Source organism: Larus michahellis, chromosome 2 (genome assembly GCF_964199755.1).
Source record: "Larus michahellis chromosome 2, bLarMic1.1, whole genome shotgun sequence".
Classification (NCBI taxonomy): Eukaryota; Metazoa; Chordata; class Aves; order Charadriiformes; family Laridae; genus Larus; species Larus michahellis.
In genome coordinates, this window is record NC_133897.1 from 94,008,519 (window position 1) to 94,136,307 (window position 127,789).

The window sequence follows — 127,789 nt, forward strand, 5'->3', positions numbered from 1 at the left end:
GTTCCAGTGCTTCCCAACTCTCCCTGTGAGCATCTTTTCCTTGTCTTTGCTACAGTTTGGGACCATTGCCTCACGTCACTTGGCTTTGCACCTCACAGAAACTCTGTCTCTTTTGTAACCTTTATTTGGTTAGTTGAAGACCGCAATTACACCCTCCCATCTGACTCCTTTTCTTCAGGCTAAAGTAACCCAGTTCTCTAGTCCTTAGGTGATGTGCTGCAGCCCCATAGCCATCTCTGTGGCCCTACTCTGGAGACACTCTACAATTTCTCACTATTTATCTCTCCTGTCTCCAGGCAGCTTATGGTTTGTCCAGCCCTGTTGAATCCTTTGAGCCAGGAGACTAACAAACTTCCGTACCACGTAAAGGAGATGTGGGAAAGAGGGAGGAAAGAAGGGAAAGTAGCTTCACCAGGTTGTTTTTGATTAGGAAGTCTCTTGTAGGCTTTGTTGTTGTTGCTGTTGTAAATGCTATACTCCTCAGTAAGCAATAGGGTTTTACACAGGCACAGTAAATATGCTAGAATGTGTGTACATGTGTGTGTATATGTGTGTGTGTTTATATATCTGGATACATATGTGTGTATCTCCCACTGGCTGGCTTTAAGTGACTACACACCAAGCGTTTCAGACAGCCCAGCTGCAGGTTTCCACCTGCTCCTGCAGCTCCTGCCTCTCCTTAGGCACTCTTTCCCACATTCTCTTTGTCTAAATTAGGGATATGGTTTCCCCTAGGAGATGGGGATACCTCAAAATTTGACCCTGCACTACCTATAAGGCACTTGCGCTGTTATTCTGCTTTGGCCCTGAGTGACTGCTCATTATGAGAGAATTTAATTACATATTCATTTTTGCACTGCCCTGGAAGCAATATGTTGCCTTGCAACCCTAAACCCTCTTCCCAAGCGGTAGTTCTGTAGCATGGATGCTATTTTTCAGCCCAGGACAGGGTATCAATTGACTTGCAACAACTAACCTGCTCCTATACACTGCTCACTGGCAGCGTGCTATGAATTTCCTTTATATCAGCTTCGCCTCACTCTAATTTACCTTTCAAGTGGGCTAATGAAATGCAGTGCTACAGTCTAGATGTATTTAAAAAAAAAAACACACCCCAATTCTGGAGTAGAGAATAGCAGCAAAAAAGAATCTAATATGACGGAGACAGGCTCCCATCGTATTTGTAAAACTTTCCCAGGAAGGAAATCCTGTCAACTTTCTAAAGTTCCTCATCTATCCAGACATTTCAGTTAGAGCTGTGTTTTTGTGTATAATAAATTGCTTCTAGTTGGCTGAAAATCATTTTTTAGCTCTTATCTCTGTGATCAGTTACCTCTGCTGTTCTTTAATGGCCTTCACCTCATTATGCAACTAGTCATTAAAAGCTTAGTATCCAGTACAATGGTAGCTTATGTAAAGTGATCTATGAGAGCTTTATATAGGCTTACCAGCCGCAGCCTTAATTTTACTCATTCGTCTTAATTTTTTGTAATCATTTTTTGTAAAGAGGGTATAATGTCAGGCATGCTTCCCTGCTACTGACAGATCCAATCTAGCAGATAATTACCATAAGGAAATTGATGCTTTAGTGTGCAGGGGAGAATTTAATTTACTCAGACATCCTACAGTACAATGCATTCCAAAAGATATGAGGATTTAAGTTTTTAAGAAATTAAATTTCACTATTTAACATGATTACTTATGTTGAACATCATTAACTAGCTTTTTTTTTTAACTGTTTGATATAATTACAAGAACAGTTATTTGGTCTAAAATGCAAAGTCGTCTTTAAATAAGGGTTAAGGATCCATGAAGTACAAAAAAGAAGGTTGCATTCTTTCTCTCCCCCTCTCCAACACCAGCCTTCCAGCAACAGCATTAAAAAATCTATAGAGATTAACTGAGCCAATGCATGAACTATAGAGCTTTTTCCAATGATGTTTTAATAGATCCTTTGTTATCAGCCCATTCCACCTCAACTCCATCGGTCAGGAAAGCCTCTTTAGTCCTATTCACAAATATAAATTGCTTATAATGTTTCAAAAATGATAGAATCATGAAGGAGTTGCTGAGATCCCAATTAAGCAAGATGATTAACTTATGTTTAATTTTGGGCTTTTGATTACTTCAAGAGAAATCCATGGGATTTAGAATTAGATTAATTTAATTAATCTCTATAAAACTGGTTACTCTCCATGAGAAAGCATTCTTTCTAACCTACAGCATATACACTTTGCAAGCAGAACACACAGAGAACAACCAGGAAGGCTGAAAAGGTTGGGTCTTTCAAAGAATAAAATTCTTAAATCCTGAACAGCCTTCCTCTACGAAGTCCAGAAGCTTTGCTTAGATCGCTGAACTTGCTTATTCATAATACTTCAACCAGAGAATTAGAGCAACAGAATTTTGTAAGTCTGCTCTTTTTTCTTTGTTTGTTTGAAGTTTTGCTAAATATTTTAAGACAACTTTTCCTTCTTTCCATTTGTCATGAGGTTTTACAGTCAGAGAACAAAAAATACAAAACTGTCAAGAGCGCATGACAAGTATCTGTGAGTTGCAGGATCTATCAACACAATTTGAATAGCATCTGCAGCTACCTCATCCTCGTAACTGTTGCATAAACAGAGCTAATGCTGATTTAAAATATTCTCTTAGGAGACCTTTTTCATTCTGGATTAAAGTGCCATCTCCAAGGATAGGAAGCCCCTATCACATGACACTCTAGAAATGATGCTGGCCAGAACTTTGACTGACACCCCATTAGGAGCACTGTCAGGACAGGGGGGTCTTTGCTTTAGTCTGGGACTGGAGAAAGCCCAGGGACTCCTGACCTGCCACAGCCTGACAAGCATTTCTAGATGGTACAGAGGATTTCTGATCAGACAGTGTTTTCTCTTATTCTTTATTATTTAAATAAAATACATTAAAAATAAAGAAAGAATCATTTCAGCATGAATGAATAAGGCCAGAATGAATAAGGCCAACCATTAGCACCTCAGATAATCTACTCGAAAATAGCTTCTGTCTGTCTTTTCTTAAAACAGCTTTGTCAAAGGCACACTTTCGATATTTGCAGAAGAGAAGCTAAGAAGCTGTAAATAGGAGGAAGGAATTATATGACTCAGTATTATTTCTAAAATAAAAGGTAAAACCATGCCATTTTTAGTTACAGCCATAGATACATGATGTAAAATGGAAAGAGCATAATGTCAGCAATGACATCAGTGCTCACTTCAAAGTAGTTGTTTTTTAGAGCTACACTTGTAAGGGTACCCCAATAAGCAGAAAAGGGCCAATCGATAACAGTGGAAGCACAGAGGATATGAGAATGTGCTCTTACACAGTCTGAAGGGACTGCACGTCACTGGAATCAACATCTCTCCCAGGTCACGGCTTACCTGGGGGGACAGCTAACAAGGATGGAAGAAGCAAGAGGGAGCGTCAGTGGCTATAGCAGATATTGCCTTCTGCAGTGCTCTACTCGGGTTACTTCTCTTCCACGTCAGTAGATACATTTACTCTGAAAATGTTTTCTCAGTTTTTAATCATGATCAAGCTTCTGTTAGCAAAACTCTTCTACAGAATGTCTAAGGAAATTTAAAAAATAAAAAAATACAGGAAAGCAATAGTTTAAAAGGAACTATTTCACTTTCTGAAGCTTGCCAAAAGTTCACCAGCTTACATAAAAATCCCTTGCTCTGAGAAGAGATCCTGCCCGGTAGATATTTGCCTAAAACACTGAGTTTGGCTTGTCTGTGATTCAGAAAGGGGGGTCTTGGCAGCTGAGGAGAGGAGCAGTTGGGGGAGGTACATTTATTATCTGTGCGAACACACCAAGGCCTCTCTCCCACAGATGTCTGCAGTCTTTAAGAAATCACAGTCCTAAAACTTTCAAAATAAAGAGGAAAAACTATAAAATTCAATGGGCCCTCAATCAGTATCCCTAATTGTACTTTATGAATTATTTTCTAGCTTAGACAGTTTGGATGGGAACTTGGTTACTGCTGGGCACTGCATCGCCTGCTCTCAAACATGTGATTCTCTACAAGCCCTTTTCAAATGTACATATACAGTACCTGTATGGAGCACAGTGCACACTTATACATACTTATACACATTTTTACTATATGTATATATGTATACACATATATATAAAAGTATACATAGTGTAAAAAATATATACTTTATACACTATACATATAAAAAGGTATATAAACACACACTTCAGCTGTTTACTAAGGCATGCACAGATGCATGTTGCTGTCAAGTCCAACCCAGCAACAGTCAAGCCTAGGAAATATTCTGCTCTTTTACAAGACTCGTCTTACAATGATTTTTTTTTTTTTTCATCTTACACCATACACAGAGCTGCGAAAAAGCAGTGAGATTTTTTTAATTCAGTTTTTGGGTTTTTTTGACACAGAGAAGTGTGCTTTCCTTTCCCCTCATACTCAGAAGAGTTTTGTCTCACATTTCCAAAAAGCTGTAGCTTCACACAGAGGCCAGACACGGAAATTTTTAACCTGAAGGGTGAAAGTTTGAGCAAGCGGTTTAGGTGGGTGACTGAGAAGAGTGGGTTACGATGGAAATTATTGCACAACATTAACAGAGACACGTAGGGGGATACCACTCCCTGGACTGGTTTATTAATGAAAATACGTAAAGGGGTATACTGTACCCTTTCAGCATCTAACAAAGCCCCTAACTTCCACCAAAAGATAATCAGAGACCATATTTTAACTTGGTGGGTGCCCTTCTCTTCTTTCTTACTTTTTTTTTTTTTGGCTAAAAGAGCAAGCAGTTCAATGTCACTTTTTTTAGTCAGAGAAGGAAAGATGACATCTCACCTGAGCAGAGCCAGGACTGGACTCCAAGGCATTTCCCTGGGAGAGCCAAGTCCCACCTCCCTGCCTTTGGGCTTCTGGTGTTCAGAAGACATCAGGTATCATTCATGAAAAAATCCAACAAAGTAAAAACCTGTGGTCCAGGATACTTTTTGGCTAGACCCACATGAGGCAGAGCCTCTTGCTGCACACTGTGGGCAGCCAGGGCATGTCTGGAGGGAGCATTATTTTGGGTGGAATATGGATTTGAAAGGCACATTTAGAAACTATGAGAAAGAGAGCCGCCTCTTGCTGAGGGGAGAAGGGCAGACAGCTTCTCGTCTTGGAGAAGGAGACAGCAAATATGCTGGCTCTAGGATGAGCTCTCTCCCTCAGTGGAAATGGCAAACCTCTCTCCTGCCTGTTTCCTATGCTGCAGCCGTACAACTCACCCTGCAGGGCCCTTACTCCCGGGGAGGCGTTGGGACAAGCGCACAGCCACGACAGTGGCAGTTCACCGCCACTGCTTCTGGGGCAGTACACCTGTGCTCCCCCACTGCCCCAGGGAGCGGCCATTTTGCATCAGTTACAAATCCCATGCCGATATTCACCCCTTACAGGAGTCCCTGTAAAATGATGTCAGGGCCCCCCTGAGAGTACTAATCATAGAATCAGAGAATCATAGAATGTGTCGGGTTGGAAGGCACTTCTAAAGATCATCTAGTCCAACCCCCCTGCAGTAAGCAGGGACATCTTTAACTAGATCAGGTTGCTCAGAGCCTCATCAATCCTGGCCTTGAATGTCTCCAGGGATGGGGCCTCCACCACCTCTCTGGGCAACCTGTTCCAGTGCCTCACCACCCTCATTGTAAACGACTTCTTCCTAATGTCTAATCTAAACCTACCCTGCTCTAGTTTAAAACCATTGCCCCTCATCCTATCGCTACATGCCCTTGCAAACAGCCCCTCCCCAGCTTGCCTCACCTGGGGCCTTCACCCGCCCGTATGCCTACAGGCCAGGGCTCCATCGTGAGCCTGGCCCATTGCACCCAGCCTGGCCTCCCTCTCTACCAGGCCCCAGCAGGGCTGCCCCGCTGAGGTCTGTGCCCGGTGGCTGTGTCGGGCATGGCTGCCACCAGGCCCTGGGTGTCCTCATCCTCCGCAGCTGTGCAAAGCCAAGGGGGAGTTTGTGGGGGCAGCAGGTGAGTCCCTGCCCTCCCTCGCTCAGGTGTGGTGGCACTGGAAAGCAGAGGGCGGGGAGGCTTCATCCCAAGCAGCACAGATCTTCGAACTGTCCAAAGGTATGTGCTTTATATTGCGTTAGGTTTTTTTTTTTTTTAAAGCTGTGAAAAGGTTGCTTAAAAGTTAATATTAAGTTAGTCTTAAAAAAAAATAAAAATAAATTACCCTATAACAGGTTTTTCCTTAAGGCTTTCTCTGAGTTAATTCATTTCAATTCTGGTTATCTTGTCATTAAGTAAATGAGTTTGTGGCTTTTGATTTAATAATTGTGTTTGATTATAGCTCAGGCTGTCTAATATAATAGAGGATGGGTTGGGGTTTTTTCCTTCAGTTGTGAACCCTGTTTTCCCTGGAGCCTCCCTCAGCGGTTGTGCCGGGGAGGCGCAGGGCAGCCCCGCCATTTTCCAGAGAGGATTCTACAAACAATTACACGTCTGCTTACCTTCATCAGCTTAGAGGTTTCTGTTAATTGCAATAATGTTGCTCGTTCCAGTACATATGCACATAAGCAGGCCCAGCAAATCCCCTTTTCTGATATTTTGGCTTTGCTGGAGAGAAGAAGAGGTATGGGAGAGGGGTGGCCCCAGTGGGGCTGTCAGGGTTGCCTGAGGGAAGGGAGCTTTCCCAAGTGAGATTGGGACCTGTTGCTGCTTTCCTCCATGACATTATCAGCACAGACAGGCTGGCAAGTCTTCCCATGCCATATGGTTTCTCCAGGAAAAAAAATCCCAGACTGGAAAATTCAGTTGTGCCCCACATTTGACATAGGCTTCGTCCCTGAATCATAATTACTTATCTGCAAGTTCCCTACTCAAGGAAGAAGCAGTAAGGGAAGACCGAGGTTTGGGGAAGGATAGGAAATGAGCACGCTGACAGTGTGGGAAAGATTGCAACCAAAGCGGCAAATCTTCACAACTTTGAGGAGGAGGGAGACGTGGTTGGAAAAGCCAATGACTGGAGGAAGAAGTGGAGATGAGGATAAAATGGCTGGTGATGGCAGGGGAGTGGTAAAGGGAAAGGGTGTAGAGGTGCACATGAGTTAAGGGACAGAGCAGAAATAACTATTTGTCAAAGAAGAGAAGCAAGTGCCTAGCTGTGTAAACAGGTAGGAAAGCATAGCCTTTCCAAGCATAGCTTGAGGGTATTAGGTAAAAGTTTTTTTCTACTAAGGGCAAAGCCAAAATTCCTATGGCTTTATAAATAGATGGTCTTGGGGTTGCAAAAAAAATAAGAAAAGCTATGGAAAAACTTTGCTACTACTGAATTCATTGATAACCATTGAGTGTAGAGTTGGGCAAATACTAACCACCTGAAAAACCTCCACATGTTATCTAGAGACAACTCCACTGAAAAATTGAAGAGTCACTCGCCCCCACCCCCCAAACCAAATCAGAAAAAAAACCAAACCCAAACCCCACCCTCACTAAGCTGTCTGAAATGTCATGAAGCTAGACACAGGAACTGGTTTGGGGTTTTTGTTTTGTTTTCTACTTTGGACATTAGCCCCAGGAGGTGGAGAAAAAGAACACCATACATCTAGGAACTAAAACTGGAAAAGACTCTGCTTCTGTCACAGTAACCACCACACCGTTTGGTATGAACAGCTGTAGTAACTTGTATGCTTACAGTTCTGAACTCCACTTGCTGGTATGAGCAGTGGGTTGTTTGATCATCACCTTGCTATTTTTAATTATTCTTTTTCATTAATCAAAACAAAGGCTATTAAGGACTGAGTAGTCTTTTCTTCAGGCATGCACTGTAGTTAGGAGCCAGAAAAAGAATTGTTCAGATAAACTGTATGAGTAATACTTGGATGTAAGGTAGACTTACATTGTTGTGGTCTAAAGACTTATCTTCTTCCAAAGACATGACTTTAAAATGATGATAAACAGGCCTTATCAAGGGAGGTCTGTCCTTATTTAACATTCTTATGTCCAGTTAAATATTCTGTTTTATTTGCGTTCGTTAGAACTTGCTTTAATTGTGATGTGGCCAACCAGCAAAAAGGTTGTTGCTGATTTCAGTGGGCTTGGAACAGGCCCATTTGCTGGCAGGTAGATCAGATACTTGAACCGTGTCTGCATTGAAATCAGATCCCAAGGTATAATATCACACTATGATACCAATTGATAAAGAAGGCTCCCCAGCTGGTTTCTCACTAAAGTCACAGAATTCAGGCAGTGAAAGCCCTGGCGCGGTCAGTCTGCTGCAAGCTGTGTAAGTGCATGCTGTGGTTTGATATTAAGCGGGTGAAAAAGAATCTAGTGGATTGGTAGCTAGGTACTAGAGAGTAGATAGATAACTGCTTAGGATAGTTCTTCCGTGTAAAACTCAGTTATTTTTAAAGTAAGTCCATCTTTGTAGCCAAATAAAGGAAAAGATTAAAAAAAGTACCAACATTCTCCTGCTTTCTGTTTCTCCTACTACTTCCCTTTTATATGGGAATTCACTCACATTCACATTCACTTTCTTCCTCTTCTATAAGCAATTTGATATCCCAGTGATTTGTTCTTAGATGTCTTATTTTCAAAGAAATTTCCTGCAAGTGAGGAAATTAAAATGAATCATCATAGTCTTCAGTTTTCAGATACCTAAAAGCACACAGAAATGTTTCTTGTGTGAACTCAAGCCGATAGTTTAGAGCTTGATAAGAAAGGATCTAGTAAATAAATGTTTAATTATTTTATATTTAGTAGCCATTGAGATTTCTCCCCAGCTTGGAGATGGAGGCTCCAAGTTGGGGAGACATCTTTTGACCCACAAATATTTCCCTAATCCATTGAAAATGGAACATGGGATTAAGACAGTTTTAGATAAAAACTGACTTATGGTCTGATCAATAAGGGACTTTCACCAGAGAAGCAGGTTCAAGTCCTCACAGATGAAGAAAACTTCCACATTCTGAAAGAGTCCTGTAAGTGTTTAGTTACGAGCAAGGTTGCTCACCTTCTGCAGAGATGCTTGGTTTAGACCCTCAATTCACAACTAGGGAGTGTATTCTCTGGGCAGAGGGAGAGATTTCTCCTTGTAGGAAAAATGCCTCATGGTCTCCTAGCTGGGGCTGTAGCTGCACTCCCCTCCTTGGCAGTTTTTGTGTGCTCTAGACAGTTCTTGTGGCGTCCCGTGCTTGAGCACTTAACTTCTCTGCATGTATTGCGTAGGGATGTTGAGTGCCCAAATCAGAGCAATAAGCTCTGCTACATTGCAAGGTGTATGTGTCAGTGCCATTGTTCTGCAAATCTAGCCTTTTGTCTGTATGACCTAACTCTCCATCGAGGGACAGACATACTTTCTGGTATTGGGTATTTTTTGGAGGGATCCTGATTCCTTTCTGGGGGCTTTCAAATAAAAACTAGATACAGATGTGGGATGAATGTCCCAGATAGTGACTCATTCCAGTTAGGTACACAATGAGGAGCAGCATGCAGTTTTAAATATCAGTCATTTGTATCTAGTAATGAATATTTCTAGTTTCAGGATGACTAGCATAAGGGCATCTGTGTTTCATTCTAGAGCAAAGAGAATCAAAGGAATATAAAAGAACAAAGAGAAAAAAAGATGTATTTAGCAATAACTCCTTCGCGTTCATTTGACTATGAAAAAAATTATATATTTATGCAAAGCACAAATGCCCAGGGCCACCCAGCTTCACAGCTGACGTAAACTGGCAGGGCTTCCCGTGAAGCTGTTTTGATAAGCACCTTGCCTTCACGTGAGATGCAAGAAGGGATCATATGGGATCGAGCTCGTTTGCATCCCTCTGCACCAGAGTGCCAAAGAAAGCCTGCAACTCAGCAGTTCCCTTCACATCAGAGGAATCCTAGGTTGGAGTGGAGCCAGCGGAGTAGCTCTGTCGTGCTTGTTGTCCGGCAAAAGAGGGGCCATGGCCAGAGAAGTGCTGCATAAAGAAGATTTCTTCCTACTAGCAGAATCAGTCAGGCCCAGAACAAGCTGTACGGACAGCGTGCACTGCACTTGGGACATGCTGTGCGTGATCACAGCGCTAGCTCTTCCTTGAGTCAGTCGAGCTTGAGTACCCAATGCCACTGTAACCAAGTCAGCAAAACATCAATCAACGTGGGCTGTACAGATCTGCTTGGAGTCCCAGGGGCAGCCAGAGCCAGTCCCACGCTGGCGGCTGTGCTGTTGTTGCAGCACTGCTAGGCTGAAGCTCTCTTGGTCAGATCAGTCCATGCTAGAGGGCTGTATCTCCACCTGCAAATGCAAACATGCCCTGCGAGTTGTTAGACGGGCTGACGAGCTCTCTCATACCAGCAGATCTGGCTTAATGTCAGTTTTTCCTCCCAGCCATACTCTAGTATGATCTGACCAAAGGCCACAGCCTGCACTGGAAAATCTCAGGTGTGCTGGAAAAATATTGCTGTATCAGAATGAACTGTACTCTTTATGTTTTCTTTTATTACCTCAATTTCAGTGTTGAAGAAATCTAAAATGTTAGTTTTATCTTTGAGATATGCCTTTCTTCTTTGTCATTGTGTTTGTTCTTGGTAAATCATAGGCATAGAAGCTCTTGATGACGAACTTGTTCTTCCTAGCTTTTAAATACAAGTTTCCTCAAACTGACTCTGTTTTTAAGATTGACTTAACATAAGTTCAGAGCTCATAGCGAACAGTTTAGTGTTTTCTCTCTGTTTATATTGAACAGGAGAGAATTAATGAGGAAAAGCATAGCTAAAAGGCTCGCTGGGACTTTTATCGGAACCCTATCTAAATTTTAATAGTAGAAATCTTTCAAAATCCTGCAACCTACTGGGATTCTCACTGCTTCCTCTTTCAAACAGCTTGATATATTTCCAGAAAAATTTTCACCCTCTTTATTTTTTTACATACACTTCCTACTCCAAACCAAAAAGAATACGGCACAGATTTCTTCTCAATAAGCGTGTGCACAGGCCTTCCATTTCAGGGAAATCTCAACTTTTGTTTAAAAGCACATGTTCTCTGAGCAGATAGTCATTTACATTTTCAGGTTGACATCTGTGCTTTAACTTGTAATTCCAGGAAGGGATGAGGTACACTTAAACGTTTGTGTTAAACTTTCAAAACTTTAAGAGTGTCAGGCTGTTCTGTCAATGAAAATTTGAGATTTTTCCACTTACAGAAACTGATCAAACTGCATTTTATCCTAGGGGTCTGTAATCAAGTTTGATTTTTTTCATTATGTAGATAAGTATTAATGATAACCAGAAGTAGAACCGAACAAAGAAATAGATTGATATCTCGGCACTGAGAGTACTTGATCTGAATCTAGCAGATTCAAACGCTGTGGTCAAGCCTTTTCTGTGTTTAGACTTACATTTCATCCAGAGTTTCTTGGTCCTCTGTATTTATAATAGAAGGATGATAAGAACCTCTGCCTCTGATACTGACTGACCTCTGCAAAACAGCTGTTTAAAATAGTTTCTCTCACAGCACGTGATTTTGGGTGAAAAAAAAAACCACACCAAAAATGGAATCTTATCAGTTAAGATTTTGATTTCTTCTACTTAAAAAAGGCTTTGCTGTTGTTGTACCTGTATATACTTACAAAAATACAATTTCACAGCACTTCAGACAATGCATTCATTGGCTTTAATGCATTGAAAAAATGTGATTTAATTCAAAAGGTTTTTCTTCTTATGAAATGAAATCATATTTCCCTCTTCTGTGTTTTTTAGCATCCACCCTTTGCAGCACAGACACAGTTTTCAATATTATGATTTTCTTGTTGTTAGCTCTCTCACTCAATAAAACTACTGTATGTGAGAACACTTACAGTAAAATAGAGGTTACTGAGCGTCATCATATTCAAGAATTAGGCATGCCTATATAACGAATGTCTTTTAGTGATCTGATGATCATTACTGTTGCAATGGAGGAAATTACTATATTCCTTACTCAAAACATCCCTACGAAGTCAAGCATGACTATCAACCGTACATTTATTTGTGCAAAAGAAGCCTACAAAATGTAGGTGTTCCCCTTACATCAGCTTATATCCTGTTGACAACTCAAATGACACTAGGCCCATTTATTAGTTTCTAGTGGTTTAACTGACAACTTTTGGTCTCATAAAATGTACTATAAATACTATCTGTAGCACAGCTTTACTGTTCAGTGGTACACCAAGTGTTCAGATGGTTGAGAATGCTGTTTCCCAATGGGAAATGTGGCATTTGGCAATCGTTTATTCCAGTTTCCTTTGAGGATATGAAGGAAAGTTTTTAGCAAAGTAATCCCTGAGTGAAAAACAAGCAACAAAATGATTAATACAAAAGCATTGGACTATGGAATGGATGCTAAAGTGCAAACTTTATTATACCTTAAAAGTAGATAGGGTGATTGCATACTTCTACCTCTACAGGGAAATACATGTTTGTTCTTTCCACACATGAGGTTGGTGGGAAAATTGCATGGGATTGATTTCATGAGTTTGGAAATGAGCCCTGGTGGTGAGAATGACTTCACAGCCCCAACTCTGAACTTACTTGGCAGCGTGGATGTAGGAACCCCTTGCTCCCAGCGAAGTCAGTCCTGCCAATGGTTTCAACACAAAGAGGGTTTGGCTCAGAAAGGACAAGTTGTGATATAATGAAGTCCCACCATGGGGTGAAAAAACCTGGATTTGTTTTCATCTGGAACAGGACAGTTTGTAGAGAGGGAGGAAAAAACAGCCTATGCACTTATTCCTCTTGGTTCCTCTAGAGCTATACTGCTCCTATCTTGTCAGGAAAAGCAAAGAAATGAAGAAAAGACTGTAAAGTGCAGGTTTAGCCAATATAAGATTAACACATTTGCTGAACTATAATCTCAATTTTACAGTACCTAAGTTTACCATGTTCCTCATCTGCAGAGAGTTTATAGTTTATCTTTTCTTCTTCTTTGCCTCCTTCTTAAGGATTGAGGGTTATGGGGCTGTGCTCTTATACCACCTTAGGCAGCAGGCAAACTGGTTGGTGACTTTCAGCTAAATTTGACATGATGTAGGGATCACAAGCATATTAAGTTCCTACCGGCCTTTCTAGAGAATTTGTGTCTGTATGGGGAAAAGAGCCTGGACGGAGAGAAAGCAAAGACAAGTTGCCCCCTGCCCAACCTAACAGCAGAGGGCAGGTGACCAGACGCCTGGTGACCAGGCTGTCGACTCGGTGTGTCACCCGGAGGCAGCCACCGAGCACACCGCCTCCCCCTCAGTTAAGTGTGCAAGGGATGTGGGAAGAGGGCAGGGGGAGAGGAGAGTGACAGAGAAGCACGCAGGAAGGTCAAGGAGGCATGGGGAGCGGGGGAGGGGGGGGCCTGGGGTTTTTAGGAGCAGGGCATGTGAAGAATGGGGTGTTGCATTCCAGAGGAAACAATGCTTCATACTCAAAGAAGTTTTGGGTTTTTTTTTAAATCTAAACGAAATATTCTGATTCTTTTTCACAGTTTCTTTTTTACATGACTTTTCCCTGCCCACACTAACCCACATTAACAAAGCCTGTGACAACATGGAGTTAGCAGTTTGGGTGGGCTGTACGTTTTCCTCAGGAAGATTTTAACCATCACTTAGAAAAATGAATTAAAACTCTCAAGTGACGGTGTGGATGCAATGAACTGAAACAGTTAAATGCTGATATCAGAATAAGACATGAGACCACAAAACCATTTTTTTCAGCCTCAGAATAATAGCCTCCCTGCTGAAGCAAACAGAAAATGTGTTGCCTGTGCAGATAAGAGAACCTTAGAGTACCTTGAAACTGTGATTCAGCACACTGAAGTTACTACTGCGCTTTACAAGAAGGTGCTGACTCATTTACTAGCTGCATGGTGATAGCAAAACAATCAAAAAGTGTCACTCTCTTCTCCAGAAAAATTTAGACATTATTATCAATAGTGATCACGAGCAAAGAAGGGCTAGAAAAGGCTTTTCAGAAGGCGAATGATTTTGTGCTCTCCAAAGCTGACCGGCCCATGTTGGGAATTACAGACAACTTTGAGTAACAAATCTGATCACTGGTAACAAGTGAGGTGCTTGTTCTTCTCTGGTTCTAGATGCTTGGTCTCTTGTAATGTGATGAGGAAGGTCTTAATTTGAAGGGGATCGATCAAACTTTGAATATCATCCTGAGGAACCATTAGAGACACAGAGAGAAGGCAGTCAGAGACAGGTTTAACGTTATTTTTTCAGCTGTTTCATGCTTTTTAAGGCAAACTGACAGGTTAGATCAATGACTAGCTTTTTTTTTTCCTTCTTCACAGCAGTGGAGAAATAATGTCTGTCCCTGCAGAGATCTACTGAATTCTGTAAATGTCTATAACAAGGTATTTGATAAGGTTTTATATGTGAGTCTAATACTTACCCATCAAAAATAACATGCTAACTGAGAGTTAATGTTGTTCAGATTCGCTAACAGTAGATGCACTAAAATTCAAGCAAATACCAGTTAAGCAGTCATTAGTATCTGGACAGTCAGTCCCAGTTGATGTAACATACAGCATTGCACTCTGATTTTATCCAGGACAAGTGGTACTGCACTTCCAGCATATGACCACCCATACTGCAAACCTCCAGTTACTTCCACACACGCCCAAATTGACTCCAGCTTCAGTAATGTGAGATGTCATATGGAAACATGGGCTTAATGCTGCCTGAACACACAGTGTACCTGGAAGTTTTGAGCTCAGTGTTCAAATTGGAAGGCAGTGCTATGGAGTCCTCCATCACATATGCCTTGCTTCTTGATTTCATACCTCCTCACAGATTAAATACCTGTTCAGTAATTTTGGAGCCCTCCTGTGGCCTCCTTGTCTTTTACTAGAGAATTTAGTGGAATGGATGCCAGAGCAGCACTGTAGAGATATGCTGGCTATACATTTCTGGGTTTGTAGGGTTGGTAAGGGCACTTTCTCGAAACTGACATTGTGTCCATGTGAGACATCGATGATTCGGTTTGTGTACAGGGATGTGGCCCTAAATAACTCCAAAAATGCTTTGGAGAGGGATGAGATTGCTTTTATAAATAGCTTATGGGTGAACCGCTTCAGGAATCTGAAAGCAAAGACACAGGTTAAACTAGTATTGATATAACCTTCTCAAATCTCTCGAGATGGGAACAGATGGTGAAACTGCCCCATGCCCCTTCTCCAAGAGTTAAAGATTTACATCAAAACCACTTCTCTTTCTTGTAAATTAAACCAAGGCAGGGCAGGTATGGAAACCGTGAGCAATGACCAATTTGCAAACATCGCTCTCATTCTTCCTCTAGACCGATGTATGTGCCTCACACCCAGGGAAACTGTCTCCTCAGCAGACCTGGGCAGTAGATTCAAAGTGCTTGCTCTGCATCTCTCAGAGTAGGGCCCAAACTTGCATTTTCTGTATTATATCTGAGCAATTTATTTAATATGTGCAAAATGATCCTACTACTGCCATTTGTTCTTTTGTATAGGACTCACTGTACTAAGACCTGGTGACCTAGAAATAATATAAATCCCACCATGGCTTGGCAGGAAGAAAGTGCTTAGCTGCTCAGAGGAATCAGGACTTCAGCAGTTGTATGGTGTGCCTGGAGATCAGGGATTTGCCTGGAAGAAACAAAAGTACCTGTAGGGTTAGGCAGCTGTTGAGTGGAATGGATACCAGTAATGCATAACGTGCTGGATTCATGTGGCCCAGTACCTCTTATGAATCTAGCCCAAAGCTTTCCTACGTAGCACTGCCAAAGTGCCTCAAGTCTAACCAAATGAGAGATGAGAAGCTAGATCACTTTTTATGCTTTTTGCTTACTGTTCCCTGAAGGGTTAATTAGTATATAGCAATAATAGCTCCTAGGTCTATTTATAGTACTTTTCATCAATAGAGCCCAACATTGGTTTTCGGGAAACTAAGTCAAAAAGCAGATATTTGCCCAAATTCACACATCTAGTAAGGCTTAACACTAAAGACAGCTTTGCTTTGTGTATTGACTTTTCTTTCCACATGCCCCCAAAGTCTGACTTTGGAACTCAACACTTAAAATTCGCCTGTATTGCACATTCCTGAAGACTTGTACTAGCTAAAAATGAGAAATACCACAAAATATTGCAGAAAAAAATAAATCTCTCAATTGAAATTAGAAGGAACTTGGACAGCAAATTCATTGGAGCAAGATTTTAATAAAAAAAAAATAATTCATACTTTCCCATGAGTATGTATATGACACATAATTGTAGTTATATCATTGTATGGCATTACGCAGCCACATGATACAGTGTATAATCACCTAATCCACTATAGGAAACACATAAGCAGAGGACAGCCTACACTCGAAGTATTTTACACTCAGGTATTTGGTAATACAGACATAGCAGCGCGCACATTCTCCTCTGCGTTTGGTTTTCATGGGGTCTGTTAAGAGACAAGTCAATGGGTAATTGTAGCCCTCCTCCATGTGCTCAGGAGAGTCACAGAAATATGAATCTAGTATTAAATCTGTAGCACAGTGACTTAATTTTTAATTTTTTTTTTTTTGGGGGGGTGAGGTTGATTTGGGGGTGCACCAGTGTCTTCTTGCCATAATTTCTTTTGAGAAAACTTATTACGAATCTGACCTGTAGCTAATTCCTCAGGTGTATGGCTATAATGAAGCTTACTGCATCATGCCCTTGGTCATCTCATCCTATAGCAAATTTCCCTTTTTTATTTTGTTCTTTGCCCATCATGTAGCATTTCAATATTGTCTCTTTAAGTATGTGAGTCTGTTGTGGTTCTTACGATGCTTTTAATTCTGCTACTGCCAGGAACTGCTCTAAACAGCAGCTAAAGCCTTATATTTTTTTTGCCTCTGTCTTGAAAACAGTTAGTTACAGCTGTGTGGCTTCTGCACATTGTTTTTGTCATATAAAGACCTAAAGGTACAGGGTATTTTCTCCTCTAGTGATCTGCTACCTTTCCTTTTCATTCTCTCTTCCTTTGAAAAGCTTCTGCCTCTGCTTCTCCCTGAAGATGCTTCCTCCCCACATCCCTGGCACATAGTTTCCCACTATGTCTTGTAGTATTCGGTCCAGCACAGGAGCAGTAAAGCTCCTGTACAAACAGGAGAAGCTGCTGCCAGCTTCCTGGCTGTGGAGGATCCCTGCGGAGAGGAGGATTCTCTGGGGAGAAAACTCAAGCTCTCATGACTTCCTCTGTGACACACAAGCAGTAGCAAAGCATGTAACTGGATGGAGAACCAAGTTAATTTTTATCTTGTTGGAGGAATATCTGTGTGAAGAATAATGTGGTGGTAATTCAGAATGTACGTCACCCTATTGAGCTGCTTTGGCTGATGTCTTACTGTTGAGTTTTGCTTTCCCTACTGTTTCACATGGTATCTATGTGACATTTACACAGGCAAAAATGAGGTGTTGCTCACAAAGAGTTTCCAGAGCAAGAGTAATGGGGGATTTTGTTTCCTGGAGATTAGTTTATAGTTGGTGTGACTCAACCCTGATAAAATCATCTTATAAGAGGATAGCTGATCATGATTTCTAGTTGGTTTTTTAATTTATTTGTTTTTTAATAAGGTCTATTTGTGACCCAGAGTGCTATTTTATGGCTTGCATTTGTTCCTAGAGAAGCCAGAAAGCTACTGCAGTCAACAGCTGAAGGGTTAGATTTTAAAGGATGAGTCTTCGTAATCTGTGTATTGCCTTTTCTTTGTCACATGGCTCACTGAGGTGATACTGCCAATGTGCTCGTATACGTACTGTATCTGTGCTTCAGGGAAAGTTTGTGCCTGAATGTCTTTAGCCTGCAGGTCACTGGATAGGCGTTTGCTTTTTACCTCAAGTAAAAGAGTTGCATTCAGAGACAAGGGTGTAGTCTCAGGCTATGTAGGACCAATAGCCGGGTAATCTCAAAATCTAGGCTAGGGCTCCTTCTTCCTCAGTGTCACTTCACGTAAGGCTGTATGTATGAAGTAGAGGTGTTAAAGGTCCATGTGTAATGCTGAGAGGAGGACTCTCAGACTGAGAAAAGATTCAGTGAAGTTAGTGCAGAACTCTGTTTGTTTTAATGGGAGCGCTTTTGGGCCGAGAGAACCATCATTGACAAATTTTGCTGGTATTGCTGCATTAGTTAAGGGTGAGAAACTAACCACAGCACTGCCACACATATATGCCAGGGTGCTGCAAACACCTACCACAATCCTTTTTCTGGCAATGTATGTGGTGTATGAGGAAGGCAGTTTAGGAGTGCTAGCATAAGGGCTCTGTCAGCAGAGGCTGTTTCTAGTGCGGCCAGAGGATTTACAAAATGATCAAAAGACTTTTGGAGAAAGTGGTTAAAAAAAGAAAAAATGTGGAGTTCTGTTGCTAGAAGGAAATATTTATGTGCAAAATGTGTATTTCTGGTAAATATTTGGAGCATGGAGTAGGTGAGCGAGAATGGCTGAAAAATGAAAAACACGACATATGAAAATTTCCAAATTTTGAAATATGTTATTAAAAAGCTTTTGGTTTGCGGTGTGTCTTTTTTTGGTTGGTTGGTTTGGGGTTTTTTATTAGTTCCTCAGGAGGAAAATGGTTTTCCCAGCAAGGTCTGTTGTTGAGTGGTCTGTGAGAACTGGCATTAGTTATCTGATAAGTATAGTAAATGATGTTTAAGATTTGCTCTAAAAAGCAGCTTCAAATTTAGAGCAATAGGTAGTTTTTGTTATAACTACCTTTTCCCTTTGGTGATAACAAAACATTGCATTCATAATTAAAAGACCATTCAGAGATGCATAATGGTTCAAGTTTAAGAGTCGCTCAGTAGATGAGAGTATACTCCGAAGTATTTACACTAAAACTGTTGATGCTTATGAAGAGCAACTTTTTCTGAGGCAAGTCTGAGTGTGCTCCCTGCCTAGCAGGGTGCAGTGCTCAATGCTCTCTTCTCCCACCTGCTACCCACCCAGATTCTGTGAGAAATGTTTGAGCGCCTTACTATATATAGTCAAGACTTTATTCTCTCCTGCCGAGGTCAGTGGGAGGTGCTGAAACCGAGATGGGGGAGGAAATGAGCCGAGTGGGAGTGAGCTGGTGCATCCTGAATCTGGGAGGCACTGGGAAGAGATGGGTCAGCTTCGACCGTCACATGCAGCAAACCTGTCAGTGGGAGTGCAAGAGTCAGTGGTGGTGCAAAAATAAGTGTCACTAATACTTATGTGGAGGTGGAGTGAGGCGTTTTCTTTAAATGAGAAGCTTGAGCTGTATGAATGAAGCTGCAGAGGAAAGGAGGGACTGAAAGACACGGGTTAGAGGAAATTATGAATATGCTTGCAGCTCCCCTTTGTGAGCTGGCAGAGTGTGTGCTGGGACAATCTCCATATGGGTTGTGCAGGAATGATATAGAGAGTCATATATCCCAGTAGCCATATGTGATAGGAAAGTTCCCGTGTCTGAAAGCTGTGTCATGGCTGGGTTAATCTGTCACTTGTAATAGGCATTATTGTTATACTCTCTGTAGTAGACTAGACAATAATCCTCAACTCTGTGAACTGTCCTCCCCTCAAGTTGAAATTTGATAATGGAGAAAACACAAATTTCAAGTGAATTTTTTTGGGTTTTTTTTAATAGGTTTTTTGTTTGGGGTTTTGTTGAGTTTTTTTTAACAAAGTAAGTTTTTTTTTAATTGAAAGTTTCTACATGCACTAATGATTGATTCTTACATGCACTGAAATCTCTTAGCTTGAAGAGCTGAGTGCTTCACAAACAGGTGCAAAGAAGGAGTTGATGAGTCCCTGCTCAGAGCATCTCTCAGCATTGGAGTCTCAGAGACAAATGGTGCATCTGCTTTGGGAGGAAATGAGTGGTGTGTTGATATCTTTTTAAATAAGGAGTTTAAATTTAAGACATATTAAACAGTGAAATTGCAGGGGAAAGCTAACACGGCTTTGAATGGGAACAGCAATTTTTTCTCCCTGTAGATGGTAAGTTTGATGGCTAACCATTACCACCGAACAAGGATTAAAGCAACTTCTACATAACTTGGCATGTGCTTTTCAAAAATAAATTCTTTTTCTCAGGTAGATGAGATTCCATCTGTGACGATGGAATGTGCATCATCTTAATTTTACAATGAGAAAATGCTTGTGGTCACAGAAGAAAAGCTAAGTAAGGAATTGGGCACAGGTTTTCTTAGCCGAAACCTTTCTTTGCTGGTTTCTCTTAGAACTCAAGGAATATTTGTGAGTTTATATATGAACCAGGCTCCACTGATAGTACCCACTTCCAGCTCAAGGAATCTTAAGCAGCTTTAGGATGTCAAACAGGCAAAAATTACATATCATTCATATTTCAGAATACCTGTGACTAGTATATTCATTGGGTGAAATTTTTTTTCAAACCCAATGGATGAAAAAAGAGTTGATGTATTGGACAAAACACTATGTTTTGGAATTAGAAAAGAAAAAAGGAAAAGTAAAGTGGAAAAGAGGAACTATTTTATTAGGCTGCAACTTGCATTCTTTATTTGGCATCTGTTTCATTATCTCCTATTTCCTGATGATAGCGTAATGTCCTCTCTTTTCCTGTTACTCAAGCACTTTACAGAACATGTGTTGCATGTCTATTGGCAATCATGGACAATTTGACATTCTCAGCTTCTTTTTACATGACTCGACATCAGTTCTTTTTCAAAATACCCACCACCACCACCAGAAGAATGCATTTTCACCTTTTCATCGCTGCGTTACACGCTGAAGAACCGTAGATGTCGTCTGCAACAAATTTTAAGATCCATTTGTGTGCATTTGGACTGAGCTACCATCCTTGACTGTTACCCTTTTGGAAGTCAGGGAGTGCTCTTGGTGGTCCTGGGGCATGGGACAGCCTGCACCTTTCCAGGAATTACGAGGAAATGACCCTGTTCCAACCTCTTTCCAGGGTGGGTTTTAGACAGCAAGTTTAGACAAGCTGTAAGATCTTTTGAAATCGCTGTGGGTGTCTCACAGTGTTTCATGGGCAGTCTGAACAGGTTCTTTGTGTGAGACCAAGAGACATGTTCCCTAGCTCGTGCAAGGCATATTTCCATATGTAAATATAAAGCTGAGCAGACATCTACTATTAAACCTGCTGAGATGTGTTCCTCATCACCCTGGAGACCCGATTATCTCCCAAGCACAGGTCTACCCCAGCTGGGCAGCAGGCAGCTCCCTCCGTTCAGCAGACGAGGATCTTGGAAACATCACCTGCTCTGAACTGCCCTGACTCTTCTCTCCCACCTGGTCCTTGGTCACGCTGTCTATCCTGGGCCCTCAGTGAGAGACAGATATGTTGTTGCAAGGTAATATACCCATTTTCCTTTTCCACAGCCATCTGTTTCTTCACTGGCAAAGCATGGCCTGCTCAGAGCATCTGTCATCACTGCTGGCTTGACTTGTCTTGGCCTTACACCTGCATGACAGCATTTTTGTTTCAAATGTGTGAATTGTAGCTGCGTGGATTCACACCACAGGGACTTCCTTATGACACTTTCTCATAGGTAGTGACCCAACCGAATCATCACTTCTGAGGTCAAAGGCAGGAATACTGAAACTATTACCTGAATCTGTCCCTTCCCTATCTTTTTTTCGGAGTGTCATTAAGCAAATGTTTAGTATCTCATCTTCTCATCTCGTCATCTCCTTTGACGTAACAGGGAAGATACAAGTATCTTATCATCAGTGATGATCAGTGACTTATCTTTAATAATCGGTGGGTTTGGGTCAATGCAGGTCCACAGTAAATGTCATTTTTTTTCTGACTGATGCAGGTTTTCTGAGTTCAGTGGTGCATTTTCTTGTCAGGTTTGACAGTTCATTCTGTGGGGACTCCAGTACAGGCTGTGAAGTGGTTGGATTTCCTTTGTCATTTCCATTCCTGCCTTATGTCTGGGCATTTTTCTTTCAATTTTTCATTATCTGTTTCACAATGTATATACTGGATTGGGATTGTTGCACATGTGTTCTTTGCTGGTATGTGTTTGCCCTGCTACCAGGGCTTCTTTTCTGGTCTGCACTGAACTAGTAGCTATTAGGGTTTGTTTTGCAACTTCTTCCCTGGCAGAAAAGGACCTGGGGGTTCTAGCGTCTGAATATGAGCCAGCAGTGTGCCCAGGTGGACAAGAAAGCCAATGGCATCCTGGCTTGTATTAGAAATAGTGTGACCAGCAGAAGGAGGGAGGTGATTGTCCCCCTGTACTCAGCACTGGTGAGGCCACACCTTGAGAATTGTGTCCAGTTTTGGGCACCTCAATACGAGAGAGACATCAAGGTGCTGGAGCGAGTGCAGAGGAGGGCAATGAAGCTGGTGAAGGGCCTGGACAATAAATCTTATGAGGAGCGATTGAAGGAGCTGGGACTGTTTAGTTTGAGGAAGAGGAGGCTGAGGGGAGACCTCATCGCTCTCTACAACTACTTGAAAGGACATTGTAGAGAGGTTGGTGCTGGTCTCTTCTCACAGGTAATTAGCAATAGAACAAGAGGGGATGGCTTCAAGCTGCAAAAGGATAGGTTTAGGCTGCACATTAGGAAAAAATTCTTCACAGAAAGAGTGGTCAGACACTGGAATACACTGCCCAGGGAGGTGGTGGAGTCACCATCCCTGAATGTGTTTAAGAGTCGTTTAGATGTAGCGTTAGGGGACATGGCGTAGGGGAGAACTTTGTAGAGTGGGGTTGATGGTTGGACTCGATGATCCCAAGGGTCTTTTCCAACCTAAATGATTCTGATTCTTGATCAGTAAAGATGAACTTGTTACCTGGAGTTTATGCAGAGTAAAGCTTGTTTCTTGTATGACTCTTCATTTTGAGTCTTTCTGATGTCTCCAATGATGTGGAGTGGGGATCTGTGAATGCTAGTGTCTTCTGGTACCTAACGTAAGTATCTAGTCTGCTTTTTTTACTTTGGTTTTCAGGTTAAAATAACAAACCCAAAATCCTTTATTTGTCAGATGTCTAATTCTGCCAGTGGTCACTGTAGTGGTCAAAAACAGCTACCAGGATTTCCTGCTTTTCAGGCACCAGTTCACTACAAAACTGCTATGGTGGTTATTTAACTAACTGCCAGTAGGCCCTGAGCTGCTGAAGACCACACTTCCTGTAAAAATGTTTTAAAAAATTAATATATGGCTATCAGATATTGCTACATAGAGCAGGAAGCTGATGTACCCATAGCCAGAGAAAAATGATATTTTATCTGTGATGTATAGAACATCTATTAATCAGCAATGGTTCCTGAATTGCTAGTAGGCAGAATTTAAATATAATTTAACATACAGTGATCTACTAAATCCCCCATATTCTCCTTCTTTTAAGCTTCTTCTGGGAGGAGCTGTAGTATGCACTTACTTGGGTAAGTCCATACTTTTATTTCATTTATGTAGATATTAATACATACCTTCTCACTTATGTTTCTTGTTAAAGGAAGTGATTAGAAGTGAGAAACACTTGGCGTGGGAATGTGGAGAATAATTTATGATCTTGACTGTTTTCCAAGCAGAATCCTAGGGAAAAAAATTGTTATATTCCATAGATGATATCATGTTACAGTATCACATTATGTATCAGTTAGTTAAACTAGCAAACCCCTCTTTAAAGTGCCTTACATGCATATGCTTTTTTTATATTAAACACCAACTTGGATATACAAGTTGGAAAGAAATAATTTTTCTGCCTTATGATAGTACAGTTTGTAGGATTCCTCTCATAATCTTGCTACCCATGAAATCTGCAGCATTTCAAGACAGGGGCCCTAGCTGAGGGATATTAATGTCATAACAGTAAGGGTGATAGAAATAGCCCTCTAAGAGTACATCCAGCCCTTGCAGCCAAGGCAGCTTTCATGCGTGAATCCTCCGTTGGTTCCTAAAGCAGCAAGTGGGCGTGAGTTTGGACAATCTGGTCTAAGAATATAGACTGAAGAACAAGAAATTCCAGTTCATCGGAGTTTTCTGTCTCATCTGGAACATCTAGTGCTTCAGAGGGGGGGGAAATACTATGGCAATAAGGGGGTGGAGGAGGAGGGCTCTAGCTGCCTACGCTTTTCCCCGTAAAAGTACACCAGCCGAGTGCAATGATAGGAACGCAGGAGACCTGAATAAAAGAACCTCTCTTGTCCCTTTTGAACTGTGTAAGCATGGATCTTTGGCTAGAGCACCTATTGTATTGAACGGTGAGCAGCTGCTGCTGATATGCAATTGAGACCTGAAGTCTATTTAGAGAAATAATTGCTTTAGTTTCCAAGATGCTCCTGGAAATAAGATCTAAATTTCTCATTATAGTCTTACCTGGCAAAATACAGTATGTTCTGAACAATAATTAAAAATTCTGAAATTAAAAATTCTTAAAGAAGACAAGTTAGTCTTCCAGGTTTGTAAGGGAGAAAAAAGTAGGAACAAACAATCCTCTTGTAAAGGGGAGAATACTAATTGTGTCCTGTTCTCTCATCGGAGTGAGAAATGGAACACCTGCGCTCGTCCTCTCTGGAGTAGTGCTTGGGACCGCATTTTTCACCTGGAGTATTTTTCCTTCGAAAGAAAAAAGAAAAAGCTAAAAGCAAAGAGAAAGAATCTGGATATCTTCGTTTTGCCAGCCCATCCCACAGGTTATGATGTAGAGAGCTTTATTTTCTAAATTTATTCCAGACTACCTAGTGCATTTGGGTAATTCTTTTTTAATTTGTCCCTTCATAGACTGCTTTTAAAGGATAGCGCTTTTAAAATTAACCCAAAATTATGAGTAACTTTTAAAAGTGTAGGCAGCTACTGTATTTCTTGCATTTTGCTGTTAAATGCCCTTGTTCCTTTCTTATACTGATGGTCTTCATGATACTTTTTAAGAATGACAGAACTGACAGTGCATGGTGGAGGAACACAGGTAAGGCCCTAAATACACAAAAAATTGTTCATATAAACATCATTTTAGAGTCACTTCCTACATACTATCTAATACTGGGAATCAGGACATTGGTTAAGAGGTTGCTAATTCTGAGAATTCATCTCCTGCATTTTATAGTTAAGAATTTCTTCCCTTTTTTTTGTACTTCACAACAAAGATTGTAAAACTTGCAATCTACCTTCTAAGTGTGGCAGCAGGACTAATAATCTTCTCTAAAGTAGTTCAGTTGAAAAACAAACTTTCCTTGCATGGCACCCAAGTTCTGAACCAAACTTATATTTGGTATCATTTGTATATCAAATAAAAATATGTGGCTTAGCACTTTAGGGCTTCACCTCCTACCTTTTTGTTTTCTTCCCCTACCCCTGGCCCCGTTTCTACCAGCCCAGACGGGTAAGAACTGAGAACTGCAGGATTAAACCATTAACAAAAAAAGACTTGTTTCCAGAATTTTAATTTTGTTTCCACAGCTCTCCTTTAAAAGTTTTCATTTTTAAATGAAAATCCTACAGTGACTTCCTGACAATCCTATCTTACATGGAGTGTTTACCTGACTTTTTCCAGAAGTATGGATCACTCACAGGTCTTATGGTTCTCAGCTGAAATGAAGTCTTATGAATGATTTTTAAAAACTACTGGTTTTGCCGAGTGAGATAATAAATGTTCAGCCTTTATCTCTTAATCCACTGGCTGATGCCATGCAAAGATGTGAATATCGAGGGAGAGAGCCAACTGAGCTTCTGCCTCACGAAGTGCAATCGTTTCCCTTGCTGTTTATCACACAAGAGTAGCAGGAACCACTGTACCATCTTCCTCTATGTGGTGAGCCTCTTGATGTGCTACCAGCTGAACACTGGTGCTGGCAGGGGCTTTTGGGGACTCCTGTACCAAAAAGACTAACTGTGGAGAAAGCGTTAACATCTACTGTCTGAATTCAAACATTGCTCTGAGATTCCTTCAAGTGCAAGAGGACTAATCCTTCAACCTTGTTTCAAATGAACCACAACTTCTGAAGGCAAGAAAAGTGCAGATAATCTCCAAGTAGACTAGGTAAGCTAAATATATGCCCTACTGATGACACTGGAAAAATAGCCTCCCACTACAACACATCTTGTTCCTAGGACACTGTCTTGGGGAAGGACAGTGACCGTTCCTCTTTAGTAATACAGCATCAATGTTGAGTGTCAGTGGAGATGAAGAGTTGTTGCTCACCTGTGTTATATCACAAAGCATAATTAAATTATTGGAAAAATAAAGGGAAACATGGAGAATAATTGATAGCACATTGTTAGGGGCTATCTCTGTTATGAAATCGGTTTTCATGGCTTACGTGGTTTCCACCAATGTACACAGATGAGACGGATGGCTTACAGCCTGTTTTGAAAATTGCTAGGGAAGCACGTCCTTCTGTGAGTGAAATTAGTCTTCTCAATGACTGAGCAAGTCCAAGTCTAGATAGGACAAACAAGGCAGAAAACGGTTTGGAGGCCTGATCAGTTTCCCACTGTAGCAGTACCCAGGTCTCCTTTGCCTGAAAGAGCTGAAAAGGAAAAATGTGCAGACAGTTATGAGGGGCTTGTCCTGAACAGGGAAAATTGAAGGCAAACAGGGTCTTAAACTAGTGACAGGGAGGTAACCTGCCAGCCTCCTGATCTCTGGTTAGGTTGAAAATCTGTTAGTTTACCAGGTGTTAAACCTGCTATGAAATTTTTTATTATTCCCCCCCAGTTTTTCATCTCTCAAACTGTTGGAGTGTATTGCAGGGGTGCCTGCAGGGATGGTGAGTTACATCAGCTAACAGTGAGAAGGGTGGGCGATCAGCATCTTGTAAGTTTGGGCCCTTTTACCAAGACTTTAGTGACTGGAGGCAGAGAGCAGGCGGAAACAACTTTCACCACAACCTGACTCGGAGTGCTGACTGCTTTGAGTGATGCTGTTAGGGGGCAGAAGGCTATAAATCCACCCTGCACCTCACAACCCTAGTAGCAAAATTGCATCCATTCACCTGTAAGCTAAGGAAGACTCAAGAGCAGTTAATGTATAAGCAAGCCGATCTATAATTGCCCTAAGAACTAGCTTGAGTGCATTATTACTGTTACAAAATGTAATAGCAGTATTACATAAGCACAGTAACAATAGTATATCTCTAAATGGTTGCAGACTGCCTCTTTTGACAGCTGTGGTAGAAAATGGATCACTGGATGGTCATGAAATGAATATTTTCCCTAATCAGAATGGAGAGCTTTATTACCCTTATAATTACTTGTTTAGCAGTCACTTATTAATTTTTTTTTTTAGTCCATGAGTAATAAAATGGGCCTGTTTATTAAATAACATTTTAATTAGGAATCATTTTTAACACGTGCCAAGTTCTTAATGTTTTCTCCTACGCAATTACTTAGATAAATGCTTGTATTTCTGATAACTCCATTGACATCATCAGGCAAACTAAACCTTCCCTGGTGTACAGCTTAAATAAAATAACAGGCTCCAGATGCCTTAGCTTCCCCAAACAGCTAATTTTTAACATATTGCAATAGAATATTGCTTATTTTACTAAATAGCTTTTACAGACTCCTGCTAGATACTGTGTATTTACAGCTCATTTGAATTCAAATGTACTATTTTTGCTCAGCTAAATTTCTTATTGACTGCACTGGAAAGCTTGCATTTAAACATTTTTTAATGAAATTTCACATTTTCGTTAAAACACACCTCAGAAGCAATGTTGACAAATTGTTTTGCAAATGTCTACATACTATTTGGCCATGCATAAAACTTGCTTAAAACATTATGAATGTTGATGTAATGTTGAGTAAATATTTTAAGTGGTGATCTCAAAGTGAAACAGTCATGATCGTTTTGATGAAATGAAAATGTATTATTTCTTTTGTCTCTTTCACAAAAGCTGAACTTATTTTTGCTCTTTGCTTCTATTTTTTGAATGAGGATCAGCATCATCAGAGTGCCTGCTTGTTTACAGATGAGATTTTGGCACAGGTTCTTCTCTTGTCCCGAGACTGAAACTGTTGCTTAGGTCAAGAAGAAAAATGGCTGTCTTTTTGCTAACACAGAGCATAAGTAGATCAAGCACCTTTTGCCCTATTTAGTCAGGTAGTGTGCCTAATTTTGGTATAGGTATTAAGCTAATGAAGTATGCATTCTAGTAATAGCATGGGATCTGCAGATTCCTTGCACAGTGCTGACTGATTTTAGTAAGCCTTTGGTGATTTATGGTTACCAACAATTTTGCTCTCTAAATACATAGTTTCCACATGCTTATCTGTTGCTTCCCTGGCTCTTCTGTACAGGTTTAAGGCTAAAACTGGCCATCATAGATAGCAATACAGACTGTCTTATGAGACTCAATTTCAAACATGGGCTTGTATTTCAGTCCTTTGTCATTTTTAGGAGTTTCAACCTGGTGTCCCAGAGCTATCTGGAATACTAGCCTTGCAAAAGTCAGTGCAATTTCACCAGGACAATTTAGCCACTGTGAGGCATCCCTATATAAGGAATGTCATGTGTTCCCTGCTTTTCCATTAAAACCTTTTCTTTGGAGTTATTCTAGTATGCTACTTACCATTTTCAGTAAACACTGGGTGCATAAATTCTTGTTTATAAGTTTAAACCCAGTTTTGAAGGAGGATTGAAGTGGACTAATGGTTCAAGCTGACTGTAAATAAGAAGCGCATTCTGTTCTGAAATGAACATTTCTATTCATGCACAGAAACAAAGGAAAGAAAAGTAAAAATTGTCCTTTCCTTGGTAAAATTTCTACAGTATTTTTCACCATATGACATTATCAGGCATAAGAACATAAATCTATGAAAGATCTAAATTTTATTTATTTATTTATTTATGGATTTTGGAGAGAGCAGTCTTAGCTCATATGTGTACCTCAAATTCTACACGTCAGTTACTATGAGAACAGGACTTTACATTTTAAAAAAATGTTTTAAAAAAGAAAGAGTCCACGATCACTTCTCCAGGTAGCAAAGAGACTTTGGAGAATGAAGGTTCCCAAAAATGTAAGAACTAGGTGAATTTGGCTGAAAACTGGTTTGTAGACCAAACTGATGGCTTGTCTGCACATCAGATAGATGAAGCATTTTGCAAAAATGGAGTGGGTTTCCTTGACTTTGTGATGCAGATCCTTATTCCTGGCTTGTTTCTTCTCTGTTTTTGCTTGGGTTGGGTTCTAGCCAGTCTTAGGTGGTCAGTCTTACCATCCCAAATGATCTTTCTCAAGTTTTCTCTGTTTACAGTTGTACACTGTACCTGGTAATAGAAGCTCTGGATACAATAGAACTACCTTTGATTCTCACAAAAGGATAATCCTTTGACTGGCATCACTTACAAGTGAAACCTTGATTATATTGACATTTCTGTGTAGTTTCTCCTAGTTTATCTCATGCTAAAAGATGGTGGAATTGAATGCACAGTTTTCATGTAGTTAGAAATGGGATTTGAGGTCCATATCTGGATCCTGGGCCTTCTTTGGCCTCATTGGGAATTCTTTCCAACACAAAGATGTTGCAGTGTTGAATTAAAATGACAGTTCAGAAGTTCCCTAGACTGCTGTCAGGTAAGGCAAATATTCCTCTCTGCATCATGCTGCCTAATTCCCAAGAGTAAGGAAAACACCATCATGTTCTGGTCCAGGGCTCTCCGAAGGCTAAGTTGACTGAGGTTAATCAACCTTAGCTTTAGGGGAGAGCTGTGGTATCACTTCAGTGCAAAAGTCACAGACAACTTGGGCAGTGTTGCTAAACTTCTCAGAACAGGATCCACCCGGGTCAGTGCACGAGGAGGGAAGCACCTCAGCTCTGTTCGTGTTGACTAGCGTACGGTCCTTCCCTTAATTAATCAAATATATAACTGTAGCCTGCTGCGAAACACAAACTGGTACTTGATAGTCACAGCCCTGAAATTTCCTTTGATAGTTTAGTTTTACCCTACAGTGTCTGCTTTTTTTCTGACAAAACACAGAAGTTCCTCCTCTCACCCTGCTTCCTGCTCTCCCCACGCAAATTTTTATCTGATAGTCCTTGTTACAGATAAAGCAGACCTGGGTTCAAGTTCCCCATCTGCCTGTAGGAAGGAGCCTATATTTGCCATAAGAGAACATTGTCAGTTGATTGAACTGCTGAGGTATTGACCATTCGGGGTAATGCTGTCTCTGTCTTGCCTGTTAAATCCCAACAGCTTTATGCAAGTGGGGAAGAGGCTTGAAACTAGGTCCTGTAGCTGAGTACTTTTCATGACTCTACAGGAGTGACTGGGAGTTGCAGGGATTCAACCAGCAGGGTGCACAAGTAAATCTGAGTTTGCTCAGGCAGAGGAGAGGTGTCTATGTGAGTGCATAATCTGTGTGCATGGTCTAACTGCTGGCTTGTGGGGTAAAAGCAGGGTGCTGACTTCACTGGGGAAACACAAACTGAGGGGGTGCCAGATTGAGGTGACAGATGAGTCTTGGTTTGAGTCTGAATTGTTCTACCTAACATAAATGTCCGTTTAAGACCTTTTGTGCATCAGCTTCCTTGACAGTTGGATCTGAGGCTTGGACCCTGCCTGTATCTGAGCTTCTTCTTCCTCTCTGAAAAAGCCTCCTGATGTGAAGATTGCCTTATCATGACAACCTCAACTTGACTGAGTGTTTGGAAACGTTCTTTAGACAAGATAAGTTTCCTTTTTACAAGAAAAAAAAAAGAAGAAAGAAAAATGAGGAACACTGGTGCACTAAGGATTAATTCAAGCTTTTCTACTTAATCAGTTATAAAGTCTAAGAGGCTGCTACCATGTCTACCTATTCTCGTTTCAAGGAGAGAAGCAAACAATGCTTGTCAAACTTGACTCTGAAAAGACACTAGCTTTTTCTGTGGTGGTACCCCTCAGTTTCCATTGCACTGGCTTGTCCTATTTTAAATTTGTAATGAAAGAAAAAATTCTAAAGCTGGTAATCATGCGCCTTCCTTGTATAAAAACACATCTTGTTTTTATCATCAGTAACCTGTACTACACAAGAGCTCTGACACATACATTTCAGGATAGATTAGGAATTGCCTGCTGCATTTACATAACATTAAAATCACTGTCTAGATACACAAAATAAAATGAATACCTTCCTGATTCTCTAGTATGGGCTTGCATGACAACGATTTTACCTTGCTTTTTTTTTTTTTTTCATGAATTCAAGAGCCCGTCTCTTTATTTAGTAGGTTGGAAAAGAAGGATTTGATAGCTGAATGAGGGGACACCTATGTAATTCATTTTTCTGGCAGACTTGGACAGCATGCTTACTGCATTTAAAAAAACTGGGGGGGGGGGGAAAGTGTTGCAAAAAAGCATATGGAGTGTGTGACAGCCTGGCCCTATCTGACTCCCCATCATTCCTTGCAGCTGCCGGAAGCCAACCGCTCGTCTTTCCAAACCACAGGCTCATGTGGGTAATGATATGATTTCCTCTGTCTTGTGTTTTGTGTGTGTGCTTCAAGAAAAGTAACCCCCCCAAAAAAAACTCTACACACCCAGTTAATCAAGACAGTATTGGCTTCTCTCATTCTACTGAAGTGATTCTTGCAATGCTGGGACAAGCAGCTGGAGGCTTCATCTTCTGTCACAAGCAGAGTGTTCATCATCATTCACAGGTTTTTTTGATTGCTTTGGGCTTTATCCTTCATCTCACTACTAAATAATGCCCTCGCCAATTGAAAAAAAGGAAGTGGAGTTCATATAATCTGGTTTCAGACTAGTATAAAATCTCTAGTATTTCACTTTCTTGGGAAAATCATTCACATTTTGCAAGAAAAAAATGCAAAATCACAACTTTTTTCTTTGATTTATTGTCACTGTTCTCTACTGAGGACCTTTAAAATCCTGTCTGTATGTCTGTAAATGTTGGACATAATAGATGTTTTGCAAAGAGAAGTAAGGCTACCCTAAAGTTGGAAGTATCCATATAGCAATTTCTTATGATTGGAATTACCTTACAGTTTGTTCTTCAACCAACCACCTTGTAGTCCACATGAAGCCTTTCCCACTACATTATAACTATAAATTTCAGTGTTTTTATGACTATTAAAAGCAGGCTGTTGGTTTTAAGAAACAGTAATTCTTGTTTCCCACAAGGCCATAGGTGAGAACTTCAAAACAGTGAAGGAAAGCATAGAATCTGGAGCCATTCTCAGTGAGAGGCAGCATGGAAGAGGGAACAAAGGTTCTTGTTTGAAAAATAAATTGCTGGGTGGTGGAGGCAATTTTCAAAGCCCTGAATGTCAGGGCTTACATTTTGATAGGCAATGAGAGATTACAGTCTAGAAAGTACTCAAGAAAAACCCAGATTCCTTCCTTTTCTAAGTGATAGGATGAATAGCGGATGGAGGCATCTAGGAAAAGATTTAATATGGTTAAAAGGGCAGGCAAGCATAATGATCTCTGTAGCCATATTCTGAATGAACATGACTGCGGGTAGATGATTTTTGTCATGATTACAAGAAAGAATATTGCGGTAATCAAGATATAAGGGGATGAGAACTTGTAGTTAGCTGTTATAATTGTTGGATGTGTAGCGGAAATAATTTTTAGAAATGTTCTAAAATAGTTTTCAAGTATTGGCAATAGTATGAATGTGAAAAACATGAGAGAGTTCTGAGTTCAGGATGAGGTTTTTGGGTGACGGTCTGAGTAAAGAGGCAGGATGCTGATTTGGTGCACTATGATTCAGAGGAGGTCACGGTCAGAACTCAAGGGAGAGAAATGACACCTGTTTGGGCACTGTTGAACTTGGGTTTAGAGAAATATTCACAAAGACATGTTAGAGAAGGCTGAAATTTCAGTTTGGACAGAAAATAACAAAAACCAGACAGGAAAGTCGGGTTGATAAGTCTGTCAATGATCAACACGGATTGTTAGCTGAAATTGTAATTGCAAAAGCACCTTGCATCTTATTTTGGAGGGGGAGGGGAGAGAGAAGAGGTCCAGCACAGAGCCCAGAAGCCTCCAGAGAAAAAGAGATTAGAGAACAAGAGGGATTTCCAAAATGCATGATGAAGGTAGGAGGAGAACCAAAAATCAGCACTGGTTTTAAAGTCATCAAGAAAATGGAGTCCATGTAAAAACATGCAGACAGGACAAGAAGGAAAAGAGTGCATAAGTTCTGGCTCTGTAACTTGGTTGGAAAGTGATCATTAGAGATTTTGACCAGAGCAGCTGGAGGTAGTGGGGAGAATATCACTATATCTTTGCCCATACTGATAACACTTCACAGGCATCTGGTTTCAGCCACTGCGTAAGACAGAAGATTGGGTTAGGTGGTCCTCTGGTCTGACCAAGTTCAGCTGTTCTTAATTTCACTGGAGTAAAAGGTGCAGAAACTAGATTAGACACTCTAGGGTGGAAATGGGATACAGAAAATCTTATCGTTGCTTGCAGACAGTACACTCAGTGTGTTCAGATATGAAGGGGAAATGTAGGAGGTAACTGGACAGGCGAGGGAAGTCAAGGATGGGAGAGACTGCTGCAGAACTGGCATGGGAACAGGGAGATGGATTATACAAAAAAATAACGGAGGCAGTGAGAATGGGTGTGAGAGACATTGAGGGATGATAGGGTGGATAGGGTTACTGGGGAAACTGGAAGAATTAAAGGAAAATAATTGCAAAATTCCTATGCCTGTGGGAGTGGTGAAGGAAAGTTGCAGGACATGAAGTAGGCAGAGTGGCGCTATTGGGAATGTAGAGGTCATGCTGGGCCAATTTGCAATTGTTACCTTTGCAAATTGTGAACAGAAATAGCCCAGTGAAGTCATCTGTTAGGGTTCACCCTTTTTATTAATAACAATGAAATTATGCATGCAACATAAGGAATGTTACAACTTGCAGTGCTTTGGTCGAACAGCCATACATAGAGGTGACCAATTGCTGCAGTGTCCTCAAAATAGGTAAAAAAAGTGTGATTCCCTCAATGCTTTCCCACTCACCCTGGGGGCTGCCAGATGGGTTCCTCTTCCTACACCCCCGCAGCAGCAGGAGCTGCTCACCCTCCACTCAGTCTCCACCTGCCTTGCTGGGTGCGTAGATCGCTTAGTCCTGTGCACTCTCATTCAGCGCTCATAAATCCAGGGCATTAAAAAGGATTGGCAAGTGCTGGAAGGTGTGTATTATACTTAGCAATTCCAATGGAAACAATGTTTTGGAGCACTCTTTCCCCTGAAATGGCCTAAGGGATTTAGGAAGCCTGTGCCACCATACACTAGCCTTGTTTTAGGTGGTCTGAAGATTCCATCCTGGCAAAAAATGGCAGCCTAATGGCAAACTAGTCCTAACAAGAGCACCTTAATTTGCTACGTAGCAGTCAATCAAAACCATCAAATCCATTAAGATCTCAACTCACTTGGGGAATACAAATGTCAATATAGTGGCATAAACAGATGAATTCGGAGGTGGTTTCACCTGGCAGTACTAGAGATTGAAAATCAAGGTTTCCCCTCAAACACCAAACTCAGCAGACAGCTTCTGCCTTTGGTTTTGTATTATTGCAGTAGGAGAGAAATGAGAACCCTAACTGCGGTTCTTTAGAGGGTAAAAGTAGTATTTTGTTACTTTACCTGGTTATGCAGTGATAAGATACATTAAAAGGTGTGTATGTTCATGAGTCTTTTTACTTTCCCTAACTTAATGTAGTTAATAATATTAAGTTACTTTATTTTTGTAAAGCATTTCTGTTCTTAAATTTTCAAAAAGTGACAATGCTTCTGATACTTCTTTCTTTTCCAAATTCGTCATGGGGGGAAAACAAAAAAAAGGAGCTGCCAGAATAACCGTAAAGGGTTTTATTTAGTTTGTTGGTGGGGTTTTGTTGTTTGTTGTTTTTTTTTATATATATATTTGAATAGTATTCTTAACTTTATTTCCTTATGCATTTTTCCTTGAAATATTAGTTTTCAGATTGAGATCTACTAGCCCAAATTCTCACTTAGGATAGATCAGACTAGCACTTTTGCAGCTGGCTAGTTTGCCTTACTGAAGTGTGGAATTTATTTATGTGATGGAGTATGGCAGTGGTGAGTTTGGGTTTTGTTTTTGTTTTTTTTTTTTACTAATAATAACCTGTAGCAGCAACCACAAGAGCAACAAAGTGGCAGGAAAATCTTTTGTAGTAAACGATTTCTGCGTGTATTTGGAATAGAGAAGAAAAAAGGTGAACATTTGCAGTTTCTGAAAATGATGATGTTCTGAAATAATGGCCAAATTCTCATCTCCTCTCTTACGTCAAAGTCAGGCTATCATTGCAACTGAACTAGAGCTTGAAGATATATAACCACAAAACAGGTCCCAGGGTTCCCTATTGTTCATACCTGTTTAAACATATACACAAAGAAATACTCCAAGAAGTTAAAATAACAAAAAGTAGACAGAGGTATGTGGAATATTGACTGATTCAGCTGAGTTCAGCAAGAACCATTGTTTTCTGATTAGAAAACTGGGTCATATATGTGGGTGTTTATTATATTAGCTCAGCAGATGTGAGTGATAGTATTTTCTGAACCTCATATGCAGCATTCTACATGTTCGGTCTGACTGTTTTTTTTAAAACCCTGAGCCCCACAACTATTGGAGGTAAACAAGAAAAATGTTCTCATTTACTATATACCCACTTTTATCCAATTATGGGCCAAACGTTTCCTCTATGTAAGAATAAGTACTTATTGATTTAAGAAGAAACAGGCATATTGATCCAAAGAGAAAATACACTGTACATGTTGATCAATATTTACCTTGCAGGACAAAACATCCTGATATTCACTTCAAGGCATCAATATATACATATTACTGCATGTTTGTGTCATTAAGTCAGGTAACTGGGCTAGATTTCCATCTAGCAGTATAAACTTTCTTAATGATTATTTTTCTAGTCAAATATTAGTCTCTAAAGGGAAGAAGGAGTTAGAGAACCAGAAAAAGAATAATTGTTCACCTCTCTTGAGATAAATAATACTTTTCATTAAACACAGCTGATGCCTATCAAGAGCCGCTAGACTGATTATATAATATAAGCAGTGAGAAGTCCTCCAAATTCCTCCTAAAAGTATTTACCTGTAGCAAGGTAAAATTGGAAATCTAAGCATACTTGTCTGAAGATATTTAGGTGCCTAGCTTGTAATTAGTTCTATGTCAATGAACTTGTACGAGAAGGAGCTGTTTCCTTTTCATTTCCAAAGACGGAACGCATCTGAGTTCCCAGAATACCTTTAAAAATTCTGCGCAATCCAGGCATCACTGGCTCCTCTCTTTCAGCCTCGCCGCAGGCCAGGGTTTCTTCTTGCTGGAATTCATTGACATAGAGCTAACCATAAATTATAAAAAGATAAACTAATTATAGCGTAATGGGGCAGTCATGGTACACATTTTTTTTCTCTGACATTTCTTTTCTGTCCCATAATAGCTCTAACACTGGGTTAATCATTTTTATTTAAATGTTTTCTTTATGGCTAATTTCACCCTAATATCACCAGTCTCCACCTTGAGTCTCCTGAGGCACTCGCTATGAAGGACACACCCAGGGAAGGGGCAGCCATGGGACAAAGAGAAGCTGTGACAGCTACACAGTTAATATATATTCTTGACATGATCAACTCCATAATAACAATGTATAATACATGTTGCGTCAGGCCAGAATAAATAACATGGTCCTCCCTTCAAACTGCCTGTATTGTCTCTCCTCTAAAGAATATGCCTGAAAGCTGTGGATCATTTCTGCATGACTTTGCCCAGGTGGGGCCATCCGTAAGCCTGCCCGTAGCTGAAATTCATGTTTAATTTCTCATCACCTTGTGTCTCAGTTACCTCTCGCCTGGTCTCCCACCTTTGTCAGAGACAAGCTTATCCTGTCCTGTCCTGTTCATGTCCATTCAAAATGCTGGAAACATCATTGCCTTAGCACATGGTTTGGGAGCTCGTGTCTACTCCTGGCTCTCCGTCCTCACTTTAGTCTAAGATTTTCTTTCTATATTTCTGGGAAGCTCTTGTATCACTGACCACTGTCCCCAGGCTGCTCATTCTCTTTTCAAATTGACACTTTCTCTGGTTACTTGTGGGGATGGGAAGGACGTGTCTTTATGTCCCATTCTGGCTACTCCATTTTCTCCCTTGAACCAGCTTGTAGCTGTTGTTCCTACAAAACTTGATAGCAACCGCAACGATGTTGTGCTTCAAGCCCCAGCCTATTGATTTGCCTGATAATCTCTCACCGTTTCCTTGCATTCCCTGAGCTGTGTGTAGGTATTGGTTATTCGTTGTCTGATTAAATATAGGTCATGAGCTGTTTGCACACTGTCACACATGATGGAGTCCTAGTCCCTAAGTGGCATCTGCTTGTTTTCAGGTAATGCAAATAATAAAAACAATCTGAAGTATGGCCTTTTAGAAGCCTAGGTTGTAGAAGTCTGGTAACCTGACAAAGGGGCGTGCTTGCACCCGGATGAAGGGAAGGCCAGTTCCAGCCAGCTCTAAGATGGATCTGCTGCTGGCCAAAGCTGAGTCTATCAGCAATGCTGGTGGCGTCTCTGTGATAACATATTTAAGAAGGGGTAGAAATTGCTGTGCAGCAGCTGTGAGCAAACATGAGAGAAACAGCCGTGCAGACACCAAGACTAGTGAAGACAGAGGAGGAGTTGCTCCAGGCTCCAGAGCAGAGATGGCCCTGATGCCCATGAAGAAGACCATGGTGAAGCAGGTTGTCCCCTCAAGTCCATGGAGTACCTTAGTGGAGCAGATATGCATGCTGCAGACTGTGGAGGACCCTATGCCACAGCAGGTGGATGTGCCCGGAGGGAAGCTGCACTTCATGGAAAGCCCATGCTAGAGCAGGCTCCTGGCAGAAACTGCAGACCACGGAGAGAACCCCCTGAAGGAGCAGTTTTTCTGGCAGGACCTGTGTCCCTGTGAGGGACACAAGCTGGAGCAGTCTGTTCCTGAAAGACTTCAGCCCGTGGATAGGATCTGTGCTGGAGCAGTTCTTGAAGAACTGCAGTACATGGGAAGGACCCATGTTGGAGCAGTACATGAAGGACTGCCCCATGGGAGGGCCCCCTCACTGGAGCAAGAGAACACAAGAGAACAAGAGGAAGGAGCAGCAGAGATGAAGTATTAAGAACCAATGACAACCCCCATTCCCCATTATTCTGTGCCACTTAGTGAGGAGGAGGTAGAAGAGTCAGAAGTGAAGCTGAGCCTAGGAAGAAGGGAAATGTAAGGAAGCTGGTTTTAGTATTATTTTTTTATTTCTCACTATCCTATTCTGTTATTAATTGGCAATAAAGTAAATTTATTTCCCCAAGTTGAGTCTATTTTGCACATCATGGTAGCTGGTAAGTGATCTCTGTGTCCTTATCTCAACCCATGAGCTTTTTCATCATATTTTCTCCCCCTGTCCTGCTGAGGAAGGAGAGTAAGGGAGCAGCTTGGTGGGCACCTGGTAGCCAGACAAGGTTAATCCACCACAAGCTCACAGCTGGCTTGTCATCTGACCAGCTCAACGTGAAGGCAGAGAAGCTTGAGTCTGCCCTGTAGACGTGCCCTTATAATGGATTCCTTTATCACACTTCCTGAAATTTTCAAAATGTATATGGTGTCCTCTGAATACTCGTGTGAAATAAAGAAGTATTAACATTGCCATTTTCTCCAGAGAATTATGGTACAAGGACACTAAATGGGTCATCCCAAACTGCACAGTGAATACTGTCTAAGCCTCTTGCTTGTAAACTGCAGCACTAATCTCCAGAGTTGCTTTATTGCTCTGTTTTTTATAGAAGAAAGCTCCACCTTTGATTCCTTAACAGAAAGTTTTAACTGCTATTAAACACCAAAGGTTTACAAGTGATAGAGATCACAACGGCACTCTGACCACAACGGCACTCTGACCACATACCTGTCATCATTAACTATAAATAAGACAATCCAGAAAGGAGATGTACACTCTCGGCTATATTGAAATCCATTGGAATAGGAAGGCACAAAAATATGGAATTTAGTTACTTAAAATTGTTTTGTTTGTCCAAACTCAGGATATTTGGCACACGTGTGCGGCAAGTATCAGAAGTATCAGAATCACTAACTATATGCAGGGATCTTAATGGACAGTCTCCTGAGCAAGGTGAGGCCTGTAGAAGATGGTAGACCTTATAGACACCAGTGTTGTTTTCTAGGGTGAAATAAGTATACTTGTTGTAAAGCTGAATTGAATTTTATTAGTAGAAATATTCAGTGAAAGCAAATATCTCACAGAATGAATACTAGGTTCACTAGAATGTGGATATTCATGCCACTTTCTGGCAGTTCAGAAACAACATTATATGATTCACATAACTAAATAAAAGAATTTAGTGTCGAACCACGACGCAAAGCAAGTGTTCAGAGATCTTCACTGAATAACTATGAGTAATAAATTAACTGCTCATTGCAGGGGGGTTGGACTAGATGACCTTTAAATGTCCCTTCCAACCCAAACTATTCTATGATTCTATGAACTTGGAAAAATCAGGATTTGTTTTGAAGATTTCGCAAACAGGGAAGCTGGATCAATCCCTCAGGTATTAGCAGTACTATTAGTAGTTTACTCTTTCTGAAAATCAAGTGTAACACATTTCTGAATTTTTCTAATCTGACTTCATTAGGGCTTTGTGATTTAAAAAAAGACTTTAAGAGATGGATTTAAAAGAAAATGTAAAAGCAAACCTCTATGACACAACTTTCCATTGCTTTATGCTTCTTAGTAGAGAACATTGCAATGACAGCAGACGTGTTTCATTTCACCTTTGCCAGAGGAGCAGACAGATATCTACTTTCAAGTTTTTTAACCTGTCCACATGAAGTTTTAGGGAGTAATTATAACAGTATTTGAGGAAGAGGATGAACTATTCATTTGCCAGTCGAGTATCATTCTGAATTTCTAATGTCATCCTTATCTTATTAAGATTAAGGCCATACAAAAATGGACCTATGTCTTTTTCCTATTTTCAGCTACCTTCTCAGGTAGGATTAATTTTGGCTGCTCTTACACAACTCTGTTAGTGAAGAAATGCCTGATTAACAGTGTGGATCTTGGAATAGATCCAGTATCTTACTAGACTCAGGGACATCTTCGTCTCTGCCTGGGTAGATTAGGTCCTATCCACTGTGATCTTCACCCTGTAGACATAAAAACATAGCACCCCCCTGATATAACGTGTGTGCAAAAAAAACCCTCAAAATTTAAATTCTTTGAACTTCAGATGCAATAGTGTCACAAAGGAAATGTGATAATCCCTCTTAGTTCAGCCTCTTTTGTATACATAGAAAAGTTTTACCCCTCTTTTTCAAAAGGAAGATGACTTCAGAAATTTTAACTGAAGTACAGCTATAGCTATACTTTATGAATTCACAAGTTTGGAAGGGATCAGTAACAGGACTAACATGATAGGGCATTTCTCTATTTAAATTCATATATAGATTTAATGATCTCTGAAAAACAGATGATTGCCTTTTTCTAATCACAGGCTCTTGAGATCATCTTGTCCAACCTCCCCCTAGCAGGGTCAGCCAGAGCTAGTTGCCCAGGACCACGTCCAGCTGGGTTTTTAATATCTCCACAACCTCTCTGGTAAACCTGTTCCAGTGTTTGAACATCCTCTCAGTAAAAAAAAAGTATTTTCTTGTGTTCAGGTGAAGTTTCCTGTGCCTGTTGTCTCTTGCCATACTAGTGAGCACCAGTGAGGAGAGCCTGGCTCCCTCTTCTTAATTCCCTCGCTTCAAATATTTACACCCATTGATAAGATCCCCTCGAGCTTTCTCTTCTCCAGGCTGAACAGTCACAGGTCTCCCAGCCTTTCCTCATAGGAAGAATGCTCCCATCCCTTCATCGTCTTCATTGCCCTGTGCTGAACTTGGCATGTTTTCCCTCATGTCTGATCAGAGTTCTGGAAACCTTATGGATATGTATTATTACAGAAATGATTGTGGTCCTGTTCTGAGGCATTTTAAGTAAGAGAAATAACAATTAATTCTAAATTTGTAACTCTGACTAAAGCATTTCTGTTCTGACTTTTAATATTGGAAAACTAGAGTAACTATTGGACTTCAGTAGCTGTCTCTAGATGTAACTGGAGGTTGAATTTTGTGTATATTCTATGTAAAACTAGCTACAGAAAAGAAGCATAAACTAGACCAAACATTTAAAATAGCTGAAGCAGCAAAACTTTTCTTACATAGGCCATAAGGGGCATTTCAGAACAGGGAGCCAGAAGTTTAGTTTCAGTTACATTAGACTAAATCCTTCATGCCGTGGTTTTATATGCAGAGTAATTGCTGGGCGGTCTTTGAAGCAAGAAGTGTGGTTCCTGCAGCTCTTTAGTTGTATCCCAGCTGAGGCTGCTGTTGCTGACAGTAGCGCCTTAGTCTTCTGTAGTGAGAACTTTCTTATTGTAGAAGGAAATCATGTCCTTCCCTCCTCCCCTGACACACAGATATTACTGTACCAAGTCCCTGACAAGACTGATTAGCCTGTAATCAAGAATGCCCCATTCTGCTAGATAGGCTCAGCAATTCAAGGTGCCTGAGAAGTGAGAAGTTGCAAGTAAAAGCTCCTGGATTTGTCCTAGGTGTGCATTTAGCTTTGGTCCAGATGTGACTATGAGCAGCAAGTTTTAGAAGGGACGCTTTTCAGCCAGTGAAACGATACAATGTGAGGGACTGATGATGTCTTTGGTACGCCCCTTCCCAAGTGTTTTGCGCCTGTGCATGTGTGTGCGTGCATGTGTACACCCATAACCAGAGTGTTTATATCCACTAACATGGTAAATACATATAAACTTGAGATGTTCCTTGCTGAACAGCAAATGTAATTCAACTTGATGGTTCCACTCTAGTTGGTCAGTCACTGGTCGTACAATATGTACCTGTCCTTGATGCCAAAAAATATCTGCAGTCATATTCAACCTATTACATCCCCTCACTGTAAAATATTTTTCTACCTTTTTTAAAAAACAAAAACCCTCTCTTTTCATTTACTTTTCCTAAAATGGAAAGAAGTTAACAAAGACACTGATGATAAACTGTTATTTTTTTTCTCCTCTTTCACTGGCAAACAGATTAAAATCTCACATATCTGATCAGCTGTCATCCACATTTCCGTGCATTATCACAAAAATTATTTATCTTGTGTTTGTGAGTGTCCGTAAGGCCCTAAGAGTAAGGTAAGAAGCTCACAAAGAAAGAATCGAGAGGCTGAGGTACAGAAAACAACAAGGGGAGCTTTCTGACTGTACACAGGTGATTCAAAAATGGTAGCAGAGTAGAACTCAGTAGTAAATACACAGACTGGAGAGAGCAAGGGACTTGTAGTTGAGTTTAAGGAGGTCAGTAGAGAAAACTTATGTGGGGAAAAAAGACTAGAGGCAATTCCCTGAAATGCTTATATGTAAATGAGAAACAAGAATGACAGGAGAGATTGAGTAAAGGACAGCGGGAAGCCAGTGCAAGATAAGTTAGGAGAGAGGTGAGTGATAAATGTGTTGCAACAGTGGCTGAGGAGTCAGCACAGCAATGCAAAGAGCAAAATGACGTGAACATATTGATAGGAAAGAAAGATGATTTTGGTGGTGATATTTTGTATTTATATGTCAGTATTTCCCATAATGTGTAAGGAGAGGAAACCATGGACCATGGAGAGGTTTTTGAGGTAATAGCATTTGAGCTTTGCTAAAAGGTGATAGAGTTCTTTTCTGAAGTTAAAAATCTGACACTACAGTTCAATGGATCAAAACATATAAACAAAGGAAGATCTATTAAATGTTACACATGTGGAATGGGAACAGTGATCTGTGTTTCCTATGTTATATTCAAATAGCTGCCGGTCAACTGCGTAGTGTGAGGTCCATGACATTTTCTTAAGCACTTCTGGCATTGCCAAGTAGGAAGAGCCATCTGAGAGCAAAATAGCACTGTGAGGGGTTTCTCAGAGCAGAGGAACTAGGTGTGATAAGGATTTGTGAAACAAAGCTGGTCACACAGTATTATAGTAGAAATCATGGTTTGGGAGAGGTTTCTAGCTGTACAAAACAACAACTATTACTGTTTTTTACTTCTGGAAATTTACCATGCTTCAGTTGATGAATCTTCACCATCCTCATCTTAAACAGAACTTCCATTTTCCAAACTGGATGAGAATTACTCACCCAATAAATTCACAGTCCTGTAAGCAAACCTTCTGGATGCTGTGCCCTGGCCGTTCTCTGAAGAATTAGGACTACAACATAAATCTTATGGTGGAAAGGCAAGAGGAGCACCTGCCTGCTGCACTCCAGCTGTTGTGGAGAATATGCATCCTCTGCACTTAAAACTTTTTTTGTTGATTCTCTATTTGCAAAACTTTTCTGTTGTATTTTTGTATTTTAAGATCATAGAATGGTTCAAATTAGAAGGGACTTTAAAGATCATCTAGTTCCAACCCCCCTGCCATGGGCAGGGACACCTCCCACTAGACCAGGCTGCTCAAAGCCCCATCCAGCCTGGTCTTGAACACTTCCAGGGATGGGGCATCCACAGCTTCCCTGGGCAACTTGTTCCAGTGCCTCACCACCCTCACAGTAAAGAACTTCTTCCTAATATCTAATCTAAATCTACCCTCTTTCAGTCCAAAACCATTACCCCTCATCTTATTGCTCCACTCCCTGATAAGGAGTCCCTCCACATCTTTCCTGTAGGCCCCCTTTAGGTACTGGAAGGCCACTATAAGATCTCCCCAGAGCCTTCTCTTCTCCAGCCCGAACAACCTCAACTCTCTCAGCCTGTCCTCATAGCATAGGTGCTCCAGCCCCCTGATCATCTTGGTGGCCCTCCACTGGACCTGTTCCAACAGGTCCATGTCCTTCTTATGCTGAGGACTCCAGAGCTGGATGCAGCACTCCAGGTGGGGTCTCACCAGAGTGGAGTAGAGGGGGAGAATCACCTCTCTCGACCTGCTGGCCACATTCTTTTTTTTTCACCTGCCTGGTAATGGACTAAAGCAGCGTGAATGTGGCATGCTGTCCATTTTGAGGATTCAGGTTGGTAAGACTGCTGTAGAAAACAACAAATGGGAAATGGTAACACACAGCAGTAGAAACATTGTACCTCCTGCGATAACAATTACTATTTGTATTTAAGAATGAACCTGAGAGAAACCATTCATTGTGCAGCCTTGTTAGATGCTTCCCACAATAAAACTGATAGCAATGGAAAAGTTTCTTTAGTAGATTTAGTCTGAGATAAGATTTAGCTAGCAATGAATTAGACAACTGTAAGGCCACTTGGGATTTTTTGCCATACATTGCGCTACCTTATATCCTTTACAACTCACTTTGGCTCATCCAAAATTCCCGGTGATGTCAGCAGAGATACTGCAAGAAAAGGATTCTAGAATCTGGCTCCTCAGGCAAGTGCCTAAGTGTGTATCTGCAGTTATACCTTAACGGATCTGCTCGAACTAGCACTAGCCTTGGTAGGCATCACTGGGACAGTGGACCTTTCTTCAGACCGCCCACTGCTGCTGTCCTGGCAAGACACTTGCCGCACACCAGAGCAGGCTGCCAGCAGTCCAGCAGTGGGTTCAGTGCTGCTGTGACTATACTGCTAGTAATTCTCAAGGGCGTCAGCCATAAAAGGATCTTCACAACATCTTTTAAATCCTAAGAGCTCCTATGAGCTGTTAACAAACCTCAGTGCAGCGACTTGCAGAAGATGCTTAACATCTCACAAGATTTTACTTCAGTGGGCTCAGCTCACACATGTCCAGCAACTTGATTCTGACCTTAAAATTCTCATCAAATGTTTAATGAGAAATCATGGCTTGCACAGTCTGAGTCTTAAATCTGTCTTTAAAAATACGTGCCAAATAAGCTCCCCCCAGTAGGCTGGAACACGCTCAGAGGCACTGGCCTGCGGGTCGTGCAGCAGCTGCAGCACAGGAGAGCAGCAAACAGCTCCTGAAAGCACCGTTCCTCGGTGGAGTGTCGGTCCTTTCACTTCAGAATATCTGGACGCACATATCTGTGGAAGGTTGAGTTCACCAGCTTCTGCTTTTCAAGAGGGTGGTGGGTGAAGCTCTCCCTGCCTGTATTTCCCCATCTTGCTGAGGCAGAGCTCTTTGGGGTTATTTGGAAAAAGGTACTAACTGCTAAGCGTATGGTGGCACCTTTTTGTAGATTTTTTTCCCCCCTTTCTTTCTTTTTAAAGCCGGGATGTGATTCTACTGATCAAATGCTCTTGTTTCCCTGTATGCAAACCTGCTGGAAGACATGGGAGTATTCTGGAATAAATAAGAGGAATAAATAAGTCTCTGGCTTTCAACCCTATCAGATCCATAAAGTTTGCTTATAAGTTATAGTAAAAGCAGGGTTCTGCATCTCTGTCAAGATGCAGTGAGGGACATCAGAAAATTGAGAGGCACTGGGTATACGTGGTTCACCTTGAGCATACCCAGGGATTGTCCTAGCTTGTAAAGCACACAGCAATCACATCTGCAGAGCTTCTCCAAGGGAAGCAGTGCCTGAAATAAATCCCCAGGTACGGTCTTACCATTTCTGTTTTAAAAGAAGCCCAACTTAGCATTGGAGACCTCATTTTGTTGTACAGTATAAACTTATAGTAAGTAGTAGACGACTTGTGTCCCAAAGAGCTTGCATTATAAGGCCCTGACCTTTCCAATACTTACACACTTGCTTAACTTTGTGTCTCTGAATTGTCTCTTTTAAGACAATGAGATTACTCACATGCATAAAGTTATGCCTAATTTTTTTTGTAATATGAGAGCACACAGAAAGATAGGATGTGAGAAAGGAAGTATCATTGTCCTCATCTTGCAAATGAGGAACTGAAGCACAGCAAAAATAAGATCCTGATCCTCCACAGCGTGTATGTGGGCTTAATTCTTAAGCATACAACTAATTTCCATCAGGTTCACCGTGCCCTCTGGACTGAAGTGTAAGGTCTGGATTTCAGCACCTGTCTCTGCCACTGATTTTAAGTAAGTTACTTAAGTTCTGATCCTGCGGCGTTAAATTCAAGTGCTTAAAAAGCGTGGGACGCATTTTGCATGGGAGGCGAATGACCAGGTTGAGGTAAAGGGGGATGATCTGACCCCTCCAACCTCAGCTCCGAGGCGTTACAGGTGGATGTCTGCACCCGACGGCGTGTGACACCCAGCCCTACCGCCGTGTCCGGCTGCTGCCTGCCGTGCCGGGAGACCTCGGAGCCCCGCCGCCGCACCAACCCGGGCCCGGCAGCTCCCGGCGGGGCGGGGGCGGCGCCGGAGCCCGGACCCTCTCCCGCCTCCCCCGGCTCGGCGTCCCGGTAAAACACCTCGCCAGGTAAAACCCCTCCGCGGAGGTCGCCCCCCGCCCGCCGCCGTCCCGGGCGGCGGTACCTGCGGGGCGGGGGCGCCGGCGTGCGCGGGTGCGGAGGGCGGGAACGGCGGGGGAGGGACCGGGCGCGGAGCCGCCGCCCGCGGGGCAGCGCCGGCACATGGAGCGGCGCCGAGCCGCGCCGCCACAGCTGCCGCCCGCCCCGGCCCCCGCCCCGGTCCCGGTCCCGGCGTAGCAGGTACCGCGGGGCGGGGGGTTCCCGGGCGGGCACCTGCCCCAGCCCCCGGGGGCGGGCGGGGGAGGTCAGCCCTGAGCGGCTGCGGCGCGGGGGTGCGGAGGGGCTGCGCGGAGCCGGCGCTGCCGGGGAGAAGTTGCCGGGAGCTTAAAGTGGGAGACAGCGGGGCCCGTCAAGCAGGTCGTCCTGTCCCTTTCTTCCCCGTCCCACCCGCTTTTTATTTTTTTTTATTTTTTTTTTTAATTGAAAACATTGCGCCGTAGTTGAGATGTGATCCAGGCGTTTTGGAGCGCTTCCTTAGAATTTCAGGGATGAGTAGCCGTAAGGAGCTGGTCGAGAAGGGGTGTTCATTGATTCAGAGGGGAGGGAAGCGGCGGGGCGGTGGGAGCGTTGCCCCCACGCAGGAGCGGGTGCGGACCGGTCTGTTTTCGTCTCCTCGAGTGGGCTACAGCACTTGGGTTCATTCAAAGCCTGACTTCACACTGCTTGCGCCTGTAATTTGCAGAGGGGAGGCAGGTATGGGGGTTGTAGTAGCCATTAGGAACTTGTAAAATTAGCAGCCCCGGTGTGCTTGAGGGGAACGGCGTTAGAGGAAAAGTTGCTGAGTTCCCAATAGCGGTGCCACCAGAAGTTTTTTCTCCTTGCGATACAGCCTGTCACAGCTGGAGGTTTTCTTTCACCCTGCTCCGCGAAGTTACCCTCTCTGGGAAGGGACGGTTTCACCCTGTAGTCGTCATTAAAGAAGATGCATGTAGTTAGAAACTGCGTGTGTGGAGAAACGACTTCCCACTGCATTAGTCGATTCTAAGGAAACTTTTAATTTTGTGCTTCGAGAAACCTGATTGCTGCTTGGATTACTTTTCTACCTTGGTCTAGAAGGTATGGTAATGCTGCCAGATGTTGTGAAAAGCATTCCGCTTCCAAAATTGTTAAAAGTTAATAATACTGCTTCAGAAAAAAATTGTAGGTTAGGATTGCAAATTATCTCCAAAAAGTGATGTTTTATGGAATGCAAGAATTTTTAGACTGGTATGGCCACTGGCTTAAACTATGTAAATCATTGTAGAGGAGTATAATGTTGTTTCTTTTTTCTTTTTCTCTTTTTTCTTTCTTCTCTTTCTTTTTTTTTTCCCCCTTGCACTGAGTCTGCTTACGTATAAGTGCAAGTAGTGTTTTTAAGGGACTTTGTGTGATGATCAGAAGTTAGAATGAGAGCTTCCTGATGAGGTATTTTTCTTTTAAATGGCTAAATGATACCAAGGTTACATCCATATGTATTTACTGTCCGCCCTCCAAAAAAACCTCAAATGAAATAAACCAGGTGTCTAATCCAGATTATATTTCATGCATTCACCTTAACAACTCATTTGCTAGACTTTAATAGCCTAGTTTTAAAATTGGAAGCTGTAATGCATTGTAAGGGCCAAATCCTTTAAAAGATGCACTCTGTTAGCTTCAGTGGCTGCTCACATCAATTGTGACTCATACACACGCTGGAGTACCCTGTAGTATGACTCTCTATTAAACATTATAAGCGATCATTGAAATGTAAAGAAAAAGTATAGTAATATATTGCATTTAGAAAAAAGTACTAAAATTCCTTCCAAATACTTGGAAAGACTTTATCTGAATCATCTAAGCAGGAGCATGTTCTGAGCAGCTTGGAGCACTGGTCTCTCACCTTGCTAGTGAATCACATAGTTTAAGATGTTCAGAGTCTGAGAGAAATAAAAAAATTAAGGATGGGTTGGCTTTCTTATATGAAAATGTAGTTGCTTCTGAATTTTTCCAAACAAAATTTTTGCCCTTAGATAACTTTGTTCACTCTTCTTTCTCTTCTCTAATGAGGGACATTGTAAGTCAAAAAACTGCGAATGGATTTGTTCATGTTACCATGCAAATGCACAGTATTTCTCTTCATGGGTTAATATAACAGTAGCATACAGTAGTTCATACTATGTCCCTTTTCCAAAAGATATCATTGCTTGCCTGCAGAACCTTCTTTCTAATATTGAAATGCTCTGCTTTGATTTTAACTCATAAAAGTTTGTTTTAAAACAATAAAAAATACAGGATATACTCCTAAGACTGCCACATATTTCCGGCTTCGGCTCCCTCCCCAAAAAGATACCTCAATCCATAGCAAAGCTCTACCGAGTTTAGTTTGATAGCCGTATGCTTTATTGCTTTATCAAACCCTTTGAAATTGCTGTCTATGGACATGAGAAACTAAGTGTAGACCAAGTGCAAGACTAAGAACTCTTAAAATGATAGCTGTGCTTATGATAGCTGTCCTTAGCAGAACTGCGTGGGGGAAGTGTCCAAAATACTGCAGAGCCCTGCACTTTCCTTAGTTCATGTTTCTGTTATCCCAGACTCGCTTCCAACCTTAAAGATTTTCTCACAAATACTAATATTGGTGACTGTCCATGTGCTCCTTTTCTTTCTTTCTTCCTTTTTTTTTTTTTTTTTTTTTTGAGTAAAGTAGCCTAAACTCGGAACTTGATATACTGCAAGTCTAAAAAAAAAAGAAAAATCATACCCCTAACAATAAAATAAATTTAAGATAAAGAATCAAGTAGAAACCAAATTTATCCATTGAGTGAGAAGACTGACCATACTGAAGTCAATGGAAGTCCAATGCTGGACATCCTCAGGAGCCAGGATTTCATACCTAATGCACTGATACCGGCAAGAGTCTCTACCTCCTGGGTACAGCTTCCAGGGAAAGTGACAGGAAGGCAGAGGCATAATGTAGAATTGTACTGACTGTCATAATTCAGTCAGGAAGGACTGCTGGATCCCAGTAATTAAACAGAGATCACTAATCTCTCTGGCCCAATGTGATGGGCAGACAGGGCAGAGGACTCTTCTCTCTTTGCCCTTCATGCTCCCAGTAATGGGAGAAGGTTTGATGCTGACCTTGTGTGCATCATTTATCTCAGCTGAGTATTTCTCAGGGTGCTTACCTACCTCCAAGTGAGCAAAGTGAGTTGATTGTATTTTTAGTAGGTCCTATACTCAGGAGTTGCAGTAGAGAGACAAACTTGTCGTACACCTGTGCCTTTCCACCTCGGCTCCTGGCTGCCACTGCTCACTCTGACAATGGTCTGGTTGCACGTTTTGTTACATGAGCGTGAATGACACCTTTGTCATTTGTGTTACATGCAGTGTACAATAAAAAATGCAATAGTCTCCATCTCAGTGTTACTGTAGCAGTTTTCCTTTCCCTTGTGGACCTTAATACCAAAAACCTGGTTTGCTTGCCACTTCCACTGCATAGCAATGCAGAAATGTAAGCGGAGAATCAATCCACAGAGTTTTACAACAATGCAAAACTTGTTTCTCATCATTAAAATTGGATAACTCCAAAATGAAGCCAAAACCATTTCCAGACATATTTTATTTGAGCTTAGGTACTTCTTACACTAATGCCACAATCTTGCAGAAAACAAGGAAACGTGTCCAGTCTGTATTTCAGCAACAGAAAACAAGGGCATAATGAATCGTATGCTGCTCTGGCAGATCATTTTTGGCAATGTTTTCTTAAAAAGTCCAGAGGATATCAAAAGTCATGGATCACAGCCTAATTGTGTGGCTCTTTGTCAGGAAAAACTTCCACTCAAGACTTGTGGGATTTTTTTTTTTCTCCCATTTTATGTGCAAGAAGAGCTGGGTCCATAGTGAATTTTATTGTTTTTCAGTCAAGAGTCACATATGTATTTGATTACGTTTTGACCAGTCATTACTTTCTACTATTATTAAAAGTAATAGAATTAGACTAAAGAAAACACAGTAAAGTAGTAAAATGTAGTGTAGCAATAATGGGATCTTTGGAAAAAGTTGTCATCCTTATGAGTGTAGTAAGGCAGAATATGCTGCTGGCAGTCTAGTGGGCTCCCCTGGAATTCCCCTCCCAAGCGACATACCCCGCTTTTCTAGTAAGTATAAAATCACACAGAAAGAAAGGTTTGGGAACGATTTTTGCTTCTTAGAATCTTTCCCCAAAAAAAAGAAAGAGGAGGGGAGGAGGCTGTGCTGCTGGACAAGCGCCGTTGGCTTAAATACAGTTGCTAGATACCTTCAGAAGGATATCAGGAATACATTATGTCAGTTGAGGAGTGGAAGGTAAGGACTCTCGTCAGTTTTTCTGGTAGTATGATTCTTTGGGAAGTGTCTTTAAATGCTTGCAACTCAACGCAAGAGTCAAAAGAGGAAAGACCTATTCCTTACTGGTATATTTTTCTGTAATCCAAAGATTATTTTTTTTTTTTCCCCTGCTGGAGGGGAACAGCATTTGGAGATGAGTGTGAACTCCATCTGAGGCAAAATAGGCAGCCTCGGTCTTGCCAGCTTTATGGCAATTTCTAAACAGGAGGCTACTTGAAATACCTTCCACTCATCCAAAGTAGCTGCAGGAGTTTTATCTCCCTAGTGGCTATCCGGCAAAACGGACTGACTTCAGCTGGGAAACTCCCTGCTTCCAAGGTCAACTGTGGTTTATTGTCCACGCGTCTGTAATCTGTACATAAACATAACTACAACTTGGAGTCAACAAGAGTTTTGTTTGCCTCCTAAATTTAAACAGAATTATGTTAGCCCCTGAAGGGTATCTTTATTAAAAAGCCCAAGAACCTCTGTCTCACCCTTCTCCTTTAAGACGCACCTTCCTCCATGCTTTAAACAGGTGAACAAGAAGAGATTGCAGATTTTTTTTTTCACTGAGCAGGTCACTACCAACACAGCGTGGTGACTGCAAAGGTAGGTCCTAGTTCTGAAAAAGATACGTGCCTGTTCTTAGCTTTATTCGTACCATTGCAAATTCATGGCGATAGGACAGTGCAGGTTTGGGACCTGCATGGCACGCTCATGCTTCTTGTATAAATGCTTCAAAAGACCATTCAGACTGCAGTTTCTGAAGAGTAGTCACACTGAAATTGTCCTTTTTTTTAAGCAATGGGACCTGTCCACTTCTTTAGCTTATTTTGAAGCGTATTTCATGTGAAAGATGTTTCTTCTGATCCCAGTTGCTCTAGCTTTCTCAGTAAAAGAGAAACTTGCTCTGTAAGATACATCTGATTCCCCGCTGCATTGCTTCATTTTTCCGCTTGTGTCAACTCACTGAGAACAGTGGAGCAATTGCAATATAAAGCTGGAATTGTCCATAGTGGATTGGGTCCAAAATATTTGCAAAAGCAGAGTGAAACATGTAGTGTGGAGAAACTTGCTAATTCATTTCAATTATAGTAATTTTAGGAGTTATTTTTAGGTTTATTTAGGGGAAAAAAAAAATCACACAGATCTCTAATATGCTTATTCAGGCTGATAATGTCCTTTAATAATCCGTAACAGCTTGAACAGTTTGAAGGGAAATTAGGAAGCAATTCTGTGATCATGAAGCAGAGTTATTGAAACCTCCTATAATTTGGACAAATCGACTACTGATATATTGTTGGGGATACTTGGCAATAACAATTCTAGACATAAAGGGATCCTTTTGTGTTTTCTCTATTGCATATTTAAATATGCTGTACTAAGGATATCCTACGCTTTTTAAACCTTATAGATACATATGGATACAAAAAGTAGAGGTTTGTATTTGCTGCTTGCCTTCTCTTGAGTGAGAGCCCTGGAAGAATATGCAGGAGCTCAATTTGGCCACATGAGAATGTGCTATGTTCTTAGATTGAGTGCCTTAATTTACACACCTCACCTTTTTTCAGTCAGTTTATTTATATGATGGAAATGTGTGCATTTTCTTTGTCATGGCGAATTTATTCCACTTTTCTGCTTGATTTTTAGTGAATAAAGGTGACAGAGTTTAATGAGTTAATAAAATGTGGCCTTAATTAGGAAAATTACCTTCATATTTTTCTCATATTGTGGAAACAATTTATAATGACTCTGGTCGCAATTCAAAAACTTGAAGGAAGAACCGTTTTCATATTTGTAATGATATCAAGTTCAGTAATTTGCACACAAAGTCAATAAAAGAACGGATTTTTTTTATTATCTCCTTCAATGATGAATTGTTACATGAATATAGATCAAACACAGTAGAATGCTAAGAAGAGTGCTTATAGAAAACACATTTGTGCATACAAGATGCACTTTTTATCATTTGTCAGTACTTTGACAAAGAATTCCCAAAGAACTGAGAATTATGTAGGATCTTTGAGACAACTTTTTTTACACCCTCACAATTGTTCACTAACACGGAAATTAATTTTACATGTGCCAGACACATAAATGTTTCATATCTGCACTGTTAGCAGAGTTCTTTTCTTAATCTTGTGTGTTGAATTACAGTGCTTCCTTCATTTTGCAGACAGGAGCTCTCCATTGAAATTTGACTGTATGCTCATAATTGTATTGTCAATTTGTGTAGTTAACCAGAATTTACACTAGGCAGGAATAGAGAAATGACTGAATAAACTAAACATCTGCCTAGACTTTGTAGAAAACGCTGAATGTGGAATTAGTGTAGAGGGAGAGAAACTGATCTGCTTACTTTTAACCTTTTTTCTGTTTTAATGCAGTCCTTTAAAAGACCTGGAGAGTTTTTTTTAAAACATAAATGGAAGGACACTGAAGTGCTTATTATGACTCTCAGTTTTTAGTTTTCAGAAAGGACCACCTCTCATCTTTGTAGTTATTATTTACATTGAGCTGTGTGATGAGGCGGAAATTAAAAATAGAATTAAAATGGTTCTAAAGTAGAGTCATTCACAGAGATTGTGAAGTCTAGCATATTAAATTACAATAATAAAGCTAATTATCAGCTGCTTGCTGAGATATTGGATGCTTTTAATTAAAATTAGTTTGTAGGATTCTAGCAATTTTCTTCAAGTATTTCCACTGGTTGTGCAATACATGCTACCTTTTACCCACATTTAACAGCCTTCCTGTTGTGTATTCAGTCGTATGTAGCACGTTTGCATGTGAAGTTAAAAATCTATTAAAAAAAAAAAAAAGATTAGGTCTTTTGTTTTAAAGGAAACTAATGTTAAATACTTTTACAGGAGCATCTTTATTCATCTCCTCCTTCGGTTGTTGGTTCAAACTCAATAACTTCAGTGGATGCAAGAGGCTTGGTTCTGCTAGGTTGAGACCCTCTGGTGCAATTAGAAATGCAGCTGTATTATCATTCTGCAGGTAGATGCAACTCCCAACTTACTTAAAAACAAAAAGACTGAGGACACATACATGATGATACATATCACTCCTAACCTGTTGTTAGTGTGCAAATTCTCCTGTCAGGTATGGATGTTCAACAGTACTGTGTTTTTCAGGCTGCAGCCTGGTTTTACTTTATTAATTTACATATTAAGCTTCTCTTTATGTGTCGTGGGTGGTTGAATCTAGGACCCATCTTATGAGCTTTCCTTCAGTTTAGGTTGTAAAGTTGGGGTTTTATGCTCTTGGTCATTGGTTTGGATTTTTAGTTTGCTAAAGCTGCGGCCTATGTGATGAGGAGCCAATGAGACATATCAAAGACCACAAAGACGAGTGGCGCTCACACACGAGCGCTCTGTTAGGGCCAGCTGCTCCAATGACCTGTGCGAGCGGTCCCTTTTCCTGCCGTGGGGCTGCTTGCACAGGCGACGGTTGCAAAATCACCCTTTCCCCGCTGTGGCTGTGGAAGCAAGGCTGGGGTTTGCCTCTTCGCTTGTTTGTTTTATCGCAGTTAACCCAGAGCTGCCGCTGCTGAGGAATGCGTGTTCCCCTCTCTTTTCGTATTTGCAAAAGCACCTGCGGAACACCCGGTCCCTTGCAGAAGGTCTCTTCTCCCTCCAGACTTCTTGAGCCCTCATATTTTCTGCTCAGTGACTTCGTGTAAAAGTGTACCTGCCCTGGCAGGGTGCACTCAAGACAGAAGTGTTCCTTCAGGCACCCTTCTGTCTGCTTAGCAAGGCTACACCTACAAATAGTCAGGAAACGTGTCGCTGGACATGGTGTACATTTGTGGACTCCTTGCAGCACCAGAAGTCGAGCTATCTGTAGATGGAAGGCCAGCTCTGGGTTTAGGTGTGTTGGTGCAAGTCCAAAGTGGCTCCACAAATGTCAAAATTTGTGATTTCATTTCCACAGCGTAAGTGAGGTCCCACTGTGCTGAGTGTGAAGTATGTGTTGTCCCAGAGAAGTCAGTAACTGCGTAGCTAGGGAACAAAGAAGAAAACAAAGTAGCTCGTCTTCCACATTGGATTAGGTCATTCCATTGAATTATATCAATGGCCCAATCTTGCAATCTTTTAATATCCTAAGAGAGCAGGGTTTGTAGAAGGACTGACATGCTTACACCTTTGTTTGAATTGATAAAACACTGTATAAATGCTAAGCATTCATTTTCTTGACAAGGAGGTTTACTTTTGAATTTGCATTGTAAAACAGATGAAATAATAAACCAAGATTTGCAAATGATTAATTTGCTGTATTCAGAAAGATTGGAAAATCTTGACCTTGTGATGACTTCTTCCTATTTACACCCAGAATCCTAAAAGGTCCCAAATCCACTTCTGGATGTAACTGCCACCAGGTATAAACGGAGCAGAACCTCAGTGATTCATGGGGTGTATTTTGAAATATTCTTAAGATGTAGCACAAGTTGTGTTGTAGACAGCGTTGCAAGGAGGGAAATCGGTTGCATGTGAATTGTCTTTGGGCTCAGGACGGTAACCTGGACAAATGCTAACTAACTTAACTCCAAAATTGTTTTGTGACCGTGGTCAGTTAGGTGCTTTCTTATTTAAAACAAAATCAACGTAGCCTTTCAGGGGGTTTGTGTGTTGATTATTAATTAGCTTGAGACTGTGACATTTGATTCTTTTTCCAAGGCATTATGGTAGCTTCATCTGTGAATCTGGTATTTGGAGTCTGAAGAGGAAAATGTACAGGTTAGAGTTCTGCCTCTGAAAAGACTTGAAGAAACAGTTTTGTCTATTTTGAAGGGAACTTTGTAGCCCTTTCAATAAGAGGACAAAGTTTGAAGCTATTTGGATTCCTAAATAGAAGAAATAGCTATTATCCCCTAGGTGCCGATCCCTTTCCTGTTATAAATGAGGGCTACGCATGTTCAGTATTGGAGAGTAAGATTCCTTCAGTCGGCTACCCACTCAGCTTTTGATTTCTAACTTCAGGCTCCTAAAGTAGCACTTCTTATGCTGGTGATAAACTTGATTCTGTAGATAAAATTTACAATGAAAAATTCCAAAACAATTCTTTTTCTTGCCAAAACTGACAGTTATTTAGGGTTTCACGTCACAAATATTTCTAAAACAGTGTTCTTCTATCTAAATCTTTGTAAAGATCTATTAATTTACAAACTGATACCAAATAGCTACTTTGGTGCAAATCTTTATAATTGTACTTAGGGCTCTCTTGCTTTCTGGGAAGTCAGCAGCAATGTTTCTGCTGATTCTAGAGCAGAGGAGGAAAGGGAGGGGAAAAAAAGGGCATAGTTTCCTATTCATAGATTTACCATACCAAAGGAAAAGAGGTAAATTCTACTCTTAGCACTTAAAATTTAGCCAAAGACACATTATGCCCAAGTCCAGTGTGAAAAACCTTTTAACAGTCACAGAACCAAAACCGATGCACTGCTATCATTGCAGAATTGGGGTGGGTGGGGGTCCTGTCCTGTATTCTTTGCTGATAAAGAGCCTAAACTCAAGTTAGCTGGGATTTCATTAGTATTTACCAGATACCACAGGATACTATACTGTTAGAGTATAATCTAAGTATAATATGTACTGTTAGAGTATAATTTAGAGTATAATAGAGGGATTCAAAATGCCCTTTAGGATTTTTTAAAGTTGTTGGTTTGGATTTCTTTGCTTTTATCAATTTGCTTCGTGCTTGTGGATCCTGATCTGCATTTAGGAACCACGTTAATTGTTCTAAGTAATCCTTAGGGGAAAAATATCTTTCCCTCATCGCTTGTCCACCAGCTCTATTTTCTCACTGTGTTTCATCCCCAGGAAATAGATTAACTTTGCCAGATGTCCTAAAATCACCTAATTCAAGGATAAACCTTGAAGTCATCTCTTTGAGAAGTGAGGGCATCTGTTTCAGGACAGGCAGTCATCCAACCTCGCAGAAAGCAAGCCTTAGGAGTATTCTACTAAAAAAGAAATATAAAATAACTTGTACTCCAGTTTATCTCCATTAAAAAAATAATAAAACAATTTGTACTCTAGTTTACCTCTCCATTTAAGAACTGGGAAGTGTTTTCAAACTGAATTCTGCCTGATGCCAGCAAGAGGCTGGAAGGAGTACAGCTGAGAAGTGTGCTGCTTAAGTTATAGAAATGCTGATCATGAGACTTGTCATGCCAAAGGCAGGTAAATTCAGGAATACAAAAATAGAAGGAACTTTCTCCTTTGCCACCTCCTCCCCTTGTCGCTCCCAGTCCTGCTGAAGCCCTAGCAATAGGGAGAAGGTAGGTGCAGTTGGAATAAAGTGCCCTTCGTGAGAGTGGCTCCCTTCTGCTGGGTATTTTCTTGGGATGTTTTCTTCAGGTGGTTGGGGTTCACTGTGCTCTCTGGAAAAATGTATAGTAATCAACTGATTAATAGTAGCTAGGTGACCCTCAAAGGCAGTAATAGACGCACACGCATTTCTTTTTTTCTTCCTTTGTGTTCAGTCATGCTTGCAGGAGAAATAAGGGACTATACTGAGCACTTGTACCATACCACCTGCCGTAAATGCACCATGTTTCCAGTAACTGAGCAGGCTCCCGTTATAGGGCTTTCCCTCCTGTAAGAGAAGCTGCATTTCCCACTGACTACTTCATTAAAAATGGACCTATTGAAAGCTCTTCAGTCCCATAGGAACTGATGCAAATTGTTCAGTGGTAGGTGACTTTTTGCGTTTTGCATGGCTGTAGTAACTTCTGAGAATTATATATAGACCTTAAACAAATTGCTTGTCTGGAATTAAAGTTTAAGAGCAGAATAAAGCAAGACAGAGCATTATTGGATATTAAGCAGTGCTATGGTATGTGTGCAATGGGCAGAATGCTCTGCAGGAATACCAAACTGCTTTTTGCAAACTGCATAGACAAAAATCTGTTCCCCAACCTACCTGTCTGCAGTTCTGCAGTCTACACGCTCTCTTCTCACAAATCTAGCATGGACCTGGTGAGGGAAGCCAGCTTTTGCAGCGGGGAGGCAGCACTGTACTGGATCTCAGATGTACTGGTGACATTCAGAAGCAAGTGAGGCGACCGTAAAACTTATGAAATGAATAAAGATGACCACAGCTATTACGCTTTCCCACTGCAGCTTATTGATTAGCAGGTTGAAGATTTTTTGGGGAAAAAAATAATATGGAAGTTGGGCTAAAAAAGGTTAGGATAAGCTTTGAACTCTTTCTGTAGGAACTCAAGCCACATCCTCCTCCTCTTCCAACTCTCAAGAAAATGCATCTTCTGTAATTCCAGGAAACGGGGTTGATGAGGCAGGTATCTCAGTTATAAGGAACAGCAAGAAGCCCCCTCCTCTGCTTGGTAGGATGTGAAGCTAGCTACGCCAGCTAAAGACGTGACCTAGCATAACATGGCTGAACAAAGGGCTTGTAGGCTTTTTGTCCCCTCCCCACCTGAGACTACCTCAGCTGCCCATGCCATACTTCAAGGTGGGGACTGGGTTGTGCTGGGACTACCTGCTCCGGCAGCACATCTATAATCCAAGGGGCCACCAGCTGTCCGCAGCCTGTGCTCGAGCCCTGGGACCTGCAGGGTCCCCTTCTGACTGAAAACCTGAATTTTGTTTCTACCCCACTAACCCTCCACACGCTTCTCCCTGGTGCTTGTGGTCACTGGTCGCTGGCTCCTCGGAAGATGGTGTGTCGCAAGCGGAGGGCAGGAGCTTCCCGGTATCGCTCGCCACGCCGTGGAGCCAGCCATCTGTCAGCAAAACAGGAAGGCACGGGTTCCCTTTCCCTCCTGGGCTCGTTTTGCTATTTTCGGGAGCTGTACTTCTCCCCTGTGCTGGGCTGGTGCGGTCTGAAGGAAGGGCTCCCGGGCGAGCGAGGGGCCAAAGCCTGAAGCTGCTGCTCTGCCCATCTGCTGTGGCTGGAGGTGTATTCATTATTAATGGAGGTAGTGGCGGTTGCTGCTCAGATATGCAGCCCTGCCTGGGTAAATGAGACATTCTTCAGCAAATTGCTTCGTTTTTTGATTGCTGATTGTACGCGTGTCACCAAGCTGACTCAAGGTTCATCGATGCATGCTCAGTAAATTAGAAAGAACATAACTATGGATCAACCAAGAGAATGAATTCTGTGCCTACAATGACCCAGGGCCATTTAATTTTCTGCTTAATTTTGTTGCAGTCAGTTTGCATTTTGGGTTATTATGCAGTAGGAAATTAACAATAAATAACAAATTTGGTCCTCCTGTGCTTGTAATGATATTTTTATAAATCTTTGTAATGCTGTTTTTAAAAGGATCAAGGTCTGTGCCAGTCTGATACTCCAGCAAGTATGCAGGGAGGGAATAAAGAGAAAAATACATTATTCTTCCCAGATAATCTTATAGTTAAATAGCAGAGGGTTTTTTTTTTTTTTTTCTTTCCCCTTCTTTCTCCTTCTCTGTGTGTGTGGGTTTGGGGTTTTTTTTTTTTTTTCTTTTTCTGTGTGTGTATGTGTGTGTTATTTTGCATTAACAGAAGGTTCTTCCTCTCTTCTCAGATAACTTGAGGAAAATGGAAACAGATGAGGCTCAAGATATGTCCCAGGTTTCAGGTGAGGTCCTTAACGAATACTTCTACAAAGAAAATCCTAAATTCCTGCCCATCTTTCTAGCACAGTACAATGGTTTTCTTGTTGTCAATAAAATTGCTTTGGGTCTTTTTTAAAACCAGAGTGGGAATTGAGATATAATTAATGATATCACTTGATATCAAGCCCAACAGTGCATGGATTTTTTTTTTAAAAGGAACTGGGTAAATACAGAAGTCAAGGGAATATAGAAGCATAGATGTAATTTTGCATTAAACCTGTATCCCTGAAGCATGGTCAGCTGCACATTTACACTCTCTCATTTGGGAGCAAAATTCTGATTGTTACAAAATAAATATAGAACAAACAAAGTTCACCAGGTGGGAGGGGGCAAATACTAATTAAAAGCAAATAAACCGTATTTACCACATAGGGTAGACAGAGCATTCCATTTTACTTATAAACATCTAAAAAAAAGGGGGGGGGGGGGAAGTACTGCTTGACATGAGGCTTTACGCTTGTAACTGGTTTTGTCCAAAATGATAATATTTTGAAAAATTCTTAAAAGGTAGAGAAGTTAGGTTTCTAAAATTTGCCCTGTAGTGGCATGGATAGGATTTTGCAATCTTACCCCATATTGATATTCCTATGGGGGTTTTTATTCTTAAGTTCCTTGGAAATTGGTTCCATAAAAAATGGGTCTAGCAAGATAATACGTGTTCATACCACTGCACCTCTGCAGTTGAAAAAGGACAAGTTAGTCTCTTTCCTAGTTTCCCTAATACGTTGGCAGCTGTAACGGTTAATGGCTTTCAGTTTTCACTTTTAGTGTTCAGCCTGGAGCTCGACAGCCCCATCACAGAGGCGGCTCCTGGCAGACACCTGGGCGTGGGGCTCCTTCTTGAGAGGCAGCTCTCGGGCACTGCCAGCTCAGGACCTGGAGGCCAGCTATAGGACATCAGGAAGGTCTGGCTACAGTGTGGGTGGCTAGGTCACTGGGTTTTCCTGAAATATATGAACACAATTTTTTTTCTCTTTTTTTTTTCCTTCTTTTTTTTTTTTTTCTCCCTGCTTTCTAAAACTGTCAAGGAGTTTTGTCAAAAATTGGAAGCCAGAACTTTTAGTGTCATCTGAAAATGGAAAATCAAAGACATTTTCCATCTGAAAGAACAGCAATAGAATAATCCTTCACGCCAACAGAAGATTTTCAGTTATGTTTAGTGTAGGGAAGTCATATCTAGTCAGCCCTGTGGAGGCATGTTGCACTCCCCTCCTCAGGTAACAATTTTAAAATTGTAACTGGATATACTTACACATCAGTGTTTTGTTGCATGCTGAAACAATTTGTAAATGAAATAAAACCTGTCCTATACATGCTGTGCATGGAGCACGTGTGGCCCTAGCAGAAAAAGCAGCAGGGTTTTAATCCTTTAGGCAGACAAAGCACTGTGGATCTGTTCCGAGTGGTGAGAGGTGCTGTGATTCCAGCCCAGGTCCTCTGCCTGCTGCAGGAGCCCTTTCCTGCTTGCGTGAGCTCCTGGGAGCAGGGGTGCTGACCTCCTCTTCCTCTGCAGCAGTACAGGCTCCCTTGGATACCCACACCTAACCTTTGCAGTATTTTTGACAACAGCATTAATCTGAGCTCCACACCTGCCACCTCTTACCAGGGCATTGCTTTTAATTCTTTCGACATGGGGAGGAGTAGTGTGCGAGGTGCTGCCTTGAGTCAAGGAGTGGGTTAGAAAGTCACACACTTTGCCTTTCTCATGGGCTGCCTATCCCCTTCAGAGGGAAGATTTGCAAGAAACTTTGCCGTTTTGAATGTTTGTGTATATGTAAATATATGTATGTAATATATGTATATGTAGGTATATCATTCGTAGCTCTGAAAGTTTTCCAGGATTTGAACAACTGTAGTACTTTCCTTTAGCTCTTCTAGCAAATCATGTGATGAGAATAGTACTATTCTGTGATGAGAGAGGGTTCTCTTAAAAACAAATATATATATATATATATATCAGTGTAAGAAAAATTTTACCTCTGACAAGAGGCAGACCTACATAAACAGATTACAGAAAAAAATAATCTGCTTTGAACTCTTCCTGCTGTTCCTGTCACTGAGCATCTGGTACTTTTTGTGAGCAGAGCCTGTGGATTGTATTGGGTTGTTAGCTGGATTTGTGAACAACCGGCCAACGAAAGAACTTGCTAATTTACTTTCATTTATGATCTGAGTTGTGTGTGAACTCAGCCTTCTGGAAACAGGAGTTTGTCAGATTAGGTTCCACAGATAATTGGCTTTTCATAAGCTCTTGCTAGACCTGAAAAGTAGAGGATATGAAAGTACAGGGATGTTACCTACTCCTTTCTCATAGGCTGGCAAATCCAGAAAGGAGTTTTCCCCCTCTTCTCCTCCTTCTGGGGTTCTATGTGCTTCTAGGATACTTTCTTGCATTATGATGGAGCTCTACTATATACTGGGAGCCAGTTAGACAATTGCACAGTTTCAGGAGAGTGAGATTGTCTTGTCAGCTTAAAAACACTTTTATTTATTTCTCCTGCTTTGTGATTAATGCTTGTCAGGTGTAGCTTATTCTCTGAGCCTATGGAATTAGGCGAGTTGGTTCACTAGCACTTGGTTGTGTTTAAAAAAAATTAAAAAAAGAAAAAATAAAATTGGGGGTGTTGTTCCTTGGGTTTTTTTTGTTTTGTTTTTTAACCCAGAAATAAAATAGGTCTCTAGAAACAGTCTTCTCAGTTCAAAAGCAGTGTTTAGTAGCCTTGTGCTTTACACAGCTGTGGCTGACTCAGGTGTGGCAGGGCCGAGCCAGGCCAAGAGAGTGTAAAACAAGTGTGAGCGAGCCAAACCCTGCGTGCGCACAGGCATTCCCGCTTCTGGGAATCCAGGCATGGCTGGCTCCTAGAGGAACTGAAATACCGTGTGACTAGCGCAGAGTTCACACTTTTTATTTTCCTCTTGAAAGTGATATTTCATGAGGCAAGCAGTTGCAGTTCTGAAATGAGGAGAGAGCTGACATACATTTAACCAAACGGTATCCGGCACCCATACAAGAGAGTCAGAAAACACAGATAATATCTCACTTAACAAGCAGTATTTTTCCTGCCTTTTTTTTTTCTTTTTTTCTTTTTTTTTTTCTTCTTAGTTCTATGGCCTAACAGTTCAGGAAAGTGAAAAAACAATACAAATGTTTCCACATCTAACATAAAAAGATCCCCCTAGCACCAACCAGGCTGTGCCACACTCCGCAAAAGCAGGAAGAAGAGTTTTGTATTTGATGTTCTTGCTAGGTCCTGGGAAGGTGGAAATGAGTGTATCCTGGGCTGGTATCTCCTACCTGCGAACCTGGCTCTTGTCCCAGAGCAACTCTGTTCTCATCACTGGAGGTTTGAGCTTCCACTAGTGAATTGGGTTGTAACCGTCATCCAGAAAAACGTGTATGTTGCTTTTCTTGCATAGCTTCTCCACCGGTTCTAGTGTTTCCATAAAAAACAACCCTCAGGTATTAAATACACCCAATATTAGTTTGTGAAAGGGTATAGAATGAGATTTCTGAAAGAAATCCTCCCCTGGCTTTCTTTTTAGCAGTCGTAGTTCCAGCGGCACCATCCTGTCATGAACTGAGTTGTTCTCAAAACGCAATGGATATGTTAAAGAAACACCAGGCTTACCAACTTTGGTAGGAATAAAGGATGCATAAAACCTTACTGGGCTAGGCACTTTGTTCCCTTCCGCTCTTTCCTCGTGTCTTTAACTATATCGCTAGGGCAGAGATGAGGAAACTCAAGTAGAGAGAAGTTGAGGGTCCTACCAGGCACTGTTGATAGGTTAGGCATTTCTCTGACAGTTTTCATACAGAAATGGCAGTGTTTGGAAATCTGAGACCATCTTTCAGAGCTTCAGGATGAATTGGGGGAATGTATGATCCAGCCTGCCGTTAAGTTATCTCCATTTATGACGTAACCAAAGGCACCATGGATCAGCGGCAGTGCCAGAAACAGAACTTCAACGCTACAGCTCCCTTGTCTTTTTCATTTGATACATCAGACGGGTCTTTATAAAAATTTAAAAAAGACACCCCCCCACCGCAAAATTAGATTGCATTGCTTATGCTTTGCTTCTTATTTTTGAGGAAAAATATAAAATAGGAATGGAATAAATCTATGGTACTTTGCTCTGTTATGTGACATTTTAGTAATTTACCCCTGTATTTGCCACTAGATGGATTTTTCTAGCTCCATCCCTTCAACTAGTTATTGTTCTGGACATGCCTGTTAGAAATTAAATGGGAAACTGTTCCCTCCTTTCCTCCACCCGCTTTCCATTTCTAAATTCATTGGCAAAAGGATGTTAGCGAAATTGCATATCTGTAAGATTACTATGCAGTAGTGAACTTATCATGGTGTAACAATTTAGATGTAGTTAAGGCATGAAATACAAATATCATGCTTTAGAATTCAAGACACAGAGCTCAACAAATATATCTAGTTTAAATCCACTATTTTTACCCTGCCTTTTTGCATGCAGGGATTTCTCGATCATGTGTAACAGGAAGAAATCAAATGATATGAAATGAGTCATTAAAGACAAGTTTACTAAGTTTTCTTAACTGCAGTCTCCTGCAAACAGGGAAGTGTACCAGATCTTCAGCTTCTGCTCCACCAAGTCTGTGAGGCTAGTCTGATTCAGGCCACCTGGGCAAATGGCTATTAATTTAAGAAGTACAAGATTGGTATTTGTTTAGTGAACCAAACAGTTCACCATAAACTGTGAAAGTACTGGTCTGCTAGCAGGTTTCTATTCCAAAAGACTGCTTTGACTTATCTTCAGAGCCTCCTACTTAGCCTGCTTACTGCAGAATGCCTAATTACACACTAAGAAAGTTTTGATTTTGTTTGCTATCTGTTATCTCATAGCTCCGATATTATATGTTTATATTGATTTGTAGCCAAAAAAGCCTTCAGGTTTTTAGGGTGTTCTTCTGAATTTAGACTAAGTGAAAGCATCCGTTTCCATTGTTGTAATTAGGAGCACAATTTGAACCTTGGAAGATGCAGGTGGCTTTTGATTACTATTACTTTTTAACAAATTTCCTTAACCTGCATGTAGCATCAAGAGAGCTGATTCTGACAGGACTGCCTCTTACCCCCGATTAAACTTCTGGGTTTTTGCTTTTGTTTTTTTTGGGGGGGAGAAGTGTTGAAAAAGCAGAAATATTTCATCTGTGTTTCCTCACCCTTACGTCCTATCTGTTAGAGATACCTCAGCTTGGCAGGATGGGACTTGCATTGGAAAGTTGCTGGCAGTTCTTTAAGTTCCTTACATCCCATAAAAATACTGCAGAAAACTACAGGAATAACTAAATAAGGAGCTAAACAGTGAAAGGCAAAAACTGTTTTAATGAACTTCCTGCTTTTACTTTCCTCTGCTGTAAAATTCATAGTCCTTCTTTTCCATTTACGCAATCCACCTTCGCTCTTGCACTCGCATCCAGTGGGTGTGATTTTAAGAATAGCCCGCAGAAGCTGGAGACGGGAGGACCTTATGAAATCATCTAGTCGGTCCCTCTGCCACTGCAGGACTGTTGCTTCCTTACCCTTGAGTCCTCTGGCTGCAGTTTTAGACCATTCACCTAATGCCACTCCCACCACTCCTGCTCAGAGGCTACTCCACAGGCTGATAGGCGCATCATTAAGAAATGCAATCACCCACTCATTTCGTTCATTTAAACCTAGATTTGTGCAAACAACCCAAGCCAGCTATTTTAGAAGATGACTTAAACCTACCTGTCGTTTCCCCCCCTGTCATGATCAGTATAGATTGGGCAGCACAATGCTTTGCTTCATCCAGGAGGTTGGGAGGAAAACCTTTTCTTCTTTCAGGTCAAATCCATAACTGGCATTACCAGACTGTTGTCACTTAAGTAAGGTATACTTGTTTTAATTTTTCATTTTCTGTGAAGTGATTTCAGAGTTACTTAATGTTTGTTTGTTAATGAGGGAATCCTCATTAGAAAAAAAACACTAATTTGCTAGGCCTTTGTGCCATGAAATTACTGCCCCTGCTGGTGTGCTGATTACCACAGGCTGTCTAATAGATTGCATCAATGTAAATCGGTAACATCTCCATTTTGGAGACAAAGGTCTTATGTGAACATTACTGAGTTCAGATCCTGTTCTGGGCCTATTCCATTCTTTGCTATTAATGCAAAGACCAGTCTTTTAGTAATGGTCGATGAAACTAATCACTTAGATAATTCTTTTGGTAGTTGTTTCCAAGACTTGCTTTTGTCACAGATGTGTGAAGTAAACTTAAAAGAAGCCCTGCAAGACAGGGATAGTACTGTGGGCAGGACATGTATCCTGTGACTGAAAGCTAAACGAAGAAACTTCATTTCTGGAAGTGCAGTACTTAGCAAGGGAGTTATTTTCCTTATTGTATTGCGTTCAGCACTAAACCAATTCCATAATACTTAAAACACACTAAAGCACCAGAGTGTTTTCTTCTTCAAAACCTTGTGTACACAAGATACCGGGGTTTGTTTCCTCTTTACAAATAAGATGTGATAAAACCCTTGAAGTCATTTTTTGGCTGCTAATTGTCTATGTTTTAGGAAGTCCCAGGTACTTAATTACTTGTAGGCACAAGGACAAGCCAAAGCTTGATCTGTGGGTGTTAGTGAAGCTTGCTGAAGATGTAGTTGAATGTTTTGTTGGAGATAAAATTTCATTTTTTGGGTAGTTCTGTTAGAGACCCAGGATACTTGTGGGTTAGACTTCACTATGTCATTGAAGCAAATCCAGATGTGCTCTGAAGGAGCATTTGTGGAAGAAAAAAGGGTTTTTACAAAAGATGACCATTTGATAATCTTTGTAATCTGTCAGTCTACATGGACCAAACCTGATCTTCTGAGCATAGCAGCTGAAAAAATGTCCACGTGTGTTACAAATATCCAAAAGGGTAAGACTGATAACTGTGTATCCAGTAAATCTGGAAGAGACGTGGGCCATGCATTCTTTTCACAAATATAATTCCCCTGTATTCAAAAGAAGCTTTCTCTGCAGGACAGCAGGTTTTGGTCCGAAGAATGTCGTGCTTTTAGTAGTGTTTAGGTTTTTTGTTAAGTTTTATTTGGTTTGTGGTTCCTCTTATGGTATTATTTGAAAATGAGGCTACCCTGATGACTCAATGATGCTACTTTCTTCACTACTAGGCAAGGAAAGTCCTCCAATTAGTGACGTCCCAGATGATGCAGATGAACCTATGCCTGTACCAGAGGACCTTTCAACTAGTACTGGAGGACAACAGAATGCTAAGAATGAGAGAGTCTTGGGTAAGATGACAAGTCCGCTCTGATAAGAAATATTAGTATATAATATGCCAATAATGTTAAAGTACTATATAGCAAGCTGGTATACAAGCAGGTCCTGTGCCTTTTCATCTTGTTCAACACAGGATTACTCAGGTGCTTAGTGGGTTTTTTTGTACAACCTTCTCTTTTGGAAAGGCATTCTGAAGGACAGCAAGCCTTTTCATCCACAGAGAAGTTATAAAGATCCTACTATTGCTCTTATTTCTAAAGCATGACCAATTGCATGAAATTTTGCCCAAGAAAGATGGTTTTCATTCTGCATAGGAAATGGAATTAAATATGTGGTTCCAGGTCAAAATTATCTGAACTTAAATTTGATAAAGATTCAGTAAACTCTCAGGTATTTTTATTATTCTTTTTACTATTTATTTGAATGCTATCTTGAATGTTATCTGCTATTCAGATTTCTCCAGAAATGCCATATTAGAACACACATAGTATTCATATCTTTCAGATTCCAATATCTGATCTTCATTTATCCTTGATTTTTTTTTAACTGAGACAACTTTAAAAAACACTTGAATTTTATTCTTCTAGGTAAAAGTCCACAATTGATAAAGTCTGTTGGATTAAAATAAATTATTGTCCAGACATGATTTTGCAAAATGCTGGTTCTTCTTAGGGATCCCAGACTCCGCACCAAGGACCGGTAATGCTGCTGACCACTGCATGCATCAGCTCACATGTAGTCCCCTAAAAAAGACTAGGTGATATTACTTGAGCATGATGGTTGTTTGGTAGTAGGAAAAAATAAATAAGAAAAAAAATGCACAGAATGCTGTGATCAATGCCCTATATGATAAAAATATCTCAACAGAGTAGTGACTATCAAAATATGTTTGTTTATCCACAAATAAAAGTATTACTTAGCATTTTTACATTCCTGTTGTAAGAATGAGGGTCAGGGTGGAAGACTGTCACCCTGAGATTGCAAGTGCCTTTAAATGTTATTGTCTAAGGAAGTCAAATAAAGGATGGTAGCTGGACATGAAGGCACAGAAGGCAAAATAATCAAGTCAAGGTAATACAGCAAGATGGCATCAGCATTAGGAACAGAGCCTACTCCCAAACTCCAGCACTAGCTAGTAGGGAATGGAGCATCTTCTGTATCTTCACTATATTTACAACTTGATCCCCTCTTACCAAAAATGTAAGTGTAAAGTTCAGCTCCTACCTGCATATTGACCTACCTTATGAACAAATTAATTTTTAAAAATGTTTTTTAATAATCTGATCCCTTACCCTAGTGCTTTTTTTCTCAGTCCAAAGCTCTTTGGATAAAATCTTGCCTTTACTGCTTGTGTATCAACTCTGTAAAAGGAGTTAAGCCTTCTTTCTCCCGCAGTAACTAAACTCTACAAAATATTTAAACCTTGATTTAAAAAATAATAATAATTTTTAAAAATCCCCTGTTCAAACCCAAACAAACACACAGGATTTTTGATTGCATTGAATTTACTTCACCTCACAAATATCACAGAGAACCAGCAAAGATGAAATTTACATTTGCTGATGATATAACGATTCTCCCAATAGTTCAATTATTTATCAGTATAAACACATATTAAAAGTTTCTGTAATCAATGAAGGAGAAAATGTTATCTGTGGTCCCCTAAATATGATAAGTTCCATCTGTTGTTCTCATTAGTTTTACTTTGTGCACTCAGCAATAAATTAGATGTTCCATGTCCTAACTTCAACATTTTTTTCTACAGCCACTTTCTCTGCTCATAGCTCTTTGGTTTTGAAGGGTCACATCTTGTAGTGAGACATTTAACCATAGTCAACAGAAACAAAGACAATTCACAGTACTTTGTTTTATGGATGATCTTAACTGTAGATATCAACTCCAGCTCTTGCAATGTTTGTCTTTTCTGTAAAGCTGCATACACTCTTGCCTCTTCTGCTGCTCCTTTTTCTAGCCCTAAACTAACTTTTTGAAAACAGTATACTGAAAAAATCAATTCTCCTTTTTCACAAAAAGGGTCTGAACACATGCCCAAACACATCAGGAGCCGTGTGATTGCTATGCACATTCTGGATCATAATCAAAAGAAAATAAACTAGGGATAAACCGATGCCTTAGGAGTGGTGTTTGGCCTGTATGATCCCATAGATGAAGGGGACTGTCTTTCTACGTATGCAGTGGCATGGCAGTGTAGACAGGCTTGGTGTTCAGTGCAAGGCTCTCATCTCTAAGTCCTAAGATCTGTTTCTCATCTCTATTTTAATCACCAAAGTCAGGTAGAAAAGGATGATCTGAGTAGTAGCTGAAGTACTTTGAAGAATGATAGGCAGGAGAGTATTGTAGAGATTCACTGATATTATATCTATATATCTATCTCATACCTGGGAGACTGTGGCCTATGATAACTGACAGGCGATGCACATGAGCAGATACGACCAGGCAACAATTTTTCTATTTATGACTTTCCTAATGTCCCATCTGCTTCCTTTGTCAAAAGGGAATCCCCTATGCACTTTGCTACGCGTCAACATATGATTTACAGTGCATTCCACTTAATCTGTAAAACCTGAGAGATCAGCTGTCCATACGGCATGCAGTGAAGAAGGATCATTTGAGTCAGACATTTATCGAAGAGGGCCACGAGGCTCTGGAGGACTTTTTTGTACATGTAGTGTTATAGAGGTAACAACAGAAATTGCAGTTTGTTAAATGAAAAGAGTAAGTATTTACCTCATCTTACTAAAATTAGGTGAGAAATTTTAATCAGCCTGTGAGATAGAAATGTTCAAATGACCGTTTGCTTACTCAGATTTGTAGTAACACTTCATGAAACCTTTAACCCTGAAGTCAAAAGTTTAATTACCTTTTTCATCAATTTAGCATTTTGAAGGTCAAAGATTAGGGGAAATAAGCTATTTTTAGAAAAGAAAGATAGGCTGTAGCTCCTCTGCATATTTTCAAAAGAGACTTTTCAAAAAAGACTGAGACTTGAACATGGTGCTATAGACCTGATAGAGCGAACCATTTGAAACATCTCTCCCACTCTGAGAATGAAGGTGCATTAGACTTCAGAAGCTAAAGTATGCGATTCACTTGACAGATTTTATTGGGTGCCTTCAGAGTTTGAATGTCTCACTTAAAATTACTAGAGAGGGTGCAAATTTCACAAAGGTGGCATCCAGAGGTTCATGAAATGTGTGCTTTGACTTGTATCCCCGGACAAAGGCACCCAAGACATGTGCTGCTTCTGACCCATGCAAAAACCATAAGCAGGTGTGAAAAGGTCATTTGTGGGAGTAAAGTCATCAACAGTTTCTAGTAATAACTCCAAGCAGCACAGAAAAGCAGAAACATGTTAAAAGACGTGTTCTGGTCAATGCTATGTGTCTTAATTTCCTTGATAAGTTTGCTATGTTTTTAATGTTGTAACTCCCAGAATGCCACTATGTGTTGAGCAGCTTCCTCCTGCAAACTTCATTCCTGCTGCTTTGTCCACTAGGTCTTCCTTTGTTGTCCTCTTCTCCATCCTTAGTTTCCTTCTGAGGATGATCTGGCACCTATAGGTTTTTTTTTGTTTGTTTGTTTTTTTAACTCTACTCACCCACCTGCTCTACATTTCGTTTTTCTAGAAAACACAGGGGATGTTTTCAGACAACCAAAGAGCTAGTTTTTCATAGCTCCCTAAGGCACTAGAGACTCTGTTTTACCATCTCAGCTAAATATCCTTTTGAAATTTTGATCTAAGTTATTTAGAAATGCACATCCCACTGAAATTCCATTCCATTAAGAATTAGTGCTTTGCAGCCTATTTTGGACAGGCAGCCCTGTTTCCCATGCTAACCTATAACATAGGAGCGGATTTGAAATACCCTCTGCTGATTCTTGCTGTCTCCGTTCAAGTTTCAGGTTAAATGTTGCATGCACCTTTTGTGGATAATCAGTACTGAACATCCTGTATGTGGTAGACAGTTGCAATTTAGGGCTGGGACTGTATCCTAATTCAAGCCACGCGTGGGAAGCTAATGATTCAGTGGGCTGTAGGTCAGACCCTACTTCATGCAGAAAAAGCCATTTGCTGCAGTGGTAGCATTTGCCTAGAAAGGCATGCAGTACCTTCCTTTTTCCGTAACTGCCCATACCGTAGCTGGCCATCAATGGGTAAAAACCGAAAAGCCATCTAACAGTGTTATTGGCCTCAGGAAGAGGCTGTGGGCTCACCATTTCTGTGAAGGCAGCTGTATGATGCTGAAGATGAGCATTAGACTTCCAACGGAAGTCAAGGGTTTCTCACTGAAAGAAGTGATCACCACCGTAGTCACAGATTACAGTCTGGACCTGGAATATATAATGCGTACAGATACTCTTCTTTCTGAGAGAAAGAGGTGGGGAGAACTCATCTCACAAAATTGTGTTGAAACTGTTGGACAACTGACAGAAGGTGCCCAAAGTAACAAGTCAAAGTGACCCTAGACATCAATGGGAGACAGATGAGATTTATATGAAGTTATAAACTCTCTATTTGTTTGAAATAAAGGACACTGGTATGGGAAGAGACGTTAAAAGCAAAGAGCTTTTTGACATTTTTCTCCTCCAGTGGGAAATGTCAAGTGACTGTTGTTACCTCCCTCGCACAACCCAGTTACCGAAGCAGAAACCCGTGTAGCTGCAGAGCCTCGGTGCCTGGCATCACTGGGAACCTGGCAGTGCCTTCGCATCTTGGGGTCTTCCCTCCCAGCCACGGGCATTAAGAGGTGGTAACCTGCACAAGTAGCTAGTTACTGGTGCAGGCAAGTGTCCTCCTCCTGAGCTGCTTCAGCGCTTTCTTTCCTTAAAAGGAGCTCAACCATTTGAGAGCACGGACACAAGCATTGCTGAGGGGCCACCAGGCCAACCACAACAGCTTCCCATTACATCAATCTGCTGCAACTCACACATAGCTGGGTGGAGGCAAAGTGTGGAAAGGCTGCAGACGGAGGGGAGAAGGGAGTAAAGCCAAAAGGGGAAGTGCCCCACCCTAGCTTGCAAAATCAGTCCTGTTGCTCGAGACAGGTCCAGCTCGCTGCTGTCCCAGCATTTCTGTAGGGCAGGGAAAGGGATGAGGAAAAAGACTGCCAAAGCTAAACATCTTTGTGTGCTCCTCCTGTAGCAGCTCAGTGGCTATGAAGGCAGTGCATTGTGTATGAGTAATCTAATGCACGTGTGGTATGTGTGCGCATGGACACGTAATCATTCAGAGAACTAAAGTAACCTGGAGGGCTGTGTAATATGTTTTACTTGCTGGGGTTTCAGATGGACATCTCTGTTGCTCAAAGGTATGAAAGCATGCAGGAATTTTAAATAATTGCTGATGATTGCTGTCTCACCTGATGTAGCTCTACTGTCTCTCAGAGCAGAGAGAAAATTTGTTTCAAGATGGTTTGGGGGGCTTTAAGAATTGTCTTTAACCCTCCACAATGAAACAGGGCTTAAAAGTCCAACTGAGGAGGCATCTGAAGGAATTGAAAAACTTGTAACTAAAATATTTTAGGAACTTTTAAAAATAGGGAAGTTGGGAATCTCCCATCTTGTTTGGTCTGAAGCCCCTATTTCTATTCCCAAAGTACTAGTCCCCAGTATGGCCTGGCACTGCATGCTTGGAGGTCCTGCCAGTATGACTTACCTGTTTTTCCAGGGAACACAGGAGATATTTTTGACAGGATTATTTTCATTCTGTATGGAAAACCCTTCTGGGAATTTGTATAGAGAACGATGGCGGTGATTTAGTGGGAGACAGCATGTAACAAATTTCATGAATGACCTTATATATGCTGTATGGAATATACAGTATATACCAGGCTTCAAAGGTATGTTTTGCACGTGCATAGTGTGAAACAGTGTATACGGTATATACATCTAGCTATATGGGGCTGCTGGGAAGCTGAGGAATTGGCCACACTGCCAGAGGCAAGTTCTGCTCAATGTAATGACCTAGGACTTAGCAAAATATGCATGAATTTTCATAAGGCCAGTGAAAAACAGCCCTCTTACTGAAGGCAAATTCCTTTATCAAATTTAAAAATGCTTGCTGCAACTGATGGAGGTTGAACGTTTTCAAAACAAACTTGCAAGTAGTTTCTCGAAGGGAGGGCAAGCCAGTTTGGAAAGGAGAGATGGGGCAGAGACACGGGGTAAGCAGGCACATAAAAATTTGTTCTCTCATGCAGAGAGCATGATAAAATCAAATTCTTGAGAGGAGGATCCTAGTTGATCCTAGAAGTGAGCAGTGCTTTTCCAGCGATGTCTTATTCCATCTTGCAAGGAGTTTTAACTCTCCTCGCCCATTTGGTAGAAATACGGTTTCTGTTGCCACTATGTGGCAACACGACATTGCAGTGGGTGGTGAAGCTATGGGGTTTTTTTCCCTTATTTCTCCAGAGCTATGGAGCTGTGGCAAATTTCATGAGCGCCTGCTGGGTACTGTTGTGTTTTCAGAGGGGAACATCAGTGCAAAAGCCAGGGAAAGCCTGGGAGCTGTGCAAGTTTTGTTGCTTCATCTCTGAGAAAGCGGCGAGCGTTGTTTGAACTGGAGAGATGCAGTGTGTTTAGCTGTGTGGCTTTTAGGTACGGATATGGAGCCTGCTGATCTAATCTGCAGTTAAAGGAAGTTGTCTTTATCTGAGCAGAAGAGATGTGCCTCAGAGATAAGCCCCATTCTAGCTCGGGAGTTAAAATTATCTAGCAGGATCTCAGCCGTGGCTGCAGCACAACTCAGAAATACAGGGCTCTGGCTGGAAGAGGGGCATATTTTAAACTGGGGAGGACCTCTATAACTGCAGCTTGCTAAACCTCAGATTATTTTAAGGGAATGACTCTGCATCAAAAGGTTGGAAGCACCTCCCAACACCAGCCATCCCTCTATTCTGTATAATTTCTTGCTTGCTCTTTGTTGTAGGCTTGCTTTTTCCCTTCAGCACGTTCTTGTTCAATCCATGTGCTCTTCAGGAGTGCACCCTGAGTGAAAAGCTTAACCACTGGCCTGAGGCACAGCATAGGGACCACCTACCTCTACACAGGCGCCTTTTTGGAGCAAGACGCTGTTTTGATTTTGTTCAGCCTCTCCTCGCATTTCTGTAATTTCAGCTCCCGCTATGGTGCTCCTTGGGAGACCATTTCTGGTTGCAGAGGACCCGCAGTGATGATCTCCTCTCAGGTGTGAGCTCCCTAGGCTCTGTTCCACTGCAAAATGTGCAAACGCAGCGTCACTGTGGCAGCATCCCTGCATTAGAGATTTGCAGGGAAAGATTTACAGCATAGCCGTGCCACCACAGGTTTCCCCGTTGTAGAACAAGCCCTTTATGGTAAAGAGCGGGGGATGCAGGGAGCTCCTTTTTGGAGCTGTAGTCCTAAAGCCAGGACCAAACACCACTTATTGCAGCAGGACAGAGATTTGTCCCCGAACCTTTCATACTCAGCTCATTATGCGAGGTTTCTTGAAGCCTACAAAGATGGTCTCTCTGGAAAAAGCTTTGCTCCACGTGCAGGAGGTGGGTATGCCATGGCAGCCAGCACAGGCTCACCCATTTATGGTGAAGAAGGGTGACCACAACAAGCTGTTAACTTGATGGTGACGGTGGAACAGCCAGCACCCCAGGATTTTGGCCTCCAGAGAGAGATTGTTAGAAACTCTGTCCTGCCTCATCTAGCTGCCTCCCTGAAAAAGCGAGCTAGCGGAGCAGCAGCCCAAAAGCAGGTTAGACCTGCAGCCTGCAACGTGAGACACTTTCTGCTGCTCCCTCCCTCCCTCCGTCCCCAGCAAGTGAATTCTGCGTTATAGAGGTGCACGTGCAGGGAACATAATTCCTAGTAAAGTAACCCATTTGGGGTGTGCTTCTCTTTCTTTGATTTTCGCACATTTTTAAGTTCAGAATAGCGCCTAGTTCTTGTATCCATTGCAGTTTAGGGAGATGTTTCCCAGAAACATTTAGTTGTCTAAGTTATAGGCATAAGAAGAGATCGCAAGGAGGTACCTAATCTATTGTCAGCCATAGTAACGCTATAGGCACCAAATGGGATTTTTGTAAGTGGGTAACTCCTACTCCTTTGATGTAAATAAGTTTTCAACCCTAACATGCCAATATCCATACTGAAAAATGGGATTAAGAACCCCATTGAAGGTTTGTAGAGAATTAGTAAATGCAGAGCAAACACAGAATTACTCTCCATTTCCATCAAAAACAAGGCTGATCCAAAAAGAAACACTAAGGTCCATGTTTTGCTTTTTGTTTTTCACCTTCCATTTCCCCGTTTCTCCTCCTCCAAAGATAGTCTAAAATTAAGTCATTTGAGAAGTGTAATAAATGTATCAAAAGTGGAGAAATGCGACAGAATGAATTGACTTCCACTCTTCCAAGCCACATATTGGAGATTAAAGCTGGGGGGGGGGGGGAAGGGGGGGCGAAGAAAGAAAAAAAAAAAAAAAAAAAAAAAAAAAGAGAAGAGACTGAAGAGTAAGGAGAACTTTCACGTAAGCCATTTTTTTTACCCTGGAAATGTTACTTCTGAGGAAGTGGCTCTTACCAGAGTTTTCAGTAACTTCTAGATTATTTTATGGAACAATGTAAGAACTTGCCTGCTGCCTGACCCCTTTTTTAAAAAAAAATAAAAAATAAAAATTGAGAGCTTTAAAAGGAATTGCTAATTCCTTCATATAACAGAGAGTATCTGCACATGATTTTGCCCTCCCCGACGATTAAGTAATGTAACAGAAAAGTTTAATGCAATGGAAAGGTGGGTTTTAGCTAAAGTTGGTGACACTTTCAGCTTGTGTTGCAATTAATAGAAGAGGAAATATTCATTCTCCATATTTCATCATTTAAAAGCATCCTGTATTTGTAAGAAGCTGTGATCAGCCAACATCCCCACTTATGGATTTGAACTTCCCAAATCTTTGGTGGTTTTTGTCTAAGCTAAGAGCTTTGCATTCTGATTTTTAATGATGGCTTAGGGTTTTTTGGAGGGAGATCGGTCCCTTCTCATTCACAGTACTGTGCACCTCAGCATTCTATGGACTGAATTATTGAGCCTGTTTTTTCCTTCTGTGAATATGTGTTGCAATGCTCGGAAGTGGTGGCAGTGGTTGGTGTTGAAGCAGGATGGTTTCATTAGCACAGAAATGGTGACTGCCAGCTAGGGAACACTGCTGCTTCTGCACCCCTCACGCTGCATCTGGGTTTTGGAGGTATCTTTCCATATGAGAATTTATCTTCAGGGGGGAATAACACATGCACATACAGAATTTACTATGAAAAACTAGTTTGCTTTATTGTAGGGTGGGCTGAGACTGACTGCTCAGGTTTCGTGCCCAAATTTGCAAAGGGAAAGAAATACCTACGTGGAAGTGTCGAATTGTCCATGATCCATCCCTACCCTGACCCTCAGCTGCTTCTATTCACAATTCAGGCTGTGAATATTGCTGTCTGTCCTGAGCAGAGCACCCTTCCTGGTTTCCTCAGGCTGAAGCCATGAGCGAAGAGGTGAGAACATCCCTTCTGCACTGACATGCCGCCTTCCTTTCTGAGTCGGGGTTTATCCTTTTTCCTCACAGAATCCAAATGGTGTTGTACGCAGCACCTCCCGTGGCTGGACATGGGAGGGGAGGTGGGGAAGCCCTGATAGCCAGCGTGGTTGCTGGGACTTCGTCTGCTGCAGGTGTGGATCTACAACGACTTATCTAGAAGTCAAATGGGAACTATTTTTTCTTTTGGGGGGTAGGGAGGGGGAGTTGAGCTTCCTGCCCATTTGTCCACATAATGGCAAGTAGAAATAAAAACGAGAAACTATAATTGTGCTACCAAGGCTTTGGTAGATTTGAAGCCCAACACATTTAAAAAACAAGGAAGGAATAATGGTAATGAGGCATTACCTATGGTGTAGCCACATATTTGTTTAATCTTACCATCACGTTGCTAGTAGATCCTAGTAAAATTGGTATCCTATCATGGGCTTATTGCGGTGTTAAGTGGAATTTTTTTTCTTCCTTGCAAAACAGATTATTGTTTATTCTGTAATTGCACATTATTGAGTCTGTACATTCACTATGCAGTGTAACCATTGCTAATCTCTTTTGTGTGTGCCATGAAAGAGACTGATTTATAAAATAGTGTTAAGGAGACAATGCAAAAATATTTTTCATTTCTAAAACTTTTTGTAATTCACTTCTTCTCTTTAATATTCCCTTTGAAGTTTGAAATGGCCGTGTGTTTTCCGGCCAACAGGAGCCATTTATTTCATTTTCTCTCTTTTACATGTGTAAATGCATACACATATACACATCTACGTAAAAATATATCTGTCAGCACACATAAAATTATATGCCTGCAAAGTCAAATTCCTCTGTGTGTGTGTATGTCTAGAAAAACTAAAAAACGGCATACATGCAAAAGAGCATTTATCTTGAAGGCTGAGCTTTTCATTCTCTTTAAGAGGGAAATAAAAGACCTATCAAGTATATACTCTGCAAAATAAATGCATGTCATAAAAATTACTTTTTTTTCAAACCTAAAAGAGGAAAAGGTTAGTTCCTGCTAATTTGTCTGTATCCCTGTAAGAAACCTAAGTGTAAATTCCATTTGGGAAGTGGGCAGCAGCTGAGGAAGACCCACTTGTACCCGTTGTGGCTTTTACAGTCGGTGCAGAGCTGCCAGGCCGAGGCGGCTGTGAAAGCAGACGGGGTCATGGTGCTAAAAGGACCATGAGGGAGTTCATGAAGAACGAGCTGGGGAAAGGAGAGAGAGACCCTTTCAGTCCTTTCCACTGGTGTTCCTCACCCGAGGCGATGCCCTGGAGAGACTCTCCTGCCTGTCGCTGCTGGCTCAACAGTGAAGGGGTACATGGTCTCTCGGGATCTTCCCCCGCAGTTCATAAGTGCTGTTCATTCCTGCTTTCGGATGTTTTATTTGCTTAATTTCTTACAGTGTTATTCAGCTAATGTCTGTAATGGAGAGTGAGAGATACATTGATGAAATGCTTTTTACAGTCCGGTACCAAATTTAGGATTGCACTGTGAAATCTTGGAAGATGTCTGGTCCTCACAGCAGAGGGATAGATGGCTGACGTATTGAAATAATCTAATGGAAAATGCAGATACAATACCTTGCATCTCTCACTTGAGATACAGCTTTCCACTAAAAGCTAACTCGATAACTTTCTTGGAGATGTTTCAGTAGCTAACAGCTAACGAATACAAAAGCATGATTAAAGAAACCACTGTAACAGATGTAGTGATGAACCCTTCTGCTCTCCCATCCCGGAAAGCGACAGTGATATTCAAGGAACCTCCTTATGCAAGCGCCAGGGAGCTGCAGCTGGGTGCAAAATATAACCCTTCACAAAGGCCAGGCTAGTTGAGCAAAATGCAGACCCTGGCTTTCCTGTGTGAGGACTGGTGTTTGCTGTGCAATGATGGTTTTTTTAACCCCTCTTGTTTACCCTCAGTGAGAGAGAGCACAAATAGTTATATTAGTTGCATACTTCCTGAGAACACAGCGATCCACACATTCTGGGCTGTGGGTTGTGTTTTTCACATTCAGGCATAAGATGGGAGCTCATCAGATAGCAATGGGGAGCTCTAGCAAATGGCATATTTGCATCAGCAGAAAAAAATTTTACAAGACTTGCTGGGAAGGTTTGCCACAGCATGCCACGGTCCTGCACTACAAACAGCCACTGCACATTCATTCGATAAAAAAGATGACAACAGAAAATGAAACTTTTAACGTTCTCTTCTACAAACACTTGAGAAGCACGTTACCCTGAAGATGCGAGCCTGTGGCTTACATCAGCTTCACTGGGACTTCGTGGTGCCTTTGAGGTAACAGAATTTGAGGTTGTGGATGAGCCGTGCTTCATTTGCCCTGGTGGCAAGGAGAGCACTTGGCACTGCTCTGATGCAAGTGACAATCCTGAGGTCTGTTTCCAAGGGTAGAAAGGCCTACCAGTAGGATACAGGGATTTGAGTGCCTTATGTGCTCGGAAATATTCAGCCAGCATGACTTTGTCTTTTTGTGTTGGACAAGACAGAAGCAACTTTCCTTGAGATGCTGTCCTCCAAATGAACAAAGCATCATTTGTCAGTCCTATATTTTTGTGTCTGGTTGCTGACCAGTTTACCAGGTAAAGGTTGATTTTTCTGAAGACCAAATCTGCACACTTGCTGCAGCCTCTGACAAACTTGCCTGACCGTGACCTGTTTCAGCACAGATAACCCAATAGCCCAGACTGTATTTCCAGATTTATGTGTGGTGGAGTGGAGTAGCAGGATTTCTTTTGCTTTCTTGACCTCACACTATACTCCACAGCGCAGCACGGGCACGGCACAGGTATCAAAGTTTGCCTTAGCTAATAAGAAACAGCAACTTCTGTAGAGCTGCTTCGCATTATAATGGGGGAGATTTTTCACACTTTCCATTTGCTTCACTTTTAGTCCAGCCACACTGTCTGAGTGTTAGTATAAAATTTAGGTGCATTATGAACCCTGGATTGAGTAGTCCTGACACGCTCTCTCTGGCTTGGTAGCTACAAGAAGTTGCGGCTTGGTAGTTCATGGGAAAGAAGAAGGATTCCTAACGTGTAACAGCATATTAGGACACGCACTTGGGTGTTTCTATGCTTAGAGTCCTTTGGGTTTGGTAAAAATGCACACAATGTCTGTTTCTTTGCAATATTTGAAACGCACTTTAAACGTAAACGGGGCAGATGCTTTAGAATGTGACAAAAGGAATCCTCCAAGTAAAAGGCACTCACAGTGTCTAGGACACGCGACTAGAAGAGAGGAAGTTTGACAGAAACTTTGCCTGCTAGACATTTTCAAATATTCCATAAATGCTGAAAGGGCAGGAAATGCCAGGGATGATGGTCTGAACAGATCATCAACGCTTATGGGAAGCCAAGTTTTGATCACTCTCTGAATGCCTGGTGCCAGTTTTCACAGCACAGAACTTGTTCTAGTTGCGTCTAATTGCGTGTCCTTTGTCCATATTAGCTCTTACTGTTTACGTAAGACTGGGAAGGGGATTGATTTAAGCTTTGGGTGTTTCTACTGCCATTTCTCTACAATTGTTTTGTTGTTTTTATCTACAAATTTGTGTTGTGGCACAGGGTTCTTGGAAAAGGAACAGAGCTCTGTTGCTCTAGACACTGCACAAACACCAACAGCACACCCCAAAGAGCTTACAATCTAATTAAGGCTATATATACATGATTGATTAATTAAGCCTTACAATTCCTAGCTGAGGTAAGTGTGAGGTAGGGCACAATGAGATGTAATCAATTGCACTGTGGAATCTAAACCATAAATTGTATTCTGGAGACAAGAGAGCAGATTTGGTTTTCTAATAGCGGCAACAAAATCATCGTGTGTGTTCTTCCAGGGTGCGGTGGGATTGGTTTGATTCAAAGTACTCAGCTTTGTTTTAAACGATGTGTATCTTTACCTTGAAAAGTGAGCTCCAAAAATATAGAACAGGTAAACATAAACAAATGAAGGATTTGGTGATGGTACATGAGGAAATAAAATAAATATCGGTAGCAAATGATTAGATCATTTTGGGAATCAGGAAATAATGAATTTCCTGACTTACAATTAGTCTATATCTTAGTGCAGAGAGGCAATTCACTGTATTGCTTGGGCTTTTGGAAGAAGGGGAGGGCTGGTTTCCATCTACATGCTGTTTTGTACAGGCAGGAGTCCCAGATCGTGCCATTGCAATGAGTGCAATTACAGCCTGGTGCTGGTGTGACAGTGCAGTGAGTGAGGCTGGTCCCGGGAGGGTGGGCAGCTGAGGATGTAAGCCCAAATTTCAGGGGTCAAATCCATACTTCTGTCCAGGCTTTTTTTTTTATTTTGCTGAAATGTTTCTGAAGATCTTTTGCATTACAAAAAAAAAATACTCTAGCAATTTGGTTTTGGAGTGAGATTTCACACCTCATAACTGAACACGTATGAGAAGCGCTACGAGGATGAACTGGAGATGACACAGTTTTCAGTACTTAGTCATTTCCTACAAAAATGGTACAGGCTGAGCCCCTCTCTTGTTTCCTTTCTCAGGACACTGACAGCTTCTGCCATGCTGCCTGCAGTGTGGTGGGAAATTAAAAACTGGTTTGGATATTTTAAGCAGTTTATGCTTTTTTCTTTTTCTTGAGGTGTTGCCTTTGGGATTTTTACATCTCTCTTGGAACAGCATGGTAGCATGGGAAAAGGCCAGCTGAGGAAAAATGTCATTCCTTTCCTACTTCTGCATCATTAGTCTGAGGAAATAAAAGCCTACTTTTTGACCTTGAGCAATCCCAGAAAAGGGAGAGCTGGCTGAGTGGTCCAAGCACTTGATATCCAGTATTTTATGGGTGTAATCAAGTTTTATTATAATAATTTTGTTTATTATTATTTGTATAATTCTGTAGGACACATCACAGATCATGGGTAGCATTTTCACAAATACCGAAGTGGTGCAGCCTCTCGAGCTACAACTGCTGCCTGCACCATGGTCCCCAGTCACCTTCTGTGGGACACATGCCAGGAGGGTGACCATTGCATGGCCAGATTTCAGTCTCATGTGTTATGACACTTGACAGGCATGTACCCAGACGTTGGAATTGTTCTAGACAGCAACATAGCTTTTGAATTTACCCATTTTAAAAAAAAAAAAAAAAAAAAAAAGGTCTTAGCCCCATTAAAAAAGAATTGAAAAATGTGCAGATAGGGAAGTAAGGGCACATGATGGATTAAGTGCCTTTCCCATGGCCACACAGGAAGTCTGTGGCTGAGCTAGGAATTAAACCTAGATTTCCTCAGTCTGCATCCAGTGCCCTGTCCCTCTTTGAGGCCATAAAATTGTGTTAGTTATCGAATTCTGTATAGACTGAAGCAGAAGGCTACTGTTTGTGAGGAAGAGAATTATTAAAAGATAAGTACTATTTATAATTGGTGAGAAACTGAGAATCGTTCTGGACCACGTATTGCCCATTTCTATTGCTATTTAATGTTCTCTTTTTTCCAAGTTTACATCAGCATAAAAATCCCCTTGTGGTATTGCTCCTTAACCAAGCAAGCTACTCATGCCTTTCCTTATGGCTAGGATTGCAGTAGAGGCCAAGGCTTAGCTATTTCCAGCTGTCCTAGTCTAACAGTAAGTAACATTATGACTGGCTTGACAGGAAAATGGTCATACTTCTGCCCCTTTTGCTTGACATTTCTCATCCAAAATCAAGTAGGAAAATTGCATCCATTTGCTCTGGAGACGTCCATAGCTGAGTTCTCTCTTACAATACTCCTTTGAGTGGACATGGCATTGTTTCTTGAACAGCTGCATGTAAGCTAAAAGGTGTCAGGTCATGGCCTTCAAACCCAAAATATACACCAGCCCTTCTCTGTAGTAGGTAGGACATGACAAGCTAGGCAAAACCTTTACAGCGGTCATGGTCCCTCTCACGTAGGTGTACGTGGGTATTACACAGCTTGGTCACCCTGCCATCCCCAGAAAAATAATGCAGGGTATAAACTATGCCACTGTGAACTAGAGGTATTGGTGCTATATCAGTAGGGAAGTGGAAGAGCAGTGAGGGCTGCAGGACGGGACACGCAGTGCAGGTCTCCAACAGTCATAACGTCAAAGGGACTGTTTCCATTTGCAACAGAGGAAACTACTAACTCCTCCTTACACAGGTAAAGTCATCTCTCCTCTGTCCCACATGTCCCAAAATACATTAACTTTAGCCAAAAAAACTTCCCCCTGATCGAGTGGCCCAGAAGATATTTGCTAATTCACATAGACAAATGGTAGGGAAAATAACTGAGCCTGTTGATACTCTCTGTGCAAGAGCGTTTCAAAGAAAGTGAAGCCTCACTAATACCCATTTCTTATCACCTCCTGACAGCCTCCTTTTGTGGGGGAATAGCCACAAATGGTTTTGAACGAGCTCTTCCAACAGGGTAGCTTTTGTGCAGCGATGAACAAATAATTATACCGCAGTACACCTTTGTGTAACACTCCTGTCTTCATTTACATGCAGGATTTCACCACTGTCTTCCTGAGAAACTACAAAATTCAGTTAGCCACCGGATAAGATAAAGACTGGAGCTTGACTCAAAAGGGATACGTAACTATTAGTGTTGTGATATTTATAGAGGGTCATTTCTCAAGTTTTTACTTTCTGCTCAGCCCTTTATCAGACAAATTCTTGCTGAAAAGTCCCTGAGAAATGAGAGACTAAAAAAACTGGGTCCCGCTCTGTTCTTAAAGAGGTTCATGTTCTGCTTTGTATCTCTTTTGCCTGCAAATGGAGAAGAGAAAATTCTTCATGCGAATTTCAAACGCTTTCTGCTCCAGCCAAGTTTCATTCTGAACGAGCGGGACAGAACGGTACATGATCTCAGTGGAAGGACTTCCTAAGCTGTCTGTTCCATCCGCTGGCAGCCAGGCAGGATCGCCCGGTTAAGCAATCCCTACTCTGCTTTAGCCAATTTCCTTCTGTACTCTTCCATCACTCTGTCCTCCGTGGCTGCCTTCAGCAAATAAGACCATTGCCTAATCAAGCCTTCTCACCCGGCGGCTAGGCATTTTGGGGCCTTTTCTTCATGTTTGATTTCCCTCTTTTCTTTCTCAGCGTGATTTGAGGAGTCCCTCCTCTTGGTTGATGTGAAGATAAGGAGGCGGGGGTAGTTTCAGGTTCGATGCAGTCCAGCCGCACATAGAGCAGCGCAGTTTGGTAACTGTTTTAAAGTAGGTGGGAAGGGGAATACAGGTCAAGTGGGTGAAAGTCAGAGAGGAATAGTAATCTAGAAGATTGCTGCAGAGGCAGAAAAGGCTAAGCCTGTATATTTTTTGTTTGTTTTAATTTTTTTTTCTGCTAAGCCACCAAGTATAATTCCTGGTCTGTGCTTCCCTTTCTGTCACTTCTCCATAATTCTTAGCATTTCAGTTGGGCTGCTGTCTCTCGGCTGCTTCCTCTTTTCCTGCTTTCCTATATTTCATTATTTGCCCTTCTTCCTCTTCGAGCGCTTTTACAACAGAGTGAGGAGGATGTGGAAACCCTGTTACAATATGACACACAAACTGCAGTGTCACAACTGCAGCTCTTTGGTTTCACCTCCGGGAGCGTGCAGAAGCAGGTCAGGGTGGAGAGGCAGGAGTGGGGGGCTGAGGGAAAGAAGGGAGAGATTTATAAATAGGGAAATGACAGAAAGTCACAAGGTTTCCAGCTCGGGAACTTGGGATAATGGCTTTCCATATAGTTTAAGATAATCCTTGAATGCAAAGGAGAGATGGCAGTCTGTGCCAGTCTAAGGGTCTCCCACAATACTGCAACTACAGAGGAAATATCGCCCTGATGTGTTTCTGAACTTGCCTGTAGAGACATGAAAGCTGAGCAGACCTGTAGGCCTGTATTGTGCACAGCTCATAGCATTGCCCTTTCAAGAAAAACAAAAAACCAAACAAACAAACAAAAAGAAAAAAGAAAAAAAAACCACAGTAGAACCTCAAAGGAAAAAATGTTCTTACTGCCCACACCTGTGTGTGAAGTAAACTTTTGGAAGATGCTGTGGATGAAAATGAGGAGGTGCTGTAGCTTCCTTGAGATATCAGGCAGCTGGGAAAACTCACTCCCACAGACTTTGCTCCAACTACTTGGAGCAAAGAGGTGCCTCTCCTCTCCTCTCCTCTCCTCTCCTCTCCTCTCCTCTCCTCTCCTCTCCTCTCCTCTCCTCTCCTCTCCTCTCCTCTCCTCTCCTCTCCTCTCCTCTCCTCTCCTCTCCTCTCCTCTCCTCTCCTCTCCTCTCTCTCCTCTCCTCTCCTCTCCTCTCCTTTTTTGTCTGGGGTCTCTTAGAAGCCTTTCAACTCTGTTTTACATTGTAAATTTACATCATAGCAACTGGTGTAGAACTAGCTCCAAACTTCTAGGCCATGACAGATGCTAAGGAGATAAACAACTGTGGGTTGGGAGGAAATGGGTAATATGTCCAGACTGCTCTGTGTGTTTGTGGAAGGAGTTAGAGGAACAGTAGATAGAGGTTTCCTGTTAAGCCGGACAAGGGGGAAGCTGTGATGTTTCTCAGCTATGGCTGCGATTGGACTCAAGCTCAACAGCATTCTCAGTGTGGGTTTGCTGTTTCTCCATCCCCCATGAGAAGCTCAGGTTGTCTTAAAAATCTGGATATCACTAAAAGTCAGGGAGACTTAACCTCCCAAATCATTTAGATACTTCAAAATTGCTCTCCACTGGGTGCTACAGTGGAAAAAGGGTTTCATAGCCTCCCTCTGCTGCAGATTGGGAAGCAATGCCTGAACCAGCTCTGAGATTTGAAATTAGAATACGCCAATACATGTCCTTTCTGTTAAACACTTCTCCACTGATCAACTTATAGGTTATGGCAAACAGAGTTTGTGAGGAGCTAACAAATGTCTGCCTGCATGTGCATGCTAAACAGAGGGTGGTCCTGATTTTTAGAGGTGCCTGGATGCCCAGAATTCAGATACGGAGCTTGAGACAGTGGTCCGATTTCTCAGTGATCGATGTTTTCCAGGATGATCTGTTTTCTGATAATTTCGTTTCATTAGTGTCTGAAGTTGAAGAGCCCCAAAACATTAGTTGCTTTTGTAAAAAATCTTTTGTTGATGGACAAATGTTAAAATAATTGGTAGACATATTGAAATGAGTGGAAGAGTTTAGAGAAATTCTAGCAGTATTTGAATTAATTAATTAATTAATTAATTATAGCACATTCTTTTCTATACCTCAGCCAGAAATGAAGGCCTTGATGGAAGAATTGCTGTGGTCTAAGATATGTAGGTTTCTCCTGTTTATAAGTGTCAGTTTTGGGCTATTTATGAAAATTCAGTCTGAAGTGGTGCTATTGGAGACCATTTAATTCAACAACTATTATTTTGAAAGCCTTTTCTCTTGAAGCTCTGCCAGCAACGTGTTGGCTTGGATGCTTTGTTGATCTATCCATGTTAAGAAAACGGTTGCAATTTGATATAAGATAGGGATACGAAGCACAATGATTGTGACTGGCTGAAGATTGTGATCTTGACTGTGTTTCCAGCGAGTTTCAAATGTCAGATTACTTATTCAAGAGAGTGGTAAAATAATTTTAAAACACCCTTTTGCATTCAGCAGCCTTGCTGAAGATTTGTTCAGGGTTTGAGGAAGCTGCACCTGAGTGGATTGCCATATTGGCATTTCTCCTCTGGAGCCATGACGATACCTGCACCAGAAACCCAACTAAACCTCAACTTGGAGTTTCCTTCTGCAGCACAGTTCCTTTCTCATTTTGGAGATAAACTTCAGGACAGGAATAGGGACTCCTAAATTCAGTAGTTTCAAATCACAACTGTGGTGTCCTTGCAGAGCAGAGCTAGGAAGTTCTGCTAGGGTGCCATTCCTGATGTAATGTCTTTTACATATAGAAAATTCTTTAGCCTGAAAGTCTGTCATATTTTTGCCCACATCTTTCTGAGAAACTGGAATTTTTTTAAATAATTGCTCCTTCTTTTTGAGTCAGATGTTGCAGAAAGCTAGTGAAATCTAGGTTTTTCTCTTAGCATTGTGTCCAAAGACCCAAGAAAACAGTATACAACTTTGCAATTGTTGGATGCCTCACAGAAGAGGCATCCAATGTCAGGGATGGCTTGTTGTAGCACTAATATGGTTACGGTTGGACTCTGCTCAGGGAAGGGAAGGAGGGCTTGTTTTTCCTGAGGTAAAAGCAAGGAAACAGCAGGCATTAAAAATGGCCAGGGAAGTGAGGAAAGAAAAGAATTCTTTTAAAAATGTGGACTGAACTGAGTTTGCAGACTTCCAAAATGATTCAGATCTCTGAGTGTTTGAGAGTCTCCCAGCATCATTTGGGGTTTCTTGCCATTTCAGCAGAGGTCTGGTTGGCTGAGGGGGACTCCAGGTTCCTGTAGCAAAGCTTTGGCTGCAATACACGGTAGGAAAGAATTAATTTTGTCCTGATATTTTTCTCTTCAGGAGATACCTGGTATGTCCGCATTCAGAGAGTTTCTTTAGGATTTGTGTAGAACAATTTATGCCTCTTCCCCAGAAGCTGTAGATTATGATTTCCTTTCATTGGACTGTTAAGCACACTGTAATCAGGTAAACATCAGTTTACATTGCAAAACCTTCTGGCAATATTTCTACAACCCAAAAAAAAAAAACTTAATAGCCTTGGTGGATACTTCTGGAAAAATAAACGAGCACTCAGGACTAACATGATCTAAAGCAGACTACATCAGCATTACCTTCTTTGCACAGTCCCAAGAGAGATCATCTACTTTTTATCACTCATGATGCGATGACTACATTTGATCTGCTTTAGTCTAAAATAAACGTTCAGTATCCGGGGGGGGGGGGGGGGAATCCCCTGTCCAGACACAGAGGACTCTGCTCTGCAATTTGCTTTCTGAGTAGGCAAGATAATAAAATCGTCATGAAATATTCCTTCTCAAGTGCTGAAATTGGAAGGTTCCTCTCTATTTCATCCTCTGGCCTCTTCTCAGAAGAGGAGACTAACAGTGCGTAGCCTGGGCACAGCACCCATAGGCACCTCCCCAAACCTAAACACAGCTGCTTGGTCTAATTTTAGACCTACTGACCCTTTGACAGCTGGGGAACTATTGACACTTGCGTAAAATAGCACTCAAGACATCATCACGGTAGCTAAACAGTCCCTGGTAAAAGTCCCCGTGTCTGTCTTGCTGACAGCGAAGACACAGCACATTAAATGTTCATGTGGGTGGACTTACGAGGGCCTGATCCTGAGCCAGGGTAGCTCTGTGCCGCCCTAGGGACAACGTTAAAGACATGTAAGTAGCTCACTGAGCTGGAGCGTGAAAAGGGGAAGGTTTGCAAGGGGCTAACTTTGCATTCAGGGCAAGGCAAATTTAGGTGCTCTGAAGCAATATACAAAACAGTTCACCTCCTTGCCCGTTCCTGTGCCCCTCCCGCCCCCCCGCGCTGTACAGCGAGATTAGGACCTGTGTCCTCCTTTTCCTACCTCAGACCCAAGGACACTTCATTGCTCCCAAGTGGGAGCTTTCTCCAGTGGGGTAACGACTGCTGTCTTCAGCTGGTACAGGTCTGACCGATACCATCTGTATGTGTTCAGATTTCATATGGTTTTCTCTTGGTCAGTTAGGCTTAAAATTCCCCCTCTAACTGCAGTTCACATCATTTGTATGTTACTGATCACCTTAAGTGTGTATCTGTGCTTTACTCACTGCATTTCTGCATTTGCTAAGCCCTTTGCTTTGGCTAGGGATCCCCACAGTAACCCCCAGGTTTGCAGCAGGGCAAGGACGACTTCCAGCCATGACAGCATGGCTTCATGCAAGAACCTGCCTGTCACTCCCATCTGTCAGGAGCTCCTTTGGTCTCCCTGTTAATTCTCAACATAGTCCCTCCTCTTCTCCAAAACACTAATCTTTGCGGGTGCACACTCTTTTCACGTTTTCCCAGGCTATTGCCTGCCATTAGCTAGAATGTTGTTGCGTTACTCGAGGGCAGGTTAACACCCATGAATTTCACCAAAGCATGCTTTGTGGAAGGATTAGAGAAGGGGGATGCCTTATAAATGTCAGATTATCGTATGTCTGAGACTCTGCTTCTCTTGGGTAACTGTTGCTGTGTGGGAAGCGCATAGGCCACAGCTTGTCCCTATACGCATTTCTGAAGAAGGTGCGTTTCTTCACAGGTGCCAGACTCGGCACATAAACGTGTGTATCCACACAGTGGATACCCGCGTGAGCCAGGAATGTTTTCATATATGGTACTGTTTTTACCTCACTGTTGTGTATTGTTACTTGAGGTTACTTTGCTTTTTAAAACTTTCTTGCTAAATGCCCTTTTGTTACTTCCTCATTCTTTAATGCCCACATTAAAAAAAAAGTCTGATGGAAGCAGAAGAGACAAAGACATTGAGGATGAGAAGCTCTGTTCTTGCCATCATTTGTCAGCAAACCTTTCCCTCCCGTTTGAAAATCTTCCCAGCTTACTTCTCAAAACAGAAAAGTGTCAATAAAGTCTGTTACCAGCAAGCCTGCAGCAGTTCCCTTAGCTTGTCCATCATGCAGCCAGCAAAAGACGCAGAGCACTTCATATAGAGGAAGCATGGGTTACATGTACATGTGGAACTTGAGAAATAGGTTTAGCATAGCTTTTCTTGATAATGCTCTTTCTTTTGCCTTTAAAACTTAGTTTTACTGGTAATTCAGATGAAGAACGTCAAGCAGCCAAGTAGTTAACGGTCCTTTGAAAAAACAACATGAATCCAGTACAAAATGTACCAGTGAGTAGCACAACAAAGACAATAACTATGAAGTAGATCAGCCCCTTGGCTTGGTTACAGATCGTTTCCTGCTGAAGCACAAATTCAGAAAGACACATGAAAGGCACCTAGCTTCAAGTGTGTGTGGAGATTTCCAGGGCATTATTTGAATCTGTCTTTAAGCCGTCCATCTTTACTGTTGCACTAGAGGATTCCCATAGGCAACCAGCGGGAGGTTACTGTGAGTCTGCACCGTGGAGCAAGAGCCACTTTTTCTACCCAGAGAGGACATGCTTCATGGGTTGTTTTGTTCACTTGTGTGCACTCCCTACGGTTTGATCTCATTGCAGCCCCCGGAAAACCATGTTGATGTGTTTTGCAATGCATTGAGCACAGCTCCCTGCTGCTGCAGCCGAGCCGTGCATGCCGGCGGGGGCTGGCACAGGCGCTGGCACGCTGGGGACCTCCCCGTGGGCGGCAGCGGGAGGAAATGGCAGTGGCGGGCGATGACATGGGTGGAGCTCCTCACACTGGTTGTCCCGTGGGAGATAGCTTATCTGGGGACGCCTGTGTTTCTGGAATAATATTCATTTGATTGAAAGCCAAAATTAGAGTAGGGAAGAAATTGGCTGCCAAGGGCTGATTGGCACTTGGAGTCAAAGGAGGGGCCGTACGGACCCCATGGGGGGGATCTCCTTATCCGTCGGCACCAGTCTGCTCTCCCTGCAGGTGTGCCCCAGTGGTTCCTCCTACTACTCTTCTTTCTGTTATTTTTGTTTCCCTTTAAAAAGCCAGCTGAGAGCCTCTCATTAAGAAGCCTTTGTTTTTATCTGTTGCCCCCTCTTCGCCATGTTGCAGCCTGTGGTAGAGCCTTGCTCTCCTGTGGAGAGCCTTCAGCTCTCTTGAGCAAAGCAGTAAGGTGCCAGCACCGCGTCGCTGGGCTGCCTTGCTGGCTTCGGACATTTCGCCTCCCACTGTGCTAGTGATGTCTCGGTCCTGTGACACAGAGAATGCTGGGTCCTGTCTTAACAGAAGCCTGTGTAACAGCGTGTGCAACATGGGCTGCATACAGCCCCTTTTATTTATTGATGTATTTCCGTTTGTCCATAGCAATTAAGCTGCATTGTAGGCTCTAACTTTTTAGGCAATGCTGAGCTGCCTCTAACTTTCAGCATTTTAGACACGCAGACACCGCAAATGCTTGATTAACGGGGCAATGCAGTGCTATATGTAAAAAGGAAGGGGCAAAGCAGTCATTTTTAAGAGCATTTGGATGCATCTGCTTTCTCTATAGCTACATAACTAGTTAGTTTGAATCAGTCCCACCTACACTGTGTTGTGTCTTCTGAATTTTACTGAAGAAGGGCAGAGGCCATTGCATAACTAATTATGGTTGCTCTGCCCACACCTTTTGTTGGCCTTTTTTAGACCTACGTGATTCTCCATGTCACTTCAGAGGCTCATAAGGGAAAGACACTATTAATGGAAACATAATTTAAATTAAAGTATTGGTCTTTGTTCTTGTGAAGCCTAACTAGTGAATACAGACTCCTTAAACATTCTGTGGACAAAGAACTTGCTCGCGTGCCTCACATGTCTGGGAACGGCATCCTCCGCCCGCAGTGCTCTTAGGTAGTGAGAACAGAACTGATGCTACAGTAAACGACCATGATATAAAAAGGAAAGGGGGAAGGTTTGGATTTCAGCTCATAGCCAAGTGCTAGAATTTGGTGCACTGTAACAAAACAGAATAGCTGTTATGTCTTATACCAGAAATAACAGGTGGAATTGCTGGCAATATTCTTTTCTCTGTTTTTTGCACCTATAAAAACAGGAAGAGATCCTGGCTGCTTTTGTTGACACATGTTAGCATGCTGAAGTGATTTATTTTGGCCTGGTGGGCTTTTTTTCATCTTATTCAGCCTTATTAGCAACATTTACTATAACTTGTTACAAAGGATGGTGTTTAAGGTTTTCTCCTCCTCAGCATAACAGTGCTAATCCACAGTTCATATCAGCCAGGTATTATTGCAGCTTCATCTGTCCACTGCTTGAATAGTTATGGTGCCTTCATGAAAAACTCTTCTTGGGCTTTAAAACCACCATTTAAACATCAACTAACAACAACAAAGTCCTTCTGACTTGTCTTGGAATAACAAACGAGCCATTCAAACAAAAAATGACATGCACTCACATTATTTGAAGCAACTTGAAGAAAGGTCTTCTCTTTGCTGTTGGCTACATAGTACAAGCAAGACATTGCATGGACCAAAAATCTAATTGCTAATTCTTCACATGCCTTTTTTTTTCCAGCTGCTTATTTCTCTGTCCTTTAAAAGCCCCCTCCACATCCTGTTTCCCAGGAGGTCCATTTGGTTTCTGCTTTCTCCCCACTACCGACTCTTTCACTCTGCAAAACGCCTCCCTTCCCTTGCCACATTGCTCAATTCTTTCCAGGGAAGTGTGACTGTCACCTCGCCCTCCATCCTGCCTTCTCGACTGTCCCAGCCTGAGTCTTGTGCTGAGCCAGCTATGCTGCTCTTCAGTGATAAATCATATCATCACCCCTTTCCCCTTTGAATGTCACTTCTTTTTTTTTTTTCCAAAGACTTGCATAAACCACCTTTGAGCATAGAATACAGAACAGTCTTTGTAATGTAAATTTCAAATGCTTTTCAGAGAATCCTGAGTGAAGCTCCCAGTAAACATCAGAAAGCACAAGAGACCCACCCAGTGCCCTGCTTTTGAGTAACTTTTCCACACTCTGGGTAGGTGAAAAGGGAGCGGAAGAGAGCTGTCAGTTCAGCGACACTGGTGCACTCCACACTCCTTGCACACAAAAAAAAGGGTTTGGATTAAGTTCCCCTGAATTGCAATAATGTGTACAAAGAGAGTAAAATACAGAGCCTTTTAAGGTCATCTCCAACCAAACTGAAGTGAATTCATTAATGAGTAATATCTTAATGGCGTTAGAAGAGCCAATGAGAAATTCTTACCATGAACTATTGTAGAGCTAATTAATGTCTGCATGTGTGTGTACATAGACATGGATGTACACAGAAATTATTTTTACAAAGACTGTTTTGAGTAACTGGGTGAGAAACCTGTACAAATGCTGAGTGTGTTCTTGATCAGTGCATCTGAAAAGTCTGATTCCCAGGTATTTGTCACATCATCAGTGCCCCAAGAGTGATTTTCCCTTCTACAGCAAGGGAGGGACAGGTACCTCTCTCACAAAAGAAACAGAAAACACTGTTGATTTTTGTTTTCAGTCTAAGTTTCCAGAAAAAAAATAATTGTATAGCCTGCCTTCTCATTTCTCATTCAGATTTAATAAAAATCCCTAGTATTTCTACTGGAGCAATTTCTCACCCCTGTTGTGTCTCCTACATCAGCGGGTCTTTTTTTCACCAGTTTTTATTTGGAAAACAGGATTGCAAAAAGTGCTATGTTTGAACATGAAGAGATTTTGTTTGTTAATTAGACCTATAGAATCTCCGTGAGGACCCAGGGTCAGGCAGGTGGCCTCACCGTCCATCAGCCGTCACTGGCAAAGTGAGCTCCGCACCCGAACTGAGCCCCTGCCATGAGCTGCGCTGGCGAATGGATGCACTTGTAAGGGCATCCTGGATGCTCAGGCTCATCTGCCTGGGGGCATTCACGCATTCACTGAGACGCACAGCTACAGCAGTCCAGGGGCGTAGCTGTCGAGAGCTTTAGTGAAGACTGACTGGATCGATATCGCTATCATTGCTTAGGTCAAGTGATGAACTCCATCATTACCTGTATCAGTGTGCCCCATGGCATGTTAATTTGCACTTGGCTACTCATAGTATGCAGGGTATAGTGTGTTTGTGCAGCCACTTTTGTGTAGATACATTGTGAGGACAAGCCTCAGAAATACAAACAAAAAGATGCCAAAAAGTATGCACAATAATAGATATATAAAATTGAACTCCCACATCTTCCATTGTATAAGACCAGCAGGCATGAAAAGAAAAACAATGCAATTTCACTTTTTATAACTGCAGTGACTAGAAACAAGGACATATAAAGAAGAGATCTCTGGTACACAAAGAGGGCATGTTGGCAAAAAATAAATCCTGATAGGAAGCTTGCACTGTAGGGACCCGCAGTTTCCTTAGGGGCGGGAGAAAGCTGGGTTAGGTGCTCTGCTCCTGTTGACCTTTTGTATACACTTTAGCAAAAGTTCCTCTTGACTTCAGCAGGAGTTAACCTGCGAGCAAGGGGAATACCCAAGAGACATTATGCATTTAGAAGACATGTTAAAACTTTTGGGATGCTTTGGAAGAAAAGGGCATTTTTACAAATGGGAATTGTCCTGGGCAGGTCAGGATTCCCCTGCCAACTGTCCTGCTGCTGTTCCTGCTTCATCCTAAACTGCTTGTGTTGCTTCTGTGATGATAGTTCTGTCTTTCTCCTGGGTGTTTCTCTTATAGCAATAATGCCCTCTTCTTTTACATTTACTGCTAGCAGTACCACAAACCAGCATCCTGTTTGCCTTCTTTATTGCAGCTGCATACGGGGCAGAAGGCTTTAGGGACTTTCATGCAATAATTCCCAAATCTTTTTCCCGTAAGTATACTGCAAACTCACTATTTCCATCTAGTTCCTACTTTTATGATTTTTGTGTCATTTCACTTCTCAGTAATGTGCGTTTGTCTGCATACGCTACCAAAAGGCTTAAGTAGTCTGATCTTTTTGCTTTGTTCGCATGTATTTTGCCTTAACTTAACATAAAGCCTACTTCAAAAGCCACCTTCTCCAAATCCCTGGCAGGCAAGGAACCTGTAATTGTTTTGTATAAATATATTTACATTCAAATTATTATTCTTATAATTAAGAGAAAAAATTGGTGTGTGAATTCTGGAAAATCTCTCATATGCTCAAGTCAAATATTTCTACTGCTTCTGTTCACCACAGTGAAAACAGCAGTACAGGGTTGTGGTCCACTAAATTTGCAGAATAGCGTAGATCAATTCTCTTTAGCCAGTCATACCATCTTTGTAAATCACTGTTTGGCCACTGATTTTTTTTTCCATATCTCTAAATTATTCCCCTTTTTAGGGCATAGGTTTTAAAGGAAAAACTACTATTTATGATGTGCACTCATTCTGTCTTGCATATGATTTCTATTAAAAATGCAATATTTGAAAAATCATTAAAACGCCTAGATTGGTAGACTTTGTAACAGGTGCCCAGTCAAGCAGTGTTCAGAAATACAAACACCTTTCCACTCAAGGTGTTTCCCAGTAGGATTTTGAGTCAGATACTCTTGTCAGTCACATCCGTGCAATCCTCCTGGGACACCTGGGAGGTTGCAGGGTGTAGCAGACAAGAGTTTGTCAAACTTTTCAATTTCAAATGAAGGTCAAGGTCTTTCATCTCTTGAGGTAATTATTGCCCATAGCTTCATTATGTCATTGCTACATCACCACTTACAAGTAAGGCTACCGTGAAACTTCTATTCCACAAAAGAAAAAGACCTGGTCTTTATTGGGTGAAACAGACCCCTCGTGTGCTCAGCCACTAAAGCAAATGCTCTCCTTTTTGGGGTGGGGTGGGGTGAAGGAAGGGGTTTTTCACTGAAAGGAAAGTAAGACTTGGGGCAATTAAATAGTCTTTTTCAGCCTAATGAAGAACTATTTTTTCACCAAAATAATCAGATTAGAAAAGAGGGAAATAACTGTAAAGATTATTTATTCAATGGAAAATGTCATACAGTCCTGTGGAGAGAAGAGAAATGAATACTGGCATTAACTAATCTGAATCTTGGCCCTTTTCCATAACGTTTAGATTTGCTGTGTTCGTATCAGATCAAATTTACCAACCTATGTGTTATCACATGTAGCAAGGCTATGCCAAATTTATACCTGAATTATTCTTCTAGCTGCAAGCAATTGTCACCTATGGGATTATAACACAAAGGATTTATCCAGTAAACTCAAAACAATTTTTCCACCCACCTCTGTTGATTTGGCCATTTTTTAATAGTAACTCACGGCTGTAGAGATCCTGTCCTCATACTCAGTGATCCTAATCCTGTTGTCCTGAAAACACAGTTATCCTTCGTAAAGTTCCATGTAGATAGTTCTTGCTCTTAAAATCTTTCTTCCATCCTTCTCCACCCTGGTTTCTTTATCAGTGTTTGTACTCTTTGCATTTCCATTGTCCTTGCTTACCCCATAGAACTGCAAACCAAATATTTGGATTCAGTGCAACCCTCAGGAATCTTCCTGCCAAGTGGAGAATGTTGCATTTTTAATTCACTTTCATCCATTGTCTTTGATGAGTTACTTACTTTCACAATTGTTTTGGTCAAATCCACGTGCAGCGGATTCATTTTAAGTTTCATTCCTATTAGCCTGAACTGCCGAAATGAATGTTACAAATGCAAGAATCTCCAAGCGACCTAGGAACAGACTTGTAATGTTGTTTGGGTTCCCAGCTCCCTGGATGCCGTGTATTTGTCTTACTGATATTTGCTGTTCATTGCTCCATGTGTTGCAAAGTCATCTCACTGCCCATAGAAATGTAGTTGTGTTTATAGCTTTTGTTATTTAGGTATATTTTACATGCTGTTTAGAAGTTATCTCCTTTGATGTGATTGTTTCTTTGCCACCATATTTATTCTGTAACAAAACTGAGTGGCATCCTGTATTGTTTTTTTCAGCCGGTAATATTAAAATAGAGACTCAGAGTGATGAAGAGAATGGGCGTGCCTGTGAAATGAATGGGGAAGAATGTGCGGAGGATTTACGAATGCTTGATACCTCGGGAGAGAAAATGAATGGCTCACACAATGGCCCAGGCAGCAAGGCTATGTCAGGAGTTGGAGGCATTCGACTTCCTAACGGAAAGCTAAAATGTGATATCTGTGGGATAATTTGCATCGGTCCCAATGTGCTCATGGTTCACAAACGAAGCCACACTGGTAAGGCCTGACATAGTTTTTCCTTTAGTTGACAAGAATTGGCCACGTATTAGGAACTAAGACTTATTTTCTGTATCATGCACATGTTCCCTCTTGTAAGATAATGCAGCATCGGTGGGCATTTGGAACTCGGTTATTTTGTTACGACATTTCAGACAGCACAGGAACTGAGATTTCTTCTTGATGGTAGTCCATCTATTGGGCTAGAAATTGTGCAGTTTATTTCATTTGAAGCTACATGAAAAATTCAAATTGAAAAAAAAAAACCAAAGAAGCCTTGTTTAATTTCTAAGACATTTCTAAGAATTGCTGAAGAAAAACTCATTTGTGGCTAACTCTGAAATTGACCCAGTTCTAATGTTTCCAACAATGCAACAAAGCTCATTATGGATCAGTGATTATGAAAGTGATTGATTGGCAAAAGAAATTTTAAGGGAACTGTACTGGCAGTCTTAGTAAAAAAGGGGTTAATTTTATGTCAAATGTTTCATGAAGTAAAAACAAGTATTGTCACTGGTCAAATCTGGACTAACGGGTTTCTACTGGGACACTAAAAGAGACGTGTAAAGATGTTGTGCTCTATAGGGATGGCTTTTAATTATACAGTGCTGTGAATCTTCTTGCCTCGATTTTCTAATTCTAAGTAGCCTCAAAGAGTGCAAAAAAATGAAGAGGCTGAAACAAATGAAGAAGTAAAGACCGGGGTGAGTCTCATCTTACCTGATATAAGCTGTCTAAAAATTGGGCTTCCAATCTAAACTCTAAGGTCATCCATAGTCAAAGGAGAAGAACTGAGCTGTACTGTTGTGTTACACAAGTTACTTTGAAAATAAATAAAGTATTTGGCATTTTTGCATGACTATTCAAATGTGAAGGAATCTTAAAATATTTCTAAGGTAAGAATGACCTCTCCGATGGTTGGATTCCGCTGAAAGTTGTGCTGCTGAACAAAGAGATACTTTCTTCCTCCGCATCCTCCCAATCACGCTTAAATGATTTCCCCAGAATTACTAAAGAGTGCGATTAGCAAAGTGTTTTCAGAGTTTAACAGAGAGGATCCATGAAAATACCCGGAGTGTTGTCCATCTCCCCCAGTGCTAATGTCTGTCATTGTGGCTGTGGCTGTTCACGCTCTGGACGTGTGTGATCTGTTGGTGTGAGGTGGGTTAGCCACGGTCAGATGCAGCGCTGGTGGTAGTTAGCAATGCTGTTACATTGCCTACTTCAAAGTGCTCTTCAGTTCAATATGATAAATCCCTCTGTCAGGGAAGAACAGATAATTATCGTTATTGGAAAAGCCACAAGTAGTTCTCAGAAGTGAGGCTACAGCCTGCTTCCTAGATATAATAAAGTGCTTGTTGGTCGATTGTTTCCTTTTTTTTTTTTAACTAAATGTTAATGTGATCCTTTAAAAGTTGATAAAATGTACATGGAAAATAACTTAGACATGAGGCCTTTTAAACAGACCCATAGACTTGAAGTGGATGCTGTAGTAGTTGAAATAACATGTTGCAACTTAAAATGCATTTAGAGGCAGAAGTCTTTGTGCCTGTTTAAGGAGGCTGCTGTTATATCAACAGTACGCTGTTGCTGCTTCAGAGGAGCTGTTTGGGGTCCGAGGGTCAGAGGCACCAGGGACACACCTGATTTTAGGGAGGCGGTGGGCAGCGCTGCCTTTGTTTCTGGCACACCGGCTGGTACCCGGCCAGCTGAGTCTCCGGAGGATGAGCTGGGCTGCCCTTTCCCTCCGGCAGCATCCCTGGGGACCGGTTTCCCTGGCACAAACCTCCAGCTGCCCGAACTCCCTGCCTGGCAGAGGGACTCGTGTGCCTGCCAAGGGTGCTCGAGGTGCTGCCACGCAAGGGCTGGCACTCCGACACTTCTCCGCCCTTTGCAGAGCCCTCCCCTTGCCAACGGGACCCTCTTTTTAATCAGGGAACGTGGTTAAAACCTGCGGTGGAAGCATCCCATGAGCTGCACTTTGCTCAGCAGGAACCCCCTTCTGTTACACTTAATAAAACTAAAGGGTGTGAAGTTGCACCCCTGAGTCCTTCCATGGAAAGACAGCCTTTGCTTTCCCTCCCGCCTCTCTCTCGCCTCCTCTCCTGAGCAGCCACTGCAGGTGAGCTCAGGCGGGTTTTCGGGAGCTGGCAAGGGAGTGGAGGCTCAGAGCTGGGAGTTTAAATTAAAGGGACGTCATGAGGAAACAGCAGTGACTGCTTTTCCTTTCAGCTGCGCTGTGAAAATTAAAGTAGAAATGGAATATACTATTACAGACATTTAACTGACTACACCGAAGCCCATTTCAATACATGCCCGGTGAAGGAATAAGACTCGCAAATGAATTACTTTGCTGCTAATTCATGTAAAACCTGCATATGCAGTGAGGTTTCCTTAAATAAATATTTGATAAGTGAACAAAACTCTAGCACACTGAAGTGCCAAAATAAAATGACTGCCTGACCTGATAAAAGGCATAATTACTTTTAATGAATACACCTGCCAAGTGCAGATATGCAGCGCAGCACCTGATATTTCTGCCGCCTCCTGTCTGCAAGCAGCTGCACAGCACTGGCTGCTTCCTAGCACCTTACCTGTTGCTCCCGTCTGCAGAGAGAATCCCACTCAGATGCCCGACTTCTCACACTCTCCTTCCCCAAGGCTTTCAGTATGTCGGTTTTCTCCAGCTTGCTGCTCCCTTGCTTGGTGTTTAGGAAAAAGGAGATCGAGAAAGGAGAGAGAAACTCCCTCCTGCTCCCTCGTGCTGAGACCTCAGGGTATAGAGTCAGGCTTCGCTTGCTCAGTGTGCACATATGTGTGTGCATGTGTGCCTATGTATATACGTGCCAATATATGTGTGTGTGCATAAGTGTATATATTCCCTCCTTAAATGTACACTCCTTTAACGGAAGTCACCAGTTAGTTCACTTATGTCTTGTTTGTTGGGTCTGAATGTCTCAAATTTATTTAGAAAACTAATGCCCATAGAAAAATGAGCTTAAAAAAAAAAGAGAGGAGAGCTATGCATGCCTCTGAGTATTAGCTGATTTTGTCATTATATTGTTTAAGAAATGAGAAAGATTTCAATTAAGATGATAAATATTCTTCACTGAATAAGTAGTCCAGTGCCCGTGCTCCCACTGTTTGCAAATCACTGCAATAGTGGTTGATTCAGTTGAGGGTCCCATTGCAGTTTTTGCTCCTGGGCCCATATTCATCCATAGCTACACACTGTGCGGTGAAATCTGCCCAGGATAGACAGAACCGGTGAGAAAATAACACACAGAGCCAACTGTTTAAACAAAAGATGCATTACATATTTTTTCTTTCCATCCTGTCCCTTCCCCATTTTGGGGGGGATAGTGCCACAACTCAGTAACCTTCCATCAGCGACTGTCTCCATCCCAGCAGAGCTGGGAGCTTTGCCGGGCTCACAAGGCAGGTGTTCCCCACCCTGGTAGTTGCAGCGTGGACAACCAAGGGCCAGCCAAGCTACATGTAGTTTCAGGGTCTTTCAGTGGTGGTGTCGTTTCCCTTGTACAGCAACGTGAGTGCAAGTTCCCTTACATTTGGTTGTAAGTTTGGTAGAAATGTTTGGTATGCAGCAGGCCCATTTGAAATGCTCCATCCGTCTGTCTTCTCCACCCAGTGCAAGATTTCACCCTGTCATTGCGAGAGCTGTAGGCTGGAGATACATTTCATTCTTACTTTGCTTTACATTTCATTCCTGGAGTGCTTTTACAATCCTCGTTTTCTCCTCTTACGCTCCTCTGAGCAAAAATAACAGAAATGAGTGCTAGAAAAGCTGTTTAGTAAGAATTAACCATTTCTTCTGAATTTGTGTCCCCCATGACAAACTGACTTCTTCATTACTGTTTCAGTCCATTTCTGAAAAATACCTTCCACGCTGAGTAACTGCCCTAAAGATTAAGAGGTAAAGCAGACAGACTCTTACCCATTTTCTTTTTTCCCCTAACAATTACTGTGCATGGCTTACCAAGTACATTGCAAAATCCTGTAAGGCTAATGCTGGCATTATTGTGGGCCACCCCAGTTGAACCAGTTGCGGATATAATTAAGATGACTGCAGCTACTTGATGGACAAAGAAAGTGAGCTCGTTTGGCTTGACGGGGACTCTGCTGACCTGCTTGAAGCTGTTTGACCAATGAAAATATCTTGCCATAAAGTAGATTAATTTTACTATTTGCTGAATGCTAAAGCTGCCAGCCCTGATGGTCGAGTTTGCAGATTTTTGGGTTGGGATCGTGCTGCCGTCTCATTGATTTTCAGGTGTTCTACTGCATTACCCAGAAGTCAAAAACGATCATGCTGCACATATGCACACACATATGGACATACACGTTGGCCCTAGATATGCAAAATAATACATGATGGTCAAGTAAGAGAGAAGGAAGAAATTGTTTAACTTGGTTTTATTTTTTTATACATTTTTAATGTCAGCACTGAAATTTCAAATTCAGTATTATTGTTATATAAAGAAAATCAAAACTGAGAACAGAACATCTCTGGGCTGTTTCTAATATTGTAGATGCATTATAATTACTAGAGAAGATTACATTGATGCTGAAGAGAAACAGAATTCAGCAAATGAGTTTCAAAGGCTGGTTTGACTTAGTTGAGGGCTAGGGAGAAACGGGTGCGCGGGAGCGGTTCCTGCTGATGGAGTGCTCTCATGTATAAATTTTCCTCCAGTCCTACCTGGTACAACTGGAAACATATTTTCTTTCCCACTGACTTAAGAAAAGTCCTCACCTATCTTAAATTTTTAAAAAATAGCTAAGCCAATAAATAAGCATATTGATTTTAAACAGCACTAAAAGGCAAACAACAGTCGTATTAATGTTTGCAAAGGCTGGTTGATTCGCTTCCTTGATAACAGGCACCAGTTCAGACAAATCACGGCTGTGTCTCCTCAAGTTTTTCCCCGTGTCTGTCCAAAGTGTAGTCCAGCAGCGCCCATTTGTGCAGCTCCTCTGTTCATACCTTACCTCGAGAAGGGTTGGGACTTTGGCATGGAAGTACAGGGCTTCCTTTGCACTGTCTTAACTTATGTGATTTTAGTCTCTCTCTTTCTCTCTCTTTCTCTGTCTCTTTCCTGATTTGGCTGCTTAGGGACAGACAGGTAATGGAGAAGAAATTGAAAGGGAAAATACAGGGAAAATGTAAATGAAAAGAAGTTATTATAACTGTTATAATGAAGTGCCTTTCATTTAAATATAAGAATGTAACGCTGAAATGAACTTGTGATCCTGAAATGCATTTTTAATGAGTTTCCTTTTTATTTTGCTGCTTCAGTGGCATATTTTAAAGACCCTTTGAAAAAAGCCACATTAAAAACCCCACCAAATGCCACAACATGCAAAATTGGATATTGGTTTATTCCAAAACTGCTGATCAGGAAGAGTGGCTCTTCAACACAAAATGTTGCAGTCACTTTATTTAAATGAGTTTGAATTTGCATTGTGATGTGCCATTCTGATTTAGAAAAAAAAAATTAGATTTTCAGATCAAATTGACCCAGCCAGTGAAGCATTAAGAAACTGGCAGGTTTAGTCTGAAAGCCTCATGTTATATCAAACCTGCAGCCGGTGGAAGTCACAGAGCAGCAGTGAGAAAACAACTTTCTCACTGAAATCTTTCTCTTGTTACCACATAAGATTTTTTGTTCTCACATATTTTCTCCTTCTCCCTGTAGGAGAACGCCCTTTCCAGTGCAATCAGTGTGGAGCCTCCTTTACACAGAAGGGCAACCTTCTGCGCCACATAAAGTTGCACTCGGGTGAAAAGCCCTTCAAGTGTCACCTGTGTAACTACGCCTGCCGTCGCAGGGATGCCCTCACGGGACACCTGAGGACTCACTCGGGTAAGTGAAGATGCGGGACCATCCAGGAGTGCTTGTCACTGCACCCCTTGAGGAGACGGAGGCGTTCACGGCCACCAAGCTTGGGAGGTCTTCTCACCCCGGGGAGGCGAGAAGCCCCGTGTTGGGTTTAACCCAGCTGTGAGCTGGCCGCAGTGTTTTAGCAGGAAAGAAATGACTAAACTCATGTCATGCTCATGATCCTACACCAGAAGAACTGGGGTTTTTTCCCATACGTCTTGGCTGATTAAAAGTTTCTGTATTAGGGTTTCATCTTACATACCTCATGTGAGTAATCCATTTCATGGAACTTTGAACCTGAATTAAAGCTGATGAATGTTTTAGGGTTTGGATGGCATTTAGCCGCTTATAGAGATAATATAAGTTCTACACACAGCAGGTTTTAAGTCACAAAGTCTCAAAAACCTCCAGTTTGGTAGTCATTCTTGACCTAAGGAGTGAATAGCACCTACAGCATTTAGCAGCAGTTATTTGTTGCACCTTGTTATTACAAGTACTTTGAAAGACAAAGGCTGGGAAGGAGGGAGACGGTGGGAAAGAGAAAGATAATAATCTTCAAAAAAAGAGGATTCTGCTAGAGGTTTTCGGGGTTTTGTCTCAAGAGTAATGTGGAGATCTGAATAAATATTCTTGAATAGCTGCGCTTTTCCATTACCACGAACATCTCATTGTTTGACAGAAGCCATGGTCAAATACCTTCTGTGAAGCAAAACCAATTTAGCACCTTTAAAGTGCCTTTAAAAGCAGAGTGTTGTCTCATCTAGTTTCCCAAGCTAAGATGGAAATGCAAATTTTTATTTGGCTAGGAGACCTCCAAAACATGTTGCTGGAACTGACACTGGTAGCTTTACTTGCCAAAGTTGGCTTTGGGACCAAGTTCTGAATAGCAGAAGGGGAGCTCTCAAAGTGACATTTTTGTGTTGCAGAAAACTAAGGAAATTCTTCTTTAGCACACACATTAAATAATAAGATGCCTAGTGTTGGTCCCAGATGTGCAAAATAACTTCTACTTCTCCCGTTCAGTCCTGGCCCAATTCAGGAAAGCACATATTTAGAATACTATTTACCTCCCTCTCCCTTACTGTTGCTGATATTCACGGATGCACGATTTTAAAGGTAATTTTTTGTATACACATGAATTATACCTAGACACTTTTGGCAAACTCTGAGGATTGCGTAGCTAAAGAAACAATGCACAAACTGTAGATTTTCATTAGTTCCTGCCATTGGCAAATTGACATCAGTGCATTACAAAACAAGTTGGATGCCTGAGTCTGATTTTCACCTGAGAATTTGTAAATAAAATTCAAAAGTTAAGCTGTGTAACCATCTAAAATTGTAAAATGACATACGAGGTGACAGCCTTGTCATGCTAATACAGAAAATTCAGGTCCAGAAGTCCATGAAACCGTATTGTTACTGCAAAATCCCTGGAACTACCTACATCTGGATTGGTGTAATACAGACAAAAAATCTGTCATGCCATTTCTCTTGAATTTCCACAAGCAGAAAACATGTGAAATCTAACATTGTCCTAAAAGGGTTACGCTGGTTCTGGTTACATCAGAACTGACATCCAGCCGTGGGCAGGTGTCTCTGCCGACACCACCAGTTCCCCTGTTGGCAGTCTCCGCGGGAGCCAGGCACTAAAGCAACTACGATCAGACCTCTGAAGGTATCTCAGTTTCTAACTTCTGTAGATGCTGGTTTTGAAGATTCAATGTTGCAGTCCTTATCTGATGTGAATAATCTGAAACCAGCTTGCAGCACCCACAGAATTGGCCTGTTGATGTAAAGATATAAAACTAGTTTTCCATTAGTTTGTTTTGTTTTGTTTTTAAAATCAACAAAATATTTCTTCCGTTCACCACAGCGTGAGTTTATTTTGGGGGTGGACTTTTTTCCTGTTGTTCTTACCATTATTAATATGCTGTTGAATACCTCATCTGAATCTCTCAATTAATTGTGTTTTCTCCAGTTGGCAAACCGCATAAGTGTGGATACTGTGGTCGCAGCTACAAGCAGCGCAGCTCTTTGGAAGAACATAAAGAACGCTGTCATAACTACCTGCAAACCATGAATATCTCAAGCAGCCTTTATTCAGGTAATAAACATGTCCATTTGGGGATTAACACTGCCACGTACAGAGACAAAGGAGTGCAAAAGGAACAGTAGTACCATTTGTGGCATCTTTTGCATTGGGGAGGCACACACATACCCCATATGTATGATATTGCATCTGGACTTATTCTATATTTGATAAATATGTGGCTGTTACCTCATTTTGTTTAGCTCAAACAAAAAGCCGAAGTAAAACACACGCATGTAGCAAAACACTTGCAAGACCTGGAAAATTTCAGTTCACCATCTCAAGACAGTATGAGTGCATCATCTCACCACCTTTCCCTTTTGCTTGGAGTCCTATATCACAGTACTCTTGTGGATGTCTTCTTAAAAAAGACACTTAACATCAGTGTTCTAGGTAGGGCTGCAGAATCTTCTGCATTGCACATCTCCTGCCCTTCCCAGGCACAGTTTAAGGGCCTTACTTGACCACTAGGACCAACTCATCTAACAAGGATGAGCCACCTGGCTTTGATCTCACTCTTCCAAGCAAGAGGACGTAAAGCCAGAGGCATTTAATTTAACCAGTTTGATTGAGACAATCCAGAAAGAACTTTGTTGCCAGCCTTCTTCCCAGCCTCCCCTTTAAAAGAAAACTGGGGGGAGGTGAGGAGCTGTTGTGCTTCTCTGAGATACTGGTCTTATGATGAAGGTAAAATCCATTTCTTGGAGAATATCAAATCTGAAGCTATGCCTAGAGATAAAGCAGGCGGATATTGCGGTTTGGACTTTTTTTAACAAGATCCTAAAGTTCTATATGGGATTGATCGCAGTAAATAGCCATCCAAAATCCCCTTGCATGTGCAGATTTAGATAGAGAATATAAGGTCCAGCTTCTGTGGTGGAGTTTAGGCCCATCCAGTGAGTTAAATTTCTGGCATACCTTTTTGATCCTGTCAGTGTATGTTATTTGGTTTGTCAAATGACAAAAATGGAAGGTTCTCTCTGACTTATTTGCAATGATGCCTAATGTAATATTTTATATCTGGACAGAACCTGAATATGTTTTTACATGCTATCAAATAATGTAAAGTATATGCACATAATGATAGCTGTGAATACAGCTGAGATGCTTCTGGGCAGACAGCATGTTAGAGCAGCGCCCCTTATAATTTTATTGAGGGGCTGGAGAATGCATAAATAGAAAAGCTCGACGTAATATACAGTAGGCAGCAATACCTATTCCTCAAAGAGCTGATGGGATTGAGAAGCAAATATTCTGGTTTTGGATTTGAATTTTCAGTGTCTGGCACATGGATTTGAATGCGTGCACGCAGAACATGAAAATCTGCATGAATGAGTAGCTGAACTACTACTAAAGTTTTAGTAAGCAAAAATGTCCAGATGAAACTGGATATAAGGAATCGTAAACTTTAATAAGAAATAATACAATTTTAGAGATGGACTTCTGTTTATAGAAAATCATGACAGAAGAGTTTACACTAGCTTAGGACTGAATAGCTAATACCTCAGTGGGAGGGAAACTTGAGGAATTTGTGAATGTTTGGAAGAATGAATTCTTCCTTGCATATGCTGAAAGTATCATATATATCCACATTTGATATAATAGGAGTGCTTTTGCAAATTAGAAAAAAGAATTAAAGGAATAGCTTCTGGCTTTAGACCTTGTATCCTGCCAAAAAATTCACTCTTAAAATAAAACATTTTAGTACTCAGTTAATAAATCAATTCCTTATGTTTCTAAAAATAAACCTTTCCTGCCTTTTTCCTGGTTTCTTGCATTCTAAACAATCTATTTTACTTCATTGCAAACATATCATTTTGCCATGTTTACATTATTTATTTCCCTCATAAACTCAAAGATGAAAATGTGCAATGAAATAGTTGAGAGCGAGTGAGTGTCCTTCTCGGATTTTTAGTGCATTCTACATTATAGCTAGAAAAATAACACTGTTCTTCTAATATTTCATAGTGTGATATGGAGCTGTTAGAGTCATAATTCAGGCCCTTTTTTTCCCCCAGACTCAAAAAAGTTGGTACAAAATTCTGCCAGGACATCCGATTTGACATTCTGCTACAGTGGGATTGGTTTTTACAGCAGTTTTAAAATACTTTGTTCTGTGTACATACAAAAAATGTCAGTATAAAGAACCTAAACTGGTAAAAGCTTTCCATCAGCTTGTAAATCTAACAAATATAATTGGGAAAGTACTTAAATAAGGGAAAGATCCAGCATAGAGGAGTAAGGAGGGGAACAAGAGGTTGTATTTATATTTTAGCCTTTGTTTGCTTTCTTTAAAAGAAGGAGATTCAGCATGAAATTAGGAACCTGCTGAATCTAATGGCCAAATTCTGATTTTAAAGGACTAGAATCTCACCATTCATGTGAAGTTCTTATTTTAGAGGTATTAATTGGAGTTTTGCATTTGAGTTGAGTGGAAGTGTGCTGAAGTCTTATCAGCCAGGCCTCTATAAAATAACAATAGAAATAGTTTCTGAAGTTTAGAAAGCATCAATTATAATTTCTTCTGTCACTTGTGGATTTTCATTTGGAAAGATAAATAATTTTTTTTTTCGGTTGACAGACAGCAAATTATAGAAAAATAGTTATCAGGTTGGTGGCAAATTGCAGGGGGTGTCATTTGCCAAGGCTGGAAATCAGTACATAATTCAATTTGGCCAGTTTGGGTTTTTTTTTTTATAGCTGTTTTAAAAGTTGCCATATTAAAAGTTTGGCAGTTGAATACATAGCTTACCCTCTCTTGAACTGACCAGAAACAGAGTGTTGTTATATCCGAAACAGATATTTCTTGATCATTTCAACTTTTAATTAAAAATTCAGTCTTTGTTTCCCTGTCGATGAACAGGCTGCTTTAAAACATTCCCTGTAAGTCTCTTCCCAACGTGGTACCTGGAAGCCTTAGCCAGCACATGACGTTTGCTACTGTGTGCTGGTTCGATAGTGACTAGATACCATCAATGCCCTTTACTATCCTGCATCTTCATGACCAAATTCTGCCCCTATCTTGCATTGCTGACAATCTTTAGCATCTTATGGGACTGGGGCATAATTCCAGGAGACTCCTTGTCACTGTCACGGTCACTGTCACTGCAGTATGTGCTGCTGCAGCAGGGGCTCAAGAACCGGTTGTTTACTCTTCCCCTTGGTATTGCGGGTTGTTGCTGTCTAGGACACCTCACCTGTTCTTTCCAGTTGTCCACCAGACCCTGATTTCGCATCTTTCAGGAGCAATGAAACTTTCACAATCATCCTTTTATAATAGCGGTATGTTGCAAAAATAACATTCCATAGGAACAGCGTGTTCTCAACTATTGAGAAACACCCAGGTATCAGACTAAGGGGTTCTGTGAACCCATCTCATAGCTAAAAGGAGGAAATCCAGCGATAAAACAAATTCTCAGCAAGCAGAGAAGGCAAAACGGAGTGGCGCACCTAATTGAAATAGCTTGCAGAACCAAAGTCTAAAAAAATCATCTTTTCTTTCTCCCTTTAATAGCAACTCACAAGTTCAGGAAAAATATCCATAGCCTAGTAGCAGGTAAAAGTCAAATTAACCTCTTTCTCTCCTGTCTCTGACCCACCTTGCAAAAAAAAAAAAAAAAAAAAAGAAAAATACAAAAACCAGTTGTGCTGTGATCTCACTGGGTATCACCTTTACTTTAGATGCTAGAAGTCAGAAATACCTTTCCATACATTTTTTCATAGTCATTGCTTTGACAGTGCATTTTCATACATCCTTTCTGTTTCTGCAGGAAAATACTGAAGTGAAATGTGGTGAAAGGGAAATAGCCTCCCTTTCCTAGAGCCTCATAGTTAAGCTCCTTTCTAATCCTACAGTGTCTCAGCAGCAGCAGGAAGTTGGGAAGCACGTCTGAGTGTTGGAAGTCAGCACTCCACTATAAATGTGACTTTAGCAACTAGGTTAAATTGCCGTTTAAAGTCTAAATTAGCATCAAGGACGTATAGCAATATTTACTAAGGGAGAAGGGGAGAAGGGTTGGTGTGCCTTGCAAACACGTCTTCCGCTGCTGGAGTTAAGAAGTTTGGCCGTTGTTCCTGCTAAAGAAGCGATGGTCGTTCAGGTGGTTCCACTGGGAGAGGTGCAGAGGGACGATTGGGGTGACAGCGGGAGGGTGGAAAGATGAACTGCTGCATGTCCAGTGTAATGTTAGGATGTAATTTATTCAAGGCAAAGCAGAGTGGCTGTAGAACACGGGTGGAGTGATTACGTTACATACAGGCAGGCGCCTTCCAGTTGCAATCTCGTTTTGGTATCCTAAACGAGGGAAACATGAACAAGTGCATGGATTAGTTGGCGTGAGGGATTTTGTTACCAGGAGTCAGAATCCTCCTGTGCCTGCAGTGGTGAGCTCCTCCTTCCGGCTGGTTGGGAGCTAAAAGACATTAGCTGAGAAACAATAACCTGAAGACGATGGTTCCATTAAAATGGAACGAGCATGCCTAACCCTTCTGATGTCATTTGATTTCAGTCATAAAAGAGGAAACTAACCAGAGTGAAATGGCTGAAGACCTGTGCAAGATAGGGTCAGAAAGATCCCTCGTGCTGGATAGACTAGCAAGTAACGTCGCCAAACGTAAGAGCTCTATGCCTCAGAAATTTGTTGGTAAGAGTTAAACGTTTGCTGTCTCCTAAAAAATAAAACAAAACAAAGCCCAAAAAAACGGTCTCACAGGATTTTTACGTTTGCTTCATGATTTTACTTGTTTAACTAAATTACCAATATCTGTCTCTGTAGAAGCAGATACAGCGATGTGTTGGGGGAAAAACAAAACAACCAAACTTCTCCAGCATACATTTCTGCATGTTTAATTTTCCACATCTGGAGACTGAGTTTAAGCCTTCTTCCTGTCTTTTTCTAATGCTTATGAACCAGATCGTTACAAGATCTGGATAGGCTCTTGAAGTTGCCCTAAGAACCTAAAGATAGGAATAAAAGTTTCCTATTGGAAAAGCATTTGACCACACTTTCAGGGTTATTTTATTAATATCTTGGATGACATCCAGATCTGGGCATATCGGTGTTTGTGAAAGCATTTGTGAATAGTTGAGCATGGGCTGGATAATATTCTTCACCCCTTTAGAAAGTCTGTATACTTTTACAGCCCAGAATGGTCACGGAAATAAATGTACAAAGGTCTGAGAACAATACCTAAATGAAAACATCTTTGGGTACATTCTATAAATGATGCAAAAACTTCATGCCCGTTGCACCTAGTAGGCATGTTTTTGTTTTAACAGTGAAAAAATGGAGGCTATATTGTTCTGTTTGGTGAGCCTGTACCAAGTAGGGGTTAGATCAGTTCTGTAATAGTGAGACCCACAGACAATGTTTTTTCAGCTATGTAGAGTTAGTCTTAAATGAATAAAAACATGGGAGATCAGAGGACAGCATATACTCGTAGGTAGTTAGGTTCTTTTATAATTCTCTGCACATTCATTTATAATATTAGTCTGTAGGAGACAAGCAGAGAAAACCGAAGTCTTTGAAAAAAACCCCCCACACTAAGAAGGTCTTCAGTTAAAAGTTAAGGCAAAAAATACCAGTTTACAGGACAGAAATTCCAAATATACATTCTTCAATGAGGACACAAAGGTGAAAGGAAAGTTAGTATTTCTGAGACAAGGAAAGGGGAGTCTCAGGCTACGTCAGGAGGTGGAACAAAAGGTTTGAAATGAAAGTCCAAGATTGTCTTCAAGTCCAAAGGCAACAATTCCAGGAGGTAGTCAAGGATAAGAAATGCTTATGCTTATAAAGGGACAAAAGTTGTATTAGAGGTAGTTACTAAGAAAATATCAACTATGTGAGGTGAACTTGGTTCGTTTAGAAATTCTAGCAACTGATTGCATTAGGCAAAATACTAATTCTGTGAAAGCTCCAGCAAGACCAGAAGCATTAAAATTTTAAAAGTACTAGCAAGTATCCTATATGCGATGTATCCATGGGTGTGAACTGGCTTTTTCGTTCTCCTTTTCTCTCTTCACCCTGAGAATAACTATGAGTTTTAGGAGGGCAGAGTTTCCTGTCAGTTAGTTATTCAGGGTGAGATGTAGGAAGACAATTTACCGACAGCAGATATTTATGGAAATTTGCTAATCTTCAAAAGGATGAACTTTTCTGACAAGAAAATGCCCCCAAATCCTTTCCTTTCCAGTCCTCACCTGCTGCTTCATGTAATAGGTAAATTCCTGATTAACACAAGCTTGGGCCAGCTGGTCAGGAGAGCTTTTGGGTAATAAAACATATTTATTGCTCCTGTAGATTACCGTGTCATCCCAATCCCCGTGCTGAATTCCAGGGAGAAGGAGCAAATGGCATCCTTCGCATAAGGGGGAGACTCTCTGCTGTTTCACTCGTCGTTCTCAAGGCTAAATTCATTACCTTTCAAAAGTGAGATTGTTCACCAAATTAAGCCAGTTATCTGTAAAATTCTCTGTTTTTTCCAAACTGGAATAGCTCCCAGACCCAAGAGCAGAACTGGGCCATCCAAACTAGAGAGTGAGAACTTCAAGTGAGGTTGACACATGTTTATCATGTTAAAACAATAGGCAGCAAAGAAAAGAGAGGGGTTTAAAAAAAAAAAAAAAGGAAAAGAAAAAGATGGCCACCTGCACGAAGTGCATTTTTACTATTTAGGTACCTGCTGCAGAACCCTGGGCAGTGCGAAGCCTGAAGTGCATCAAACCATTAGCAGTTTAATTTACTTATGCTTTAATAACCACAGAAATGAGCTATTATTTTTAATGAGTGCAAATATTATCTGCATTGGCCAGATACAGGAATGATACCTTCCTACCTTAACTTTGTGTCTGTTTCAGACAGTTCTGCTTGGAACCAAATTTTTCTTATGAGCGCTTGATCCTCTCAGTCCACCTACCAGCTGGCTATGCTACATAAAGCAAATATTACCCAAGAAACAGCTATTAAAATTGTGCTTTTTTTTTGTGTATAATGAAGACCAGTCCAACTTTTTGGTGATACACAGTGCGCATGGAATACAAACTATTGGGACCTAATTTTTTCCTCCTTGGGTTAAGGGTATACATTTATATTAGGACAGTTTTTCTATATGTCGTTCAAGAGTCTTTCACAGCGCCTATTTGGAATCTTAAGCCTCAAACTCTGCCTGAAAACTCTATGGCATTAGAATGGGCAAATCTGAAAAAAAAATAAAATGCACCCCAGCAGAGGGGAGCTCAAATTGGCAGAATAACGGGGAAAGGAAAGAAGAGGAAGTCGAAGCTTGTGCAGCGCAGCGAGAAGGTGTCTGTGCCCTACATCCCTTATAGGAACTTACGCAACGCTCGGAGTGTTTCTTCGCTTGCAGAGCACAGACGAACTGGTGTGAAACCAGATCTTGTGGGAAATGTAGACAGCACAGCTTTCTACACTTCAGCCCCATCATTGCAATAGTGTCATGCTAGAAGTTTTCTGGGCTCTTCGCTGACTCGGAGTAGTCAATTTGAGTAGAAACTGGGTGGGAAATTGTTGATAAATCAATGTGCAGATCTTCTGGTAAATTTTCCATGCTCCTATTAGCCTTTCTTTTAGTCAGATTAGGACTTTCCAAGGCCTACCAGCAAATGTCACGTTGATTAGAAAAGTGTGACAGCACCTCACAGAGATGTTTGTGGCTTTCAATGAATTTCCCAAGATCTGCAGAGCTACAAAATCCATCCGGACTGTAAACAATGTGTTATTGGTAGTCCCTAAGACTCTGTGGGAATTTTTTACCCTTTTGCCTTTGCACAAATTTATTAGGAGCCTGATAATATCAGCGATGCTTTACACTGTTTGAGGAGGCTGTTCAGGTTCATAAAATCAGCGTCTGTGCTTTTAAATAGTTTATCCCCCTCCTATCTTTTACCTTCTATGTTTTGCTTAGACATATCTGTCCAGGAATTTTGAGAAACTGTAGTGAAACTCAGCATTCAATACCAGGGTATCCAGATAGAGATACATTACTGCAGCCTGATTTTTAAAAAATTAGGAGTCCCCCCTTTACTTCTGGCATCCCAAATCAGAGTGGAAGTTACAAGTAAAAAGTAATCTTGCTCTATATAGGGCTTTTTACCTCACAGGAAAAATATATTCCAGCTACAAATACAGTTAAATTTTTTCCATGGTTCTTGACTGCTCCTGTAGATGATAACTTTTTGACACAAAATTTCTAGGAACGTGAGTAGCTTCTGGTAATGTGCCTAACAGGGCTTAATTTAAAAAACAAGGTGTAGGGGCGAGGTGGCAGTATGAAAAGTTAAGTTTTTGTTGATTTTTCTTCAAAATGACAAATAACCACGTTGCTGGTGTGGGTTATTTGTAAGGAATTGAAGGTCTAAAATGAAAAGATACGATTTCCAGTCTAAAATTGTAATACTTTAGGGAAAAATATTGATAATATGCTTCATGCTGTGAAACATGAAGGCCAGGCTCACGGTAACTGTGCTGGAACACCATCTTCACTAACCACAAAGACGTGCCTCAGGTCACTGTAGGAGGCTGTTGAGGGAGCCCGGTTAGAAAGGAGAAAGAGAGGAGGAAGCACTTGATCTGTAGCTCCCATGAGTCCCCATATAATTATTTCCAGAATCTGTTTTCATCCATTTGCTTTTCCAAAGACCTCAAATTATTTTGCAGGTTAAAAAAAAAAAAAACAAAAAACAAACCACCAACCAACCAACCATTTTTCTGACCAGCTGTATTAAAGAACTATGAATACCTCGGGTGAATTTCAGAGGTGGATTTGATCAACTCTTTTCTTCCATGTTGCTGTTTTATTAATCCATGATGTTTGGTTCCTTAATTATGTAGAAATCAGCCCTCTAACTCCTGACTGTTTTTCACTGCAGGTGAGAAATGTCTGCCCGATCTTCCATACGACGCCACCACCAACTATGAGAAGGAGAATGAGATAATGCAGACGCACGTTATAGACCAGGCCATTAATAACGCCATCAGTTACCTGGGGGCAGAGTCCTTGCGTCCCCTTGTCCAGACACCACCAGGTGGTTCTGAGGTGGTGCCCGTCATCAGCCCCATGTATCAGCTCCACAAATCTCTCGGGGACAATCAGGCTCGCTCCAACCACGCAGCTCAGGACAGCGCAGTGGAAAACTTGTTGCTGCTTTCCAAAGCCAAATCCGTCTCCTCCGAACGAGATGCCTCTCCCAGCAACAGCTGCCAAGACTCAACAGATACAGAGAGCAATAACGAGGAACGCAGTGGTTTAATTTACCTGACAAACCACATAGGTCCCCACGCAAGAAATGGCATCTCGATAAAAGAAGAAAACAGGCAATACGATGTCTTGAGGGCAGGTACTGACAATTCCCAGGATGCTTTCAAAGTGATCAGCAGCAATGGGGAGCAAGTGAAAGTTTACAAGTGCGAACACTGTCGAGTCCTTTTCTTGGATCACGTGATGTACACGATTCATATGGGCTGCCACGGGTTCCGCGATCCTTTTGAATGCAACATGTGTGGCTACCACAGCCAGGACAGGTACGAATTCTCTTCCCACATAACTCGAGGGGAGCACCGTTTCCACATGAGTTAAAACTCCTCCGGCACAGCCCTAGCCTCCACAGCTGCGTTACTGGAGCTGCACGAGCCACGACAGCAGCAAAGCACAAGTCAGCTGGACAGTAAAAGTAACAAGAGAATCAAAAGTTCAGCGATCTTCTCCCACAAGAAAAGATTTTTTTTTTCCTATTGGTAGCATGCATTGCAACTCGGTTTTCTAAAATGAGTACTGAAGTTTTTACTGAAAAAGTTTCACCACCAAAAACCTTTAGTAATGTAAGTAGGAGCTTTTGTAGTCACATAGCTGAAAGCCCTTCCCTTAACTGATGCTTCTTGCAAACCTCCCTTGCCAAAACTGTTAACCATGCACAGGATGCACCACGCGGACGAGGACGGGACAGGCAGGAGTGGCCAAGTTTTCCCTCTTAACACCCCGAGCGCAGGGCTCTTACAACAGGTGTGTGTTTTTTGACTTCCTGGTATTATCTGACTCTTTTGGGAAGATTAAACTCAACTAAAGATGGAGGGGCCCATCCCAGACGACTTTGCAGGCAGCTGGGGTGGGACGGGACCCCCAGCCAGAGGGTCCTGAGTTGCTTTGGTGGTAAAGAGTAGAACGTTTCCACCTGCGAGGGTGCTGCTGGTATTGACGTCGCAGCATGCCTTGTTTGTGTCACTAGGCGGGCGAGCAGGTATGTGAACGAGATAAGAAACACCCTTGTAATATACTCTGTGAAGTATGAATTGCGTTTAATGTATAGAAAAAGGGTATTGTTGGCTCTTCTTTGAATAAATGTTTTCTCACCCTGTCCAATAAAACCCCACTTTTCATTACGAAACCCCTCTTCTCTCTGCATAAACAAGTTACGATGTATTTAATTTTTCTTTCCTTCTTTTTAAAGCTCTAGTTATTTAGAAAAGTATGACGTACAGTCGAGAAAAGCACCAGCTAGAAACACATGTGAGGAAGGGCTCTCTGTGCACATTTTTCATCTTTTTAAACTGCCTGGAAAATATCCAAGTGTCCCCCTCTCTTACATGTGAAAAAACGATCCCATTTTGCTTGCACAGAAGATGTCCTCTTGTCGATTTTGTGGCTCTACCTGTAAGTGTTGCACTTTTAATTATTTTTAAAGCACGGAGCTGAATTAAACCAACCAGTCGAAATCTGTGGCCTTCCTCCTTTTTCCTGGCACTTGCTATTTGGGTGGACCAAGCCCGGCAAAGGTGCTGAGAACCCTGGCTTCCTATTCAACAAATCATTTCACCATGTGCTTTAAGTTGCTTTTACTTCAGCGGAACTGATCTTCAGGTTAAAAAAAAACGGCGTTTTGCTGGATGGAGATCAGAGACTGCAGCACTTCGCAGAGCGCAGCAAAATCCACAAGGAGCTTACTCCGTGGCAGGTTCCGCTGCAGATGCTGTAACTTCGGTTGGAATAAAAACTTCTATGAAGAATAGATTTTAACCCCAAACACAGCTGATGTTAAAAACGTATTTTTTAAAAAAATCTTCTCCTTAACTTCCTCTTCCAAATAGTTCATTCCTCTCCCTGAACACCCTCGTACTTTTAAGACTGGGCAAAAAAGACACTCTTGCAGCTGCATAAAAATCTGTCGTCGGTGCTGCAATACTTCCTGGGCAACGTTCATAAAAATAACCCATCTTATTGAGTTAATGTATAAATGCTTCCACTCTGCATAAGAAATGGCTGTTCTCCAACTAACACCATCATTCAACCACCAAGACTAGCCGTCTTGGCATACAGTTACACGGGCTCCATTCGGAAGGGCATGCAAGCGCATGTATTTATTAGAAAAGAGACTCGGTGGAACCGTGAGTGCTGAACCAATTTGGCCTGATATGTGTAGCTATATTTGATACACGTTTCCTATATACACATGCTCTTACAGGCACGCAGAGTTCCTTCTTCTGCTTTCACTTTTGCAGGTGTAAGACGAGCAACAACACTGAAGTTAGAGGAAAGGTACTGGTGAAATAATGAATTACAAGTATATGCTTTTTCAATTTCACGTCTTAACTTTGCACGCCAGCTGTAAGAAAGCCATTTACTTCACGTGACACGCGGGCGCAGCGGTGGTTTTACACGGAAAGTGCCTGCGTGCGTGCCCGTTTTGTAGCTTTTGCCACCAAATGCGAATGCTGTGTATGACAGTCCGTAGCCTGATGCGTGTAACCCACAGCAGGGAAAACAAATCCCCAGTAGGTGTTTGGTGGGATGGTATGTACAGGGTGGCCCATGACCCCCCCCAAAAAATGAGGAGTGTAAGCCGCGGGCCCAAAGGTCATTGCCCTAAGAGATGTTACTGCTTGCTACCTTCCAGCCCGCGGCACCGCGCAGGGGGTGGGCACAAGGAATCGCCGGCCACTTTCATGCCGCAACTACCGTTTTGTCGCCGATGCCTGATACACGTCCAGCTTCAAGAGAGACGGTACATGGCAATGAGGTGTTACCAGTTACGTATTTTGTACAGGAATGACCCGAAGAAGACCTTCAAGGGAGGAGCTTGAAGTGATGACTTTCCTTTTTTTCTTTTTTTTTAAATAAAGTTGAAAGGGGTTTGTTTTTTCGTAGCTGGTGGGGATACATCCAGCTGGTTTTACCCCTTGTCCTTTATCCCTCCTCCTCCTCCTCGGAGCGCGAGGTCGGGGAGAGCATCTGTCGCCTGTCATTGGCCGATCCAGCCTAAGCCACGACACCCCACTCCGCTTTTGATTGATGCCAGTCAAGAAGGGACAAAGTCGCTCCCCAGCCCTGCTTCAGTGTCCTGGGTGTAGTCAGATATTGGCTGGACAGAAATAGTCTGGTTTTACCGCTCTTACACCTCTTTCCTGCTGCTCTTAGAGTTAGGCCACTCTACACCCCATACCATAATTTTTTTTTTTAACCCTTCATTTTAAGACACCCCAAGCTATAAAAGGGGAGGGCAGAAGCTTACGCAGGTGGTTTTGTTTCTTTGCTTTTGCTAAAAATCCAACACAAATAAAGCCCCATCCATTACCCGTGTAAAGAAGGATCGCTCCGGTGGAGTTTAAGGCTCCTTTGAACTTAACTTTTACATGTGATTTCTGGGCAGGGTCACCACCTCGGCAACATCTCTGTGCACGCACGCACGTGGATGAATTTCTGTGTCGCTTTTCTTGTCGACGTGCACGTGCCCGAGCTGTGGGGTTGTGTATCGTTAATATTTTATATACATATGTATGTGTGTACATATAGATCTCTAAAATGGTTCGCGTGGCACGATGCTGCACTGCCAGACACTGTCAGTGGGTTTGTTTCCTGGGTCTGGAGGTTTCTTATTTATACTATAAGAGAATATGTCGATGTTGTATATGAAACAGTACAGTAGCGTAAGTAAGTATATCAAGACACAGTGTATCAGAGGCCATAGTCTAAAGGCAGGAGCAAACAGCATTCCCCGGTCACTAAGAGGCTTTTTAGGTTTGCTATTTTTCGGGGTTTTTTTGATTTTTTGCACAAATTCATCTTCTATTTTTTAAGAAACAAGCGTTTCATTAATTTTATTTATGAACATATGCAAGAAAATAGGATGTTGTATATGTGTACATCAAAAAAAAAATGTGCCCTCAGAAACCTAGTTTAGTGTAATCTCCCTTTTTCTCCTTTTTTTTTTTTTTTTTGCTGTGGTGCAATGCCCTGATATGGTTTAGTTGAACCCTAAAATGAGTAAATATGGTGAATAGCTTTACGTTTATATCTTTTTAAAAAAGGTAAAAAGTAACCACTTCCCAGCGCTTCCCCAGACATCGCCTTTTCTAATAGAAAAGTTGTATTTACACACCTTTTTTTCCCATGATTTTATATTGTAACTTCATTTTTCTTCGAGAACATTGTATTTAAAAAAAAACAAAAACAAGCAAACTTTATAAAAATTGGAAATGTTATTAAATTACATCTGCAAAGTGAGATGTGTCTTTTAAGACAAGAGAACATGGTAAAGAAAATCCAAACCCAAACCCCAGAACAACTCTCCCAGCAGGTGATGAAGTCGTCAGGTACACCTGGAGGCCCTGGGGGGGGTGGGAGGGGGTGTGACTGTGTGTGCGAGCGGGCAGCGTATGGTGCGATGCAGGTAGGCAGCTCCGTGGGCAGGGAGGGAGCCCTGAGCATCGTGCGTGGCCTCAGCCCCAGCCGCCGCAACCGTAGCCCACATCGTGGCGAGTTCATCCTTGCTGTCCTCACCACCCATCATCTTCTGCGGCCAAAAAAAAGGTCACGCCGTGGCCATCACCCTGCGCTCACCACCTATGTGAAGCTGCCTTGCTAAGCCAGCTCCAGCTGAAGATCAGGTCCTAAAGCGGCCACCTCCCATCCAGGGAGTGGCCCTGGCCACAAAGCTCCCACAGCTACTTTGAGCCGCTGACTTGGAGAAGGTTGCCTCCTCTCTAGCCCTCTCCTTACCCTTCCCTCCCACCAGCCAGGGGAAGGCATTACAGAACACAATTACTTCTGCATGTAGTGTCACGGTAATTCAAAATAAAACACTGAGAAATTGTTTCTACTATTTGCCGTAACAAAGGTGATTTCTCTGCAGGTGTCCCCCTTTCCTTCAGATTCCAGCACAGTAAATTTCACATCACATATTTAATGCAAACAAGAATCACTGTTTTGCTTAGAAAAAGCACCATTTATAAAGTTTTAGAAATATTTCCATTCGTAAAACTGTATTATTATGAACACAATGAGATTTAAAAAAAAAACCACAAACAAACTCTAATGGTATTGCAATGAATTCTTTTACAGGCTCCCAAAAATCTAGCTTTTCCTTAAGTTCCTGTTGTAGGGTTTCATCATAAGGCTATGACTACTCTTCTCTAAGAAGGAACCTTTTAACATCCTAATTCTTCTGTTCACCCTCATAGCTAGTTCTCAGTAATTGAAATTATCTACGAATTTCTGTTTCAGGGGTGACTCTTCTGCAAAGCAAATATGGCCTGTTAATAATCATCATCACAAAAACTGACCAAATGTAATATTGTTAATCAATGTTAATAAATCCTTGAGCTTAAGTAGAGACACCCACAGATATAAACGAAAGTTTGTGTAGCTAAAAATCTAGTCTGGGTATCGATCGCATTTCAAAGACTTTTTTTTTCAAACCATCGTATTTATATCTTTTTCCTGCTCCCATAGCTCCATTAAATTGCATCAGGAACTGCTGTAGGTGCAAAGGTACGAATTGTTGTACAAACACAAACATACGACGGCCAGGGGTGAGTATTTTCAGCCTCGAGTCCCCAGAAAGGCTTCCCGATCCATCCACAAGCATCTCCACACCAAAGCGGTGTTAAGATGCGCTCAGCAGCCAACATTTCCCAGTCAGTTTTTAAAATCAAGAAACGCACGAAAGCACATGAGATTCTTTTAGTAGATACCAAAACGAGAACTCGGGAGCCAGACCTGGGGCGCGCAGATCTGATAATGTAACAATTTCCTATTTTTTTCAGGGCTGGAGGGGGCGGTGGGCAGGATCATTCAACTTCTTATTTGGGGAAAAGGGGTTAGAAACTCCCCTGACTTTGCCACAAGACTGAGGATATTGCACTGGTTTTGTCAGCTTGTGAGAGGGCCAAAAATAAAGGAGAAGCTTTCACCGAAAGCTTCGAGTTCCAGCAGCAGCAATTTGAAAGCTGAGAATGTTGCAACTGGAAAACCAAAATGTTTGATTTCTGAAAAAAACCTGTTCCTGGCTGTGTTGTGGGTCAGAGCTCCAGGCCATCCTTCCCTGCTGCGGGCCAGCCAGGTCACGTCCACCATCACGAAACACGGTCTTGTCTGGAAGGAAAACGGTGCATGAGAACAAATTCGGATCTGAATGCATCATGAAAGACAAAAAAATTCTCTCAGACCTGGCCTATGGAAGGTCTTAATCTTAACGGGAGGTCCATTATCCCGATTTCCCTTTGATTCATCTTCTTTTTGGCTACACAGGCTTTGAATTTCCAGGGCTGCTGGACGTGCAGTTCTCATGAAAGTCACTGACAGCTGCAGACATGCAGCATTTCTGAAAAGTCGTTGCCAGAAGACAGGCATTCAGAAAAGAGGAGGGCCAAAAATTTGCAGAGTTTCACGGAAAATGGGATAGATGGGAGCCAGAAATCCAAAACCGGGCATCAGACGGCAGGAATTCATCACATTTAAACGAAAAAAGGGTGCAGCGAGCATGGCTGAAACCCCGCTCTTGCTAAATGGACAGATCCCGCTTAACTGCAGCAAGAGTTTTGCAGCATTTAGCACTACGTTATTTTTTTTTTTTTTTCATTTAAGGTAAGGTCTCGCTGCTTTAAAGCCCGTCCCAGGACACGGAACAATTCCCAGTTTTATCTGTCCCGACCACACGTATGAAACGCGTGAGTGATAGAGGGCAGCTGCTGCTGCTGCTGCTGCTGCCGCCGCCGGTGGCGGCTGCAAATCACACAAACCAACGCCTTCCTGTCCCTTGGGAGAGAAGAAGTGAAGGTTCTGGTTTATAAGCAGTTAGAGAAGAAAAAAAAAAAAAAAAAAAAAAGAGAGAGAAAGAAAAGAGAAAAAAATCTACACCTTGCAGCAGACAGTGCGCCCGGGGCTGGCGGGGTGAGGAAGTTAATCAGCACCGAGCAGGCTGTTCGGGATGAGGCCAAACAGATGGCTCGTCTCTGAAACGGCAAAACGGGAAGCAGATGTGGCCACCGCTTCTCCCCATGCATAACTGGGAACCAGCCGGTTGGTGAGGAAATTTGCATAACAAGGATAAATTGGTATCAAAACTGTCCCTAGAAGTGATCTGAATGGATCTGGGTACAGTTGACAGTTTTCACTTCTTGTTTCCCACTCAATGTTCGACCAGATTAAATTTAAATTTTGAAGCTGCTGTTTTGCCCGAGGTTGCTCTCGGCTCTCTTCTAGGGAAACCTGCGAGGCAGGCGGGGGGGCCCGGCGGGGCTCTGCCGGAGCTTTTGGGGCCTGATCTCTGTTCAGTCAGTTAACATTTTAGTGACTAATTTCGGCGGGCTCTGATTTTCAATTTCAAGTCCACAAACTTCGCATCATCCTCTCAACAGCCAGCAAAACCGAGCCTGAACTAATGTCCTCTATGTTCAGGCACCGACATTCCCAGAGCCAAGAGCCCCAGCCGAGCACAGCACCTCTCCCCCCTGCGGCCCTGGGGGAGTTTAACACGTAGATATGATGCATTACAAGTAAAGGAGGGGTTTCTTTTTTTCTGTTCCTCCCTATTTTGTTTCAAAGGACAGAGCAATGTCTATCCGACGACAGCTTTTACTTTATGGGGTTCCTGTTGCGTTGACAGGGATTAAATATACTGTAGCCTTAATGCATCGTATAAATGAAAACAGAGATCGGAAGAGCTCTTCACATTTAGGGAGGTTCAAATCTGGATTCAAACACTCTGGTTTTGCTTCACTGATAGTTGCAGTACACAAAAAAGTACCTTTATCGTCTTAGGGAGATTCCTGTATGTAGCCATGGGAGAGAACATAGGCTCATTCTCGATTGTGTAGAAGAAAAAGAAGAGGGGGTAAATACTGGCTGAGAACACATATTTGCAGGCACTAATAGAAGCGTTGTTATGTGAATTTTACTTTTCTTCTTTTTTTTTTTTTTTTAGCACAGCACATGTGCGATTTACCTCCCCACCTCAGAAGTCCTACTCTGAAACATTCACAAATGCTTTATTTTTGCATCGCATCCAGTCACTTAGTTCTAGTCTAATGATATATATAGTATTTTATTTGCATAGTCTAGCAAATGCACATGGGAAGCGCGCTTAACACGCACACATGTATGTCAGGGGTTTTTTTGGACTCATTAAATATTGGTACAAATTAGAATGATTACTTCTGCTTTGGAAACATCTGTCTCGCTATCCCTTTGTAAAATGAAGCTGTCTGAGACACAAACCAGTTTCCTAAGGCCCAACACCGATAACACGGTCGTCCGTGACAGGAGAACTCCTACCGCAGTAACCAGAGTAAACCTGGATAAGTGGAAAAACTCAGGCTGCTGAGGAGCACCCAGGACTACCAGACCCCACGTCCATGCCCGTACAGCACGCTGCTGCGCCCCAAGTCACAGCTGCCTTGCATCTAACCGACCTTTAACCAAAGACTGGATCCTGATCAGCTGCGAGACCAGAAACACACAAGAAAAGCTAGGGGTGGTTTCAGGAAGACAATGGAACGCGAGTATTAATAGGCTAAGGGGTCTAAAATTAAGGATTTTCAACAAAATTCCGAAGGTCTAGACCAGGAGAAGGAGACCGCAGGCATCTGCCTGAGTTTCATTAAACGGTTCTTGAGAGCTGAATCACAATTTGGTCATCGGAGGCAGGGGCAAATGTACCAGAAGCGATAGGAAGACCAGAGGGGAAATGAAGGGTGGGAGAAGATTGGGTGGAAAAATTAACACATCAAGTTCAGCAGTGAAGAAATTACTCTCTACCACAAGAGTTATTACCACAGAATTAAGAAAAGCCAAAACCTGTGTGTTTCAGGAAAAAAAAATATTATTCTACCATTCTTAACAGTTGCAGGTCTCTTATACTATGGAACAGCTGGCCTTTTCTCTTAATTATCCTTAAATGTAAAATCAGTTTGTGAACTAAAAATATTTCCTGTTCGGATTTTAGCAACTTCTCCCCTTCGCCCCAGAAAAATCCAGACAGCCAGCGCAGGTGCTCTCGCTATACGTTCACGCTTCCTTTTTTCTTCAATACCTGACAAAGCAGAAGATCGCATAGTGTAAATCCTTTTTAACAATCCTTTTCATGTTGTCATTAATGTTAAAAATTGGCTTTTTTCTTAATATCCCGGTCTCTGGAGTCACACTTCTGGACAATACCCATTTTTGTTTCAAATACAGGAGGTGCGTAGCTCTTGACTTGGGGGGGCGGGGGGGCATTACAATAAGTGAAATTCTCTTTAATAACTCTAAATCAAAATCGAATATCACTTCATTCTACTATCTTTAAATTTATTCTACAGTTTCCAAAATCCAACATGCAATTTCTGAAAAGCTGGTAAACAGCAGCGCTGCTGTGAAACTATTACATCCTTTCCCCTGCCCTGAAAGGGAAATTGTAGCACAAAAAAAAGAGCATAAATTCCTTACGCAGAATCATGCCGTGAGTTTTTTGACAAAATCAGGGTTGGTAGCCAGGTCTTCTAACACTTCTAACACTTATTCTCCAGCCACAGACGAGGCTTCCTTTTCTGTGGGCCACAAACTCAAGAATCCGTATTTGCAGACCCTTGCACCAACTCCTAAGCCCTGTGAAAAAGGATACGAGCCTAAGAGTTCAAATCAGGCCTTAGCTCACATCAAAGTGTGTGTGTGTGAGACACTATATGTGCGTCTAATTCAAAATATTTAACAATTTGTACATTTTTAACCAACAGTTGCCAGTTTTCCTTCCACTTCTTCAGTTACTTAAATATACAGAATATTTTGGCCAAACATGCAAAGATACATGTCCTTTCCACAATCAGTTGTTGGAGCTTTTGCCGTGTGAATGGCTTCAAATGATGCAAGGAAAGGAAAACAATATTGGGAAAGGGATCCTCTGATGTACGGCACTGCAGACCCTCTCTCTTTTTTCCTACGGACACCTAATGAGCTGCTCAAATAACAGGTTTACGGCAACCAACAGATGTAACAAATTGGGATCCTTTTCTAAGCCTTAAAACACAATGCAAAAGCATTCTGTTTACCCTCCCAACTATCTCAGGAAAAGTAAAATAAGTAAATAAATGAAAAACAAAACCAAAGAAACCAGCAGGGCAATAGCCACATGAAAATATTCTGCTCCAAAGAAAAAGAAACCTATGATGGCCTTAGTTAGCCGGCTAATTTTCAACAGAAAACAGGAGGCTCGCTGGAAACTTTGCACAAATACCAACGTGCAAAATAGAAACTTCAGATAAGCTGTGGAAAGAGGGTGGGATTTCCAGAAAATAGGGAAGGACTTGTTACACCCTCCTTGTCAAATTTTGCAGGATCACCACAGCTCCTCTGGAGAAACAGCATGTGCAGAGGGGAAAGCTCAGAGCTTTCCTTTTGGTTCTGCTTCTCCTAAATAAACTGCTTGCCTCATTTCCTTTGCAACTGGAGAAATATTCGACTCAAAAACCCATCCTTTCCACATCTTACTGCGCTGGCTGCATTTGCCACCGAGCCTCTGGCCACTGATATGATTTTATATTATGAATATTATAATTATATCAGCGCTTTACTTTTTCTCAAGCCCTAGGTCGCGCTGATCTGAAGCGAGGTGAAGGCGCCGGGGAGGTGAGAAGAGGGAGGCTGGGGCCATTCAGCAGCTCTCGGCAGAGCCTCTCCAAAGGGCATGCAGGGACGGATGGCCACGTCCCTCCGCTGTTTCAGGCCACGCCAGCGTGGGAAGTCACACAGCCAGTCTTTCTCAGTGCTTTCTGCGGTCATCCTTGGAGCTTTTTTCTCCAGAAAAGCAGAATAAATGCTTTGTCATAGATAAGCTAGCCGGGTCTTGCTTTCTAAGCTCTCCCCATCGCGACTGCTTCCTGACAAGATGTCACTCGGATGCCGCAGTGTACACACGCCCGGCATCTCCAGCCTGAAGTTCCTCGAGTGTCCGAGCGGCAGCAACGACACCGGAGGACACGGGCGAGCAGGCAGCGCCCCAGCCCTGGCCCTCAGCCAGCCACCTCAGGGGCACTCACCTGCCACCTCCAGCCTTACCCAGCACCTCCGGACACCCCAGTTCCTCGCGGGGGATGTATTCAGCCCCACAGGGCACCTCAGCAGGTTTGCTGGCCTGTAGCTAGAGAGGAAATACCTAGAAGAAACGAAGGCACAGAGGTCTGGTGGCAGTGGAGAGAAAATTTACACAATACAATAAAAATACTTGGGGGGAGAAAAATATGAAAAATAATTTCTTCAGAAAATTGCACTTTGCTCATTCTTGGCTTCTTTAGAGTAAGTCTGCCTCTGCATCAGGAAAACACTGGGAGGAACGAAGGCAGATGTAAAAACACTGGCTTTTGCAGTTAGCTTTATAAAAAGTTTTATCGCAGTGCTAAGGAAAAAAAAGGAACAGTACAAGTGCCATGTAAAATCAGCATACAAAAAGTAGGCCTGGAAGCAGTTCCTGCAAGGAAAAGATGCATATTTCAGAAAAGGGATTTATATTTTTAAGGCAGCCTCATATTAGTTTCAATTTTAACTATGTAGCAGGAAAAAACAAAATAGGGATTTTGGATTGACTTATGAAAGTCTTGGAGAGCGACATGACAAATTCCCAGACTCCACAGAGTACCTTAGCCTGCTCTAGACACCAAAATTAAGTACAGGATCCAAGAGTGCGCCTCTCTCCATTCTATAGGCAGGAGAGCCATGTTACATGGCATCGTCCTGGGTGAGCAGGAGACTCCTCCAGCGGCCTCCCCTGGCAAGATTTCAGTAGCAGCGTGTTCAGACCCACAGGACAGAACACGAGAGAGATGTTACCGCCATTTCCTCTCTCTTCCCTCAGAGGACTGGTCTTTAAAGTCAATGCTCCCTTCCAAAAAGGGAATCGCAGCAGCTTACGGCTTTTCCCCAGACCATCCACGCCGCCGCTCTGTGCTGTTGCCTTTCCAGGGATTTGCTGAGCTGCACTACCGTGTTGAAGACCGAATCTGTAGCCCAGTAATTTGTTGGTTCAACCAAAGGCATGGCTGAAACAGGCTGCCTGACTCAAAGAGCGTACGCTTCCTGTTGTTGGCAGAAAGTGAGACTTCGCACTGTTCCCCCTTGCTTCCTTTAAAAACAGTGCCAGGAATTGATGTAAATTGGCTGCAAAGCATCTGACCCACACAGTAGGGAACTGAGAAACCGGAGGACTCAGGAAGATAGAGCAATATTAGCCACCTATATCTAAATACATATGGGTTTTTTTTAATAGACTTGATCAATGATCATGGATGGCATCAGCAATTTTTGCTTGAAATGTGCTCAAGGGGGTGAAGTCTTCAACAGCTCCAGAGAATTCTCTCTCAGGAGAAATCAGCTGAGTGGTTTCTTCAGTCAGGAGAACCATCCACAATGCTGACCACAAAGGGGCATGCCTTACGCTGCCCAGACAACTCAGTCAAACATTATCAGAGGGATCACCAAAAATTAACTAATTACCCAGCACGTAGGAGTTCTGTCTTCTGGGTCTTCCATCAGCTCGGTCAGGAGAAGGTCCCTGCACCGCTGGGGTAAGATGCCCAGTGGTGGGCCAGTGGTGCCAGATGTTCCACCCTATTACAATAGCATTAATGATTTTTACTCGCGAGGCAACACGGAGAGAGCAACAAATACCATTTGCTATCAACCAAAACTCAAGTGAATTGAGCCTGTTGAATTAATCAGACTCAGCTCCTGTTACCAACCTGTTATGTATCTACATTTCCATGCATTTCCAGGATCTTCAGCCTGGGAGACTGCTCATATCTGCTCACTTACTCCTCTATTAAAATTCCTAAGATCGAGGATCAGTTTCTATACAATCGCACTGTATTGGGATTTTCACCTCTTTTCCCAGCTCCAGTGTAATATTACAGCCTGAGACACAAGGTAAAATTAATGTTTAAAAATCCTATCTTTGTTAAATAGGGAGTTCTAGAGATGTCAGGCTGGTTTTCACAGCTCCCTCCAAAAATATCTTCTGAAAAATCGAAGTTCAGCCAAAGAACCAACAAAAATTCTTAATAAAATGCCAGTTACAAGTGATTAATACTGGATGATTTTAAGTGACAAAACAAGGAAACATAACTTGGACTCCCCTTGGGCTTTCCTTAAGAAACCGGGCAGACTTCTTTGGGAAAAGATCTCCATCTGGTGGCAGGCTATAAAAAAGAGCAAGTCAACAGGTGTCAAGAGGTGTTGCTTTCCCTTGAAAAGACTCTCCTGTTACTAGGAATGCAGTGGATTTGCCGTGGATAATTGTTTTCTCCATAAATTTCTAAGCCCTACGTAGGATAGCCTGAGCAAGGCCTCTTTTGGTCTTGCTAAGGCTGTCGGAATACGCCCATCTCAGCAAATTTTTTATGAGTTCATCTGGCTCACGTTTCCCATTGCACAGTTTTTTTTCTGCTGACAGCGCTGTGGGAAAGACATCCCCCGCCTGAGGCTGGTGAGAAGCAGCAGCACCACTGTCACCTGCACCTGCAGGCAGGTGTCTCCAGGATATTAAGAGTCACCTACAGACAACGGCTGTATCCCTTTATAGCCACAGAAATGAGGCGGTTCTCCTTTCCCACTGCTATAAGGACAAACAGACTCTCAAAAGATGTAATTTTTTATGGGGATTGTGTTATACAGTTAAAAGGTATAATGGTATATTTTTTCCCTGGTATAAATTACCCCTACTCTGGGGTCACTAGAGGAGGGTGTTGCACTATCATAACTACCTGGGGAGCTGTACTACCATAACTACTTTTAAAAGCACACGAGAAACAGTTTTCAAGACTGAAACTACACCGGCGCAGTCTCCAGCATGCTCAAGTTGGTCCCTTCTGAGACATTTACAGACAGAGCGTTAGAACATATTTTTAGCAGAGGACAGCAAAAGTTTCTGAAAATTTGATCTCCAGTTCTCTTCCATTTCTTTGGTGCAAAACTCCTGGGTTTGGAACAATTTCTGATGTCACAATGTTTTAATTATCACATTTAAATTTTTTCAGTCAACTGTAAGACTTACTGTCATGCGACAATAAGGCACTACAATAAGCAGGGTGGGACTTTTTAAATTTATAATTAAAATTACTGAAAAAAATCACTAGGGATGTTCAGAAAGTAACAGACTAATCACAGAACCTGGGAACAAACAACCCATCACCTCCTCCCTTGTCACTACAAACGTATTTTCTACCTCTTCCTTCTCTCCAGTTGTAGCTATATGAGCCCAGAATTTCTGTGACCTTCCTGAAAGTGTAGTTTTTCTTTAATTTTACGCCATCACTGCTAAATGTGTGCTTTTATAGGATGTTAAGCCATTAACAGATACTGAAAAAGATATCACCATTGCCCAAATAACTTCAGAGTATACATGCTTATTTGCATCTTTACATATAATCAATTTCCCCACAGCACCTTTCAGTTTTCTCTTTTGATTCTATTTGAATTTTCTTCCTTTTTCTAGTTTGATGCCAAGTTACAGCATTCTTGGGGTAGCTGACACCAGAATAGCTTGCAGAAACTAGCTTTCAGAGTTCATGCCCTCTCTGGAAAAAACTTCCCCATAATTTAAGAAAAATCAGAAGTCTCTATAGTTCTACTTACATGGCTATATCCTTTACTATATTCTGTAGTAATTGCATA

At 41.7% G+C, this 127,789-nt stretch overlaps 1 protein-coding gene across 16 annotated transcripts; it reads left to right on the forward strand.

Annotated features, from left to right (window-relative positions):
- The first annotated feature begins 45,809 nt into the window (after positions 1-45,809).
- Positions 45,810-114,263, forward strand: IKZF1 (IKAROS family zinc finger 1). Of its 16 annotated transcripts, none has more exons than XM_074576290.1 (9): positions 46,352-46,535; positions 59,223-59,276; positions 66,485-66,604; positions 93,454-93,513; positions 95,612-95,872; positions 101,590-101,757; positions 103,754-103,879; positions 108,373-108,507; positions 112,752-114,263. In XM_074576290.1, exons 2-9 carry the CDS (start codon positions 59,237-59,239, stop codon positions 113,456-113,458), a joined length of 1,617 nt encoding a protein of 538 aa, XP_074432391.1. In that variant the 5' UTR covers positions 46,352-46,535; positions 59,223-59,236; the 3' UTR covers positions 113,459-114,263. The 16 variants fall into 16 exon arrangements, with proteins under 16 accessions (XP_074432377.1, XP_074432380.1, XP_074432384.1 ...); XM_074576275.1 differs by lacking the exon at positions 93,454-93,513 and adding an exon at positions 47,185-47,411 and having other exon boundaries at positions 46,453-46,535; XM_074576276.1 differs by lacking the exons at positions 46,352-46,535; positions 93,454-93,513 and adding an exon at positions 45,810-45,960.
- The last annotated feature ends 13,526 nt before the right edge of the window (positions 114,264-127,789 follow it).

Excerpts from the sequence above, each read along its gene's own strand:
- IKZF1 (XM_074576290.1), top strand. The coding sequence starts at position 59,237 with ATGGAAACAGATGAGGCTCAAGATATGTCCCAGGTTTCAG. Across the intron at positions 59,277-66,484 it reads AGATATGTCCCAGGTTTCAG|GCAAGGAAAGTCCTCCAATT; the intron begins GTGAGGTCCTTA and ends CTTCACTACTAG. Across the intron at positions 108,508-112,751 it reads TATGCCTCAGAAATTTGTTG|GTGAGAAATGTCTGCCCGAT; the intron begins GTAAGAGTTAAA and ends TTTTCACTGCAG.